The 128,279-nt window shown below is 41.5% G+C and overlaps 1 long non-coding RNA gene across 1 annotated transcript; it reads left to right on the top strand.

The window, feature by feature from the left end:
• The first annotated feature begins 31,782 nt into the window (after nt 1-31,782).
• Nucleotides 31,783-108,696, top strand: LOC135982038 (uncharacterized). The gene is made up of 3 exons (XR_010599237.1): nt 31,783-31,942; nt 37,654-37,707; nt 108,593-108,696. It is a non-coding gene; the product is annotated as an uncharacterized LOC135982038 (long non-coding RNA).
• Nucleotides 108,697-128,279: the final 19,583 nt, after the last annotated feature.

The following is a 128,279-nucleotide window of genomic DNA, read 5'->3' as shown; positions in this document are numbered from 1 at the left end:
CCTGTCCTTGTGCAAACGAACATAAACCATTGGGTATTCTTTGGATTTAAAGTCAGTGGATAATCCCTTGGTGCAGTTCTTATCACAAACATTCATGAACTGCTGTAAATGGCTGGGGGGTGGGGGAGAGATTTCATTTCCACACCATCAATGAAGTGGAAGTGCATGCTAACAGTAGGGGGCTGACACATCTTTCCTTCAGTTGTAATGGCACTAGCAAGAGCAAATCACCTGAAGATGATTGTCTCCATCTCTGAGTGTAGCTTGCAGAGCTGACTTTATTTTAACAAAGAGGTTTGCAGCTATTGGACTGTCAATTCATGAAATAAGAGGGATGTGCATGTGTAGAAGCAGTATTTTGATTTATAAAGCACTCATCCAATAATCAAGGTGCTGTAGAGTAAATTAAAGATATATATGATATAAAATCTTAGGAAAAAATCCAAATTATCATTAAACACAAACTGCTCATTCAGGATTTACCAAAGTCAGAATCACTCAAGGAAAGGGGATTCTTATGCATAGCTGAAGATATAGGATTTATTGATAAAAATTAATTTTAACTTTACAAGAACTGCTCCAATTCCTGGCATATTATTGGAACTTTATGGGCTCTTCAAAAGCAGCCTGTAAAGTCAAAGTTCCCCTGAGCTAATGGCTCATTGGGTTAATATGATTAAGGCATGTCAGTTTCATTGCTAATACACCTCTACCCCAATATAACGCTGTCCTCGGGAGCCAAACAATCTTACTGCGTTATAGGTGAAACCGCGTTATATCGAACCGCAGGAGTGCGCAGCCCCGCCCCCCCGGAGCACTGCTTTACCGCGTTATATCCGAATTCGTGTTATATCGGGTCGTGTTATATCGGCGTAGAGGTGTAGTACACAAGGGACCGATGTGGCCAGCATCACATGTGGCTGCCTTGGGCTCCCCTAACCCAATGGATCAGATACTCATTTTGCAGCAGAGAGAACTGGAGAGGGCCTTTCAGCATATAATTGAAGAAGACTTGAAAGCACAGCCTTCAGAAATATAGTTGAGCTCATTAACGACTCAGCCACCACACCTGGTTCTAGGGGGGAATGGTCAGACTCCTGGATTATCAATCCAGTGATGTGAGTTCAAATAGCCTCCAGAATGTTGCCAGTAATATTGCAAAGCCTAGGAGTGAAATCATGCCCCATTGAAGTTAATGGAGTCAAGATTTCATCGAATGGGTTTTTAATGCAGGGGACATGGGGAGGAGCAGGATTTCTGTGTTTTGAATTTCATTGCATATGTGGATCAGGTGGTTACAATTCCCTGAAATGTATTCATGTGTGAAATTGAGTTTTGCATGTAAAAATCATTGTTATGAAACATTGCAGGTACAGTTTTAGAGGCCACGTTGAAGCCTCTTTACAAACTGGGCTTTGTAGATGAATTCAATGCATATCTAATCTAAAATTTCTCACAACATACATTACAGTTCTCTTCTCTGCAGTGCACATTTTATTGGCTATGCTTGTATCAAATGGTTAGCATCAGTAGATTTTGTGGAGCACATGTAGAATACATATGGCAGTGTGAGTCAGGAAGGAGAATTTGGTCCATTAAGTGTGGGTAAGGCATATTTTTTAGACAATAAATCAAACAATATCTTAAAATGAAGGAAAATAATTGGCAGACTAAACATAATTTAATTGCCAATATTGCAAGAAGTTATAAATAGGGTAATATTTAGGGCCCTTTTCTCACTAGGCAAATTATATTCCGTGAAATTATTTTCTTCTATCACATCTTTCAGGAATAAAATTCCTAAGTAATGTAAAATTAAGTGCATCATCATAAATTCAGAGATTGTAGTACAAATGGAAGGTCTAATATAGGAAAGATGTGTAGAGAATGAGACTAGGAGGGATGTTTCTAGGTGAATGTTTGATTATTTGTGAGCTCAGAAAGGCTTCTTCACACCTGTAGTGAAAATAGTTTGGGTCTCAGTCTATCAAGGTACTTAAGCATATGCCTAATTCTAAGATCATGAGTAGTCCCTTTGATTCACTGATGTTACTTACATGCTTAAGTGCCTCACTGAATTGGTGCCTTAAATCTCATGAACCTGATATAGGAAATGTGAAAACCTTATGGGCAATCCTTACGCATGTTAGTATCCAGAGTCTACTGACAACCATGACCTATGGCTTCAATCTTGCAATGAGAGGAAGGATTCCAGTTGTTAGGATTCCTTGATCTGTTACAGACTTCCTGTATGACTTTTGACAAGTCACTCCGTATCTCAGTTTCTCCATCTGTATAGTGGGGACAATAGTACTTCCCTACTTCCCAAAGATGTGAGGATAAATGTGTTGGACAGTGAGTTGTTCAGATACTATGATAATGGGGGCTATATAAGTCCAGCGGAGGGCAACAAAAATGAGTCCAGCAGACGGCAACAAAAATGATTAGGGGGCTGGAGCACATGACTTATGAGCAGAAGCGGAGGGAACTGGGATTGTTTAGTCTGCAGAAGAGAAGAATGGAGGGGATTTGATAGCTGCTTTCAACTATCTTTGAAAGGGGGTTCCAAAGAGGATGGATCTAGACTGTCCTCAGTGGTAGCAGATGACAGAACAAGGAGTAATGGTCTCAAGTTGCAGTGGGGGAGGTTTAGGTTGTATATTAGGAAAAACCTTTTCACTAGGAGGGTGGTGAAGCACTGGAATGGGTTACCTAGGGAGGTGGTGGAATCTCCTTCCTTGGAGGTTTTTACGGTCAGCCTTGACAAAGCCCTGCCTGGCATGATTTAGTTGGGGATTGGTCCTACTTTGAGCAGAGGGTTGGACTAGATGACCTCCTGAGGTCCCTTCCAACCCTGATATTCTATGATTCTATGATAGCTCTGTGCAGGCAGCTATCCATGCACATATTAATTCTTTCGCTATATTTCATGCTGATTAGGCCTCAACTGGAGTATTGTGTCCAGTTCTAGGTGCAACATTTCAGGAAAGTTGTGGACAAATTGGAGAGAGTCCAAAGAAGAGCAACAAACATGATTTAATGTCTAGAAAACAGGACCTATGAAAGAAGAATGAAAAAAGTTGGGTTTGTTTAGTCTGGAGAAGAGAAGACTGAGAGGGGACATGATAACAGTTTTCAAGTACATAAAAGGTTGTTACAAAAAGGAGGGAGAAAAAATTGTTCTCCTTAACCTCTGAGGATAGAACAAGAAGCAATGGGCTGAAATTGCAGCAAGGGCAGTTTAGGTTGGCCTTTAGGAAAAACTTCCTGTCAGGGTGGTTAAGCACTGGAATAAATTGCCTAGGGAAGTTGTGGAATCTCCGTCATTGGAGATTTTAAGAGCAAGTTAGACAAACACCTGCCAGCGATGGTCTAGATAATACTTAGTCCTGCCATGAGCAGGGCCGGCGCAACCCATTAGGCGACCTAGGTGGTTGCCTAGGGTGCTACAATTTGGGGGGCGACGACCGCGGCAGTATTTCGGCAGCGGGACCTTCCACCGCCTCTGTGGGGGCAGCATTTTGGGGCGGGACCTTCCACTGCCTAGGGCGGCAGAAAAGCTGGCGGCGCTCCTGGCCATTAGTGCCATGAGATGACCTTTCAAGGTCTCTTCCAGTCCTATGATTCTATCTGTAGATCCATTCACTTCCGTGGGGCTGTGCTCAGATGAAGTATTCTCCCGGGATGGAACTTATAGCAATATAGTAAATCACTGTTTCCACCATGTTTACTCCTAAAAATATCCTTGATCCTTCGAGTTTTACTAGAAAAGGGCCATATTTATTTTTTGGACTAAATATGTATTCATCATAATTAGAAGTTTTAGGTCAACATTACATTGAAAGATCATTTTCATTATCCCAACCTCTCGTTTCACAACAAAGTGCAAAATAACAGAAAAACACTTTGTGACCATATGCCCATAATTTGGCCATGATGATCCATTTAATGATAATCTAATTTACATTGTCTAAAGGATGCATATGGCACCAATCATTTATAATGAGATTGATTTAATTAATATTAGATGAGCTTTTGTATATTTGAATTCAAATAAACAATGTTCTGTGTAAATTACCATCAAGATGATTGAGGTCAAAATAGAGCCCAATGGTTTCTGTGGCACAGGTAATGTTCCAGTATTATTAATCAAGAAGATGGTCTAGGGAATGTGAGTTCTTTCTCTCTGCTTTTCTGATAACTGATCTAGTAGCTGTTTAATGAAAGCTACAATATCACTGTAAACTGAGGAAACACCTCACATTCCATTGAAATGTTAAGTTCCTTTGTGACAGATGTGTCATGTTGCAAGGAAAAATAATACTTAGTCATTAATTTCCCCTCTAATTAAGCAAAAGGGGTGTAATATGTTCATTAAGAAGATGCCATGTGCAAAGGTGCTTGCCTCAATTGTGTTATGCTACTCCCAAGCACATGGTGAATTTCGTGAACCATATGGAATGATTTCAGGTTCACTGTTCAAAAACAAAGGGTTATGAAAGAGCACTAAATGGTACTTAAACCATGTATATGAATAATTAGGTAGAAATCAAATTAACTGGAGTGATTTGCCTGAAGGACTTAAGTACCCATTAGAAATATTGAAAACTTTTAAAATTATTTACTACTGAACATTATCTCCTACACTACAAATTCTTTAATACTTGGAAAAATACGCCTCTTGAATTTCTCTCTTTCCTCTTCTGATAAGTCTCTGGGTTTAGGAGCCAAATATTGGGCCCATTTAAGTCAAAATCCAGTAAGAAACTAGCTAAATGTTAAGATATCCTGCAAGGTAAATGTGAAATTGTTTTTAATCTGCTTCTGCAGCCAGCTACATAGAATCCTCCCTAAGAATGTTGGGAGCTCTTTATGTGGAATAACAGAATTAGTCCTCTAAAGTAGAATCTCTTGATCCAAAGATAGGCAGCTAGGAAAAGCCAGCTCTCAGATCAACTGTATTTTGTGGTTTCTTAATTTCTACTGAGGCACTCACACAGGACTTTCCCTTCTGATCTTTTCCCCACAGAGCAGGAACGGCTATGTGGACTTCTTGCAGGTGGGCCTGGACAATCTGCTGAATTTCTGCACTATGTCGCCCACTGAACCCCGAGGGTATCCTTTTCTATTTCTGAAGTTAGAGTCCAGCAACACATTCATTTTGAAGTGTTGTGTACTCCATGTCTGCAGCACCCTGGCATCCAATCAAAGATGAAGTCCTGAGCGTGGACACATCACGGACCCAACTGGGCTCAAAGTTCAACTTTTAAGGTAGGTAGATATTTCTAGGGCATTGTTGCAAGGAAAATAACTTCCTGGTGAGCAAGAGATACAAGAAACTGTTGGAAAACTAGGTATGAACCTTCCTTTGGCAAACACTCCAGCTCTACTTTGCTGGCAGAACCCTCTTTCATCCTTTTAAGAATCCTATTTAATTTAATTTTGGCCTTTGACTGGAGCTGGTAAAATTTTTCTGAATATTAATTTTTTTCAGTGAAAGCCAAAGACAAATCTTTGCAATATTTATTGTGAAAAACATTCCCATTTTTCAGTCTGCTCTACCATTGATGATATTATAAAAGAGACAGTTGGCTCCTCAATAGGATGCTACTGGTATTCTTGCTGCAGACAATCTGAATACTGCTAGAAACACATGGGTCATTTTCAGTTAATAAAAAGCCTCATCATAAAGAGGGAGGAGAGTGGTTTTGTCATTTTAAATTTTGATCAAATGCCTGATTCTATCTGACATTTTCCCCTTACTCCCTTGTTTTCAAAACATTTTAACCTATTGTATAAAAGAGAAAATTTTAACTGCACTACATTTACATACTGTGTGTGTGTGTATAAACTTATCCATGGTTCAATATTTGTACTTGCAATGAATTTGAGCAGCAATGTCAACTCTCTTTGGGCCTGACCCTGCACAATTAACTTTGCCTACTTGAGTAATTCCATTTCTCTGTGATATTTCATATGTGAAAGGGGGCTTAGCATATAAAGACATAGTGCATTTATCAACCGAAGAACTTCAGCTGGTGTCACGTGGTGCCATCTGTGACAGAATGTGCTGTGCCCTCAGGCTTCAGGGATGGTTGGCAGCATGGACAAGTTGGAAAGCCACTGGTGTCTCACGCTGAAGAAGAAAGGGTTAAAGAGATATGAGTCAGCTGAGGCTCATTAGCAACCTGGAAATCCAGCCTGAAGGAATTATAAGGGAAAGGAAGGTGGCTGGTTGGAGTGTATCAACATCCAAGCTGCTAACAGAGGGAAAGGAGCACTTTTATGAATTGTGTTCTTTTCAAGGATTGTTTGGTTTTTCCACCCCTTCTGGAGGAAAAAAAAAACCAATTTAACACCTATATTTTCTTGCCTTTTTGGATCAAGCAGGCTGATTTGAAGATTATATTTTGATTCTCTTCTGATTTTTATCTCACTTGTGAAGCAAGACAATCATGGTTCCTCTTGGCTTCCACTCAAAGGAAGAGATCCAGAGATTGTGTCTACTTTCCACTCCATGAATCTCTCATGGTTGAATTTAATCCCTTCTAAAGGGAAAGAAACCAGGAGCCATGGTTATGAAGAACTGTTGAAAATGTAGCTGTAGGTTTTTTCTAGAGGGAAGATGATGATTATGGAGGTTAGGCGGTGAAGTAATGTCTGGAGGAAAGGAGCATTTGGAAGACCAAGCAAGACTATTGTCTTAGTACAGGGCATGATACTGGAACTGAAAGGTTAGGGGCAGACTTTGCTTTTTTTGTCCAGTACTGAGGAATGGAATGTTTGTATTAGCAGCACAGAGTACCTGTATCCCCACTGCATTAACTCAAGCATCAGCAGCCCACAAGCCTCAACCCTGACAGACCAGGTAGCTCGAATTTAAAGCAGCACTTAACTTGAGCTAGAGATTTGTGTATGAACAGGAGTCTGGTTAGGCGCAGCACTTGAGTTATACCTCTACCTATCATGACAGTGAAGACCAGACCTTAATATAAAAGATGGCACCTGATATGGGGCTTGCCACATACCAGATGGTTAACTTTGATTAATGGTAACTGTGAAGTAAACTATGCAGATTCCCCCTACATGGTGATGCTCAATTAATCCATTTGAATTCTTAGTTTAGTAAGCACTTAAAATGAGAATAGCAATCTTGTTCTGCATTTTCTTTTCCCAAATAGGGGATGAAGGGTGAACAAATAAAACAGGGCTAGAGGAAGAGATTAAAGTGATTGATTCAGTAGCGTATCCCCAGTAATTCTCTGGAAAGGTCCAAACCATTTTGGTAGATAAAGCGGAAGTAACCTTTAGTGGCACAGGGTCTGGCTGTTCTCTGTGTGATATAATTTTCAGCTGCTGTTACTAGTATGTTAAGGTCCAAAATATGAGCTTCATTAAATCTGAATCACTGGACACATTCATTACAAATCATTACAAATTATCGATCTTGCTCATTTCTACAAATAGAAGAAACTGGAAAATATATATAATAATTTCACAAGCCCTGAAATCCAGAGAAATGTTTTCAATATATTGTAATTTAGTCATTCGAATCACAAAATGTTAAAATTTGAAAAACACAGCAGATTAAACACTTTTTAAACATAAATAGATTATTGTGAAATTCAAGGAGATGCAAATATACTGCCAAAGTGTTTTGCAAAGTATCATATAGCATTTTTTTAAGGAATAGAATTTAAAATATTGTAAATTTTTAATGAAGACATTAACCATGGTTAAAAACACAATAATTTTACATGCATTTTCAATATATTTACTAGAGTCCTTGATATTTTGTTCATCAAAATACTTTCACAATGAAAAATGGCTTTTGACAATGGCTTTTTGATAATCTTCATATAATTTTCCTTCTGGTCAAAATTTTCCAGTTTTTTTCACTCAAAACACAGAAACTGAAAAATGTTCAGCTTTGGACATATATATGTGACAAATTGATATTTTGGCAAACAAGGTTTTTAAAAAATCCTGACCAAATGTAACAGTCAATGCTACAATAGTGTGTCTGTGTGTACAAAATTTGTCAAACACCATTTTTAAAAAACTATAAAATCAAAACTATTTTGAAAATATTTTGGTTTTAAATTTCTCACAAAATTATTTGATATTTTTCTACCATCTATACCATTTAAAGTCCCTTGTTAGCGTCTCCCAATAACTCAGGGATCGGCAACTTTTGGCCCGTGGCCCGTCAGGTTTCTTTACCTATCGCATCTGCATGTTCAGCCAATCACGGCTCCCACTGGCCGCTGTTCGCCACTCCAGGCCAATGGGGGCAGTGGGAAGTGGCGGCCAACACATCCCTTGGCCCGCACCATTTCCCGCAGCTCCCATTGGCCTGGGATGGCGAACCGCGGCCAGTGGGAGCCGCGATCGGTCGAACCTGCGGACGCAGCAGGTAAACAAACCGGCCCGGACCACCAGGGGTTTTCCTTGAACAAGCGGCGGCCAGGCTTTGAGAAGCACTGATCTACAGTACTTATGTGCTATTGCTATCCTAAGACCAGATCTTGCGAACTGTGAATATTGACACAGAGGTCAAAAGGGACAATTCTGTAATCATCTAGCCTGACCTCCTGCATATTGCAGGCGACAGAACTTCACCCACTCCCGAAACTTCCCTCTAACCTCTGGCTGAGTTACTGAAGTCATCAAATCATGGTTTAAAGACTTCAATTTACAGAAAATTCACCATTTATGCTAGTTTAAACTTGCAGGTGACCTGTGCCCCATGCTACTGAGGAAGGCAAACCCCCCACCCAAGTTCCCCGCCTATCCGATTCTGGGGGAAGTTCCTTGCTGACCCCAAATATGGTGATCAGTTAGACCCTAAGCGGGTGGGCAAGACCCGCCAGACAGATACCTGGGAAAGAATTCTCTGTAGTAACTCAGAGGTCTTCCCATCTAGTGTCCCATCTCCAGCAGTTGGCAGTAGCCAATGGGCAGCTATGGCAGTAGCCAATGGGCCACATGCCATTGTAGGCAATCTCACCATACCATCTCCTCCATAAAGGTATCAAGGTCAGTCTTGAAGCCAGTAAGGATTTTTGCACCTACAGTTTCCCTTGGAAGGCTGTTCCAGAACTTCAGTCCTCTGATAGTTAGAAACCTTTGTCTAATGTCAAGCCTAAACTTGTTGATGGCCAGTTTACACATATTTGTTCTTATGTCCACATTGGCACTTAACTTAAATAACTCCTCTTCTTCCTTGGTATTTATCCCTGTGATGTATTTATAGAAAGCAATCATATCTTCCCCTCATCCTTCTTTTGGTTAGGCTAAATAAGCCAAGCTCTGAGTGTCCTCTCATAAGGTAGCTTTTCCATTCTTGAGCTCATTTTAGTAACCGCTCTCTGCACCAGTTTCAGATTGAATTCTTCTTTCTTAAACATTGGAGACCAGAATTGCACCGAGTATTCCAGATGAGGTCTCACCAGTGCCTTGTACAATTGTACTAACAGTCCGGGGCGGCTCTAGGCACCAGCAAAGCAAGCACGTGCTTGGGGCAGCCGATTTGCAGGGGCAGCGGGGATCCAGCGTGGGAGCTGAGAACCAACAGGGGGCCCTGGGAGCTGTAGTTCCTTGGTTAGCTCCCTGCCTATAGAGCCAGCCCTGGAGCAGGGAAAGAACTACATTTCCCAGCATTCCCTTGGCCACTACCAACAGGAAAGAGGGGAAGGGAGTGAGGTAGCTGAGACCTCATGCTGCAGCCTGCTGTGAATGGAGAGCTGCGCTGTGAGTAGGGATACCATATTTTAACATTCAAAAAATAGGACACTCCATGGGGAGGGAGGGTAGCCCCACCCTGCCCCCATCCACTCCCTCCGACTGCCCCTCACAGAAAACCCCAACCCATCCAACCCCTCCTGCTCCCTGTCCCCTGATCACCCCCTTCTGGGACCCCTGCCCCTAACTGCTCCCCAGGATCCCACCCCCTATCTAAGCTTCCCTTCTCCTTGTCCCCAACTGCCCCCTCCTGAGACCCCCTCCCAACTTCCCCCCAGGACCCCACCCCCTACCTGTCCCCTGAGAAACTCCTGGGACTCCCATGCCTATCCAACTGCTGCCTGTCCCCTGACTGCCCCCCCCAACCCCTGACCCATCTAACTCCCCCTTCTCCCTGCCCCTGACTGCCCCCCTGAACCTCCGCCCCATCCAACCCTCCTGCCCCCTTACCATGCCACTCAGACCAGCGTGTCTGGCTCCACGCAGCGCCAGACACACTGCTGCATACATGCTGCCGTGCTCCCCCGCAGAGCCACACCCTTCCCACCCCCCAGCACCTGCCTTCCAGATTTGAATTCAGGAGTGCTCAAGCTCAGTTTGGGCAGCTGTTACTTCATTTCTCCCAAATCAAATATACTGATCCACTGTAACTTGCTGTAGAAAAAGTAGGATAAAATTGAGCAAGAAATGCTTCCCAGTGGTTATTAGGACTGGAATTGCTATTTTCAACAGGCATTGCCTTTTTTGTTTGTTTGTTTGTTTGTTTGTTTGTTTGTTTAAAAGGAAGACCGTGATATTGCATTGGCAAATTCCCCATAGAAAGAAAGAGAGGAACAAAAGAATAATAAAGGCACCTCAACTTTTCTTCATTTATGTAGGACAGTCTTATAATATGCATCCAGATATCCTCCAGTCACACAAGCTGAAAATTGTTCCACTTTACTGCAGTTCTGCAACAATATGGGAACCAATCGTGTCTGTGTTCTGTGCACATCTAAAATTCCTGCTGAATGACCTGCCGTGGGAGTGAGTTACCAGTGACCCAGGGCTGCGGCGGAAGGAGGGTGCAGGTGGGGGGGAATGGGGGAGCCCAGAGCTGGGGCGGCAGGGGGTGTGGGTGTGGGGGAAGAGCCCAGGGCTGGGGCAACAGGGGGGTCCAGCGAAGAGCTCAGGGCTGGGACGGGGGGCAGCCAAATTTTTTTTTGCTTGGGGCGGCAAAAAACCTAGAGCCAGCCCTGCTAACAGTTCCCTATCTCTACTGGAAATACCTCGCCTTATGTATCCTAGGACTGCATTAGCCTTTTTCAAGGCTGCATCACATTGGCAGCTCATAGTCATCCCTGTGATCAATCAATATACCCACATCTTTCTCCTCCTCTGTCGCTTTCAACTCATACATCCCTAGCTTATAGCAAAAATTCTTGTTATTAGTTCCTAAGTGCATGACTTTGCACTATTATTAAATTCCATCCTATTTCGATTACTCCAGTTTTCAAGGTCGTGCAAAGTAATCTGCTGGGGGAGGGGGTTGTTAAGAGGCTGTCGTTATTTTGACATGCCAAGCCCATTAGTGCTCATGATCATGCTCAGCTTCTAAAGGTCCAGTACAGTGTCAGAGTGGATAGTGGCACACAGACCAGATTGGTGAGTTACAGGTGATGGTCCAAATGGATAAATTATTTGCAGAAAGGGTTGATTCAGGAGAGGGCACAAGCCTGTTGGCCTGACTTCAAGTAGGCTGCTAAATTAGGAGTACTACCAGCAAAAGGAAAACAGAAAGCCCCCATCTCACTTGCCTGGCTTGTCTGGAAACTGAGTTGGATATAGAGGCAGCTATTTCTACTCACTGCTAATAAACTGGCAGAGTTGTAGGCTAATAGGGATGGGGAATCCAAGTTTACTTTGCATGAACTACAAGCCTGGCCATCTTCAATTTCATACCCAGGGTGATATCCTTCGGATGAGTATTTTGCACTTGGCAATCAGCTGCCTCCTCAGTCGTGGCCAGATTCAGTCCTGGTCTGAACTTTAAACTTATACCAGCATAGCTAGTTTGGTTAGGGGTGTGGTTTTTTTGTTTTGTTTACTGACTTAGCTATGCCAGTATAAATCCGACTGAATACACAATTATACTGTCATAAAAGTGTTTTGCAGTCAGAGCTTGGAGAGGTGTAAACTATTCTGGCAGAAGCGCTTTTATGCCAGCATATGCTACGTCTACACTTGGAGGGTTTACTGGTATATTGGTATGGTTATGCCAGCAAAACTTGTCTAGTATAGACCAGGCCTCAACTTATTATTAAGGAAAATCAATAAATGGAGAATTTCAATGTTGGACAGTTCTTGAATTAGTTGTGTTTGAAGTCACTCAGAGTATGAGGTGGGTAGAACTTGAGATTGGGTGCTGGGTGTGAGTGAATGGCCCATTAGGGAACAGCTAGGCCTTTGGAACCTTGATTATTGATTAATTTAGTCTTAGTGCAAAGCAACTAGAACCATAAACAGGTGACTGTATGTTGGGGGGGTTGAGGAATTTATTTAACTCCAACAGAGGGCAGAGGTGAACCTTCTCAAAATCTGACCTATTTCAGAGCTCGATATTACAATTTGTGTTGTACACTATGGGTTAGCATCATATGCTATTTTGGTTCATTTATAGATAACAAATCCAGGATCCATTTTGGTCAATTTCACAGTCATGGGATTTCAAAAATCATAAATTTCATGATTTCAGGTATTTAAATCTGAAATTTCATGGTGTTGTAATTGTAGGGGTTCTAACCCAAAAAGGAGTTGGTGGGAGGGTCTCAAGGGTTATTGTGGGGAGGGGGTTGTGGTGCTGCTACCTTTACTTCTGCACTGCTTCTGATGACAGTGCTGCCTTCAGAGCTGGGCAGCTGGAGAGTGGCAGCTGCTGGCCGGGAGCCCAACTTTGTAGTCAGAGCCACAGCCAGCAGTAGCGCAGAAGTAAGGATGGCACAGTATGGTATTGCTACCCTTACTTCTGCACTGCTGCTGGCAGGGCGCTGCCTTTAGAGCTGGCTGCCCAGCGAACAGCAGCCACTCTCCGGCCACCCAGATCTGAAGGCAGTGAAGAAGTAAGGATGACAATACCATAATCCCCCTAAAATAACCTTGTGACACCCTTCCCCCCTGCATCTCCCATTTGGGTCAGGGGGGCGGGATAGCACAGTAGTTTGAGCATTGGCCTGCTAAACCTAGGGTTGTGAGTTCAATCCTTGAGGGGGCCACTTAGGGATCTGGGGCAAAAATCAGTACTTGGTCCTGCTAATGAAGGCAGGGGGCTGGACTCAATGACCTTTCAGGGTCCCTTCCAGTTCTAGGAGATAGGGTCAGGATTCCCAATTTGAGAAACACTGGGCTCCCCTGTGAAATATAGCATAGGGTAAAAGCACAATAAAGACCAGATTTCATGGTCCTTGACATGTTTTTATGGCTGTGAATTTGGTAGGGCCCTATTTATAGAACAGCACACCTTGCAGGAGGATACCAGGTTATCAGAATTCCAGGAGTATTGTTTAGGCTATTGGAGGGGTAATCTTAATCAGCGCTATTAAGGGGTGATCAAGGGAAGATCCAAATAGGACCTTGGAGTTTAGGGATCAGGAAATGTATTCTTTAATAGACCTGTTGCTTGGTTAAACCACATTCCTTGCAGTGCCAATGGGGTAATCTATACATGTATATCGTGTGTGTGTGTGTGTGTGTGTGTGTGTGCGCGCGCACATGTAAAATGGCAATATTCTTATTCTAAAAGTCTATGTTGTGGAAAATAACTATATATAAAATGTTCCGCTTTTTGCAATTTCAGTGAAACTAGGATCTTTCTCTGGGTGCAAGTATTTCTTTTTCACACAGCTCTAGTAGCTCTATTAACATGTGCTCAGCGTTATGCAAAAGTTTCAGAACCACAGCCATAGGCCTAATCTTACTCTCATTGAAATGATAAAACTCCAGTGGCAAAAGAATAAAATCCCACATTAGTGCTATTATTTAACCTTTGATAGATTACTATTCATTTGCATGGTGCATTAGAAAGGGAGGAAAGATATTAAGTGCATTGAGCAACACCACTTTATACCACCTGAAGGTTTGGCTCAGTCTTGTCCCATGGTACTACCAAATTTTCTCAGTGAAAACCGTATTAACATTTTCCAAAGACCAGATTCTGCTATCATCAGACTCAGTTGTACTTTACTAAATGAAATTAATCTATGTGTATAAAGTATTACTCAATTGAGAAAAGGTGGTAGAATTTGACCCTAAATGAATAAGAGATCTTTGAAGCAGCACCCCAATGGTCTAAACTTTCTTTCAGTTTGGAATAAGAGACTGAACCTCTTTTGTTATCTTTTGGTGTTTTTAGATCTGAGCTGAGTCCAGAACTGTCCAAAAATATACACATTGTCAATTGCTTCATTGAGATCAATACTGAAAACAAACAATGCCAGTCTCCTTCTCTTCAGATGATTAAGGCAATCTCATGTCACAGAAACTGAAGCCAAGCTGTTGTTGTTTAAAAAAAAAAAGTATGTCTAATGAAATAAAACTCAATCATTTTTGAATATTAAAGCACACACTGAGATGAAGTGCGGAGAAAGGAAAAAAAGTATACTCAAAGTAAACAGAAATGAGTATTGCGCAATTGGTTCCATGTCAAAACTTTTTGAAAAGAATACATTTTCTTCAGGAGAGAATTGTCCACTTAATATTTTAAAGACTCAGTACAGTGATGGGTCACTGCTTTTACCAGGCATTCTGCCAATTTTTTGATGCATGCATTCAGTCAGTCTTGCTAATCAACTCTTCAGCCCCCTCAGTGGTTCATCACTAACTTAGCCATCTGTTACTGCGGACTGAAAAATCCCAGAGTGGCTAATCTTCCACTCTAATCACTATTTAGAAAAAAAATGTTTTATTCCTAGCTCAATTTTAGCTGTATCTCAACCTTTGCCAGTGCTCTGTGGGCTTTGGACTGCATTCTGTTGTTTAAAAAAAAAAAAAAGTTAATCAAATCAGCACTGATTGAATATTACAAGACCTAATATTTTGACCTGCATAGTAAAGTCACAAGGTGTATAGTCCATGCTTTTTATTAGAGATGTTCTTTCCTCAGTAGTTGTATATGTACTGATTCCAGCAAACTCAGCATTCTGAAATTTTTTTTTCTGAAAAAAGAATAGCATCCATCTAAAACATTTATGAATAAATATAACTTATCAGAACTAATTATGCCTTCATTAGATTTGAATAATTTATGCAACACTTGCTTCTGCTGCTGCTTTTAAGAGAATTTTCCATGTTTGTAAAAGGTAATAGGGTGAGATTTGCAAAAAGGAGTTTTAAATGGAAGTTTGGTGCCTCATTCCCTTAGGCACTTTATTAAATCCCAGCCCAGATTTTTTTACTTGAAGACTAAAGTTGTTTATGCAGAGAAGAAATACAGGATGCCCAATGTCAAACAAGCTTCCCCATGCAACCGTATCTTGCAAACATGTCCTGGAGGAGCCTGATAGGATAATTCTGTCTCCAAGTCTGTTCAGTCCTGGCCTCTTTGGTGAGACTACAAATAAGGGTGCCAATTAGTGTCAGTTGTGATGAAGGTTTTATGTTGTAGTCAGCAGTCCAGGAGGAAATGGACTGAGATCATCAATTCAATTCATACAGTCTACAGAATAGCCATCAGACACATGTGGATAACTTTTGGTTACATAACTTATTACCAGCCTGGGATGAATTTCTGCTGGCAATTTAGAAGTGGAATGCTCAGAATACTGGGCCCCAGAGCCACAAAGGGACTTAGGCAATGCAATGCAATGCTGAGCTTTGCAATGCCTAACATTTAGGCACCTAGAAAATCATGGGAACAACAGTGGAATCCACAAAGCCTCAATTAGGCACCTAAGTTTCCTATCCAAGGAATAGACGACTGAGAATGTGATCCACAAAGCCAACACACTAGCTAGGGAGCCACCCAAGCTAGCCAATGGGAGATGCTGACCAGCAGGGTGTGTACTCCTCTCCCCTCCAAGCTGCAGGGAGGTGCCTATCTCAGCGTAGTGAAGGAAGACAGGAGTTCGGTCACATTCGGGACCTGATCTGGTAGGCATGCTCTAAGATGACCTAATTTCAAAAAACAGGCTGGTATTTAGGGCACTCTCCAGACAGATGGCAGATCCCTGTTCAGCTTGAACCAGAAATCTTCCCACATCCTGGGTAAATACCCTACCCACTAAGCTAAGGTTATAGTGGAGAGCCATGTTCTCCCCCCATCCCTCCACCCCCCCCACTCACTCACTCACTCTCTCTTTTATGTGAACTCACCTTAAGGGCAGAATCCACTAGGTAGCTCTGAGCATGCCCAGAAGATCACAGTTTAGGTGACCAGATGCCTATCTTTCCCAGTTTGTGAATCACTCTGGGGTTCAGGCAGGATACAGGTGCCTAGAGTAAGGCTACTGTGCACATGTCCAGTGGCAAAAACTTAGTTGTCTACAGAGTTAAAAGACAACTCTGGTTAGGCCTCAGCTGGAGTATTGTGTCCAGTTCTGGGCGCCGCATTTTAAAAGAGATGTGGAGAAATTGGAAAGGGTCCAAAGAAGAGCAACAAGAATGATTAAAGGTCTTGAGAACATGACCTATGAAGGAAGGCTGAAAGAACTGGGTTTGTTTAGTTTGGAGAAGAGAAGACTGAGAGGGGACATGATAGCAGTTTTCAGGTATCTAAAAGGGTGTCATAAGGAGGAGGGAGAGAACTTGTTCACCTTAGCTTCTAAGGATAGAACCAGAAACAATGGGTTTAAACTGCAGCAAGGGAGGTCTAGGTTGGACATTAGGAAAAAGTTCCTAACTGTCAGGGTGGTTAAACACTGGAACAAATTGCCTAGGGAGGTTGTGGAATCTCCGTCTCTGGAGATATTTAAGAGTAGGTTAGATAAATGTCTATCAGGGATGGTCTAGACAGTATTTGGTCCTGCCATGCGGGCAGGGGACTGGACTCGATGACCTCTCGAGGTCCCTTCCAGTCCTATAATCTATGAATCTATGAAACTAATCAGGAATTTTGTGGATTGCAGTGGCATCTAAAAATCGGACCTAGGTGCCTAAAAACCTAGGTATCCTACCTTAGTACTGCAAAAACAATGCTCCACACATTCATTCATGTTCTAAATAGCTGATTGGTTTGACCATGTTCATACCTCTTATTTATTAATTATGAAAATGTATTTCAAAATGTTTTTATTTCCATGATTTTCCGTTCTTCAGAAAAAAAACCTATTTTTCTTTGTCAACATCAGTAGTCCTGCATAAACAGGAGTAGTTGTTATTAATCATTTATTTCTTAATTATCTTGCTTGAAAAGTTTCAGTTGCTCAGTCAGGGGACAGAAACAATACCCACACAAGAACCTCTATGCCTTCACATGTTTGTGGGTTAGGGATGTGGTTTTGTGAGAACCACTACAAAAATGTTGATACCTGGAAACTTTGGAGGTAGATGCTGATAACGCAATTACTTTTTGCACTTAACTTACCGTGACAAGTATAGGCCTGATGGTGGGTCACACTTTATGCTCACATGTGGGGCATACGTTGGATGGAAAGTAATGCAAGGAGATGGGAAAAAGTTTCTTCAGAACCACTGCTCCCTCTCCAAAGCAAGTCAGTAGGTAGAAATGGGAAGGAGGTAGAGCCTAGGATCTAAACCCCAGGGCAAAGCAGCTGTAAGATATATGTTACTCCAGGTATAGAGCTAGTGCAGGGTATGTTCTAACCCATGTCACCCAGAGCAGCAAGAAATTGGGAGGCAGATTGTGACTCACTGAGTTGTCGCTGAGGTCGTCTAACAATGCACTCCCCCATACCCGGGGCTTGTGTTAAAGTCACAATTTAGCCCACAATTGTCAGAATAATTACTACATCAGTCCTATCATGGTAGAAGAACTTATGTATTTCTTAAGGTAATTGACTGGATGCTGAGTTACTGGGATTTCTGGTGCTAGTTAAATCCTACACTCTTCTACTTAAAAAACGTAGATGATGGGGGGGAAAGAAAGACAGACCTTAAATAAATTGATGTGTGCTGTCACTTGAGCCTACTAAAAGATTTGAGCACATTTAGCTAATGTCAGTTTTAGATGTGATCTTTCTGCTCAATGTACAGCACTGAAAAGTCCCCATAATGCTCTAACACTGAAAGGAGGACTTGTGATAAGGGAGATTTTCCTTTAATTATTTGCACTTATTATGAAATTATTCATGTATCTCTGTTAGAAAGCTCATTTAAATTAAGCCAGAAAGAGAAATGTCTAAAGATAACAGCAAGAATGCAGACCCGATATATCAGGGGTTGGCAATATTTGGCACGCGGCTCGCCAGGGTAAGCACCCTGGTGGGCCGGGCCAGTTTATTTACCTGCTGACGGAGCAGGTTCGGCCGATCGCAACCCCCACTGGCCGCGGTTCACCGTCCAGGGCCAACGAGGGTGGCGGGAAGCTGCGGCCAGCACATTCCTTGCCTGCACGGCTTCCCGCCGCCCCCATTGGCCCGGGATGGCGAACCGTGGCCAGTGGGGGGCTGCGATTGGCCGAACCTGCCACGTCAGGAGGTAAATAAACTGGCCCGGCCCGTCAGGGTGCTTATCCTGGTGAGCCGTGTGCCAAACGTTGCTCACCCCTGCAATATATAAACACTGTGAAAGCTGTGACTCCCACTATGTTGAAAATGAGTGTCATTGTTCTTCTTTAAGTTTCTAGAAACTGAAAAAAGTGAGATCAAGATGCATGTGCCCATACATTTTCATGGGATTATAGGAGCTGCGTATCAGATTCCCAGGAAGAATAGAACCCTTTGTCTTGTGAGGGGCTTGTGTTTAGAGTGACCAGATGTCCTAATTTTATAGGGACAGTTCCTATTTTTGGGTCTTTTTCTTATACAGGCTCCTATTACCCCCACCCCAGTCCCGATTTTTCACACTTGCTGTCTGGTCACCCTACTTGTGTTGCACATGCATCTCCAATTTTAATGTGCAAATCGGCTTAAATGGGTTAATATAAATAGTGTGAGTGAACTTCTGGACTAATTGAAATCAATGGTAAAACTCCCATTGGTTCCGATGAGGCAGAATTTTGACCTATTAATGAAGTTCTTGATCAAAACATTTTAGTTCATTGTGAAACAATTTTTATTTTGATTGTACTTTAATGGACATGGTTCACTAACAGAGAGCAATGTTAGTACAGTAATAGCATTATAGACAAGGTAAAGCAGTGAGCTTATCACTCGTTATTGTGTCTGCCACTTAACAGCACTGGGTGATCTCAGCCCCAGTTCTCAGAGTGAAAATGTTTCTCAACAAAAAGGAAAATTTTACCCCAAAAAATCAGTTTGGGGAGAAAGTTTTCAGGTTTTAGTTAGAACCAGCTGGAACATGGGGAGGAGGGATAGCTCAGTGGTTTGAGCATTGGCCTCCTAAACCCAGGGTTGTCAGTTCAATCCCTGACAGGGCCACTTAGCAATCTGGGGCAAAATCAGTACTTGGTCCTGCTAGTGAAGGCAGGGGGCTGGATTTGATGACTTTTCAGGGTCCCTTGCAGTTCTATGAGATAGGTATGTCTCCATATATAGATGAAATTTCCTCAAAATATTCATTTTCATCAATGCTACAATTTTTTGTGGAGATGTTTCATTGCCAATGTAGACATTTTTGAAAAAGGCTTTTTGGATCCATGTTTAGGGCTCAGAGACAGAGGCTCTCTTGCTACACACAGACTTGTAGACTTTAAACACCTCTTCCTGGAAGAAAAGAAAAAAAAACACCAAAAAATGTTTTTTTGCTCTTTCAATTAAAACTAGAGCTGGCTAAAGGTGGACAATTCCATTTTGTGCTAATTCCAATTTTGGCATCTTTCAAGGTTTCAGAATTCTGTATTCCCTATTTTACAGATGGGAAGACTAAGGCCTGGTCTACACTACACCTGCCAGTTGATCTAAGCTACTCAATTTGAGTTACATTTGTAGCATAACTCAATTTGGTGTAGCTTAGATATACTTACCGCGGGGTCCACACTATGCTATGTTGATGGGAGACTCTCTCCCACTGACATTGCTTCCGCCTCTCATTGAAGTGGAGTACAGAAATCGATGGGAGAGTTCTCTCCCATCGATTGAGTGTGTCGTCACTAAACCCACTAAATCAATGCCGCTGTATCGAATATAGCAATGCCAGTTTAGCTCCATAGTAAAGACAAGCCCTAAAATACAGAATGGTTAACTTGTCCAAGCCATAAAGCAAAGATATGTCAGGGAAGGGATTCAAACCCTTATCACCTGATTGCTAGCATTACAGATGTTTCTTCTACAAAGCATTAGAGTCAAGTGGGTGAATGCCTTGGTTCATCAGTGCTTGTATTCTACACATTATTTGGAGAAACCTTAAGTGTGCAATATTAAAGCCAAAGAATTAATTATGGGAAAACACTGGACAGAAAGGGAGGTACTTCAATAACTATTGAAGAAACATACTTTTAATTTAATTTTAATTTAAAATGGTAGCATATTTGATTTTTTTCTGGTTTATATAGTGTGCCTTCCAAAAAGCTTAAGTACAGGTAATGAAAGCACTTTATACAAAGTGAACCTAAGCTAACATAATGTCTTGTAAACCACTCCCCAACACCTAAAACCCTACCAATTCACCCCTACTGCTTCTTAAAAGCTCAGTAAATAGGCTCTACAGCGTGAACTGAAGGTCAACAAATTTGAGTTCTTTTAAGACTGAATTGCCTTTGTTGGCTTCCCACTGAGAAAAGCCTGCCAGTAGGCCAAACCTGCAAATCTGGGGCCTTTCAGATCAAATGCCTTACCTGATGCTGAATGCCATGGTATAGCACAAAACAAAAGGAAGCCTTTCAGACACACAGCACAAAAATGCAGCCTAATAACATTACCTTTACTAAAATGTAATATATAATATAACTACTTCTAAAAGCAAGTGTAGCAAAGAGATGATACGTGTGCCTTTGTGTGGTGAGAAAAATATTTTCTTCTATTGAAAATTTGTCTTGGTTTATGAGACTGGTGTAATACAAACTATTCACACAACATTATCACACAACTTTTAGCAGAAATTCTCCAGGATTTTATTAATTAAAAGTTCTTTATAATACAAGAATATTTCATTTGCAATTCTTCAAAATACTAAGATTCTTCAGGACACTTCTATAGGCAAACATCACATAAGCACTATTACCTTCAGATCTGGGATAGTGACAGAAGTCACAATCCTGCAAAGCATGATCACAAAATGGTTTCAATTAGGGCTGTCAAGTGATTAAAAAAATTAATTGTGATTAGTTGCATGACTAAAAATTAATCGTGATTAATCGCACTGTTAAACTATAATAGAAAACTATTTATTTAGATATTTTGGATCTTTTCTATGTTTTCAAATATATTTATTTCTATTATAACAGAATACAAAGTGAACAGTGCTCACTTTATATTTATTTTTGATTACAAATATTTGCACTATAAAAACCAAAAATTCTATTTTTCATTCACCTAATACAAGTACTGTAGTGCAATCTCTCTATCATGAAAGTTGAACTTGCAAATGTAGAATTACGTACATAAAAAACTGCATTCAAAAATAAAACAATGTAAAACTTTAGAGCCTACAAGTCCACTCAGTCCTATTTCTTGTTCTGCCAATCACTCAGACAAACAAATTTGTTTACATTTGCAGGAGATAGTGCTGCCCGTTTCTTCTTACAATGTCACCTGAAAGTGAGAACAGGCATTCACATAGCACTGTTGTAGCCAGCGTCATAAGATATTTACATGCCAGATGCGCTAAAGATTCATATGTCCCTTCATGTTTCAACCACCATTACAGAGGACATGCATCCATGCTGATAAGGGGTTCTGCTCGATAACAATCCAAAGCAGTGCGGTCTGACGCTTGTACATTTTCATCATCTGAGTCAGATGCCACCAGCAGAAGGTTGATTTTGTTTTTTTGGTGGGTCAGTTCTGTAGTTTCCGCATCAGAGGGTTGCTCTTTTAAGACTTCTGAAAGTTTCCCTCTCAGATTTTGGAAGGCACTTCAGATTCTTTAACCTCGGGTCGAGTGCTGTAGCTATCTTTAGAAATCTCACATTGGTACCTTCTTTGCGTTTTGTCAATTCTACAGCGAAAGTGTTCTTAAAATGAACATGTGCTGAGTCATCATCCGAAACTATTATAACATGAAATATATGGCAGAATGTGGGTAAAACAGGCCAGGAGACATACAATTCTCCTCCCAAGGACTTCGGTCAAAAATGTAATTGGTGCATTATTGTTTTTAATGAGCATCATCATCATGGAAGCATGTTCTCTGGAATGGTGGTCAAAGCATGAAGGGGCATACGAATGTGTAGCATATCTGGCACGTAAATACCTTGTAATGCCAACTACAAAAGTCCCATGCGAATGCCTGTTTCTCACTTTCTGATGACATTGTAAATAAGAAGTGGACAGCATTATCTCTCGTAAATATAAACAAACTGGTTTGTCTTAGCAATTAGCTGAATGAGAAGTAGGACTGAGTGGACTTGTAGGCTCTGACGTTTTGCATTGTTTTGTTTTTGAGTGCAGTTATACAACAACAAAAAATCTACATTTGTAAGTGTCACTTTCATGATAAAGAGATTGCATTACAGTACTTGTATGAGGTGAATTGAAAAATACTCTCTTTTGTTTATCATTTTACAGTGTAAATATTTGTAATCAAATATAATAATATAAAGCAATCAGTGTAAACTTTGTATTTGTGTTGTAATTGAAATAAATATATTTTAAAATGTAGAAAAAAAATCCAAAAATATTTGTTAAATAATAGAATACCAATTGAAATTTATTAATGTGATTAAAACTGCCATTAATCATTATTAATTTTTTGAGTTAATGTGCAAGTCAACTGCAATTAATCGACATCCCTAGTTCGAATGTTTCTTGGTATTGAAAACTGGTATGATCCCAGTGATGTCACTGTGATGGAGCTGAACAGAAATAATTGTTGTCCATAGGTATTGGGAGGGGTGGGGGAAATTTATCCAAAAAGGTTATTTGACTATCATTGTAATTTATCTGAAGAACTGAAAATTGTCAATCTCATAGCTTTAAGCGAAGCCTGAAGAATAACAGTAACTGTATTGAGCCTTAGATTCATTCTTGCTCGACTCCCACCATTGCATAATGATTTTTCATACATTATGCCATCTTAAAATGCAGCATTTAAACAGTTTTCAATAGCCTCATCATCTTTTCAATGTCTCTATTTGCATTGCGACCACTTTGCATCCATTTAATTTAAAATGTTTCTTACTGATGCATCCTCCCAACGTGAAAGCATTGGTAGATAATACATAGAGCTATTAGTATATCAGGGCTACTTATATAGAACTTCACATTTGTCACTTTAATTGTGCCAAAGTAGTCAATTTGTTTCTCTTTCTTAAAGGGTTTTTTCCTGCATAGCTAAAACATATTTTTTCCAAACCAAATGCAAGAATTCACTGGAAAACTCACTATAATCCTAAAACATTTTCTAGTGCAAAATTCTCACTCATAAATAGAGATTATTTTTTTTTCTTTTGGGCAAAGGCAGAAATCAACCTATACTTTGTGTGTCAGCATTTAAAGTTCTCTTGTTAACATGATAATTTAAAAGTAACTAAATATTGTAAAATAAATGAGAAACTACACAGCTTTGATAAATAATAATACATTCCATACAGATATGGTGAACTCATGATTGTTGAAGTCAGATTGATGGTCTGCCATTTAATCAAGGCCTTAGGAAGCAGAATAAAACCAAATTATTCTGCAGAGCTCTACAGTAAGGCCCTGATCCAGCAAACACACCTGCATGTGCTTAACTTTAAGGACATACACAGTTGCATAAGTGTTTGCAAGAAAAAAGACCTTTATACACCAAAGCTGCATAAAATTCTGCCGTAAACTGGGAAACTAATGTTAATTAGTTATAAAATAATTCTATAACCTTCAATTTTATTGAAACAATTACAAAAAGGCACCTACACATCAAAATTATAACTAATGGGTAGAGATGGTTGAAATTTTTTTGTCAAAGTGTTTTCAGTGAAAAATAGCTTTTCGAGTTTTGTTGTAATTTCTTCATTCATTTTGTCAAAATGAAACAAAACAAACATTTTGTGTTTTCATTCCAATTATAAGGATTTGGAGGATGGGGAGAAAGCTTTGTCTCCCTTTTTTTCCCCATTAGGAAAATAAGGTAAAGTCCATTGAACAAACATTTTTCATTTCAAATGGAATCAAAGTGATATTTTTCATTTTGATGAAAAATCAAATGTTTTCATATAATTTTTTGGGAGGAAAAGAGAAGGGTTTGTTTCATTCAAAAATTTTCCTGGAAATTGAAAAATGGTAAGCAATCAGCCCTATTAATGTGTATTATTCCCATTTAAGAGGTAAAATGCATGGAATTTTTTGATATTTCCATAGTGGGGAAAACTGTCCCATCCCCCATCCTTCACCTCCTCAACCAGCCCAAACACAACTTTTCTTCATAGCATTGGCTGTGACTTCAACCAAAGCTTTGCTTCACATGCTAACGTCTGGTTGAGACAACTGGAGCATACCTTGAAAAGTTCACAAGCTAGTGGGATGAGGAGAGTAGTGAATTCAAGTTTGCATCTACTAGCTTCTGAAATATTTTTCAGTCATGTAAAGTTGGAAATGTGTTCTAGACAGGGAAAAGCAGCTCCAGATGGGTTTAAAAGCTCTACCCGATGACTGCTTCCTCCTGCAAGTCTCCTCCTAGTCCCCCAAATATTGCTTCCCCTCTTGCTTTGCTAACTCTGTTCCCTCTTTTTCTCGCTCATCTTGTAGGGTACTAAGGAGTGTGGAAGCCCATGCATGGTCCTGTCATCTTGGCTCATATAATAAAGCACAATGTATGATGCCATCTCACTTCTGATTGAATATCCTGATGGGCTGGCGATGGTTATTGACACCAATGTTATCCTCCATGTGGAAGCATTTCTCTCTTGCTGTCTTTGATTCTATCTAATGTTAGAGGGCTTTCCCTTCACCCTCCCACTTCCCTGGTTCTTGTCATGCAGGCAGCAAGCGGCAAAAGACCAGAAGTCCAAAATGTAGACAATGCAATGTTTATTGCGGTTAGTTTCAAGAAAACATGTCCATAGCTCTACATGCCGGCAGAAGCTGTTTCCCAGTGTTCCATTCCCAGCTCTGACACCTCAGAGCATTTACCCCATATCCCCCTTCCCAGCTCTGACACCACAGAGCCTTGCCTATATCTCCATTCAACATTCTCATTTCCCATTCCCCCTATTCCCACCTCCTCCTTCTTAGCAGGCCCAAATATACCTGAAATACACGCCCACAGTCCCACCCCTTACAACTTAGCATCATGTTCCAGTTTGGGTTTGGGGTCTTCATCCCACCCCTTTTTACCCCATGGGAGGGGTAAGGAGTGAGGTTGTGCTCTGGTCAACATTTCTTTGGTCTTTTAGTGTTTTATACCTCCCCCCAAACCTCTTTGCCCCTCCCAACTGGTTGTTTGATTTTGCCTTGAGATAGGGGTTGAGGCAATCTTAAAGTGTGCTCTCCAGTAACACTCTAACAAATCCAGCTGACTAGGCAGAAGCAACATTACAGTGTCTTGTCCCTTGTTTACACATATTAGTATAAGAGTATCAAAAAGTCAAACCCAAAGTTCTATCCCAGACTAACAGACAGACTTGTATACCAGGGGTGAAAGTAGTCAGGACACTTACTGGTATGGGGGGACACTCCGGCCCCCAGAAGGGGAGGGACCTTGGGTGGAAGGGGTGGGGTTGGGGGGAGTCAGCATCCCCCAACCAGCCCTTCCAGGGCGCCTGGCCCACACCGCCCAGGGCTCCCGTGCTGATTTAAAGGGCCTAGGGCTCCAGACGCCGCTGCTGTGCTAGCGGAAGCAGCGTCCAGAGCCATGGGTCCTTTTAAATCGCCGGCCCCAGGACAACTGCTCCCTTTGCCCCCCGCCTCCCCCCTCACCCGTCGGTGGCTGCGGGGTGGGGGGGCAAAAAGGGCAGGGACATTAAAGCGCTGCAGGGTCCTTTGCCATGGCAGTGCTTTAATGTTCGGGGGGGGGGGGGTATGTTAAAACGCTACTGCGGCAAAGGACCGTCCTTAAAGCGCTGCAGCAGCAGTGCTTTAATGTGGGCTGGGTATGGGCCAGTGAGGGTTCTTACCGGCATGCTGTACTGGCCCATACCGGCTCACTTTCATCCCTGATATACACTAATATCTAGGTGAGTAGCAAAGGACCTGCAACCCTTTGTTCCCCTGGAAATAAGATTGCTACTGTGGACATTGATGAGGGAGAATACTTGAAAAGATTTTGCATTGTAAATTCAAAACAGGATACATATCATAATGGTGACATGACCTTCATACAATGCAAACATATCTTGGTTCATGGCCTACAAGTTTATTCTCCTTGTGGAGCAGCGGTTGTGTACATCATGCAGCTGGGAATAGATATAGAGGTTACAAGAAACAAAGCTCTAATTTACCCACTCAGTTACCATGATTGCTCACATAAATCAGCTGATGCTGTGTACAAATGGCCAGTTATGTATTTTCGTGAATATTTCTGCATACAAATTATCCATTTAGTTGTGCAATCATATGGAAATATAAATTAGGAATACAATTGCACATGCAAAATGGGCACATAATTTTATATAATTATTTTTTTAATAATCAAGACCCTAAAAGTCCAAATATCTGACATTAGTAGTTCCAGAGTTAGAATTCAGAGTATCCTCAAGGGAGCAATGCATTCATTTTCAACTACTTTGATGAACATCCTGTCTTCACCACCTTGAACTCCCATATTTTCCAAGGAGAGAGAGAATGAATTCTTCCATCAGTTATGCTGACTCTAGATGTGCTCCTAAAATGGTCTCCCGGTGGTGTAAAATTTTTAACATATAACAACAAACATGTTCTCAGTATAAATAGAGGACATCAGTGCATATCTGTCACCTTTTGTGAATGCTAAATATACTCCACACTCCCAAAATGCTAGACTGATCAGTTACCCCTCCCAAACAATATGTTGTCTTTCCTTGTTTAGGCCATTATTGAATTTTGTTTTAAAGAAATGAGGAAAGAGACAAATGACTTAGGTTAAACCCTCCCCCCCACACACACACTCCAGTTTCCATGGCAGCCAATCTAAACTAATAGAAGCCTACAGAACATCATGTTCAGGATACAGAACAGTAATATAAAAGGTTCAATTTGTAGTTCAAAATGAAAGGCAAATTGCAGTGTGTTAAGCTTAGTCTTACACGTTCTGGTTTAAAATGCAAAAGTTTAGGTTGAGAACTTTAATGTTTTATAGATTACACATGCAGAAATACATCCCATAGAGATGTCCTATACAATTGAATATAAAATGTTGATCTTTCTATAGAATTTTTAAACTTCCTTATAGTATTCGGAACAGAACATTATTCTGTATTAAATTAGTGACATTTGGAAATATTTTCTGTTCCCCTAGTGGTTTCATTGGTTACAATATGTAAGATTTTTCTTTAAGGATTTGCAAGGGAAAATTTGGATGATCTCTGGACACAGAGCACTCTGATGGTCTAATGAAAAGTTTTTTTTGTTTTGTTTTGTTTTTAATTAAAAATAAATCTTCATTTGAAACTGATATTTCTCATGTAAAAGGTATAGGGAAGGTTTCCCACACTTGTGAAGGACCTTCAAGTGGTATTATGGTACAGATCTGTAACTGGTTAAAGTCAAAAGAATTACCCTCATCTATGCCAGCTGAAGATCAGGCAGAACATGTAAGCTTTTGCTGAAAGTAAATTTAGATAAATGGAAGAGCCTTAAATGTCATTGGGATAATTTGGTACAGTTAAATCAAGGAGCCAATTCTTTCAGTAATGGAAGTAATAGAAGTTATTAGGATCAGAATGCAGGCATGATAAATAAAATAATCTATGAAATCAGTTGAAAAATATGCCCAAGTATTGACAGTATTATTACATTGTCTTACAAAGCCAATAAGGCCCAGATTTGCAAAGGGATTTAGGCACCACAATCCCAATTTTGGGCATCACAAATCCACAAAACCCCCCTCTCAGCTTCTGCCTTACTCTGTAGGAGCCTAGACTCACTTGTAACCTAAATGTCTGCTATAAAAATTCCCTAGGTACCTAAATTTCTGCCTCTGAGCATGCAAACTGCTGGCTCACTCTAGGTATCTGGACACCTAAGCCCCAGCATTATCCATGGGAACGTGGGGTGGAGGAGGGGAGGAGAATACCTGTTACCTGCAGTTCCCAATCCAGTAAGTGGCTCTGAGGACACCCATAGAATCAGGCTCCCTTCAGAATCCAGCTGGAAGAGGTGGAAATATTAGCTCCCTTGTAGCCATCAGTCTAGTGGTTAGAATACTCACCTGGGATATGAAGACCAAGCTTCAATTCTTTTCTCTGCCAGCTGGGGAGAAAGACATTGAACAGGGTCTCCCCCCTCTTATGTAGATGCCCTAAACTATGGGATGTTGCCTTCTTAATCTCTCCTGTTGAAGCTGTTTCATTTTGGATAATCAGTCATTGGAGCAAAGGACGTGACCCAGGCAGACATGCCAAACCTGTGGAAAAAACACAGAAATTGGGCTTGTTTTTGGCTTAATCGGCTTGTGAGTTTCTTGTTGGCTAGTTTTTGGCTTGTAGCTTGTTATTTCTTTTTTTTTTTTTGATTAGCCCCCAGCAAGCAGGGGCAAGGGGCAAGCAGGGGTGGTGGGGGAGAGAGTCAGGGGTTCACAGCACGCTCACCACAGTCCCAGTCTGCATGCTGGGGGGGGGATCTAGTCACATAGAGTGTTGGGGTTCTTAGGGACTGGCTTGTTTTGACCTTGTTTTGAAATTGGATTAGCTTGATTTTTGGCTTATTGTGAAAGTCAGGGCTTATTAACTGCGTGAAAGTTGGAAACTGTGGACCCTGGTCTCCCGCCTCCCAGGTGGGTGCCCTAACCAGTAGGCTATAGAATCAACCATTCTCTCTCTCTCTGTGCCTCTCCTAAATTCCTTCTCCTAACTCACCTCTTTATATAGTTTATAACTTCATTGGATATTTTATAATGTGGTACATTACATTGATTTTTCCAGGAGCTTTCTGAAGACTAGAATGAATTTACAAAGGGAAGATTTGAAGAGATTGGTACTGGTATAGCTTTGCTAATTAATAGCACACCATTGACTGGAACTAGTGCACTAGAGAGATTTATGGAAGCATGACACAGGCCATGGATCTGAAGTGACCAAAACACACATTACTAGTTAAGTAATAGCAATCAAGAAGTAGGACATTTTCTTGCAATTTATGACCTTCTAAAAGGAGTTAGCCTGATGTGCAGCCAAAGGCTATTAACCCCATTCGATCATTGATCCCCAGGAAATAGCCTGATCTGTGCTCCGATGGAAATGCACACATGTACTATGGTTGTTTCAGTGGTTATGTATAGAACATTTCTTAAGAATTAATGACAGAGAATATTAGCATGATTGTCTGACTCATCTTTTGACATTCCACTCCGTTTCACATGCTAAACAACGCAGTATAGCTAATCTGTAGTAGCAAACGTAATGGAGGAAGAGAAAGAAAGGAGATGATTCCTGTCCTTTAGTTAGGTCCATATTTGTTTGACTTGTTTTTCTGGGATATCTACCATGATTAAAGATAATGATTATCATTTTCAGCTAGGCAAGAAACACAAATCTGGGCTTTTCCTGTGACTTTCACACCTTAATAATTATACTGTTCCTAAGAAGTCTTCTACCCAAGTGACACTATTTTAGCCTTCATTAGTAAACACTTTTAATCCATCCTCCGTACAGGTAAAATCCTACACCAGATCTGTTTGCTTAGTTTAAACAGACTTTGATAACTCCCTTGAGGAAAAGAAGACCCCATCAGATGAAGTCTGCACATATCCTACACATCTATTATATTGTGCTAAGAGGCTCTCTAGCTAATGTACTTATAACCATCTACAGTAGTTAGTTCTTTTAATAAGTATTTATGGAGCTGTAGTACCAATCCTAGTTCTGACTGCTGATAGCTGCACAGTGGCTAAAATGTTTCATTTTTATTCACTAACTCAGAGGAGAATTTTTTTCTCACAATGAATCCATGCTTTGACAGGTCTTATTTTCCGGTACCAATTGCAAATCTAGTATTAAAAATAAACTACAGCATAACATATGCCCAACTAATTGGGCTGACAAATAAATAAATGAGTACAGCGGTGATGCAACTCTTTATATTATCCACAAATGAGAGCATGGAAATATGAGTGAAACTTGAAAGTATGCTTCATGTTTGCTTGCCATTGTTGTCTTGGGAAGCTACAAAGGAAATATTGGTATCCCCAGAGACAGTGGAACTAGGGGTGGGACTAGTGCCCTCTTAGTGGAATATTGGGGGTGGGATGGGTCAGATCGATGTTTCACATGCAGGGAAGGAGACTAATCTGGCACCCGGAGGAGGGCCACCATCTCACATGAGATAGGGTTGGCTGCTGGGGAGCAGGTAGGACCACCACAGGTCATAATAGAGACACCAGTTCCAGAAGAAGGATAGGAGCATGAGCACCAGCTGCCTGGAGGCAGCACTGAGCACAAGGTGTCCAGGAACTGCCATAGGAATGACCGTAGGAACTACCAGGACACCTCTTCCCAGCCAGGAGCTGGCTGGCCCATCCCCACAAGTCCCAGTAGCTCCCCTCACTCCCCCTCCCATTCAGAGGGAGGGTCCCTACCCCCTCAAGGTAACCCACTCAGGAAATCTTTATAATACACTAATACAGTGAACTTGGGAGGATATTTTTAAAGAAATGACATAAGAGGGATTAACGGGTCTAGAGAGTATGAGAAATGTAGAGGAAGTTTGTTTTTTTGTGACTAACTACATTCTGCTGCTCTAGGTAGGCTTCTGTGCCTATGAACAGCTCCATTAGTTTTAAGAGGGTTCTGCACCAGCATACGGGTCAGTGTACATGTAGAAGCATGCAGGACAGGACATATACAGGTACACAGTAAGCATGGACATAGATCAGCATCAAATGGAAGGTTATCTAAACCCATAATTATACCACTAATCAATGTTGCATAAACTTCCCATGCAACTCCACACACATTATTCTCAAATATCAATTATTCAATACAGATATTTTCTCCTCTGCAATCTATCATTTGATCAATTCATTAACTGATGGTATTTTAAAATAAATAGAGCCTTTTAGAAGAAAATATTTAGTAAAATCAAAATTAAACTAAAAATATCCACAGTAACCCATGAGAGAGAGATAAGGTTGCTATACTGTAGAGAGATAAGGTTGCTATACTGTAAAGAAATGTGAACTTTGTTCAGCATCTTATTTCTCCCCAGGTCCAAATGTGGGATTCAGAGTGTAACAAGGCCCAAAATGAGAGATACAAACAATTATTCATGCAGGACAATTAAAATGATAACCTCAATTTCATGGCTTTTTATTAAAATAATTTTCAACATGAAAAATAAGGGGACATAATATTTGTGTGGAAGGTACATAACCTTAGGTCAACAATGAGTAGCATTCTTCAAAATTAAGTTCAATTGGGTCTAAATTTTCAAATTTGCATGCCTTGAAGTTCAGTTCTTAACTCTATATTTTGAAACCCAATAAAAGTGGTCTGATTTTTCAGAGGTGTTAAGCACCCACACTACCCATTTTGCCTGATCACAGAGCGCTACACCTGTGACTTCCTGAAACTTGCCACAGTTGAGCTGGCTGCAGCCTAATAGCAACCAATTATTTGAAAGTTGATGAATTCAGGCTCATTCTTTTTTTTTTTTCTGGGTCAAACTCCAATAAATGAGCAGCTGTTGACACTTCCTTTTCAGGTAAGAATCTTTGTAGCAGTTTTTTCTTCCAGCTCTATTTTAGAAATAACTCCACTAATGAGGGAAGTCCTTAATAAGGGAAATAAAAAGAAAGTTTGTTTCCTCTCTGCTCTGGAGAAGACTTGAAAAGATAGCATTCATGTATACCCACATACCACAAGGAAAAGAAATTTCAGGTGAGGGAAGGAACCAAACAATAAGATCTTAGAGAGGAGAGGGAATGATGGTTGGTTTGTTTTTTTTCCCCTTTCTCCCACCTCTTTAAAGCAGCTCTGTTCTCAAGGACTCCTTAACACAAAACAAAAGGGTATGGGTAAGAAATCTTAATAGACATTAATAGACCCATCCTTCATGAATTTATCTAATACTTTTTTTGAAGCTAGTTATACTTTTGGACTTCACAACATGTCCCACCAACAAGTTAGACAGGTTACTGTGAAGAAGTCCTTCCTTATGTTTGTTTTAAACCTGCTGCCTATTAATTTCAAGAGTGAGCCCCCTGTATCTTGTGTTATGTGAAGGGGTAAATAACGCTTTCCTATTCACTTTGTCCACACCATTAATGACTCTATAGATTTCTATAATATCCACTCCCTTAGTCGTCTCTTTTCTAATCTCTTTATCCACTCTTTTTAATCTTTCCTTGTATGGAAGCTGTTCTATGCCTCTAATCATCTTTTAGCATAATGGTTTTCAACCTGGGAAGTTGTGACCACATCCCAGTTATGACCTCCCTCTTTCTTTTTTGTGTAGATGGAAAGATATCCTGAACTGTTTGTTTTGTTTTGTGTTTTGTTTTGGTAACATGGGGGTTGTAGTATGGAAAAGTTTGAGGACCACTGTGTCAACAAAGCATATGTTGTCTTGCTTTCATTTATTTAGGGAGGCAGTGTTGCCTAGCAAATAGTGCTGGATTGGGATTCAGGAGACATAGGCTCTCTTCCTGATTGTGCCACTGGCTTGCTTGGTGATCTTGGGGAAACCACCTTACCTCCCTCTTTCTCTGCCTCATCATTTCTAATATGGGGATAATGATAGTGATCTCCTTTGTTAAGCACTTTGATTCAGATCTTCAAAGGTATTTGGGCACCTAACTCCCTTTGATCTGAGCCTTTGAGATCTACTAATGAAAAAGGCTATGAAAGAGCCAGGTATTACTTATTATTTCCTGTTGGGAAATTAGAATCTTTTGCTATATTCCAAGCTTCCTACTCCCTCGTGACATCTGGTTAAAAAATCAGTGAATGCAATATCTAATTATAAAGAATACCTTACAATCAGGGGTTACATTCACATTGAATTCTCGTACAAAATAAAGAAGGGATGCTGAGGAGTGAAATTTTAGCTTTATTTAGGTCGAATCTTGCAAACACTTAAGCACATGCTTAACTTCACTCACTGTGAGTAGTCCCGTTAACATCAAAGGGCTACTCACAGTTTGTACTGTCTTTGCAGGATTGTGGCCTTCAAGAGCAAGATGTTTCTGCATATGTATGTGTTTTTATTCACCTCCAGATAGAATTGCATATTTCTCAAAATTCAAAATAAGCTGTTTGTACTGTATATTTATTTATGTATATAGTGTATTTCGTTTCTGTTGTCTGCACTTATTATGACCGAAGCAAGAGAAATAGCTCTCTGTTTCTTAAGGGTTCATCTGCTCATGCTCCTTATTCTTCACCTGAAATCATAATTCCCTGTTGTGGCCTGATTATCATTTCTATAGCAACCAATTGTGATATCAAAAATGGAGCATTTTGACGTCAAGTAAGGAATAAGCAGCAGGATGTGATTAATTCTTAAAGTGCATGGCTATCTGAAAATTGACTATAAAATGGTGGTGTGTTCAGTGGTTATTTTTCTCAATAATTTCCCAATCACAAGTAGTTTACAAATAGAGATGGCTTTTCTATCTGCCAGACCTGAAAACTCAGGCTGGGATCTGGAAGTTCAGCTGTCTTCTATCAGACTCGTGTATTACCAGTAATAAAGATTCTGCAGGTCAAGTATTGCCTTCAGATACAGTTCTGCAACTCTATTACTTTCAGTGGGGTTGCATAAGTGTAACTGAGAGCAAAACAGAGAAAATAATGGGATTGTAAAGTAGCTTTGCAATTGAGGATATGTCTACACTGCCTCCCCCTCCCCCCCCCCCCCCCCCCCAAAAAAAAAAACCTGCAGCCAGGTCGATTTGGCTACATAGCAAAAAATCTGAGGTAGAGAATGGGGCTTAGGCATATGTCCAAGTTCTGAGACCCACCCCCCTCGGATTTCAGAACCTGTGCTTCAGCCTGAGGCCAAATGTCTACACTTCCGTGGGTTTTTTTTTTTTTTTTAAGCCCTGGAGCGTGAGCCTGAAGCAGTTGACCTGTGCTCTGACACTCACTGCTGCAGGTCTTTTTTTTGCAGTGTAGCTGCAACTCTTAGTTATGCAATTGTACTGATGCTGTACAAGACACAAAAGTATCCAGTTCACTCTGTCAGAGCTGTATTTGTTCTACCTGACTGACATTCTTTTCGATTTATTACCCCTTATTTTTGACAGATATGAGTCTAACTAGACTCAGGCAACAGGCCTGAGTAAGAAGGTGCTATCTTTTACATAGCCTATTTTCAAAGTAAAACTGCATTTTAAAAACAAGCCACATTTGTGAGGTATGTTTAGTATTTTAAAAAGGAGCCTTTTTGCTCTTCTCTCTTTAATGTCTCTTCTTATTCAAGAATATTTTCAGGTAAATAATTCTCATTTGTCATCTCTGTTTTCTCTGTGCTGTAAGAATGTTTTGTATGGAGTAGGTGGAAGCTTATGTTCTTGTCTTATGAACCCGGATGCTACTCTGATCCCTTGGCACTGTACCATTCTGTGAAATGCACTGCAGTGTCTTTTTTTCACACATTTGATGTGTTTGCTTTTTAGCTAAACAATGTTATTTTTATGACTGGTGCAATTGCATAGCAGTAATCGTATGCTATTGACTTTATTTGGCTTGCCTGCAGCATCCACTGAATTTGTAAACATTTTTCTGATAATAAGGGAATGCTAAAAGTGCAAGGCAGGAGGATAGGATTAATCCCTGGTATGAATGGTGGACTATCCTGAGCAGCTACATAGAGGAGGGTATTGGCCTGGTTAGAGTCAGGCTTCAGAATCCAGTCTTCATACTTCATTCATGCCTGCAAGAAATCATGATTGTCAGGTTGGGGATTTTTGCCTCTGTTTTGCCAAAATTAAAAAAATGTAATAGATATGTGAGTTAGTCCTTGTTCTCTGATGGGATGTTTGAGTGGCTATGTAATTGTTTGTTTTATATTTAAATATATCAAAAATTAAGCCGATTCAAGGAGATTGATAAATTGGAGAGGGGTTAGAGATAAGCCATGAGAATGATTAAAACATGCCTTTTAGTGATAGACTTCAGGAGCTCAATGTATTCAGTTTAACAAAGAGAAGGTTAAGTGGTGACTTCATGAGTCAATAAGTACGTACATGGGGGGTACAACACTTTTTTGTGATGGGCTCTTCAGTTTAGCAGACAAAAAGTGAAGATAACTAACCATTGGATCAGCTTACCAAGGGTTGTGGGGGGTGGGTTTTTTTGTTTGTTTGTTCCCCCCCGCCCTTTTTCTAAAAGATATGCTCTAGTTCAGTCAGGAATGAATTAATGGAATTTCTTGTTTTATGCAGGACTACAGACTAGATAATCACAGCGGTCCCTTCTGGCCTTGAAATCTATGACTAGATAGTGTAGGATCCACTTTTTAAAATATTTTATAGTTCTGGACACAATTTTCTTAAATGTTCGTGTTCTAAATAATACATATACACATACACAATAATTTAAAGTAATATTTGCCACGAGAAAGGATGGTGTTGTGGTTAAGGCACTGAACTGGGACTTAGATCAGTGTTCAGTGTTTTTTCTGACACAAGCTACTTGTGTGAACATGGGCAAGTCATTTAACTTCTCAGTTCACCAGCTGTAAAATGGGGAAACTAAATATTATAGTTAAATTATATACTTTTTGTCTTCTATGTATTTCTTCAGTGCATAACACAATGAGGCCCCAGTTTTTGTTGAGACCTGTAGGTGCTACTTCAATACAAATAGTAAATAAGTGTGGTAAAATGATTTTTAATTTTTCTTTTGGTACTATACATACAATTCACCTAAACAACAGTGAGGTTTTAGCTTAAATCTAATAAAGCAAGGAAAGCTACAGTTAATAGCGTCTCAGTTTTCAGTAGTTTATATCATGCCTCTGGATGATAGGATAGATAAGCCACTCTTCTCAAACTCATGAATTAGGCATTTCCAAATACATAAATTTGTTTTTAATTTTCTTTGAAATGTGTGTTGCAAAAGATGGTAGTTGGAAAAAATTAATCTGTTTTCTAGTGATCTCAATGGCAGTATATGAGACAGTTCTCTGTACTTAACCTATAAATCATTGGCATCATATGATGGAATGTGATTCCTCTTACTGAGCTATTATGGTCTGTCTTGTCAGTGTGTCCTCCTGGAGACCCTTAATCCATGTATTACTGACACAATACCCTGTATCAGCTCTCTAATAGCCAGTTCTTTCTATAACGTCACTAATTTCTCATGGAGTCATAAATATATGCATCAGTGACATGACAGACTCTAATAGCGCCTTTCCAGCAATTAATTAGTCTATAGTCAAAACTAGAGAATTCTCATGCTACTAGCACTGCTAGAGGCATGTAAAGTTGTCCAGTGGCTTTGTTCTAGTACCCTAAAGGGCAAAAGATGCTTGGTTGTTTTTTTTTTTTTAACATGGTTAAATTTGTTATGACATTCTGTCTGAGTTTCAATATTGAACATTACAAGCACAAACGTGTTATTCCCTGAATAATTTGATCATGTGAATGTTAAAATAAAACTGTCCGAAACTGTGATGGGGATGGTCATGCCTAATAGTGGGAGCTGGTTGATTGGTTAATCTCCTTACAAAAAGGGGGTGCAGAGGAGAGGAAGAAAAGGTTGATTACAAAATTGCAGAATTGTTCAGATGATATAGTACCAGCATTGTGTGTGAAGGCTGATGCTCATATTGATTCGTGTATTAATTCATACAATTAGTTCAAATTTGGAGATATGTATTTGAATTGTAATAGTTATAACTATCAGTTCTACAAACAGAACACACTGTAAATGGTATATCTGCTTACTCACTTCAATATTCTTCTCTCCCTCCTTCCCAGATGCGCAGATATCCTTCAGCAACTGCATCCATGAAATGTTACTGAACAGTTCACTAGAGCTAGGCAAAATTTTTCAGACAAATAATGTATTCTCTTTATTAAAAAAAAAAAAAAAAAAAAGGCAGTATTGGACAACCCTAAAACTGCCTGCAAATTCAACATGAATGGCCTAATAGTTACACACTCAAAACATTTTTCAGGACTTAGATCCCATTCATAAACAGGTGGAGATGCTATGACCAGCCTCCTTTTAACTTTAGGCCCAGTGTTTAGGGTATTCACGTGGGAGATCCAGGTCCAATTCCTCCCCCCACACCTTCCCCCAGATATAGAGCAGGGATTTGAACTTGGGTCTCATGTGTTGTGAGCAGCCTTGCAACTGGGCTATGGGATAATATACAATGGGGCTCTCTCAGCCTCTGATGTTGAAGCTGTTCCAGGTTGTATAAATAATTAATAGGGCTGTCGCTTAATCGCAGTTAACTCAAGTGATTAACTAAAAAAAAATGAATCACGATTAATCACGGTTTTAATCACATTGTTAAACAATATAATACCAATTGAAAATGTAGAAAAACATCCAAAATATTTGTTGTATTGTATTTTATTATTGGTTAACAGTGCAATTAATCATGATTAATTTTTTTAATCACTTGACAGCCCGAATAATTAATCACTGGAACAGGGAGTCTAACTGGGGTCTCCACATCCAAGGTAAGTGCCTTAACTACCCTGCCATAGAGCCATTCTCACACTGTTGACTATTCATTGTCATTTGTAGTGGAAATTTGTAGTCTGTCATAATGACAATGAACAGTCATTGTGCCAGGGAAAAAGAGTGAGAGTGCTTAATTGATTGATAAATGCTCAGAAACCAGGAAGAGGCAGGTAAGAGTTGTTTATCTCCGTTCACTAGTTGGAGAAACTGGAAAAGAGGATGGGGGGTATATCTTACCGTCATGCACAGAGCTTGAGTAACTGGGCTGAAGGCACTGGAGATCCAATGGGACCTGGAAAGAAAAGAAACCTCTTGTACCTCAGGCCATAGATAAGCAGTACAGTTCTCTGGCTTCTACTGCAGCAATTGCTGTGGGTGTTGAACTTCCCCTCCCACTTTGCAGGGAAAAATGGCCAGTGGATCTGCATTGTCAAGGATCCATTAACTCTCCCCATGTTCCCTTCCAAGCTTGACCTCCTAGTCTGTGACTGTATTTAGAAACTCCCTCTGAGTTGGGTTCCACAGTATGTAGGTGGTGCATTCCACTTTCTTATGCTCCCAGGATCCTCTGTGCCTCAGCAGAACAATTGAATGATACTTTGGTTGTAATCAGGGCTCTGTGACCCTGGAGGACTGGGGTGGTAGTATTTGTACTCATGTGACTTGCTTAAGGCCCCATATTGGGTCAAGGCCAGGCTTGGGAAGTAGCTGGTGGTCATGGTACATGTAGGTACCAATGACATAGGGGAAGGATAGGAGAGAAGTACTGGAGGCCAAATTTAGGCTGCTAGGTAAGAGATTAAAGTATAGGATCTCCATGGTAGCATTCTCTGAGATGCTCAGTTCCACACGCAGGGCCAGTTAGACAGGCAGAACTGCAGGGTCTCAATGTGTGGATGAGACAATGGTGTAGGGAGGAGGGGTTTAGATTTATTAGGAACTGGGGAAACTTTTGGGAAAGGAGGAGCCTATACAGGAAGGATGGGCTCCACCTAAACCAAAATGGAACCGGAGTGCTGGTGCTTAAAATTAAAAATGTCATAAACAGTAGTTAAATTAATGGCTGGGGGAAAGCCGACAGGTATGGTTTGGACATCCCTTAGGGAATCTCCATTTATAAATCCTCCCCCATGTCCTAATAAGGAAGAGAGGATGGAAGATGATAAAATACAGGTAGGATCTGATGAGAAACAGTCAAAAGAGAAAAAGACCCATTCAATTACATCATGTAATGGCAGACAGCTAAAAAGTGACAAGTTTTTAAAGTGCTTATATACCAATTCTTGAAGTCTAAATAATAATATGGGTGAACTAGTGTCTCGTTTTAAATGAGGATATTGATATAATAGGCATCACAGAAACTTGGTGGAATGCAGATAATCAATGGGACACAGTAATACCAGGGTACAAAATACATTGGAAGGACAGAGCAGGTCATGCTGGTGAGGGAGTGCAGGGCCAGCTCCAGGCACCAGCTTCTCAAGCAGGTGCTTGGGGCGGCCGCTCCGGAGAGGGGCGGCAGGTCCAGGTATTCGGCGGCAATTCGGCAGACGGTCCCTCATTCCAACTGGGAGTGAAGGACCTCCTGCCAAATTGCCGCTGCAGATCGCGATCGCGGCTTTTTTTAGATCGCGATCCCGGCTTTTTTTTGTTTGTTTGTTTGTTTTGGCTGCTTGGGGTGGCCAAAACACTGGAGCCGACCCTGGAAGAACCTCCCGCCAAATTGCCGCCGCAGATCGCGATCGCGGCTTTTTGTTTTGTTTTATTTGTTTGTTTTGGCTGCTTGGGGCGGCCAAAACCCTGGAGCCGGCCCTGAGGGAGTGGCACTATATGTAAAAGAAAGCGTAGAATCAAATGAAGTAAAAATCATAAATGAACCAAATTGTACCATAGAATCTCTTCAGGATAGTAATTCCATGCTCGAATAACAAGAATATAGAAGTAGGGATATATTACTGACCGCCTGACCAGGATGGTAATAGTGACTGTGAAATGCTCAGTAAGATAAGAGAGGCTATTAAAATAAAAAAAAAATCAGTAATAATGGGAGATTTCAGCTATCCCCATACTGACTGGGTACATATCACCTCAAGAAGGGATGCAGGGATAAAGTTTCTTGGCAACTTAAATGACTGATTCTTGGAGCAGCTAGTCCTGGAACCCCCAAAAGAAGAGGCAATTCCTGATTGAATCCTAAGTGGAGCACAAGATCAGGTCCAAGAGTTGAATATAGCTGGACTGTTTGGTAATAGTGACCATAATATAATTAAAGTTAACATACCTGTGGTGAGGAAAACACCACAGTGACCCAACAGTGTAGCATTTAATTTCAGAAAGGGGAACTACACAAAAATGAGGTTAAACAGAAATTAAAAGGTACAGCACAAAAAGGAAAATCCCTCCAAGATGCATGGAAACTTTTTAAAGACACCATAATAGAGGCTCAAATTAAACGTATACCCAAATTAAAAAGCTTATAAGAGAACCAAAAAAATGCCACCATGGCTAAACAACAAAGTAAAAGAAGCAGTGAGAGGCAAGAAGGCATCCTTTAAAAAGTGGAAGTTAAATCCTAATGAGGAAAATAGAAAGGAGCATAAACTCTGTCAAATGAAGTGTAAAAATATAATTAGGGAGGCCAAAAAAGAATTTGAAGAACAGCTAGTCAAAGACTCAAATAGTAATGTATTAAAAAAAAAATCTATCAGAAGCAGGAAGCCTGCTAAACAACCAGTGGGACCACTGGGCAATCAAGATGCTAAAGGAGCACTCAAGGACGATGCAGAACACAGCACTCAAGAATGATAAGGACATGCCTAAATCTTCTGTTTTAGGCCATTCTAAGGTCTTGCCAAGTTGTGTCAGCCTAAATTGCTAATGACACATACAGCTATCATAGGGCTGGCTCTCTTTGACTTCAGTGGGAGCAGCTTCTGCATGACCCGGGATGGATTTGGCCTCATGGATGTTTATGCATCTCTATTACAAACCTTTTAAAAAATGTTGGTTTATTTATAATTATTAAAATTTTCTGAAGGGAAGTGCCTCTCAACCAATCTCTTACCTTTCTCATGGTCCTGCTGTGCCATAACTGCATAACATTTCCATAATGTCCTTCTCTAGGACAATGTCCCAAAGTAGCATTCCTCTGTCCTTTTAATATTTAGCTTTCAGCTCTTTCTAGATCTTTGGTAAACAAGGTAAAATAGGCCAGCTTTATCACCATCCTGAAAAGCTGCCTATTGCTACCACAGCAGGCTGTGACTTCTCACTGTAAGATTTTCATTGCAATGCAGGGCACTTCAGTGGCAAGGTAACAGACAGAAGCAGGAGGATGGCTAATTGAAAGACAAGGGGCAACATTTTGGAAAACATGGTTGCCTATAATTTGGCCTGATTTTCAAAAGTGATGAATCTTTAGACTTCAGTGAGAGATGCTGGATGCTCATGCGTTTGAAAATCAGTTCCCCTGTTTAAGGGCCTAAATGTGGATTTAGGAGGTTATCTTTAGGCTCTACTATTTGGGAAAGCAATCTAGATGGGAAGAAAGGAAATATATCTTGCAGAAGAAAATAATGTTTTGGGCTTGACAACATGGCTATGGGATAGAAAATATTAGAGAAATTGGCCACTGAAAACTTCTTTTATGAAGGGGATTGGTTGAGTGTACATGCAGAGCTGATGGGGAAAGTAACCTTAATTTAGATACTAAAGAAGGGGAAGGATAGAAAATTAATACAGGTTTGGATATAATTCAATTGTATACTTGTCTTAACCTTCAAATCTTTTAGACTTTACCAGTGACAAATAATTATCTGCTAATGAATGTGTGCAGTAATTATATCATCATCAATTGCTATGCAATTATGTAATGTCTTTGTTACAGGAGTATTTATCTTGCAAAATAGTAATCCCACATTTGTCTTGGCCTCACTTGAGGTATCTCTATCTAATATAATTTCAAAAAGTTATTTTTTTCATCAGTTTATCTAACGTATGAACTTGATAAATCAATCTGTTCAAGGTTTCTGACAATGTGTAGTGTGTGTGTGTGTATTATATATATATTACTGAAGTGGCATAATGTTCTGAAGGGTTCTCAGTTATTTTGATCACTCTGTAGGAAATTTTAAATCGTGTCTGAAATCCTTTCCTTTATCCTTACTGAGTATCTCTAAGGGGATAACTCATTGCTATAAAAAAAAATGATTGCATTCAGTGCTACACATTTCCTTAGCATAACATAACAGCAGAACTGGTAGCTTCACAGACAAACGATGTTGTTTGACTAATAGATAAAATAATTTAGGAACTGTATTTAAATTTGTTTTAATATTCGTTTACATTATTCATGGCCTCTTGAAAATGAGGTTCATCACCTATAAAGAAAAAATAGAAGTTTACCCATCTTCTATACATAGTATAATGTTAGTCAGGAAGCCTTGTCTGGATCCAAACTGGAGTGTCACCGCGCTTAGAAAATCAGTGGAATCCACCGATTCTGAGTTAAGTACCTAGGGTTACATGGGGAGACTGAGACAGAGGTGCTTGATGGTGAGTTCCACAACAGCCACATGCTAAAGAAGCAGCAAAGAGTCCTGTGGCACCTTATAGACTAACAGACGTATTGGAGCATGAGCTTTTGTGGGTGAATACCCACTTAGTCGGATGCATGCTAGAGAAGGAGCTGGCTAAGCTAGCAAATGGGACATACCAATGAGAAGCATGTGCCCTATGCCCACTTATGTCTTGAAGATAGGTGCATTAGTTGAATCTGCAGGGAGGTGATCTACAGCTGGAAACCCCTCTCTTGGTCTCTGGCACCTTAGGTGCCTAAACTGGTATTTGCAAGAACAAGTTTAAGCACCTGTTTAACTTCACACAAAACGGCTGGGTTGGGTGAGGTTTGGGACTGAATAGGGGACATTCTCATGTGGCTATCTCTCTTGTGTTGACCTCATGCCACTTGGTATTAAATATTCAAGTACTAATTGGGCCAGAGATAGAGTGACAATCACTCTATAGTCTAGTGGCTAGGTCACTCATCTGAGAGATGGAAGATTGAGGGTTCAGTCCTCCTGCTCCAATGACTTTAATTATTTATCCCAAGTCAGCTCTGTTCTTGGGGAACCAGGGCACTGTACCCAGCCTGTCTGACTCACGGAAGACCTCCCCCCAGCACCGGCCCAGCCTCTGCTTGAACCAAAATCAATCAGAAGAAAGACTTAAAAAAAGCAATGAAAAGGCAGTGGGAGACCCATCTAAACCCCTCGGACAAGGGTGACAGGATTAAGGAAACTTCCCTAGCCTCATTTGCATTGAAGATGGGACAGGGAGGCATCTCCATTAGCATACAGAATGGAGAACAGAGATTCCAAGGCAAGAACCGCACTGAACTCTGGGACCAGAAAAGCAGGGAAGCACTGCATGATGGGGATCTCTGCTCCAGATGTTAATGAGCCCATGCCTGCACACACCCAGCTCAGTAGTTAGCAGACCAATTCTAGTAATGAATCCTTTATTGGTATCCAAAATACTGAAGCTGCCTAATTGCATTGTGAGCTCCCTAGAAGGAACACCACCTATAGCCAGGAATGATCAGCTCCTATTGTCTAGCCTGAACAAAACAACCTTGGTATACTCCCTTGAGCCATCAGTTTACCTATAAACAAATCTAGTGTTCTCCCTTGAACCATTGTTCTTTCCCTACAAAAAACACTACCCATGCTGAAGTAAGGGTTCTGATGCCTGTATCCAACATCTGAGTCAGTTCCATGGGACTTCATCTTCTCCTGACTGATCATGCTGGGGGCTCTGCCTGTCTCCAGTACTCCGGACTCTCAGCTACCACCATCACCTGGAACCCCTGCTCCATTCAAGTTTCATGGAGTGGTAAGAACCCAGCGCGCGCACGCTCGCGCGCTCTCTCTCTCTCAGTATAACCTTCTGACATGTGTCCTTTTCCCTACTTGTTTTCTAAACCTGACTTTTATAATCAACTTTAAGTTAGATTTAATATTAAAACTGTTTTGTTTGTTTGGCTCCCCTTGTATGGTTACCACCTGGCAATAAATAACTTTCATGGTTAAGCTGGTTGCTTCTCTCTCTCTCTCTTCCCCTCTGCCCCCGTGGTGGGTTTTTTTTTTTTTTTTTTTTTTGTTGGCTTTCCCATTCCTCGTACTTAAGCTAAAGATCCCTGCAGCACCCAAAAATCCTGTGAGGTTTGCTCATCGACCCAGTCTGCTGAATCCAAGGGCCTATAAGGGTGAGAGCTTGGACATGCTGCTCGACCCAGCCTACTGAGTCCAGGGACATATAAGGGGTCAGCTTGGGAATGCTGATTAACCCGGTCCTCAGATGCACTCTGTTAATGTGTGTGTGTGTGTGTGTGTGTGTGTGTGTGTGTTCGTCTGATTCTGGGGCTGGAAGACTCCAGCCCTGGGGAACCTAGGTCCTGCAGGATAGCTCCATTGGGAGGGAACTTGCAGAAGGGAGAAGTAGAGCTCCGTATGAGAACACAAGTGACACAAGCAGTACATTGATAGAATTACGGAACCCCCACCACCACCTCCAGAAGAGTAACCCTAATAAATGAGCATGCCCCAGAGTAACAGGCAAATCTGGTAACACTGCTTCAATAGGATAGATTAAAAAGACCTCCCCACACTATCCCATGGTCTAGAGCAGTGTTTCCCAAACTCGGGACGCCGCTTGTATAGGGAAAGCCCCTGGCAGGCCGGGCCGATTTGTTTACCTGTCCTGTCCACAGGTTCAGCCAATTGCAGCTCCCACTGGGTGCGATTCACTGCTCCAGGCCAATGGGAGCTGCTGGAAGCGGCACAGGCCGAGGGACATACTGGCCGCTGCTTCCAGCAGCTCCCATTGGCCTGGAGCAGCGAACTGCAGCTACTGGGAGCCGTGATCGTCCGAACCTGTGGATGGGGCAGGTAAACAAACTGGCCCGCCCCACTAGGGGCTTTCCCTACACAAGCAGCATCCCAAGTTTGGGAAACAATGGTCTAGAGGCTAGAGCTCTCTCCTGAGAAGTGGGAGACCCCTTTCTCCCCGTCAGTAACAGAGAGAAATTTAACCCTAGTTTCCCACATCCCATGTTAGTACACTAACCCTGGGGATAAAGGTTCTAAGGTAGACTGGAGGTTGCTATTTTGTGTTGAGTTAGGTGTGCTTGGAACATGCCTACTGGGTCAGGCCCAGCAGAGGAGAACCTCACTTCTGTAGTTCATGGATGGCACTGGGGTGTAGGCATGAGATAGGTGTCTAGATGCCTAGAGTGAGGCAGCAGTGTGCATGCCCAAAGGCAGAAACTTGGGTATCTACAAAGATTTAGCTGCTGAGAGAGTTTAGGTCCTACAGGGTTGGGAGACAGCTGAGCAGCGGGGTTGTGGATCACAGTGGAGCCTAGAATTTGGGTTAAGCTATCTAAATCCCTTTGTGGAGCTAGGCCAAAATGCCCACACTGACCCTAAGAGTCCCTTGGTTCCCACTTGCAAAGGGTTCATAGGAATTCTTGTTACATGACTATCAGACCTGATATACTCACTACAACTAATCCATTGCTGTCTTAGCATTCGTCTATAAAGAATGTTGTGTAACGCACCAAATGAAAGCTTATATCATAATTAATAATTGAGTGGTGTACATATGGATAACAATTAAGAAGGTGTATATGTATATTTAAAATATGTTCAAACCATGAAACCAGGGGCAGGGGTGGTAAACTAGTTTGTCCCAGACAAAGGAATGTTGAGTGGCCTATCTGCCTGGATCTCGAATGTAAATGAAACAGGGTGAGCCAAAGTCAATGAGAATTTTATTTACATTTTGAGTCAATGGGAAAAGCAAATAAATACAGGAATGACAATATGGCAAATGCACCCTGAAGAACAGTCAACCAGAGGGAGAGAGGAAATTTGTCTTGGGCTACACTTCAAAAAATACTTTTCAAAGGTTTACTGGACAATAAAACAAGGAGGGGAGGGGAAGACATTTTTGGTATTCATCACTGAGGCTATGTCTACACTACAAATTACTTCAGTGTAACTTGAGCCAATCAAGGGTGTGAATAATCCACTCCTGAGCAACGTTAATTATACTGACCTAAGCAGTGGTCGTCTGGACAGCGCTGTGTCGGTGAGAGAACTTCTCTTGCTGACAGAGCTACTGCCTCTCGCAGAAGCAGGAGTTGTTAAGCTGATGGGAGAGCTCTTTCCCCATCAGTTTAGAGCGTATTCCACCAGAAGCACCACAGCGGTGCAACTGCGCTGCTATAACTATTGTAATGTAGACATAGCCTGAGGGAAGCAAAAGATCAGCAATCTTTGCATCCATGAAAGCTGGATCCTGACTTGGGTGGTGGGGAAGGGCTTGTGACACTGAAAGGAATTTTTAGGTGAGAAAACTTCCTTAGGAAAGGATTATAGCCTGTTAAGTTTTAGTTACTAGAAAGCATACTATACTTTTGTTTGTAATCATGTTCTCTTTCTATTATCTTTGCTTAAAAGAATAGAGATTTAACTGATATAAATACACTTATTCATGTTTTACTGTAAGTTCATGCCAGCACAGTGTATTGAAATGGGATGTACAGCCTCAGCTGAACCATGTAGCCTTATATTTTATTTAAAGTGAATGTAGGTAATTTTATTATTTTAAGTAATTGCATATTATACCACTGTGGGTCCAGCTCTGGTGGCTACAGTTTCAAGCTCCACATGAAAGTTATCTCTGTCCTTTGTCTCAGATCTAGAGTCTCTAGGAACACATGAAGACCAAGGATAGGAACACAGACATTAATAAAATTGATAAGGCAGACTAGACCTTATGAAAGTTTCTGATAAGGTTATGTAAAAAGCAACAGAGGGTCCTGTGGCACCTTGCATCTGAAGAAGTGAGGTTCTTACCCACGAAAGCTTATGCTCCCAATACTTCTGTTAGTCTCAAAGGTGCCACAGGACCCTCTGTTGCTTTTTACAGATTCAGACTAACACGGCTACCCCTCTGATACTTGATAAGGTTATGATTATCCAAGCATATGTAAATCCTAAAAATACCTATGCACAAATTATAGCTAAAGTCATACTCAAATCCTCCTAGATAGTCTTAGGGTCTGATGGGTTCCTCACAAATTGATCATCAATAGAATGATGGTTCCTGCTGGAGTTTTCCCAATGGTAATTCATTTTCCCAATCCAAGAATCACACCCTCTTTTTGAATGTGATTATAACTATACCTAATACCCTGCACACATGAGTGAAAGGGTCAACCTGCTTTTCCTTGTCCTATTGAATCCCCAAGAATATTGGGGTACTTTTTTCATGATTGCTTATAATTCCTTTTATTCTCATTACCGTTTACACCCATCGGGTACCCTGTGGTTTGGTCATGTTAGAAAAATGTGAATATTGGGTATCTTATAATCAAAAATTAATCTTGGCACATCTTTTCCCATAATCTTGTGTCATCAGGTTATTCTTTGGTTACTTACAAATGTCAAGTATTTCTTAAGACTAAGGCCTACTATGGCTAACCTAAAAGTCTTAGTCCTCAGCCTGTAGGTCATGCATTTCAACTCTACTTACTTAGATACCTGATACATATTTATCCCTTCTGATCATTCTTATACTGCCATAATCTACAACTTAAATCTGTTCAACATAGAATGATTATATGTGACATGACATGTTAATCATAACATCACCCAATAAATGAATGATTAAAATGAAGTAATTGTCTACAGCCAACAGGCTTGTGTGTAGACTGACTCTTTGGAGACAGTGGACTGGGAAATTTCTGTAATGGTCCAGTGTAAGGGTTGGAGACTGTAGGCTGACACTCTTCAAGGGAGTTTGGGAACTGGAGTGCACCAAGTGTTACATGCAAGGTGAAGTAAGGGCTGGCAGGGTCTGGAGGAGTTTATTGGGGTATCTAATAGACTGAAGTGTCAAGGAGTTGATGTGCAGTTTAGCAGCAGAAAACCTCTCTTGCTGAGGCAGAATAGTAACAAGGTGACTTACACTTTTGGATGCCTCTGAAGGGTCACAACATCATCCTTACATTAATGGCCTTAAGCAAAAGGGGGATAAGTATATAATCAAATTATGTGTAACTTGTGATAAACAGTGAGCTTTGTGATTCACAGACCCAGGGCCGGCACCAGCCTAGCAAGCAGGTGCTTGGGGCGGCCAATGGTGAGGGGCAGCACGTCCGAGTCTTCAGCAGCAATTCGGCGGCTGGTCCTTCGCTCCAAGATTGCCGCCGAAGACTGAAGCAGCGGCGGTAGAAGTGCTGCAGATCGCAATCGTGGCTTTTTTTTTCTTTCTTTTTTCTTTTTGCTGCTTGGGGCAGCAAAAACCCTGGAGCCGGCCTTGCACAGATCTCATCTGTTTTTCAGCATGCATTTGCCACGTCATTCCTGTATTTATTTGCTTTTCTCATCTGACTTGTTAATATCCAACAATGGTGCATAGCAGTTTGTTTATGTGGAGTGTAAACATCAACCAAGTATTTTATTTCTGGCACTATTTTCTTTCCCGTCTAGTAATTTTCAGCAATTGTAGGAAAGTAATTGGCTGTGGCTCTGATCCAACAAATTACTCTGTGGGGGTAAATCCATGTGGAGTCCTTTTGAAGTCAATGGGGCTTTACCTAAACACAGAGAACTATCCCTATGGAACAATTGGAAAGACTGAGACCTGAAAGAGCTATGGCTCTGTTTCAAAATTACATTGCCCCATTCTAAGACTAGTTTTCTTAGGATAGATACTCATAGTATCTACCACTCAATGTACATAGTACTTTGCAAACACAATAATTATGCAGTCTGAATTGCATGCCAGTGGTGAATCTGGAACTCCTACTCATAAGTATTAATATCTGTTTCATTGTGAAGTCCTGAATCCCAATGCAAAAGTAATTAACAGCATCAGCTGCTTTTGTAGTATAATGCTTTTCACACTTATTTCTTCACAAAAAGTCCTAGAGGTCCACAGACTTTCAGTAGTTTTTCTCTATTTTTTTTGTCTTTCACAATTCACAGCAAATGCATTTACTAATAGTGCATCTGATACAGAGCATTGATCTGCTTATAGTATTTTTATCTAATATTTGTTTACTGCAACATAGATGTGCATGGCACTTCAGCCCAGGGGTTTGAGCATTGGCCTGCTAAATCAAGGGTGTGAATTCAATCCTTGAGGGGGCCATTTGGGGATTTAGTTGGGGATTGGTCCTGCTTTGAGGAGGGGGTTGGACTAGAGCTCCTGAGGTCCCTTCCAACCCTGATATTCTATGACAAGGGTTGGCAATGTTCGGCTACCCTGGCGGGCCGGGCCAGTTTTATTTACCTGCTGATGTGGCAGGTTCGGCCAATCGCGGCCCCCACTGGCCGCAGTTCGCCGTCCCGGGCCAATGGGGGCGGCGGGAAGCAACGCGGGCGAGGGATGTGCTGGCCGCGGCTTCTTGCCGCCCCCATTGGCCTGGGACAGCGAACCGTGGCCAGTGGGGGTCGCAATTGGCCGAACCTGCCACGTCAGCAGGTAAATAAAACTGGCCCAGCCCACCAGGGTGCTTACCCTGGCGAGCCGCGTGCCAAACATTGCTGACCCCTGTTCTATGATTATACAGAAAGAAAATAAACATCCATTACCTTGAGGATATGGGGGGGAAATCACTGAATCTATATGAAAACTACAGGACATGCACTTCTGTACCCCCAATGACATGAGTTTAAGTGATTAAACACCTAATATTTCCTTAAATAGAACATTTACCAAATAAATAACTCAAAATCCATGTAGTTTCAAGAAATAATGAAGAACTATAACCGTTGTGTGTGTGTGTGTGTGTATATGTGTGTGTGTGTGTGTGTATATATATATATAATCAATAAAATAAAATCAGGTTATTAAATACAAAGCTTGTTCACTTTTTTATCAAAATTAATCAGATAGCACTCACAAAAGAAAAAATAACTGAGGAGTATTAATGAAAATAAATATTGATATGTTCTAGTATTTACTTGTGTCACATTCTGTCAGTGTATGACAGCTACAAATATAATTCCCGAAAATTTGCTGGTCTTCTGAATTAAAAATAAAATAAATAAAACTTTTTTTTTTTTTTAAATCAGTAAGTCTCAGAACTTCTTATGGTTTTACTTGACCAATGTAGTCATTTGCAAAAAAGACTAGTGGTACAAGATAAAACATTTAAGGATAATAATAGAAAGCATCTAGAAGAACTTTTAATACCTACCTATATTTAGTTATCATGGTTCATTATCATTCATTCACACTATATTTATCTGTATTTTCTATCTCTTTGCAAAAAGTAGGAAAGGACCCAACCTGAACTTTGAAATGGGATTCATATCTAAATCCAAATTTTCTCAAAGTTTTGTGCAGGGAGGCTAGATCCATTAGTTTGTTATGCGACACCAAGCATCCTATTCGTTACAATGGTAGCTTTATCTCAATAATGCACCGCAAACAGCAAATCAGTGAGACTCAGAGGGAACATATTGCACTTCCCTCATGTATAGATATGAATTCAGCATTTTATGCATTCCTGTTTTATTTTTAAGAGGCATTATATCAAATATCCTAGTTACATCATGGGAAATAGATGTGGTAATGTGTTGGACTGTTCCCTTTTTCAGCATATAGAGGCTGGAGGAGGAGCTTAAAAGGGGAGCAGAGCAGCTCATTTGTTGGCAGACCAGGGAAAGCAGCTGAGGAAAGGGGTGACTGAAGGTAGGAGCTTCCCAAACAACTGTGCTCAATGGTCCCTCTCTGGGAGAAAGGAGTGCCAGATTCTGACGCACTTTGAGAGGGTCATTCCCCTCTGAACTCAGTTTATTTTCATTAATTCCCCTTGCTTTTTATGCATGAAATACCCTGGAAGGGAAAAGACTTTAAAGTGACCTGGCTGGGGGGGGCAAGTCACAGGAAAAGGCAGGCCACCACAAAGGCAGAGTCATCATCAGCGGCAGGTACCTGATGGGAAGACAGCTACTATGACATGTCTGGCACCAAGGAGTTGCTAGCAGTGAGTCATCCTTTTCCTAAGTCTCCTTAATGGATTTCAAGGCCAAAAGAGACTGCTATCATTATTCAGTCTGTTCTTCAGTGTAACACAGGTCATAGATCTCACTCAAGTTATTCTTGCAGTTTTCATCCCCTAAGAATGAACTGGAGTGTTATGAAGTTAGGGGAGATTCAAAGGACAGAGAGAAACACTGACACAAGTTGCATATATCATGGGTATTGGCACTGGGACGAAACAAAGGCAGACAGTACTTGGTTGTCTCTAAAATAACCATATTTAGGGATTCTCAAACATTTTCATCATGTGGATGACATTTTAACAGTATTGTTTTGTGGGCTACTGCTATCCCATCCATTCTTTTGAGGACCTTCTCCTCTCTGACACATGATTATTTAACTTGCATTTCGTAGTTTTCATTTAAATGTAATTTCAGGAAAGAATTCTAGGATTTTTTCCCCCAGTCAATCTTTAATGAAACAGCAGCAACTAGAAATCAGGAGAGTCAACCAGCCAGCTCATCACAAACCACCAGCAAATCCTTGATGGACCATATGTTGTGTGTGCTCACTAGGGTTAGTCAAAAAAAATGAACACTTGAAAACTGATTTTCTTTCTTCTTTTTTTTTTTCCAGATGAAAACTAAAACTGTCACTTTGGAATGTTGACACTAGGGCTGTTAATTAATCACCATTAACACAAGTAATTTAACAAAAACCAAATTAATTAGAATAAAAAAGTCACACTTAATCACAGTTTTAATCACACTGTTAAGCAATAATAGAATAGCAATTTATATTTATTATAAATATTTTTGGATGTTTTCCTGCATTTTCAAATATATTGCTATCAATTACATCACAGAATACAAAGTGTACAGTGCTCACTTTATATTATATTTGATTATAAATATTTGCACTGTAAAAGAGATAATTAAAAGAAGTATCATTATTTAGTTCACCTCATACAAGTACTATAGTGCAATCTCTATCATAAAAGTGCAACTTAGAAATGTAGATTTTTTTTGTTTTGTTTACATAACTGCTTTAGTTTTGAGTCGAATATAAAATTCAGTCCTACTTCTTGTTCAGCCAATTGCTAACACAAACAAGTTTGTTTACATTTACGGGAGATAATGCTGCCCACTTCTTATTTACAGTGTCACTTGAAAGGGAGAACAGGTGTTCACATGGCACTGTTGTATTTATTTACCAGTTAAACTAAACATTTATATATCCCTTTATGCTTCTGACCCATAGTAGTTCCCACCATCATCTCACTAATGAAAGGGACAGTAAGCGTCTGAAAATATAGCCCAATACAGTTTTACAAAGTACAGTATATGTACCAAAAAATTATTTTCATACTAGTCCTGTGCTCAGTTTCATTAAAAAGTCTCTTTCTTCTCTTTCTCATAGATCATATATTATACAATAAGGATTCAATCTTGCCAGTGTGTGCCAGTCCAATAGCTATTTTTATCAGTGTGTCAATGTTTTTTGAGTATTGAAGAGTCTTTAATCTTCCATAGGGGGAAAATGAATAACTGAGAAGTTTCTGAGGTTGAAAATGACTAAGGATAAGAAAGTTGTAGTCCGGGAGTTCATTCTAAATTCACATCTCTTCTGCTCATGGGGGCAATTATTCAAAAAGCTTGGGGTATTTATTTACTCTGTTAGGACTGGGGTTTGGGATTCATCTCAAACAAAGGCCCTCTACAAAACACTAACATTCAGATTACAATAGAAATTTAAAGGAAAAATCTCACTTTAAGTATTGAAACTGCAAATTTATGGGAATCAGCCTAAATTCTTGGGCTTTTATTTTACTATTGCCCTATTCATTAATCAAAACTACATAACCCTAAATAATTTTCTACTTAAATATCTCATTCAGGTCCCAATTTAGGAAATCACTTACCATGCTAATGAAAATGTTTTCCTGAAAGGGGTCTGGCTGCAATTGTCTTATCTGAATGTTCAACATGACTATCATTCTAGAAGTTGAAAGCTGCATGTCCTTATGGTTAGACATCATAGGTGGGATTTTCAAAAAAGCATAGGTGTTGAAAATCAGTATTTTAGGCACATTAATTTCTTCCTTGCTTTTGAAAATCCCAACATACCCCTCTACCCCAATATAAAGCTGTCTGCGGGAGCCAAAAAATCTTACCACATTATATTGAACTTGCTTTGATCTGCTGGAGAGTGCAGCCCTGCTCCCAGAGCGCTGCTTTACTGTGTTATATCTGAATTTGTGTTATATCAGGGTAGAGGTGTATTTTAAAATATATATATAGAGAGAGATACCTATCTCATAGAACTGGAAGGGACCTTGAAAGCTCATTGAGTCCAGCCCCCTGCCTTCACTTACAGGACCAAGTACTGATTTTTGCCCTAATCCCTCAGTGGCCCCCTCAAGGATCTCAAACCACTGAGCTATCCCTCCTCCCCAATTTGTGTTTCAGAGATTATTCACCCAGTACAATTGGAGCAGAATGAAAATGTGTGGCCCCTAAATGCATACTTAATGCAATATGCTGAAGTTTCAAATTCCATGAGAATGGAAAACTCCATCTGGCCAGCAAGTTTTTAATAAAGCTCTCCCATGGTTCTCAGTCTAGGGAGCGCTTAATTAATGTCACTGGAGAAATCTCTACGAAAAAAATAAACACTTAAATGCTCAAATCTCTAGTGACGGCTCACTCTAGCTTCACATTAGAGATCCTTAATGAGTGTTAGTGAAGAATATTGGCCTGAGACCAGTTTGAATCTTAAACTCATTTGTTATTTCAACCTATAATTTCTCCTACTGATGTTACATTATAAATTAATGGTTTCCCCCCAACAAATTATCACAAAGGAAACAATGTGAGCCATCTTTCTGTGGTTTTGCTATTAAAATACTGTGCTTTTAAGACATAATAATTCATTGTGTTGACTAATATGACTTACAGGCATGTCAAATGTCTTGATACATAACCAGTTGTGTTATAATACTAAAAATAATATCTTTTGAGCAAGAGTCTGTCACCATTACTAATTTTTTAGTACAATCTTACTCTGAAAAACACTGTTGAAAGAAGTGTGAGATAATGGATGTGAATAAGGGTGGCAAAATCTGTCCCTTTAAAATGTATTAAATATCTATATATTTGTTAATATTTGAAAAAATTACCTGATTATTCTCTACACTAGAATTTACTAACATTGTCATAACCAGCATAACTACATTTTGGGGGGGAAATTTAGTATGTTTTATATTTAAATCTAGAGATGGATGCAAGCTGCACAATTGAGTTCCAGACCTGAATTTCAAACACCCCAAACCTCAGGATGTTTGAGGTATCGGATTGGGATTTAGATCCGTGTTCAGTTTCCATCTCTGCCACAGGTTTCTTGTGTGAATTTAGTTGAGTCACATAACTTTTTTATTCCTTGATTTACTAGCTGGAAAATGGAGACAATGATACTTCTGTACCTCATAGCTTATTGTAAAGATGAATGAATTAAGTGTAATCTCTCCAAGACAATTGCGTTTTACAGTACCTACCAAACTGAGGCCTCAATCCTGTTTCTGTGGCCATTCAGCATGAATATAATATGCATGAATAATAGTTTGCTGAGGTACTGCTCTGATGAGAGCCATAAAAGTAGATGGGAAGGTTTGAACCAATCACTTAATGTATTTTTTTAAATGTTTTTAAAAGAATTTTTTTAAAATTACATTCTTTTCAGGCTAAATTTTCAGCCTGATGCAACGGGGACATAACACAAATGATATCTATTCTCTGTAATAATTAGGAGAATTGTTTTTGTAGCTGCTCTCACTCTGAACTGAATATGGGTCCCCTTTTGTATTTCTAGAATGAAATGCTGATGAGATGAATTGTTAATGGTTATGTAGACCACAAAGAAAATATCTGTTCAATGAAAAATAAGCTTTTGAAAAATGAAACTCCTCAGAAATGCAGTGCATTGGAATGGGTGAAATTTAAGGGTGGTTTATATCCTAGTATTATAAGGGGAAAATATAAATCTTAAATAACATACTATGCGAGAAGTTGTTATTGTGAGATCTCTAAATTCACTTTGAGCAGTAACTACCTCTGTTTGTTCAAAGTCTAGTATTGTAGGCCCCCAGTCTGGCTGGAGCCCCTAAAGTCAACCATATTATAAATATATCTTTTTGACTAGCCAAAACTAAATAGTACTAGAAAGCACATTCAAGAGCTTTAACTTTTGATTTCCAGTTCTCATATGTTTCAAAACTACATTCTAACAGCCCATATGACCAGAATTTCCAGTAGCCTAAGGTTTCCTGTTATTTGCCTTTTACTAGATTTTGGACTGAAGCCATATTCGGTGAACAAAATACTGTACTCTGTCATTCATGGTGCATTTTTAATGTATTGTATTATAGATACCTTTTTCACTGGCAGAAATCCTAGAACTTTCTTTGCCTTCCTTCTCCATCTTCTTTCATTAATTCCAAAGGTTTTTCTTTTCATTCCTGGCTTATTCTCAGCTCCTCCCCTTTTTTTTCTTACTGTTTTTTTCTTCCCTTATTTGAAAACATTGTGCAAATAAAAATGTAATGATGTGTTTTTAAAAAACACACAAATTAAAAAGAAAAAAATAAGTATTTACAGAGTGGCCTTTACAGGATAAGCTTCGTAATAATTGTCTTCAGAAAAGAAAGATAGAAATAGGTCAATTGCATCAAGATATGGCTTTTGCCTATCTGACTTATATATCAAAAATGCTCAATATACAATTTTTTTTAAAAAGGTATTTTTATAATGTGCAGGGTGGCAAATTAAGGCCCTGATTCTGCCACATATTTCTGTTTAGTAATAAATAAGAATCAGCAATTATAACATAGTTAGCACTTAAGACTTCTGTTGATGATGTAGGAGATACAATAGCATCCCTCTCATGAACTCTTAGGTGTAATGGCTCTTCTGGGCTAATGGGAGTAAATTAAGAAATATAAATATATAAAGTAGATCTAACTTTGGAATCACATAAGTAGTAGAACTGTTAAGTAAAAATGATACAATTTTTACAGTCACTTTTCTGACTAAATATGCTAATTTCTTGGCTGACATGAAGGCAGTAGCAGATCTGATTTTTGCAATGTGAGGGCTTGGGAAAAGTATGCAAATCAGTAACATTTTTCAAAAGAGAGTTGGGCAAATTAAATGCATCTTTATGAAAGTGTAGATTGCATGATATCTAATGAATTACATAAACCATTTTGTGAGATCCTTGGTATTTTACAGAGGATACAGTTATATTCCTGTCTGTAGAGTATGTCCACACTGCAATTACGAGTGTGACTGCTGCAGCTCATGTAGATGTACTCAAGCTAAGTTTGATCTAACTAGCTGAAACAACAGTAGCAGTGAAGCCGTGTCAGCTTGGGCTGGCCACTTGAGTATAAACCCAACTCCCAGGCAAGCTGATGCAGCCTATGCTACTGTGGCTTCGTCTGACTTTTTTTTATTTTTGAAGGGGGGGTAACTAGTTTAATGCTCACTTGGGTATGTTTCACATGCTTAGGGTTACCATTCGTCCGGATTTACCCGGACATGTCCTCCTTTTCGTGCTAAAAATAGCGTCCGGGGGGAATTTGTAAAGTACTCACAATGTCCGGGATTTCCCCCTCCCCCAGCAGAGGAGAGCGAGCGGCTGGGAGGGCTGCAGGAAAGTCCCGGGCTGGACTCCGGAGCAGCTTCCTCCTCCCTGCATTCTGAGCAGGCTGGCAGCTCCTCCTCCTGCAGCCCGGTCCCGCAGCACTGTGCAGGGCCAGGGACCGGGTTTTGTTGTGCTGGGGAGCGCAGCCACGTGTCCGGCTCGGCTCGCACAGAGCCCAACACCCTGTTCTGAGCAGCAGGGTAAGGGGGCCAGGCTAGGTTCTGGAGGGGGCAGTCAAGAAACGGGGGGGGGGGGTTTGGGGGGGAGTGGAAAAAGTTTTGGGCAGTCAGGGTACAGGTAGGGGGTAGGGTCCTGGGGGGCAGTTGGGGGGGTCTTAGGAGGGGGCAGTTAGGGGACAAGGAACAGGGAGTCTTAGGTAGGGGGTGGGGTTCTGGAGGGCAGTTAGGAACAGGGGTCCCAGGAGGGGGCAGTCAGGGGACAAGGAGTGGGGGGGTGGGGGGCTGGGAGTTTTGGGGGGGAGCTGTCAGGGGGCAGGAGTGAGGAGAGGGATCGGAGCAGTCAGGGGACAGGGAGCAGAGGGGTTTAGATGGGTTGGGAGTTCTGGGGGGGGCTGTCAGGGGGTGGGGAGTGGTTGGATGGGGCGTGGGAGTCCCAGGGGTCTGTCTGGGGGTGGGGGTGTGGATAAGGGTTGGGGCAGTCAGGGGACAAGAAGCAAGGAGGCTTAGATAGGGAGTGGAGTCCTGGGGGGCAGTTAGGGGCAGGGGTCCCAGGAGGGGGCAGTCAGGGGACAAGGAACGGGGGGAGGGTTGGGGGTTCTGGGGGGGGCGGGAAGTGGGAGGGGCAGGGGCGGGGCTAGGGCGGGGCTCCTCCCGTCCTCTTTTTTGCTTGTTGAAATATGGTAACCCTACACATGCTGCCATCACATCTCCTAATTGTTGTGTGTATATATGCCCTTAGTGTCCTGGGTCACCCTCCATGAATAGACATCAAAGTTAGCGCAATAAGGCAATGGGACTAATCATGTCTGATTTGTTGTAAGTCAGAAAAGAGATTGGCTGGGGTAAGCACTAATTCCAGAGGTACTTAAATAAAGTCTTTCTAGAACTTTCCTGCCACTATAACTGCATCTACACTAGGGCTTTTTGCTGGCATAAAAACTGTTATTGTAAATAATTCTCCCCCTTCCCAGTGATTTTATTATACTGGCAAAGGTTTTTAGTGTAAACCTGGCCTGAATTTCTGAAATTTCCATGGGTTTCCCTTTCTCAGGTCACCTGGGATTTGAAGAAAGAGGCTCAAGTCCTTCCCCCAGCCTTCATCCCAATGCATCCTGCCTGTAAAATACATTTTAAAATGTTGAAGTTCAACTTCTCCTGCAAAAACAGTTTTCTGCGTTAATACCCTGTTGAGATGAATCAGGAGAGTTCACATGGCATCCTTTGCACTCAATTCATATTGAAAAGGTCTTTTCCATAATCATGTGTTAGATACTTTTTGTTCTAAATGAATAATATTTTTAAAAGCTTCGATTCTGCAGATGTTGCTGAACCTTATGAAAAAGGAACCACCCCAGATTTGCCACTTCAGGTACTGTTTATAAATGTAAATTATTGTTCAACAGTAAAACAATTTATCTCCTTTGTTCTCTCTTACAAATGTGGGGGTAAAGAGCTATGTTGGATCCCTCTATATTTAAGAATGTTGGTTTAGGCTCTTGCAGTCAATCTTTGTATTTAGGCTTTTGTCTGAGTATTGTGGTTCAGCTGGAATTGGGGAATTCTATGAGTAGACAAGGTGACTGTAGGTAGGGTTGCTTAATTTCTTTGCCCATTACCATGTATGTGCCTGCTTTGTTTATTGATGTGCATTGTGCTCAAATGTTACAACGATTACTGCCAAAATTAACTATTTATTTTTTTCATACATTTCTAATACCTACTGTAAGCGTTACCCAATGACTAAAATTTCCAAACTGTAAAAACTGAAATATGGGTATAGGGATAAAACTTGCAAGTGTCTCAGGAACTTAGGAGTCTGTCTCACTGAAAGTCAATGGGTTTTAGGAGCCTAAGTCACCGGACTATAAGGTGGATAGAAAGCTTGCTAGATCGTCAGGCTCAACGGGTAGTCATCAACGGCTCCATGTCTAGTTGGCAGCCAGTATCAAGCGGAGTGCCCCAAGAGTCGGTCCTGGGGCCGGTTTTGTTCAATATCTTCATTAATGATCTGGAGGATGGCATGGCACTCTCAGCAAGTTTGCAGATGACACTAAACTGGGAGGAGTGGTAGATACACTGGAGGGTAGGGATAGGATACAGAGGGACCTAGATAAATTAGAGGATTGGGCCCAAAGAAACCTGATGAGGTTCAACAAGGACAAGTGCAGAGTCCTGCACTTAGGACGGAAGAATCCCATTCACTGTTACAGACTAGGGACCGAGTGGCTAGGCAGCAGTTCTGCAGAAAAGGACCTAGGGGTTACAGTAGACGAGAAGCTGGATATGAGTCAACAGTGTGCTCTTGTTGCCAAGAAGGCTAACGGCATTTTGAGCTGTATAAGTAGGGGCATTGCCAGCAGATCGAGGGCTGTGATTATTCCCCTCTATTAGACATTGGTGAGGCCTCATCTGGAGTACTGTGTCCAGTTTTGGGCCCCACACTACAAGAAGGATGTGGAAAAATTGGAAAGAGTCCAGCGGAGGGCAACAAAAATGATTAGGGAGCTGGAGCACATGACTTATGAGGAGATGCTGAGGGAACTGGGATTGTTTAGTCTGCAGAAGGGAAGAATGAGCGATTTGATAGCTGCTTTCAACTACCTGAAAGGGGGGTTCCAAAGAGGATGGATCTAGACTATCCTCAGTGGTAGCAGATGACTGAACAAGGAGTAATGGTCTCAAGTTGCAGTGGGGGGGGGGGGTTAGATTGGATATTAGGAAAAACTTTTTCACTAGGAGGGTGGTGAAACACTGGAATGGGTTACTTAGGGAGGTGGTGGAATCTCCTTCCTTAGAGGTTTTTAAGGTCAGGCTTGACAAAGCCCTGTCTGGGATGATTTAGTTGGGAATTGGTGCTGCTTTGAGCAGGGGGTTGGACTAGATGACCTCCTGAGGTCCCTTCCAACCTGATATTCTATGATTCTAAAAGACCAGATCCAGTCAGACTGAGGTGTCTAAGTCCCAATTTTAGGCACAACTGCAATCCACAAACCCCAGGCTTGGCTGTCACCTAACCCTGTAAGCACTAACCTAATTGAGAGCTAAATTTTTGCTATCAAAGTTCCCTAGGTGCCTAAAGTTCTGCCTCTGGGCATGCACACTGCAGCCTCACTCTGTCTCTGAATGCCTGTCTCACGCCTAAGCCCCAGCAAAATCCGAAATCTGTGGAATGATAGGCAGAGAAATGCCTATCTTGGATGTAGGTGTGTTCAGAGCACACTTACCTCACACAATATCTGGAGGCTTGGTGAAGGGGAGGAGAAGGTGGTGGCCTCCCTTATCACTTTTAGCCCAGTGTTCAGGATAGATTTGATGTGTCAGACCCTGGTTCAATTTCCCCCTTGCCTGATGAGAAGAATTTTAAACAATGATTCCACACCTCTCTGAGGGCTCTAACCACGGGACTACAGAGTGATTCTTATTAATGCAACAGAGAAAGTATTTAATTATTCAATTATTTAATCAAAAGTGGAACAACTTAGAGATCAAGGGAGACCCACATCTATCCCATAGTCCAGTGGCTAGGGCATTCAACTCAGAGGTGTGGAACCCTATTCAAATCCCTTCTCCTCCTCAGGTAAATTAGGGAAGTGAATTGGGGTTTGTTACATCCCAAATGAATACCCAAACCACTGGGCTAAAGGTTATAAGGTTCCACCCTCTCCCCCAGCCTTTTTGGGTGGAGTTAGGTCACTGCTCCTGTTTCCAGCTGGATTGCAAACAGAGCTAGGCACCGAACTCTGTGAGAAGATTGTAGCTTAGGACATACCACTCTGGTAAGCAACCTCCATTGGCTGGTTTAGGTGGCTCCCCATGTAGCATGCTGGCTTGTATAGATTACAGTCTTAGGCATCTCTCTCTCCCCATTCATTGTACAGGGAACCTAGGTGTATAACTCAGGCTTTGTGGATCCCATTGTTGTTCCAGTGATTTTTCTAGCAACATAAAGGTTAGGCATTGCAATGCTTACGTTCTTTTGTTTATCTAGGGGTAAGGTGTGTTTAAAAATAGTATCCATATGATACTCCAATGAAAATCAAAATTGGATTTTGAAGGATATTTTTTTTAAATAGTTCCTGTTAGGTATATTACTGTGCATATCTAACAGAACTGGTTGATCAGAAAAATATTCTAATTAGTCAAATGTGACCTTGAGCTAAGCATAGAGATGTAGAATAGTCCATATCATGCAGTCCAGTGCCTTTTAGATTTAGTGCACAGTGAACTAATCCATCTGTTTGTAGATTTTTTTTTTTTTTGGTCCCAGGATAACACTTGGTTAAAAGACACACGGTTTGTCCTTCAAGATAAATTATCCTTTCACTTCTTAATGCTGTAAGTGATAAAAATTCAAGAGCAAATCAGTCCATGCATTAAAATGTAGGACCTCTGCTTTGGTTTTATTTAACAATTACATGGGTATCCAGAGGTTAAAAAATACAGAATAAAGGGCCTGACGTGGCAGTCCTTACACAGGCAAAATTCCCATTAACCTCAGTCATATTTCTTAGTATGCAAAGAGCATGCCGTCTGCGCCTTTTGGTGCATCTTCTGTAAACACATTTATGTAACAGATGGAATAGAATCAAATCCTGGGTCCAAACAGCTCTAGATTTTGATAGTCCTGTATCTTTCACTTGTATATACAATGACGTCCTTTGCAAGGAATTAATACTACTTTAGATTTCATTGTAATAAATAAATATGGGAATTGTGGACCTGATCCAAAGACCATTGTTATCGATGCCAAGACTCACATTTACTTCACTGGGCATTGGAACAGGCTAGGAGCAGTAACACTACCAAGTTTATTCATTCAGATTTATTTTTGTTTGTGCCTATCAGTTCTTGACACAGTACTACAGTTAAAATCATGACATTTACAAACGGTGACCACTGTAAGACTTCAGTTTGAATTAAATCAGGTCTCTAATGCCTCTACTAGCTCCCTTTTTACAAAATTCCAGACATTTTGCCCTGACTTTCAAGGCCATTCAGAGCTCTACTGCTCTCTTCTTATTCCCAACATTCTTCACTCTGCCAATGACAATAGACTTGTATATTTCTTTCACTGCCTGCTTTGTGCCTTTTCTACGCTGCCCCCTAAGTTTGGGCTGCCTTCACTAGAGTGATCTCTTCCTTCAAATCCATCCTCTAAACCATTTTTTCCCATTATGCCTAAAAGTAATTTAAAGCTATGTTTATGGCCAGAATTTATCTTCTGCAGAAAATGTTGACTTTTTTAATTGAAAACTGAAATAAGTGTGGAGGTTCGAATTTCCAGTTTTTCGGGGGGGGGGGGGGGAGGAATGAAAATTTTTCTAGGAAAGCAAACTTTCCACAAATGTTTTCATTTAGTTGAAAACCCAATTTTCCGTCAAAATAAGTTTAGATAGAAATTTTTCTACTGGGCCTAGCTGAGGCTCAGTTGGGCATAACAGTACTGAAGTAGTTTGTAGCCCTCTCCCCTATCCTTCTAGTATTAATTGCCTTCTTTAGCTGTTAGTTCATTGGACAAGGGACCATGTCTTATTTGTTTGCATGGGTCATAACAAAATGGAACTTCTGGGCCCTACATTAGAATAAATAATTTGTTGATAAAATCACCGACCAGAAATAAACCAGTAACACAGGTTGGTTTTCTAATTGTGAATATGATATGCTTGAGTGAATACTAGCAGCTGACACTTTGTATGCAATTCATAGGCAGAGATTTGTTTGCACAAAACCTAAAACAATTCTGAAAGTAAACAAACCTGTAATCTATTCAGACATTTTCTGAAAAGGGCTAATTTTAGCAAATAGATTGCTGATAGTTAACTGTTCACCCAGCTCTAATATAAACATTATGCAATAACTAATTGCTACACATATAAATATAAACCACAATCATGCAAGTGCTTACAGTGGAATGTTCAAAAACACTTAGCACTGGACTAATTGATCCCACTGATGTCAATGGGAACAGAATTAAGTCAACACAGTACTTTTGAATTTTCGCCCTTTCACCCCGCATAGTGTGTGTGTGTTTTTTTTTTTTTTCCAATGAGAATATTCCATTGTCTACTCTTGATAGTCAAGGCAATAATCTACCTAAGTGTGTACAATATTGACCCAGAAGTGGCTAATCATGCAATAATGGAAGATTTAATAAATTGCAGTTATTAAACGTATGTCAGTACTTTTGTCTGTAAGTTATCAATGAATTTTAATAAACATGAAAATGAAGTTGATCCAATTCAGACATGGTCTTTGATGATGTCTCTAAAAATGTTGTGTTCTGTGTTGTTTATTTATAGACCTCTATTTAAGGGAATAACTTGAGGCAAATGCACATTTGTTTGATAGTAATCAAATACCATCAGGTTATGACATCTTATTAACCTAGTAAAAGTTATTTTATCAGTCTAATTAATTAAACACATTTGCAAACAAAGCCTTCAGATTATCAACAATAGTTAATGGTTTGTAGCATTGTTAACACATTCACTATATAGCCACATAAATATTAATAAGTTAATAAACAGTTGTCACAAACATATTAATGAGCTGACTTCCTTGTGAATATTTCAGTACTAAAGAACCGAACATGCAGAATGTGATACCACCACCAATATACAGTAGTTTTTCCCTTACCCCCATTCATCTGTACTAACACTGTAGATTGCATCTCCTGCCCTCTCCACCCACATGAGAGATACCAGTGGAAGCAGCTGTCATCACACTCAAGTCTCAAAGCCAGGTCTGCAGGGTTCATGGCAGTGGCCAGGCCTGCTAGACTACTGAGAACTGCTTACCAAAGACCCATTAAGCCCCGCCCCATGGACGGCAGGTATAATAGGACAGGAGAGGATCTGCCTAGGGGCAGAGCCAGGGCTAGCCTCCCTAAAGGAGGCTCCCCAAAGCCTCCCCGGGTTCTGTATTGGAGGAGTCCCAGAGCAGCTGATTGGCCTGCTGGCCCTACTTAAGCCAGCAGCAGGAAAAAGGAAGCTGTCTGAACAATTGATCTACACCCTGCTCTTGACTGTGTGCCCCCCAACTTGATTTCCAGGCATCCTGCCCTGGCTTGACTACTGGCATCTGATATGTGGTTCCTGACCCCCAGTTGTTTCCTGCTTCTGACTCTTTGGTGTCCTGAGCCAGTTTGGTTGTGGTACCTGACTCATGGAACTAGAACTCATGGTTCTGATCTCAAATTTGTCTCCTGCTTCTGATCGCCTGACCCAATTGCTTCTTGACTTCGATTGTGTGACTGTGGATTCTAGCTCTGACCTCCAAGTCTGACTGTACACAACCCAGCCATGACCACTTGTTCAGACAGCTTCCTGTTTCTGCTGCTGGATTAAGGAGGGCCAGCAGGCCAATCAGCTGCTCTGTGACTCTGCCAATAGGGCCTCGAGTGGATCTTCAAACTGGGGCTGGACTTTATGGGTCCTTAGTAAGCAGTTGATAGTAGGCTTAGCAGGCAGAGGGTGGGAGTGTGGCCACTCCCATGAACCTTGTGGACCATGGGTTTGAGACAGCAGTTTTCCGGGTGGCTTATACATGGACTTTACCCCCCAACGCACCATACACACAGGTTGCAACAGAAGCTAGAACTGATGGTAGCCAAAATGAATATACAACCTGCCAGCCACTTCTCTACTCTTCACACCACATGAGACCACACCTGATTTGGGATACTTAGGATTTCCAAATCCTCCTTTTAATTCCCCAAACACAAATCCACCCCAGGAGAAACATTGGTCTAGATCAATATTTCAAGTATTTTAAGCTCTAAGACATGAAAAAAATCTCGTATTTGCTCTGCAAAGTGCCTAGTGTAGTGTGGGAATTCAATAATTGTTAAATAATCACCAGTGTGGCCCTGTAACATTTTCTGCTGCCTTGCTATTTATGAGTATAATTAATCCACTACAGGTGAGCTACACCTCACCTTTGACTGGATAGTTTTTCTTTTCATTTCTAGTTCACTGCCCTGGATCATAAATTCTCCAAACATATTGCTACTACATTTTCCTCCCTCTCTCTGCATCATGGACTGATTATGAAATGATACACTGCTTTCCTTGCATAATACGGCTCATTAATCTGATACATGGGTAGCAAGTCACAAGAGAGATTTTTAAAGTGTCATTGCTTTCAAAGGAGGGGCAGCTCCTTTGAAACAACAAAACAACAACAAAAACAGACTATTAAGTAAATACACTGATGTGGCAATGTAAATTTCCAAGGATGTTCCAGCAATGACAAATATTTATGGAGAAATATATACATAGGCTGACAAGGATTTCAAGCTAATGCAATTGGGAAGTTGGGACCTGATCCAAACTCTATTGAAGTCAATGGAAAGAGTCCCATTGACTTAAATGATCTTTGGATCAGGCACTGTCTCAGCCAACTTGTAAAGGAAATTTATTTTTGGAGAGACAAGGGAATTGAAATACCCATGCAATTGAATTGCTTCAAACAGCATGACAATACCAATTTCTCCCAGTAAACTCAACCCTTTAATTATTCTATCTGAAAACTGTCACATTTCCCTCGCTCCCTTCAGCTAGAAATTTGATTCACCCCGTGTGTGTGTGTGTGTGTGTGTGTGTAGATGTGTGAAAAGAAATGCCACAAATTTTCATACTGTGCCCAAACCTTCACAAGGTATACACTGACTAAGTCTTTTTGCTATTTCTCCTTGCTTCCATCTGTTAGGATAGTAGTGCATCACAGGCTGGTTGGATATCTGTGTTAGATGGTAGACTATGTGCAGCGAATGACTGGTAATCTTGTAAGACAGTGAGAGCACAATCTTTTGGGTGGGGAAATCTGAAAGAAGAGAATAAACTTTATCACACATGCTGAAAGATACAGTGTTGTTTGAGGAGAAACCCTTGAGCAGCAGAGGCAATGGAATACATGGGAGGTAACTTTTCAGAACCATATTCATTGGATTAGATGTTCATGGTTCATTCTATTAACATGAACTGTGTGCTGTGCATAATGCTTGCAGTTTACCTACTTGATTTTATAGTCAATTTTGAACTATTGGTAAGAATGTTGAATTGTAAAGGGAATCTGGGGAGCCTCATGAAAACTGTTCTGAGGTTGTAAAAATGCATTTAACAGGGAAATACTAGTCAAAATAAGTGCATATGAAGACAGTCCGATGGCTCTGTCAGTCACAGAGTCATAGGGAAGGATAGTTATAGATGATGTGGAGGAATTTGTTTGGAACCATGTCTGGGGTCTTCCCAATGGAGGGATGGGAACAATGAATTCGGAAGGGATCAGGAGGAGATGAGGGAGTCTGTCAGGAGAAGGAATGGCTAACATGATATCAGAGAGAGTGTATGTCTCTAGATAGAAGAATTTATTCTGCTGGGAGCAGCACATTATAGGATTCTAAGACACTTCCTTTGTACCTTTATCCTATTTTCTGCTGAACTTTCTAAGATAATCAACAAACAGAAGCAAATTTGTCTCCAGATTACACTGCTCTACAGCCAAAATGCTTCTGAAATAAATGTAGTCAAACTTTACTAATTCTGGGTCACTGAGAACGAAAATGATGCTTAAAATTGTTGATTGGCTCAAGTTTTCAAGATATGCTTTGGGTCAGTATATACAACACTTGACTTGGGAATGGCGGAGGATAAGTGAGTTATAAAGGGAAGGGATCTCAAGTTAAACCAGAAATGACTAAAATGCACCTTTGACTGGATCTATGAATAAATCTATGACTGGCTTTGGACAGTAGTTGCTTTTTAGGCAAAAGAATGAATGATGCAATCTGAAGCTGGTATTGTGTCATACATGATATGAATTGCATCATGTTATTCCTAGAAGTCATGGATGATGCAATCATAACGAAGCTTACATCACCCTGCTGAACAAATTGCCCTATATCAGCTCTAGAAATCATACAGTGTCGTGCTCTTATTTGTCAGTGTTTGATTTTGCAAAGGGACACATTTCTGTTTAGCCAAAGTGAGCAGAGATGCCTCGTACTTGTGTGAACAGTGCAGATAATTTCTGCTATGTTTGTGGTGAAGTGACTTTTGCATCACAAAAGCGCAGTATAACACTATGGTTAAGAAAGCCTATCACCTTTATTTTGGCTGCAAAATTGAAGATCAGGACAAGAGGTGGGCCCCACACATATGCTGCAACACTTGTGCAACAAATCTTCACCAGTGGTTGAACAGGAAAAGGAAATCTATGCCTTTTGTAGTGCTAATGATTTGGAGAGAGCCAACAGATCATACCAGCAATTGTTACTTCTGCATGGTGCCTCCAGTTGGGAAAGGTGTGTCAAAGAAGAAAAAGTGGACTGCGCATTATCCAAACATTCCATCAGCTATAGGCCCAATACCCCACGGAGAAGGACTGCCGGTTCCTCATGCACCAGAATCATTCTCACTTGAGTCAGACGAGGAAGAGGATGAAACTTCTGGTCCTGAACCATCAATGTCACAGGACCCACATTTTCTCCCATCCTCCTCCTCTGAACCACACCTCATAACACAATGTGAACTGAATGACCTTGTCAGGGATTTGGAACTACCCAAGAGTAAGGCAGAGCTGTTGGGCTCCAGACTACAGCAGGGGAATCTCCTGGCAGGTGATGTTAGGGTTTCCATGTTCCGTGACCGTCAAAAGGATCTTGACCCATTCTTCTTCATGGAAGGTGATCTTGTAGCCTGCCACAACATCGATGGTGTGATGGTAGCCCTCAACATTGTTCACGATCCAGATGAGTGGAGACTGTTCATTGATTCATCGAAGACGAGTCTTAAAGCTGTTTTACTGCATAATGGCAATGTTTTGCCATCAATTACAGTTGGTCATGCAGTCCATATGAAGGAAACCTATGACAACATGAAACAACTTTTGAGGTGCATAAACTATGACCAACATCAGTGGCAGCTTTGTGGCGATTTGAAGGTTGTTGCTCTCTTGCTTGGTCTGCAGACTGGATACACAAAGTACTGCTGTTTTCTCTGTGAATGGGATAGTCGTGCAAGAGATTCCCACTACATCAAGAAAGATTGGCCACTCCGACAGTCATTGGAGCTTGGGAGGAAAAGTGTTCAGCATCCACCACTTGTTGAATCAAGGAAGATTTTGTTACCACCGTTACACATCAAGCTGGGTCTCATGAAGAACTTTGTCAAGGCCATTGACAAAACACAAGCAGCTTTCAAGTACATCCGTGGAAAATTTCCAAGGTTAAGTGAAGCTAAGATAAAGGAAGGTGTCTTTGTTGGTCCTCAGATTCGTGAACTTCTTCAAGATGATGGATATGACCATGCACTGCGTGGCAAGGAAAAGACGGCATGGAAAGCCTTCCAGTTAGTGGCAATACATTTTCTCGGAAACAACAAGGCAGACAACTACAGGTTGTTGGTGGAAAACCTCCTCAAGGCATACAAAAGCCTTGGTTGCAACATGTCACTAAAGATACATTTTTTGCACTCTCATCTAGATTTTTTTTCCACCGAACTGCGGAGCAGTGAGCAATGAGCACGGCGAGCAATTTCACCAGGACATTGCAACAATGGAGAAATGCTATCAGGGCAAATGGAGTCCATCAATGCTTGCAGACTATTGCTGGACAGTGACAAGAGATGCTCCATTTAATGAATACAAGAGACAAGCCAAGAAGCGCTGAGTAGACATTGAATAGGACTAAACTATGTACATAATAGATTTTTTCCTTTTTTGTTTCATAATAAATTTTATTTATATAACCCTTTTGCTGATTTTTAAAGTGTTACATAAACAGGACAGGTGAAATATTCTCATGTAAAGCAACCATAAACACATAAAAAGACCTAGGTTTACAATTTATGATTAAAACTCTGCTATCTACACAATATACATAGACATAAAATGCAAAAACTTAAATATCTTAGAAACAGTAGCCAATCAGTTGTTTTAATTGTCATATTTGAATTCAGCACATCAAAATACATAATAAATAGCACATTTTATCTCTGAAGCAGACGACTTCTCAAAAATTGTAGATCAGTGTTATCTATCACTAATGTGGTTTCCCTCATTTAAAAAATGCCAAAAAGAGATATTTTTAAAGAAATTGAAACTTTTTCCAACAATTTTTCAAGACATACAATTTGTAGAAACAAGCCCTTTTCGGTGAAAAGCTTCATTTTTGACAAATCAGCATTTTGCTGAAGAAATCCCAACCAACTTCAGTGAGTACAAATAACCATGAAAATGTGTAGAATGATAGCAAGTAAAATCTTGGGTTGCTTCTACAAATGCTAGATTTTGCATGCACAAATGAGCATGCCTGCAATGGTAGCGGAGACACTTATTAGAGGTCCACCCAAAAACAGGTGCTGAAAATCCTTTAGTTTGTTCCCCAGGATTAATGGAAGGACATGAGACTCACTGTAATATGTATTTTTAGTTTTCTTCTTGAAACCAATGTTCTTATCTGAAATCTGTTTTAAAAATGAGAAAAATTGTACAGCCAATGGAAGAACTTTATAGCAAATCTAAAAAAATTTCTGGGAAAACATGGCAGTTATTCTCTTGGTTTTAGAGATGGAAAGTATTTTTTCTTGGCACCTTAAAAAAAAAAGTTTTCAATGTATTCCAAAAGAAAAACAAATGTGCATTAGAGAGGCAATCTAACAGGATAAACATAATTCACTCTATCCATTGGGCTTTTTTATACAGCAAGAATAACCTTTTGATTTTAATCCAAATGTAATGTGGAGAGTGTCTATGAGGTTGACTACATATATGTGAGACTATCCGAAATGCCATGATTTAATGTAACTTGAACTCCTGCAATGCATAAATCATGTCAGAGGTAGTACAACACTGCCATTTTTCCAAAGGTAAAAAGTCCTGGCTCTGGAATACACACCCTTCCAGAAGAGTATGAGATATTTTAGTCTCTGGTCTTATTCATTTTGATTTATAAATACTAAGCTTATTACTAATGTGATAACTTTTCATTAAAACTGAAACTGGCTCAAATTCAAGTACAGAAGCCAACAAAGTAACATGAATTACACTCTTCCAAGTCAAAGCCATTCATTATTTGCTTTAGAACAGAATAATTACTGGTAATATCAATTCATTTCAGGGTTATTTTTACTGCTGGCCATCAGCATAGTATCTGAATGGCTTCCATGTAAAATAGATAAGCAACAGTGAAGTCCCTAGTTGACTTCATGAGTCTTGTCCCTTTTCAAGTAATAAAGGGGTTGGGCATCTTCTGCTGGGAGGAAGGAGGCGGGGAGCTGATTTTGCAAATGTCATTCTGGTTAGCATGGCAAAGGCTTAGCAAATAAGGAAGGCTTTGGAGGATTTCCTAAAAGAGGTCAAACTTTACATTAATCTGATCTCTTCCAAAACATCCTTCCAGACATCATAGTCAAAACTTCTCAGCTGAGGCTGTGTGGTCCCTGGCTGTCACACACTTTGTAATGGCCTGGACACATTATGCAGAGCTGCAAATCCCCTTCGCAGAGGATTTAGTTATTTTGAAATTTTGAGTTTGTTCAGACTTTGAACAACTCCCCCTCCCAACATATCAAAATTCTCTGCAAATAAAAATGGAGCCCTAGCTCCAGATTAGTCTGCCTGGTAGGCTATCCCAGAGCTGGAAACCCTGGGATCCTGACTCTGGGATAGTCTGCCAACCTGTCTCCCCAAGAACTGCAGGCCTGGGAACCAGGGATGATGAGGACCCATAAGCCAAAGGGCTTCCAGTCTCTTGGCTCCCCATCAGCCCACCAGATGGACTGCTGAGGAGCTGGAAAACTATAAGCCCATGCTTCTGAAGATCCAAGCAGGCAGGCAAACTAGCAGGAACCAAGGCGGGTTTGGAGTTCCATAGAAACTTCACTAAAACCTAAGCATCTCCACAAAACATTGCTGATTTGTCAAAATCTAAAACTTTGAATGGGGTTGAGAGCTTTGTCAGAGTTTCTCTGTGCATCTAATATTATGAATGATATTCTAAATTGGATTCACAGTTATGTATGCTGAAGGTGTACTCTCAAGTAGACCTGGGTGGATGATTGAAATACAAAAGCAAGCCACCTGGAGCAGTTTCATTTCGGTCAAACCCAGGCATACATGCACCTATAGCAACCTGTGCTGTGATCTGATCATCAAAGAAGTGTATGACCGGGTGTGACACAGACATACCCCAGTAAGTTCATTATCCCTGTGTCCCACCATCTTCTCAATATCTCACCAAAGGTGGTCATGTGTGGTTTCTGTCAAAAGCTAAGTGCTAGCTGATTGTCACAGTTATTGTGAGATGTTTATACTGGAAATAGATTAAGAGATATGTAGAATATTAGGTTGCAATATTGTTGAAGTGAGACTGGTCACCCGAGGCAAAGTGGGGTCTCAGGGCTATCTCATTCAACATTGAGAACAATGGGCATCGGTGGAGACAGTCTGTTTTCTCTCTGGACCAGGTCCAGGCTTGAGGATTTACAAGAAAAGTCTCTGGGATAAGGGAAGCCTTGGGGTAAGAGATAATAGTCTGCAACTGTAAAAGAGAACAGGAAAGGCCACATGATTTTTATCTATTACAGAGGAGAAACTCTTTTGGTATGAAGTATCAGAGGGGTAGCCGTGTTAGTCTGAATCTGTAAAAAGCAATAGAGGGTCCTGTGGCACCTTTGAGACTAACAGAAGTACTGGGAGCATAAGCTTTCGTGGGTAAGAACCTCACTTCAGATGCAACCTCACTTCTTGCATCTGAAGAAGTGAGGTTCTTACCCACGAAAGCTTATGCTCCCAGTACTTCTGTTAGTCTCAAAGGTGCCACAGGACCCTCTGTTGCTCTTTTGGTATGGGTGGCTTACGGAGCCCAGAGTGAAGCACTTGTGTCGCCCACACACAGTAAGACAGTTTGGGTTAATTTTATGCAGGTGTGAAAAAAAGTGAGTTCCTTAGACTGGGCCTGTTCATATTCATAATGATGTGATAACTGTGGAGAGACATCACTTACAGTAGGAGATCGCGGCAAAATGTTAGTTTGCAGTTTTTTCCTAAAATACTAAGTATGGTTCTGCCATTCATGATAATCTTTGTCTATGAATCTGAGTCCTACATAATTTACAACACAACACCTGCAACATGGGCAGCACATAAAGCAATTCCTGAAGGTAAACATTGGACATGTACCCTGATCTCAGCAGATACCTCTACCTCACTATGAGGCAACGTCAAACTGTATAATTCCTCAATACTATGAAAAGCTTCTTTATAGCCAGCAGTGGCAACCATTGTTGTGGTATCCCTCTATTGAAGGATCAAAGAATTTTCTATTAAAATAGTTACCTTTGTAATCAGATACTGAGAAGTACTGTACAAACATCTTCAGCTCTTTGCAATTATATTTTTGTTTCTCCAACCTCTTCTCCAAATTCTTAAATTGTTTCTTTTGCCTTAGTTATGCATTAGTGGATACTAATGAAGGACATTCACTGAAACATCAACAATATATTTTTTCTTTAGAAATGCTTAGTATAATTGAGATTTTAAAGTAAAAGTTATCACTAAAATAAGATACTTTGGAACTGCTTGTTTCTTCCAGTTTAGGCCTTTGAAGCCCAATTCCTTTATGAGGCAACTTTGTGCACTCATCTTTATCAAATATCCTTAATACACTCACTTTAGTCATTTCAGCTGTGCTTTCTTGGGGTTAAAAAAAGAATGCATGTATAATACTTTATTGCTATATTGATCTGCCATGACTTCATTCAGCCATGGAAAAAGAGTAACATGGATCTGCTCTTACCTGTCTGCTGCCACAGGCAACATGCATAGGAAGTTGCTTCAGAGACAGTTTTGGTGATGTTCTTAAAGGTAGCAGAGGTAAAACTGAATTGGCCATGTCCTCACTGGTTCTCCACTTGTGAGGTACTCCCTTCTCTTCACGTGTCACTATATAATAACTGCATCTGTAATTTTCACTCCATGCATCTGAAGAAGTGAGCTCTTTTTACCCACGAAAGCTTATGCCCAAAATAATCTGTTAGTCTTTAAAGTGCGACTGGACTCCTTGTTGTTTTTGTGGATACAGATTAACACAGCTACCCCCGATACTTAATAGAATAGGAAAAGTTCATAAGGACTTTGTACTGATTTACTGTGGTCATTGTTTTTTCATGCTGAGGCATTGATATTAGAAACTGATCTTTTGGTTAAACAGTACCTTTTGTTCATAACTTTCAAATTTGTTAAATTTAATGTGGTTATCATGACATGTAGTTATTTCTAGTTACCTTGGGTGTTAGCCAGATGTTGCTTAATGCAACTGTTTTTAAAGAATAATTTGAGGTGTACATTTCTGGAATAGAGAAGCAATTATTTGGTTGATAGAGCACGTTAGTCTTCTCAATATTGAACGAGAGTCCTAGGCTTCGGTAAGCTTGTGCAAGAAAATCCAGTATGGGCTGAAGGTCATTCTCAGTGTGCATGAGGATGACACAGTCATCAGCATACTGAAGTTCAGTAATGGAGAAGTACTGTAAGTGTGGATGTGGAGCATATAAGTCCACACTTTTCTGTTATTAGTTAGTTAGGTTCTCTCACTGTTATTTTTATGGTACTCACTTTGAACAAATATTATTTTTGAATACCTTTTTGTCTTGATATTTTGTGCAAATGTACAGAAAAACACAATTTACTCTCCATGGGACTCTTACAATTCTTGAACATCTAACTGAATTCGTCTTAAGGAAACTGCCATGCCAGGGTTAAGTTGAGGGACCTAAAGGATCCCAGTGCACCTGTGGAAAATTTCCCTAGGATAAAGGCATTTATATACATGAGTGGCTGCGTGCATGCACACACACTCAGAGTGAGTTCTTATCTCTAGTGATTTCAGGATCCTGATAGGAATGGAGCTGAACAACTTTTGGGAATATTTCTGAATAAGTTTTCCTCTTAAACGTAAAATTTATTGAGAAAATAGCAGACAGCTCTGAACGGTTTTGCCAGATATTACTATTCTATTCTTGAGTTGCTTCTTATTGATTGTGTATTCTGGCTGCATATTTAGAGCTATATTTGACAGTGTTGGTAATGAAAGACCCCTTCTTAAAGATGCTGAGCATGTCACTTTCCTGAAAATTAATTTACAAAACTTCCTGAGATCTCCTTGTGCACCTTCCCCTCCTCCCCGAAGTTGAAGTAAAGGATGTAATACTAATGAGAAACTCAAATACCACTCTGACTTATAGATTAGCAATTGTCAGGAAGTTCAGATAATGGTATTGCTAATAACAGTGAAGTGCTCAGGACCGGATAAGAAAATTCTAGATTTGTGTTTCTCTGTGTGTGTCTCCCTTATGGACAGTTAATAATAAATACTTTATTCAAAACATATTTCCATTACTTTGTCTTTCTCTCCAACTTATTCCTGTGGCCCTGTCCTGGAAAACTGACAGATGGCAAGCCATCGAGGGATTTGCTAAGTCTCAAACCCCTTCATTTGCTGTTTTCTAGTTATATTATTGTCTCCCATCTGATTTTCAGTGGTTGTGCAGACCCATTAATTAGTAGTTAATAGCAAAATAATTTGACCATCCAATAACCGAACAACAATAGTTTTAAGTTATGAAGTGAGTTGGTTATCTGAAATAAATAGGTACTTTTTACTATCTGTAGAGAATTCATTCTGGCAGCTGTTATTAGCATAGCCTGACTTATCTAGTAGAGATGGGCAGAATCAATCAGACAATCACTTCACTTCATACAGCTCCCGTAATGCAATCACTCCAAAGCACTTCATAACAATAAAACTAAAACAGACATGAAATGAATAGCAGATGCCAGACATGGCTGGGTTTCTAAGGACAACCATAATCCCCAAATATTACTCAACACTCCAAATTGTCTGGGCTGTTATGTTAGCTCATCATCACTGTGCTGGGCAGTCAGCTCCATCTGATATGTTGGTACCATTCTTGGTAGTACATCACATACATTTAAACAAGTGAAATTACAGATTACAATTTACCTCCTCTGTCAATGATCTATTGTCTATGTCTCTAGGAGGAAGTGTAATTATTTGGAGGAGCCTTTTAAAGGTGTCTTGGTACATGATAGGGAAATATAATTTTAGGTGAAGTATGAATGTTGAAATGAGATTTTCTGTTATTGATCTCTTCATGCAAGTTAAATCCTGGCTATAATTTGTCATCTGGAAAGAAATAGTGTATGTGCAAGATTAGTCAGGCTTTGAAGTCTGTAGAGATTTCATAGTAGGGTATCTGTAAGCATAGAAAATTATGGGCAAATCCATGGCTTTATATAACCTTGTCCACAGTGGAGCCAGTATAGTTCCACTGAACAGAGGCAGGATGCCAGGAGCATGCATAGATCAGGGTCAGGGTTTGTTGAGGGTTGCTATGTTTTCCCTTAGTGCCCCCCTTGCTCTTTATGAAGGGGCCTCAGAAACCATGGAGACTACAGTAACCTCTGTATCATGGCCAGTGGAACTGGAGTCAAAGGACCCATGTCCCCTAAACAATAGTCCCTTCAGGGAACATCAATGGAATTGGGAGCAATGAAGCCACGTGGGCAGAGCATTCCACAGTGTTTTAATGAAGTTCCACTTGTTCAGCTGACCTGGCGGTCAGCCTCACTCTTTTGCATTGTAATGTAGTGGCAGTGTCTGAGCTATGAGTTCTCTGAAATGCAGCAGCTGGCAGCGTGAACCATGGAACTCAGTCTGAAGCTGCCACAGTCTGGATTTTGCAGATGCAAACTTAGCCCAGTGATGGCCCTGGTATAAACTGTACATAGACCTGGCTGTGCAAGAAGAGGACAACAGCAGGAAAGTAAAAAGGGGACCTCCCTTGTAACCTTTAGCCCAGCAGTTAATGTACTTGCCTGGGATATGGGAAACCACTGATTCAAATCCCCCCGCCAACTTATGAGAGCGAGGGATTTGAACTGGGATCTGCTACCTTTCCAATGCATGCTCTACCCATTGGGCTATGGAGGGGGAGTTCCCTCAGTCTCTCCTGTTGAAGTTGTTCCACTGTGGATAAACAAGGAATCATTGCACGCGCAAGAGAGTGTACATAAGTGACTTGTAGCCTGATGGATAGAGCATTCGTGGGGAGTCCCAGGATTCTGTCCCTCTGCTCTAATGATTTTTTTTAAGTTATTTATCCACAGTGGAACATCTTCAACAGGAGACACTGAGGAAGCTCCATATCAGAATATCCAATAGCCTGGTAATTCCTCCTCACAGATGGAAGAGGGACTTGAACCAGGAGTCTTTAGGGTTGCCAGCTTTCTAATTGCTGAAAAGTGAACATCCTTGCCCCGCCCCCTGCCCTGCCTCTTCCCCGAAGGCACTACCCCCTGCACACTCCTCCCCCCTCCCTCCATTGCTCGCTCTACACCCATGCCCATCCCCGCTCATTCCCCCCTCTTCCGGGACTCACCTGCTGCCTTCCAAGACAGGCTGCGAGGATCTGACGTGGAGCCTACCCGCCAGCCCAATTGGGGCACAGCAGGGCTGGGGAGGGGGGGAGGGGCACAGTTGGACATTGTGGGGTCGGTCCCTGGAGCAAGGGGGCAAGGAAGGGTTGGTTCCCTGTAGCGAGGCACCAGGGCAATTCGGGCACAAGGGGTGGGTGGACAGGATTCCTTCTCTCCCTCCCCCAGTGGTGGCACCTACCTCTTGAAACCCAATCCAGAAACTAGCCATTGCTCTCTGTCAGGCTTCAACAGCTGAGCGCAGAGCAGCTCCTCTATGTGGCTCCAGCCGCAGCTGCTGCTCTTCCCACTCCACAGTGGCAGAGGCCTGTTACTGTGGCCAGCCAGACTTTTAATGTCTGGTCAGCTGTGCTGACTGGACACTGACAGGTTCCCATTTTGACTGAATGTTCCGGTCAAAAACTGGACACCTGGCAACCCTAGGTTTTACACATCGTACGTGAGTACCACTGGGCTAAAAAAATATGAAGGATGGCCACCTTCCTTCCTAACTCCATTGTTTTGTACAAACTCACCTATTCGGACCTGTGACAGAGTGCTGAGAGTCAGTAGGTGACCAAACACTGTAATCACATAAGCATTAATTTGCCCCACCAGGAAACGCCAGATGGAAAAGGAGAGTACTTAATTCCTGAAGCAGAATCGGGGTTGATGAGCTAAGGAGCTAATTATCCCACTGGCTGGGGAGGAAGGAAGGGAGGAAAGACTAGCACAGCCTAGAGGAAGAAAGGTCTCAGCGTGGCAAGGGTTCTTCCTTGAGAAAGGGCTAAGGATTAGGAAAAGCTATAGTCTTGATGCAGGGGATTGTGATGGTAGTTTGGTGAAGATAAGAAATAAAACTCAGATGATAACCAATCAAAAAGCATCCAAGGCTGTTTGTGAGGTCTCTCAGAACAGGAGAGGGGCCTGCTCTGTTATAGGTGAGGTGTGCGCACACTTACCAGATCAGGCCCAAGAGGCAACTTAGGTGGATGAATGCCTATCTTTTTTCCAGTTTGTGCATCACAATGGGGCTTAGGTATCTGGATGCCTGGAGGAACTAATTATCCCACTGGCTGAGGAGTGGGTTGGGACTGCAATGCATGTGGTTAGAGGCAGAAATACAGGTGCCTAGGGAATCTGTACTGCAAAAATTTAGGCACCAAGCAAGTTTAGGTGCTTACTGGTTCAGCAGCAGTATGAGGCCTGATTCTAGGATTTAGGTGCCTAAAGTGACAATTAAGCACTGAAGTCTTTTGTGAATCTAGCCCCAAATGTTCACAGGGGCTGGGATTTACACACAAATGAACTGGTTGGTTCCACTCAGAGAATTCATATGGAACTGGGATTATACAGAACAAATGTAATGGAGTAATTTCACTTCATATAGTCACTGGCTTAATTAGCATAAATGTTGCTACTATTTTGATGTGGAATTGAGACAACAAAAAAAGTTGAAGGATATTTTTTATCACTTAGCTACAGGTTGGGCTAGAAAAAATACTCTCTGGTACAAAATAAGATGCAGTATTTGATCATATCCTATAAGCTTTTCCTGTTTTGCTACTGTGGAGCTTGTGCCCAGAAGGTGCTGAGCACCCGATACTTTCAGTAACTTCTGTAGGGAACTAGACTGCTCATCTTTTTACAGGATCAAACCCTTAAAATGTATTTCTGTTGTTTATATGCATATAATCTTTGATACACTCTAAACACAAATACCTTTAATGATTCACATACAAATTCTGTAGATTTTTGGAGGGTGTTGAATCAGCAATGTTTGTGTGAGCAGGTTGGGTTATATTCATGTGGTCATTTGAAGGCAATGAATACTGTTGTCATAGCGACTGGAGAACGTGGTCAGAACAACTAATGGCAAAGGGCCTTATACTTAGTTCAGAAAGTCTTCAGTGCTTTTCTGATTTCTTACACACAACTTGCATATTGTACCTTTTCAAAATTCAGCTCATTTGTCTGACAGACCTAGCCTAGTCTTCTGTTACTCAGCTAATTATAGGGATTGGTTTTGGAGTAGAGTATCGCTGCTAGCTAGAAGTAGCTGGCAGCTGTATACTTTCCAGAGCTATCCCAGAATGATTGTTATCAATCAGTAGAATAATGGATTGATAGAGCCAAATTCTCCTTTCAGTTACACCAGTGTAAATCTGAAGCTATTTCTGGCACAGATTCTGAAGAGCAGTTTAGCCACTCATGACAGGAGGTAGAAAGGTGGCTTTAAGTTATATTTGCATTTTCCTGAACTGGTGGTCAGCGAAAACTAGAGCTGAGTTCTATTTGATGCTGGTAACAGAGGCGCCATTCTGGCTGCCAAATATTGCAAGGGCATAGGGAAAATACTCATCATGTCCTTTTTGCCACTCCATATGCACCACAGGCCTGAGAAGGATGTTATGTAGGAGCTGGGACAGCATCCCTGTGATAACAGGTTAGTCCTCCACTAGCTGCTAAATGTCTTGGGAGTAGCATAATAGACAATAGGCTCTAGTCTTTGTATCTGCAGTTCCACTAATTCCTGACTAAGAGTCATGATAAAATCCTGAACTGAAGGGCAACCGCAATTAAATTTCTTTTGAAAAATGAAAAGAACTCCAAGATGGAACATTGACTACATATTGCAAATTTTAAGTGTTATTGACGTGTTCTCAACTTGAAAAGCCATTTTATTTTTTATCTTTTTTAAAAATGTCTCTGTTTTGGAGCTGTTTTTTTTCCAGTTGAAATAGTGTGGTGGGCCTGCACAGATGAAAAGTTTTCTAATGACTGAATTCCCTCCTGCTGTTTTCACAGAAAGCATGAAAAGAAGGGAAGTTTGAATCATATGAAAAGATATCTTATCTCCAGCACATCAGTCTTTGTGATGATCTAGTTTAACAGGCTATTAGTACATTAAGCTATGTAAATTTTGAAATATAACAATGTTCTGAAGCACAGCTAAAATGTTGTTTTCATTTTACCTATGCACATACACACTAATTTGTATTTTTTTTTTTTTGCAAAGAAAGTCAAGATAAGTTCAAGTTTTAAGTTTAAGCTCCAGCAATATTGAAAGGATAATCACTGAATTAATTAGCATCAACTTAAATCTTAAAGTAAAATAACAGCCTGCAGCTATTTATTATTTTTATATTTATTTCCACACATAATTATTTTTCTCTCTTTAAATATAACAAAATCAAAATTAGATCAAGACGTACCAAGAGCGTGGTGTTTTTTGTTTTGTTTTGTTTTTTGAACTTTCATATAACTAGGTTACAGCATCTTTTGCTATTGCATTTGAACAGTTGGAGACCTTTTTAAACTTTATCTATAACTCTAAAGCCCACTATAAATGGGACTGGATTGAAGCAAGAACCTGATTAGAGTCATTTTGTGATGGCATTAAGTGCAACACTGGTAGAACTTAGTGATGCAAGCACCGCATTATAGTCACTATAGAAGCAAGTGCTGATTTTTTTTTGTACTACATTCAGCATCTCAAATTGTTTTAATAAAATGTTTCCTGATTACTGAGAATGCAATAGCAATGAGGTACTGTCAATGCAACAAAACCACTATCTGAAATAATTATAGAAAACTACACCCAACAGAAAGCAAGACTCAACCTAATAACTAAATTTGAAGAAAATTGAGAAAGTCAGTGCTGTATTTGTGTTCATTTGCTTGTCCTAAAGATCACCGTTTTCACTCAAGTTTCCCACACTTAAATTAGTACAGTCTTCCCCAAGATATAGTGATCAACCAAAGTGTTTTAATTTCATTTGTCAATGATGCACAGATTAAAATTACCACGAAGAGTCCTTTTTGCTTCCCCTGATATGTCTGCTTGTCTGGGTAATTTCAAAGTCATGATGGATGTCTAAAAATTTCCTATATTATAATGTGATCCAGACATCACTCACCTCTTCTGCTAATCTTTTGGGGTCTCCTTGTGCAGTAGAACTGAGCAAATAATTATAAAATATACTTTATTCAACAACTTGAGCCTTTTGTTTTTTTCACTTGAAGAATTTTAGCAACCACTCAGTTATTACTGTGATGGATACTAATACAAGAACCCAGATAGGAGCTACAAGCAGCTCATGATTATCTCAAGTGTATTTGTTTGCAAATAGTAATCTCTTTGGCTTGCTATTGAGTACTGAATCCTTGAAATGTTAGCTGCACTGCTTAGCTGCAAGTAGCCACACAAGTCAGAAAGTACAGTTTTTTGGTCCTTGGATTGTGTAAGTGTAACACTTTTTTGCAATGAAGTTTGGGGTGTGAATGCTCATGAAAGGACAATTTTTAATTCACTTTCTCTGAGTATTTAAGTATAGAAGCTTAATATTAGTATTGTATGGCCAAAGCAAACCTGAATTTAAATTGGGATAAATATTCATAAACAGCTGTCTGCATGATTTGCTCAGCTGTTTTATGACCATTTCTCCCATGGTTAGGTGTTTGGGTGTTCAGATGCTGTTTCTATCATTTGAATCATTTGCCAGTGTAATCATAGAAGATTAGGGTTGGAAGAGACCTCAGAAGGACATCTAGTCCAACCCTCTTCTCAAAGCAGGACCAACCCCAACTAAATCATCCCAGCCAGGGTTATGTCAAGCCAGGCCTTAACCTCTAAGGATGGAGATTCCACCACCTCTCTAGGTAACCCATTTCAGTGCTTCACCACCCTCCTAGTGAAATAGTGTTTCCTAATATCCAACCTAGACCTCCCCCACTGCAACTTGAGACCATTGCTGTTCTGTCATCTGCCACCACTGAGAACAGCCGAGCTCCATCCTCTTTAGAACCCCCCTTCAGGTAGTTGAAGGCTGCTATCAAATCCCCCCCTCACTTTTATTTACTGCAGACTAAATAAGCCCAGTTCCCTCAGCCTCTCCTCGTAAGTCATGTGCCCAAAGTCATTTTTGTTGCCCTCTGTTGGACTTTCTCCATTTTGTCCACATCCCTTCTGTAGTGGGGGGCCCAAAACTGAAATGGACTATGCCTTCAAACTCTTCAAAAATGTTGCTAATGTAAGTCCCCACCTTTCTTTTAAAAGGTCTTTGTTCATGCTTTTTTTAAATCTCAGATAAACCATATTACAGTCATTACTGCTAAAATGTCAGTACTTGCCAACAGTCACCTCTCCACTTGTTAATATGTGAGATGGCACATCACTTTTCCTATACCTAAAATAGGAAATAATTGTAGGAATGGTGCAGAGTCTGTTGCAAGTGTTTGAATTGACAACATTAACTTTTAGCAGTGATCACTCTAGCTAATAATGCCATTCTGAGATGGTGTCTATGCATGCAAAGTTAATAGACTTTCTTTGGTACATAATGGTGTTGCTAGTTACTTGATGTGGAATCTGATGTTAGCAGGGGGATGCTGAGTCTAAGAGAAAAGACAGCTAAAATGGTGTGTGTGTGTATGTGTGTGTGTGTAAACATGTGTGCACAGGAGTAGAATAAATACAGGAAAAGTAAGCTTCTGACTCAACACACTACATACCAGTCAAAATCCAGTCTGGTAATAGGGCCCATTATGATTAAAGAAGTGTGCTATCTACGAAGTTCAGATCTAGATTTTAAACTTCCCCAAAGCTAAGTGCTGTTCAAGATCTAGAATCGTATTTTGATCCTGTTTCTAAGAAAGTGGATTTATGAGTGTTTAAACAATCATCTGCCTTTCATCCTTTTTGGCACTGAGGTATTTAGGGATACCCTCTTGTGAGACTATTTTTACTAGGATATTATAACAACCCATAATGAAGAAAATAAGTAAATTCTTCTAGAATTTGGGAATAATAGAAAATTCCACACCAACTAAACCATTTTCTCTGGGTGACTGTTACTTTATATAACAAACAATATCTGATAATATATTAAGTTTATCTATTAACATATATTATTGTGCTGATTTTCAAACTTGCTCTAGCCAAGTCTCCCCCATCCCAGCAGCAAACCCTGCCTGTGCCTCAGTTTACCTACTTGCATGTCAGCTGGCAGGGCACTCACTGGTCAGTACATCAGAGGAACTCCCAATAGTGTCACTATTTAATTTTATTTTCCCTGGGATTGACTAGTTGTTCAAACAGTTCACCATCAGTCAAAACAGGTAAGACAGGTCCTGCCGCCTGGCTCCTCTTAAGGCCTCTATCTCAGAGGGCGTCTGCTACTCCCTGGGCAGCAGGTATCCCCAGTCAGCTCTCATCTAGCTAGTTTGGTGGGTGTCCTTCCTGGTCCTTGCCCTGATCCAGAGTCTCCTACAAAAGCCTCCATACTTCTGCAGCTCCCACTGAATGGGGAGCTGGCTTTCATGAGGACCCGGTGATCTTTGAGGTAATGCCTGGTCAGCTGCCTCCCACCTAATTCTGTGAGGCCCTTGATTATTCACTGGTGGGGCTGGGCCCAGCTCCCCTTAAAAGGGCCAATCATCCTATGACACTTGCAATCTATTTGTGTAGATATAAATAAACCTATAGTTTTGCACTTGCAATTAATGATAGAACTTAAATATGTAACTATCCTAATTATGCTGGATACAATTAGGAGAAAAAAGTGCACCCACATATATGGAACCCAAGTGGATGGTCATTTATAAGAGTGTCTTTGTGTTTGTATTGTATGTACTGGAATATGTCATATTTGGGGGAAATGATTTTAAATACTCTTGAAACAAGTAACATAGTGTTGCTGATGTATATGGGTTTTGGAAATATATTCTATTTAAACAGCAGATTATTCTAAGGGTATTGTGTGTTGATGGTGATTTGTCATTTAACTTTTAAATATTTCATGAGATTTAAAACCAAAATCTTTTAGACATCTGGCTAAATCAAATGTCTGAAAGCATGTATGATGGACATGTAACTTGTTTATCTTATCAGAGCTAGTACAGCTCCTAAGTTTATAGCTTAGTTTTGACTAAGATAAACAGAAATAAAGAATACACTTTTCATATGGTAATAAAATTGGCGTGTGTAAATTTTCAGGATAATTATGCTATGTTTTAGGATTATATTGTTGGCAGAAAAGCCGTAAATCTAGAGCCAAAAGCTGTCAAGGTTTGTAATTGCTTCTCTATCATATAACTTGAGTTAATATTCAAAGTTATTGTTCCTGTCAGTGGTTTGAACCAAAGGCAGCAATGAATAGTATCAGTAGAAGGCCTTTGAAAATTGGCTAGGCATTCTCACGGTTCCTCATGGAACAAAGTTAAGACTAAAATCTGTCTGACTTTGAACTCTTCTAAATTAAAATTACAGCTACAACTGGCTCCTGTGAAAATAAGATGCAGAAAAGATTCAGATTTTGTGCTTTCATATTTCAATACTATTTAGAGGAAATAATGATCTAGTCCAATCCATCTTCAGATTGTGACCTAACTTAAGACTGGCATTAAACCTTTTCTTTTGTTGAATGTATTCTTCTGTTGCCAAACCCAGGTAAAAACGGGCAGCAAGATATTAGGTGTTATATTTTTTTTCATATCATAGTTTATGGTTGTTGCCAGCACCTTAGCATACAAGTATTGTAGAAAAATCATATGTATTCTCTTTTCTCTATTCCACAAGCCTGATAGTTCTCTCAAACTACACCCTACTTCTGAGCAAAATTTTAAACCCAAATATCTCACATGACTCAATCAGCATAATAACCGAGCACCACCCAAACATAGCCAATTTTTTTCCTTCCCTTTCCCTGTTCTTCGGAGAGTTCTCTGGATTAGTCCGTAGAATTATTGGTGTGTATGATTTTGTTTTTTGTGAATGTGTAGGGGGAAAAAATGAAGGGAAGTTGAACTGAATAAATTATTTTTGCATTTAGTTCTGGAAGTGGTGGTGATAGGAATGATCTTCTCTTGCTGGAGTGATTTTGATAATCTAGGTCCAAATCTGGTCTAGAGCTTGTTGTAATTCAGAATTTCCATCCCACAGGCAATTCTGATATTTCAATTTTGTTTTCATTTCAAATTGGGATAAAAAGTTTGTTCTGCAAAAAAGTTTTGAAATTAATTCTAAAAAAAATTAAATTTGGACATGTCAAAGTATTTTGTTTTGATATTTTCAATTTAAATGCATCTTTTTGGTTGGTTGGTTGGTTTATTGAACTGCATTTTTCTCTAGTGACAGAGTGCTTCATGGAAATTGTAGTTTCGATGCTTGATGTCTCTGTAGGCCAGCCTCCCTGGCTGGATTACATTTCCCATAATGCACCCAGAGTCATGTGACCCTTATTTTACACAACTGCCAGAGTAGACTTGGTCAGAGTTAAATCCTCATTGTATTATGGTAGATGTAATCCTCTAGAGAGCTTAGCCCATAGGAGAGAATAGGGATCTGAAGTATAACTTCCATTAGTCAGGGTTTATAAGGAAATGCAGTTTAATCTTTTGTTGAACTGAATCAAAATGTTTCATGGAGAGCTCTGTTCAGATGGAGAGCTCTGTTGTTCATGACTTGGTCCTTCAGGCAAGTGGCTTCTTTCTTAAATAATTAAAAAGTAAATAATCATTAAAAACAGAATAATAAAACACCTGGAAGATCATGATAGTATAGTCTAACCAGCATGATTTCTGCAAAGGGAAATAATATCTTGCTAATCTAGTGGAGTTCTGTGAACACATTAACAAACCCCGACAAGAACAAATGGACACTCAGTAAAAATGAGAGGTGGAAACTTCAAAACAGATAATGTTTTCATACAATGCACAATTAGACTGGGGAAGTTGTTAGGGCCAGACTCAGCAAAATTTTTAAAAGGAGTGGAAATTTATATATATATAAGAATATCCAAAGTTGTTATTGCTAACACATTTTTTGAAAGAGTTATTAAACCTCAAGTGTTTGGTTTAAATGGATCTCTAACTGTTGGAAATTAGGAGGACGACGTGTGTGTGTGTGTGTGTGTGTGTGTGTGTGTGTGGTGGGTGGATGAAGAGTGCAGACTAACACACTCCAGCTGCAGGATTCATACAACTTCCTTTGAAGCATCTGGTGCTGACCATTGTCAGAGACGCAATATTGGATTAGATGGACCTTGGGTTTGATCTAGTATGATGGTATTTCATGGTGTTGTAATTGTAGGAGTCCTGATCCAATAAGAAGTTGTGGGGGGATCGCAAAGTTATTGTGTGTGTGGTGGTGGAGGTTGCGGTACTGCTGCCCTTACTTCTGCACTGCTACTGGTGGGGTGCTGCCTTCAGAGCTGAACACCCAGTCAACAGCTGCTGCTCTCCAGCCACCAGCTCTGAAGACAGAGCAGAAGTAAGGGTGGCAATATTGCAACCCCCCTAAAATAATCTTGTGATCCCCTCCTGCAACTCCCTTTTGGGTCAGTACCCCCAATTTGAGAAACACTGATCTCGCCTGTGAAATCTGTATAGTATAGGGTAAAAGCACACAAAAGACCAGATTCCATGGTCTGTGATGTGCTTTTCATGGCTGTGAATTTTGTAGGGTCCTAATTATGAGGCTAAGTGCAAGCTAGTCTGGATTTTGAAACACTTGGCATTATGGAAAAGTTCTGTGGGATGTGAATTTGCTGCCTCAGTGGCGGAGGAACAATAGTTTTTTTTGCCTCCTTCATGAACAATATCTAGCACAATTGGGCCCTGGTTCTGGTTAAGTGAATTTCCTGAGGCCCACAAAACAAATAACAGTGAAAGGGGTAATTTTTTTTCAAGTAAATTGGGCTTTGTATTGGTCTTCTAGATGCTTCTCCTGGAGCTGATTTGGGTTGAAATGGAGGCTTGTGATTTTTCTTCCCCACCCCCAAGATCTTCAAATCACTAGACTCAGTGTCTCTGATATTTTTCTAATTTGTTTTATCCAGTAACCTTGAAATAGACTCATCAATAATACACCAGTCTGCTTTAAAGAATAACTTGTCAACACTGATATGACTACTTTCTTGGCCCAAAGTTCGTTTGTTTCAAGCCACAGACTCCTCAGTGATTAGGTTTTGATCCATGCACTCAGTCACATATGTTTGTTGCCTCATTTCATACTTGATGATTGTCTGGAAAGCTTTTGTTCTTAAGGGATCATTTATTAGTAGCATCTTTGATTTTATTTTTTATCTTGCTGACATTTGGTTGTCACTTGATGATACTTCTATGGGAAAGGCAATTAATCCTGTGGGTGACCTTATCTGTGTCTCGTATCTATTTAGGCAGCTCTAGAACAGCTGTCATCACAATGCACAGTGCAAAACTTTTTGAGTGGAATTCCATACTAACACGTTATTATATGTACTGTATATTGTATACTCAACAAGAACAACTAACATAGACTCATAGACTCATAGACTTTAAGGTCAGAAGGGACCATTATGATCATCTGGTCTGACCCCCTGCATGCTGCAGGCCATAAAACCGTCCCTACCCCTTCCCTGGACTCTGCTGTTGAAGTCCCCAATCCTGTTTTTAGTGACTGCAATCGGCAGAGACCCTCCTGCTAGAGATCCCTGCCCCATGCTGCGGAGGAAGGCGAAAAACCTCCAGAGGCTCAGCCAATCTGCCCTGGAGGAAAATTCCTTCCCGACCCCAAATGTGGCGATCAGTAAGACCCCGAGCATATAGGCAAGAGTCTCCAGCCCGACCCCGATAGCCATTATACTATTTACCCACCATTGCTTGGCTTTCCTTGACTACTATGTTTTACCATTAAACCATTCCCTCCATAAACTTATCTAATTTTATCTTAAAACCAGACAGGTCCGTCGCCCCCACCGTTTCCCTCGGTAGGCCGTTCCAATATTTCACATGAGCTTTAAGAAGTTGATACATCACCTCTCCTTCAACATAACTGTATCAATGTTTAACAAGCAGAAGCTAAGCATGCCTGGAATATTCCCTTTGAACCTATGAGCCATGAATCCTACTCTGTCAAATCCCTCCAAAAGGATCACTTGTTTTGCCTCTGTCTCCATTCCCAAATCTAACGCTAACCTTCATAATATGTGTGTATAATGCTAAACACTCTGTGACCCTCATTCTTCTATCTATCCTCTCTAGGCAGGGACCTGGCATTTATTTGACTGAGAGCTTATCTTCATGGTGCATTGTCCACACTAGAGGGGTGTAAATTCCAAGGTGCACTAGTGTTGCACACTAACTGGTCTGTAGTGAGCGCAGCAGGGCCCATAAATGTTCCTTAGTGCTCACTAATGTAGTCACAATTCAAACTGTACTACACTAACATGTACTAGGGAACTTTTAGTGAGTGCCCACAGGCCCATACACACCAGTAATTGTGCAACACACTAGTGTGCACTGGAATTTACACCCCTCTGCTGCAGACAAATGCACCATGTAGATAAGCCCTGATCCTCCATCTATGTCTGTGAAGTACTGTATTGGAAACATTATTTATAGTTTCTTATCATTAGTTTAACATACACTTATTATTTTTCTTAAATCTTTCAGATTTTTTTTTTTAATTTAGATTTTGGAATCTAGTCTCTTCTGTAGGTCCAGTACCATCAAGTACTACCTTTCCTCCCCATCCATTGAATTTTACCAATATTATACATTAGCTCATCTTTTAGATTAATCTTACCACATTGTAGCTGTCAATTTTATTTTATCCACATTCTCCATGGTTTCATTTTTTTTTATATATAGGAAAAATGTGAATGTGGTATTACAGAGGAAAGGAGGAATAGTCAAGGCTATAGATGAATCACCAAATGTTATGCAACCAATTATCTCACACACAAAAACTACGTAAATATGGGAATTTTATTCTTCACGTAATTGGTATTGAGAAATTAACTCAAACATAAAATACTTAAGTTTAGATTTCAAAAGCGATGCCAAATGAATCTGTTGATAGCTCTAGGAGACCAGCCAAAAAAGGCACAGTGGCTCACAGCCAAGAAAGCAAGAATAAAATAATTCCAATGAGTGAGAAAAGGGCATGGAAAGTCTTGTATATACAATCACCAGAATTTTAAAGTTGATGCTAGAACTCACTTAAAACCAATGGAGAAATTCAGCAATTGGATTGAAACGATTTATTATTTTGATTTGGCTTACATCAGAGAAAAAAAATCAGACTGTGTAAACTCTTTCCAGTCTTTAACTTAATTTCTCTAGAAGACCAACAAAAAGAATATTGTCAAATGATGCTAATGGTCACCAGACATAAATGTCTATATTCCGAAGTTTAACTGTGCTGCCGCAATGATGGAATGCATATTCAATAACACTGTGGGGCATACTGTAGAGTGTGTCCTTATATCTGATCATTAAAAGATGCATTGGGGTCAAAAAGGACCTTGAGTTTCTTGATAGATAGTGGATGCAATTTATTGGCATTCTAACTAGGAATGCTATATATATTTTTCTGTATGAAAATGATTTTTTTAAGTTATTGAAGACCGTCCTCCAAATAAAATAATGTAAAAATGAGTGATGGAAACATTTTAATAGATGAGCAGAGTTAAGGATTTATTGGCCCATTCCAGGATTTTCAGAATTAAGGTAGTGTTGTGGAGTGTAAGAACACACAGTATTAAGAATTTGGGAGAAACCACCATGGCATAGCTGGAGTCCAATTAACTGTGCTTATTAACTATGTACAAATATACAAGACCTAGCTACCTATGTATACTTCTTCTCTGGCAGGGTTCTAAATAGAGCTGATAGAGAAATTTTCAATGAAATATTTTGTCACTAGAAAATACTGATTTATAGAAACTTTTCACAGGAATGTACCGTTTCACCTAACATTCTTCAGGAAATTTTCTCAGGTCCAGCATGGAATTTCAGCTCAAAAGAAGAGGCATGCTCTAGAATAGTCAATAGCCTGATGATTAGGGGGACACATCTGGCTTGTGGGAGACCCAAGTGTTCCAAATCCTGGTCTGAAGCAGGCTGAACAAGGACTTGAAACTGGCTTTCCCACATTCCAGATGAGTACCCTAAACACCATACTAGTTGATAGTCTGGTTTGGGTCGCTTATTTTTTTATGAAAAAGTATGAATGGCCTTGGTTTCCTCCAGAAATGGAAAAATTCCTGAAATCTCAACAAATTTAATGGGATGGGAAAACTGTTTCCTCCCTGTTCTAATTTTGGATGGCTTCGAAGCTACTAGAGGGTTCTCAAACTAATTAAAGGGATGTTACCTATTTCCTGTACACTACAGGAAGCCTGAGACAAGAGATATTCTAGAGAGGAAGAAGCCATTGGAGAAACTATCTGAACAAATGAATCAAAAAGACTCATTAGGAAGACTGAGGTGGCCTTGTGTAAAAGAGACGTTAAAACCCAAGACTTGGGAATTTAGAGAGGCCTGTCTGGTGATGGGAAAATTTCAAAAAGCTTGGGGGGGAAAAAAAACTCATGAGGGGAGTGGAGAGATCTCTACACAATGGCAATTTACAGTTGTGGTTTATCCCTGGAATGCTGGTTAGTCTGAAATCATTAAGAACAGCAGACCCTGTGGTCAGCATCCTAGGGATGATGGGATCATGTTATTTGGCTCGGAAATAAACTAGGTAGAGGGGAGTGCCCCTAAAGCGTATGGATTGTTTGGAAAAAACCTTTAACACTGAAAATTCTTATCCAAATTGAATGAAATCTCTTAAGGCCTAATTCTTCCACCATTATTCATGTTGAGTAGTATCTTTGAAATCTTTACTTGAGACCCTAAAGGTCTTAGAGCCCTACTATGTCCAGAGGCACTGTACAAACTACTTTTGTCCTCCAGGATTTAGAACATGCTCAATAACTAACTGAACAGACAAATAAGGAGGAAGGGGCAGAAGGACATCATAACAATATAATTCACATTGGGCCTGATTGTATAGTAATGTACTATTCAGCATGAAAAGGGTCAAGAAAGCTAACCAATAACTATTTAAGATCTTCCCACTAGTGCTTATAGGGCTCTAACAGATAATTATATTCAATCAGCTGCAAAATGTGGTGGTTGGGTGTTTTTTGTGTGTGTGTGTATAAAAACGAATTTCTTTATTGCGTGTGAATTTTAATTAGAGTTGATAAATTGCATTTGTGTATGGAATTTTGGAGTCTTTTGTTTTCAGTTAATGCTTAATTTAAGCACATCAATAAAATGGAGACTCATGTTTAGGAATTTGCTCATTAATGCTTAAAGGAATAATATGTGATCAGCATATTTATACTATACAAGAGGATGCAAAATAATTTTTCATGTGCTCTAGCATTTGTCAGAAGAAAATTACTTTATCCTTTAATACTATATGCATTAGAGAATAGAATAGCTGACATGATAAATAGTACAGTATGCAAAGCTTTAGTGCATACGAGGAGCATATGTTGTAAATAGTCTATTCATCCTTTTTATTAAATGCAGGTGTCCCTGAAAACCAGAGTTGGTTCACCATAGATGTACCTGCCACATGGAGCTCTTGGCTATTTCTAAATGACAGCTGGGTATGTTAAACAGCTCCATCATTGTACATCACGGATGGAAAGTAGGAACATGTACTAACATGAGAACATGCAAATTACTACAGGGAAGCAGCTCTGTAGTCTATCTAGACTGGCAGAGAGCCTGTGCAACTTTCTAATGACCACCTCCAACTACTTCAGTCTTAGGGTCTCTACATCATGGCACAATCTTGTCATGCTTTGTGATGCGCAATTCTCCTTGTTCCTCTGCTACATCCCTGCCCTTTCCTTCAGCATCTCTTTTGGAAGGTCTTTCTTTTCTTCTCCCATTTTACACAGGCATATCACAGGGTTCTGTTCTTGGTTTCCTCCACTTCTTGTATACCCTTTCTTTGGGTGTTTTCATAAGTGTGAAATACTATCTCTGTGCTGCTGGCTTACAGATCTACTACCCCACTCCCAGGAGGTGAGCCTCTGGTGCATCATAAGAGATGTAGTCTGGCCAGGGAGCGTGGCACATAGAGGTGGATGGGAACATGAGGGACCTGAACTACACTCCCAGGATGCACCCCGGTAACACAGGAAGATATAGTTTAATGTGGAACTGACCCAAAAACTGAAATATTTTGTTTCTATTTGCTCAAAGGAAACTTTTGCTTTTGGACTGCAGGTATTCAGCTATTCAACTTGAAAAGTCAATGGCAGGGAGAAAAAAGACTCACTTTCCAACCAGCTCTACTACCAAGTTATCTGTCAGTTATCCACAGGACCACTTAGCTTCTACCTTTTATTCCTTCTTGTCACCCTGTCCACACTTCTTTAGCTGATATAAGGTACTTGGACTTTCAGAAAGCCTTTTACAAGGTCCCTCAGCAAAGGCTCTTAAGCAAAGTTAGCAGTCATGGGATAAGAAGAAAGGTCCTCTCATGAATCAGTAACTGATTCAAATATAGGAAACAAAGATTAAGTTTTCACAGTGGAGAAGGTTAAACAGCGGGATCCACCTAGGATCAGTAGTGGGACCAGTACTTTTCAACATATTCATAAATGATCTAGAAAAAGGAGAAAACAGTAAGGTGGCAAGTTTGACAACGATCTAAAATTACTTAAGACAGTTAAGACCAGAGCTGGCTGTGAAGAGTTACAAAGGGATCTCACAAAACTGTGTGACTGGGCAACACAATGGTAGATGAAATTATGTGTTGATAAATGAAAATTAATGCACATTGGAAAACATAATCCCAACTATACATAGAAAATCGTGGGGTCTAAATTAGCTGTTACCTCACAAGAAAGAGATTTTGGTGTCAGCATGGCTAGTTTTCTAAAAATATCTGCTCAATGTACTCCATCAGTAAAAGAAAGCTAACAGTGTTAGGTAGGGTGACCAGACGTCCCGATAAAATCGGGACCGTCCCGATATTTAGGTATGTGTCCCGCGTCCCGATTGATCTTCAGTCGGGACGCTGCACTCCGCTTTTTTTTTTGCTTTTTTTTTTTTTCTCTGTCGGCAGCACTCAGCTGTTCTCGGCTTTTTTTTTTTTTCTTCCCCTATGACTGCCGGCAGCACTCAGCTGTTCTCTGTTGGTTTTTTTCCCGCTCCTAAAAACCAGAGGCTGAAGGTATGCATACCTAAGGAAGGGTAAGCATAATCTCCACTGATTGCCTGCAGCCCTGGGCTGTTCTCAGCTCCCGCCCCCGACTGCCGGCAGCACTGGGTCACAGTAGGGAATTGGGAGAGGGAGCTGTTTGTGTCCTTACACCGGCAGCACTCGGTGTTTTGGTTTTTTTTGCTCCGCCAGTGACCCCCCCCGCCCCTTGTGTCCCGATATTTTCTTCCTGTCATCTGGTCACCCTAGTGTTAGGAGCCATTAGGAAAGGGACAGAAAATATTATTGCTGACCCCCTCAAAAAGGAGATATGTGGGGTTCCATGCGGAGCGGATAAAGTACACGACCAATGTGGTTGCAAGCTGAATCAAATCCTGTTTATTACAAGCTTTCTTTTATAGTTTTTTCTCAACATTACATAACACAATTAGGCTATAATAACACATCTACGGATTGGGCAGAGAAGGAGAATCATGTGTTTATCACATGTATAGCTCCACACCGATTGGTTCAACTGTTCCTTACATAAGGCCATGATCATCTTATATAATCCTAGACCACCAGGGGGCCTGACATAAGGCCATGATTTGTTTACCTGGCAAGTGTCCCATCGTGACCCTTACCTCCTCATGGAACTTTTCATTAGGTTGATGTATTGATGATACATCCCCACACCTCCCCCCTTTTTCTTAAATAAGGCCAATAAAAGGATCCAAGTAACATTAGGACAATTACTAGCCACCTGACTACTTTTTTTTGAACCTATAAAACTGACGACAGGTGACATTTAACAACTGGGAAATATATGGAGAACTATTAAAAAACATAACATTACATAAATACCCACGAAAACCATTGGGGTGTAAATAAGGATAGCCAATAAGACATGTTCTAAAGGGATCCGATGGGGTGGCCATGGACAAGCAAAAAGGGCTTCTTGGCCAATCTGGTTCGCCCAGGTGATACAAACATTTTGTCGTGGGTTAACAAAAGGTACAGAGTTTGGACATACAAAGACCCCTGCTCCTATAATAAGGAGTCCGAATAAATAGAAGCACAGCATTATCAGGTGTCTAGGTTGTAGCAAACAATAAGTGCAGGTCCGGTGCTGCGGGGTCGTCGTCCGGCTCCTGCGTGGCGGCGTCGGGGTCCTCAGCAATTCGTGTCTTGAGCCACGGCCGGACCCACTTCGCTGGAACCCACCGGGGACCCGCATTGGTGGAAACACATGCATATCCCCGTCCCCAGGTTAGTAAATCCACAGGGCCCTTCCATTTCTGCTGTGTATAATCAAACCATCTGACTGGGGGGCTTACCGCAGGTAACTGGTCGTGTTTCATAATGCCCGAGATGTGTCGGACAACTGGTGGAGTGTCGTGCGCCCCTACCTGTAACCAGTTGAGGACATAGAGCGCCTTAAAGAGACGGGCATGTGGTGTGCGCATGAGCGGGTCGAGGGCAGCTCCCCCTTTTTGTTTAAGCAAGAGCGTTTTCAGGGTAGCGTGAGAGCGCTCAACGATCGCCTGGCCGGTGGAGTTACCAGGGACGCCAGTGAGGTGGGAAATACCCCAGAGGGACAAAAACTGTGCCGTACGGCGAGAGACGTACCCAGCACCATTATCGGTTTTAATAGAGGCTGGGACGCCCATAACTGCAAAGCATGCCTGCCAATGCTTGACAACGTCCCGGGAGCCAGTACTGGGCAACGCTGTGGCCCATAAAAACCCAGAAAAGGTATCGACTGTAACATGGAGGTGTTTAAGGGAGCCAAATTCAGAAAAGAAGGTGATATCGGTTTGCCAAATTTGGAGGGAAGACAGACCGCGAGGGTTCACCCCTAACGAGAGGGATGGTGGGAGGACATGCCGTTGACAACTGGGGCAGGATGCCACAACAGCGCGGGTGGTGGCTAACGGGAGCCGGAATTGACGGGATAGGGTACGGGCAGATTGGTGGAAGAAGTCATGGGAGATACGAGCCTGGGCAAAAGAGTCGGGGACGTGGACCGAGCCAACCAACTGATCAACAAGCATATTACCTTCAGCAAGGCCGTCGGTGATACCGGAATGGCTACGGATATGCATTATAAAATAAGGACAGGAACGAGCATCGAGAAGATGCCAAAGCTGAAGGAGGGCTTGCCAAAGCTCAGGGTTAGACACATGTTTAAGAACTGACCGCTCCAGACGGCGAGTCACCCCTACCGCATAAAGGGAATCACTTATAATATTAAGAGGCACATTAGGCCATTTGACAAAGGCACGGATGATGGCACGAAATTCCAATACCTGGAGAGACCCGTTAGCCACAACCATCTCATGATGCCAGGTACCAGCATCGCGCCATAAAAGACCGGCACGAGCCGCTCTACCACTAGCATCAGTGAAGACAGTAAGGCCCTGAACCGGGGAGGAACGTTGCATGAGCACCTTCTCTAATGGGATTGTGACAGAGAGGAGACGATGAGAAGGGTAATGATGAGTGACTTGACCTGTATAACCAGATAATGCTGCAGCAAAAACAAAATCATTAGCAAGAACATGAGCATACAACGTAACATTAAACGGTATATAAAGAACATCAGGTTCTGAACCAGTGATAGCAATCACACGGGCGCGGGCTATGACAATGAGGGATGCGATGGCTTCTACACGAGTAGTAACGGTTTTGGTGGGTTGAGAGGACGGGAAGATCCATTCAAGCCCAATTAACGGATCTGGTAACTGAGGGATCCACTGAAACAGCAACGCCTCCAGAGACGCATCCCTTGAGAGAATTGCTAGTGAAATAGGAGAATTGGGATGAACACGACCAGAATACCGATGCGCGAGCTTATCCGCGATCACTTGCAGGGCGGCATGGTGTTCGGGTAGCAATACGCGGGGCTCATCCGGACTACGGCCACCTTTTAATAAACGCAGTAGCGGAGCGAGATCAGCATTAGAAATGCCGCAGAGGCCACGGACCCACTGCAGGTCACCGACAAGCCGCTGGATGTCATGTAAATTACGCACGGTAAGGTCAATAGTTAGTTTCTGTGGCCGTACAATAGAGTCAGTGATATGCATACCCAGATAAAAATATGGCACTTGCCGTTGTACTTTATCAGGGGTGATAACAAGACCAGCAGAGCACAAAGCGGTAGTGATCTCAAGGATAGCCGTATCACAATTGAGAGCGGCCCCGGCGAAAAGAAGGTCATCCATATAGTGATAGATTACCCATTGAGGATGTGCAACACGGAGTGGTTTGATCGCCCAGGCAACATATAGTTGACAGATGGTGGGTGAGTTTTTCATCCCTTGTGGTAACACAGTCCATTGATAGCGCTGAGTAGGCTCAGCTTTATTGATAGAAGGAACGGAGAAGGCAAACTTTTCCCTGTCTGCAACATGAAGCGGAATTGTAAAGAAGCAGTCTTTTAGATCTATGACAAGTAAGGGCCAGTTATGCGGGAGCATTGTAGGGGTAGGCAGTCCTGGTTGGAGAGCTCCCATGTCCTTCATAACGGCGTTCACCGCACGAAGATCATGGAGTAAGCGCCACTTCCCCGATTTTTTGGGAATAGTAAAGATGGGGGTATTCCAAGGGCTCACGGAGGGTTCAAGGTGGCCCTTGCTCAACTGTTCCTGGACCAATTCTCGTACATGGGCGAGCTTATGGGCTGGAAGCGGCCATTGAGCGACCCATACTGGAGTAGAGGTCAACCACTCCAGCTGCAGGATCGGCCGCCCCTCAATGGCCGCTAAGCAAAAGGAGAAGTCTGTAGTACAATCCCCCACTGGCTTAAACAATCACGTCCCAGCAGCCAGACAGGGGCAGGGAGAACATATGGTCGTACTCTTGCTTTTACCGCGGGCTCTCCCTCATCAAAGATAGTGATAAAGTATGTGCTGATACGGGTCAGTTGGGTACCTCCAATGCCGCGGACCGATGACGTGGCGGTTTGTAAGGGCCAAGACTCGGGCCAGTACTGAGCGGGCACGATGGTCACATCGGCCCCAGTATCTATAAGGGCTTCATGTTGGAGTTGGCGCCCGTCTGGACCGATGAAGCACACCTTCCGTAGTGGCTTTCGTTGCGTAACTGTCATGGCGAGGTTTATTTGCGGCGAGTCGGTGGATCCAAAACGACGGGGGCCGCGTTCTACCGCAGCGGTAGAGGGCACCGCACCCTGGAAAGGGATCAATTGTGCAATACGAGAACCCGCCACAATGTTAACCGGCGGGAAGAGGGCGCGGACCATGATTCCGATATTCCCGGTATAGTCGGCATCAATAAGGCCGGGTAGCACAAAAACACCTTGTTTGGATGTAGAGGACCGGCCGATTAAAAGAGCGCTAAGTCCATAGCCCAAGGGGCCAAACACAGTGGAGGAAATAACATGTACCTTGTCATCTTCCAGTGTTACATCTGCTGCAGTGGCCAGGTCCACTCCAGCACTTCCTCGGGTGGCTCCGGAGAGGTATTCCAAACAACCGGCCTGCCGTTGGGGAAGGTTTGTGTCGTCACGCCCCCCCGCCGGGCGCTCCGCGTCCCGTTTCCCGGTAACGGTGTACCATCCTTTTTGAAACGGGACCGGCATTCCGAAGCTCGATGGCCAAATTTACTACAGCGGTTACAAATGCCGGGAAAGGGGACATGCTTGTGTTCTTGCACAGAGTCCATCCCCTTCTTCTTGTCCCGCTTAGGGCAGTTACGTTTAAAGTGTCCCACCTGTCCGCAGGCGAAACAAGTTCCTGAGGGGCGCGGGCTGCCGCGTTGTTTGTTCGCCCCTATTAGTGGCTGGAGGGCGACCGCCAAGGCCGATGCCTGCACCTTGGCGTGGACCTCTGCCTTCTCAGACTCCTCATATACGGAGGCGCGGTTGCAGGCTTCAATCATCTCCATCAGGGATGCTGTTTTAGGCAACGTTGCCAAAATACGGCGACAGACAGGGTTCGCATTCTGTGTGGCGAGATCAAGCCCGACAGCCGCCTTTGCTTCTGCCGTTAAGTTGGGAGAGCGATCTATCGCCTCTCGTAGTCGATCCAGGAAGGTGGAATACGGTTCCGAAAGTGCTTGAGTGATCTTAGCATACGGCGGCGTGGGTCTACCCATCTGTGGGACCTCCTTGAACGCGGCTAAGGCCAGCTCCTGCGAGTGTTGCAAAATGCGGGGGTCGAGTCGCGCCTGCACTTGCGGGTCTGCGTAGAGCCCCCGCCCCATAAGCACATCCAGGCTGGCGAACTTAAGGGGATTGTCATCTGGTAGATCCAGGTTGCGGACAATGGCCATTTCCACTCATTTGGTCCAGTTATCTTTCCACAATAGGCGTTGTGTCGGCGTCAGGAGCATGTCCGCAAATTTAACAGAATCATAGGGACACATGGCCTGTCCCACAAAGATCTGCTCAATCAGGGATTGCACATAGGGATTGTGCAGGCCGTATGACATAATGGATTTCTGCGCCTCTCTAACAAGCTTCCAATCCAATGGAGCCCAGTGCCGTCGGTCCGGATGATGCGGGTCTGTCACGACCGGGAAGGCGCTGGGGAGGAACTGACCTTCTATGTGGGCTTCTTTAATTAAACCAAACCATCTACGTGCCGGATCCGGTGGGCCAGGTCCGCCGCCCGTACCCGGATCACTGTTTGGCACTATGGGCGAGGGGGCACCCGAGGAGTACGCAGGAGGGGCTATCGGGTTCATTGTAACAAAAGGATTTGAGGACGGGGCCACCAACGGACGGCCAGGTAGCGTGCGGCGAGGCGGCTTTGGCGGCGGCATGCCAGGGTGTAGCGGATGGCCTGCGCATCCTGTCAAGCAGTCCCACATGACGCAAGCACAAGCTTTAGCCTGGCCGGGGGAGGGCCCGGATACGTTCGTTCGATAGTCCAATGTAGGCGGGCCCCCTTTCAGGGCTCGGAGCAGGTGAGACTGCGGGGGTGCCTCTCCGGCAATGCGTGACACGCGACTCAAAAGTTCCTGTAGTGTAAGGCCTTGCTTGTACATTTCAGCTCTAAACTCCTGGTCCGAATTTAAAACCTCCATAGGAGATTCGGTGTCGGGGGGTAACGGAATATCACAAGGGTCAAGTTCCGGTGCCGGAGCCGACGGCGCGAGCGGAATAAAGGTGTTCTCACCTCCAAAAAATTCTCGCGCTCCTACGGGCAGGACAGTCGGCGGCTCCGTCGGTACAGGTGACTCAGGCTGAGAGGTCACCCTTTTTTGAAAAAGGTCATCTATCGCCGACTGCACCTCAGCTTCGGCTGTGAGGGTCTCAATCAGTTTTTTAGATTTCCACCAAACTTGGCTCAAAGAGACAGCCTCTTTGTTGCCGTGGGCAACCGATTCCCATAGATCAGAGCCGAGGTTTTCCCAGACTGCTTTATCAAAGACAGTATCAGGAGTAACAAAAAACCCGCGTCTCTCCGCCCATTCCAACAAACGGGACAACGCGTCAGAGGGAAGCTTCTCTCCCCGCTTTTCAGCGATGTGTAATAAAAAATCATGCACCGTCTCCTCCTCTGCAGACAAAGCAGAGCCCATTTTATTAAATGCAGCCGCTCACCTGTGAGCTCACGAACGTCTCTCTCGGACAACCAGGAGCCGGTATCCTCCGGTACCTCCTGCCGCGGCTGCCACCTCCGCCTTTTCTCACCGAACGCTTTAGTCGGCTGCCTCGATGTCCAAGCCGAATCACGTCGGGGTCACCATTTGTGGGGTTCCATGCGGAGCGGATAAAGCACACGACCAATGTGGTTGCAAGCTGAATCAAATCCTGTTTATTACAAGCTTTCTTTTATAGTTTTTTCTCAACATTACATAACACAATTAGGCTATAATAACACATCTACGGATTGGGCAGAGAAGGAGAATCATGTGTTTATCACATGTATAGCTCCACACCGATTGGTTCAACTGTTCCTTACATAAGGCCATGATCATCTTATATAATCCTAGACCACCAGGGGGCCTTACATAAGGCCATGATTTGTTTACCTGGCAAGTGTCCCATCGTGACCCTTACCTCCTCATGGAACTTTTCATTAGGTTGGTGTATTGATGATACATCCCCACAGAGATACACAAAAATTATTAGGGCTATGGAACAGCTTCCATCTGAGGAGAGATTCAAAAGACTTGGACTGTTCCCCTTAGAAAAGAAAGGGGGTTATGGGTCTATAAAATCTTGAATAGTGTGGAGAAAGTGAATAGGGAAGCGTTCTTTATCCCCTCACAGAACAAGAACCCGGGGTCACACAATAAATTAATAGACAGCAGGTTTAAAAGCAAAATATGGAAGGAATTATTCACATAACATGCAGTCAACCTGTGAAATTCATTGCCAGGGAATGATGTGAAGGCCAAAAGTACAACTGGTTTAAAAAAAGAATTAGATAAGTTCATAGAGGATAGCTCCATCAATGCTATTAGCCAAGGTGGTTAGGAATGGAACCCCATGCTTTGGATGCTCCTAAACCTCTGGCTGCCAGAAACCAGAAGTTGATGACCAGGCTGGATCACTCAAGAATTGCCCTGTTCATTCCCTCTAAGCATCTGGCATTGGCTGCTATTGGACAACAGTATTCTGGACTAGACAGACCATTGGTCTGACCCAGTATGGCCATTCATTAGAAATTATGTTCTTATCTAGTCACAAACATAGATCCTTATCCTTTGTGACTTGCAGATAGTAATTCTCCAACATCACCCGAGAACACATGTTATGTATAATATTAACATTTTTTTTTAATATGGGGGGTGGAATAGCTCAGTGGTTTGAGTATTGGCCTGCTAAACCCAGGATTGTGAGTTCAGCCCTTGAGGGGGCAGTTTAGGGATCTGGATACCAAACAAAACAAAACAACACTGTCAGGGACAGTACTTGGTCCTGCTAGTGAAGGCAGGGGACTGGACTCAACTCAATGACCTTTCAAGGTCCCTTCCAGTTCTATGAGATAGGTCGGTCTCTCTCTCGCTGTATATATAGAATCAGGAAAAGCAATTAACTGAATCCATAGCAAAGTCACTAACAAGAAACTATTTCTCTGGAGACATCATGTTTTTTTTCCTATTTCAAAATAGAATCCTATGAATCCATTTGAGTAAATGACTGCCATTAAGCAGTTGGGCTACCCTTCTGCCACAAGAAAAATACATATCATTCAAATAAATATGGTCTACCATATAATCATTTATATCCAGTTAACTATTAGAAAAATCAAGCAGGTTGTTTCTAATATTGGTCATAGTGTTCTTCAGAGACGTGGTAGGCTGCTGGATATGGTGGTTATTCAAAGCTATTCTTTGTCTTACCTCTGCAGTGTGACATACTGGATTTTTGACAGAGTAGACACAGAGGAGATATGTACATTGCCATGTTTTATTTCTGTCAGAAACCTATCGAAACAGCTCCAGCTGCCTGGTACTGTCAGCTACCCTGAAGTCTGCTGCCAGCTTACTGAAAAGTGACATGTAGAGATATTTTGTGTCCCCAGGTCACATTCTTATGCTGTCATTGGTGTGCCACGTATAAAGTTTGAGACATTTCTTACCAAAAAAAAAAAAAAAATCCATGGTGACTGGCTTCTCCATTTCAGGTATCACCATCTCAGATGCTATTATCATATTAGTTTTCATATTTTAACCCAAAAATGCAGCTGTTGCATCCTTGAAATTAAAACTTACTTTTGAATGAGTCACATCTCTGCATACAGGGGGTGTCCCACCTTTACAAATCTGTTACCTAGCATAACCCCTGGATAAGACAACACAGTTTGTCCCTGCTCTCCCGCTCCTTGGGTCTCCTAGAATCCTTGTATCAGGATCCTAAAACTATTTGTTAGAAAATAGGACTCAGAGGTAACATGAGGTAGGATTGTGGGGAAAATTACAATCTTAATATTGATAATATGCTGGCATTTATAGGTGAAGATTAAAAAATCAAAAGATGTTACTGGATTGCTCAATATATATTTTCCCCTCCACCACCTATGAGGTGATTTATACCAGTGGTAACTAAATATTTTCTGACTTAAAACCACAATTTTGTAGGAGACTGAGTACTACACTTGAATAATATGGTGCGGAGTGCAGCTGCTGCTGTTTTTCAAACCGCTAGATAAGGCCCACAAAGACTACAAAATCCAGCATAGAATATTCTATCTTGACCAGTCAGCCTTTCACGCAATTGGTTTTCCAGTTAGTTGGTCTTCTGAATTGCATATTAGAAAGCTGCCTATGTCTTGACTCTCTTTCTCCTACCCAACCCCACCCCAGTTAACGAGCTGTTCAGAGCCTTTGCTCATACCAAAGCCCTGGTGGGTTTTTCCAAACTAGGCCTTCCGCTGCCTACCTCCCCTGAGAGGCCCAACCTTGTTGGAGTTCTCAGATCACACTTACTGGCTCAGGCCTCATACAAAAGGCAGCTGGGGCAAGCATGTCTGGAAGCTTTTGGGCTTGGGGTGTGCATATCAAATAGCCCCGTCATTAGCCCTGCTTGGGATGTGGGAGAACCAGGTTCAAATCACCCCTCTGCCTGATTTGGGGTAGAGACTTGCACCCAGTGTCTAACCAGCCAGGTATTTTAGGGTGGGAGTGTCTCATTCTTTCTCTGAGCTTTGCCATTTTGTATAAATAATTAAATATTCATTATGCCAGAAAAAGAGAGAGAGAGAGTCCATTGCCCAGGGGCTAGGGAACTGATGGTGTTCAAGTCCTTATTCCAAATTTATGGATTTGAATCTGGGTCTCCCACATCCCACGTGAGTGCCCTAATCAATGGGCTATTGGCTATAATACAGGGAGGGGATCTCTACCTCTGGCTTACCTGGCTTAGGTACTGAACTCCAAGAGGGTTCATGGCTGAGAATGCCAAGAAGCCAGAGGAGCCCCTCTCCAGCCCGTCAGTCAACCTGCTAAGGTCCAAATCAACTGGAGCTAGGCACCTAAGTACCTTTATTTTGTATTATTTTCTGGCTAGCTTAGATGGCTCCCTGCTCAGCTTGCTGGCTTCTTAGAATCCCTTTTTAGGCACCTAGTTCTCCCCATATATTATATGGGGTACCTGGATGCCTAAATTGCGGCTGAGGATTCCACAAGGTGGCAGGGTGCCTACCAGTTAGGCATTGCAATGCCCTAGTCCCTTTGTGGAGCTAACCCAAAGACTCTTCTTAAAAGTGGAGTGCTGCTCTGAGTGGGGAGCGAGAAGCATTTGCAGGAGGATGAAGGCATGAGGGATTCTGCATAGGCTGAAACACTGCCAAACTCAAATATTCATGTAATGGGAAAACCGTATCCTGCCCAGCTCTACTCTCCAGTGCTTTAAGAGCAAAGTTTCTGTGGTTAAGAAATTCCTTAACTAAGCCCGTGTTCCTTGTTTGCCTGCCACATGTCCCAAAGGGACATTCAACTAGAAGGCCAGAATGCCCATAGATTAGGTAGAGCTCTTGGGGGACTCCGGAGGCCTCAGACTCTGATTTCCATGTTTAGGGCAACTGATTGCAGCACCTCACCACCCAAAGAAGGGGGTCAGACAGGAGATTTGAGCCTGGGATTATACCCTGTAATTCCAGAGCTGGAAACAGTGACTAGTCTTTCCCTAAACCAATTTCACTTGAAAGCTTCTGGGACACAACATGCGGGTCCACTTGCAACTGACTAATGACCAAACCGAATAGTACTTAGCCAGGCTGTAACACTAAGCATCTTTCAATTCCCTTTGACTTCAGTGGTAATTGTGGGTGCTCAGCACTTCTGAAAACTTGGCCCCAGGTTTCTCAGAATTGTAGTGCATTTTTTTTTAACCATTGCTACTGTCTTTACAGCAAACTAGACTGACAAGCCTATATTATCATTCACATTGATAAAACATGGCTCAGAAACTCATTTGTGGCTTACCTACCTGAGATTACCTGGCTCTTAAGCATATCATACACAAGGTTATGATGTTAGCTCACTTTTTAAGCTATAAAACAGGTTCATAAAGTTCAGTTTAAAAAAATGACAAGAAAATATTTTGAATGAGAGCCTGCAGTTTGTTATAGCTGCTAATAATTTGGCTATGTTGCCTGGGTCACGTTCTTATTTGACTTTGCACATTTTCATTTGAACACCAACTGTTACAAAGCGTATGGACTGCCATAGTAATCCCATATGCCAGATGATAGCTGGCAGTTATCTGTGCAGGATTCAGACAATGATGAGATTACAGAATGATTTGACTGTGAAGTACACATTTTTAAATTGTACATCTGGTTTAATGAGCATCTCAGATGCGGTTGCTTTCTTAATCTCCATTGCTTCCTTTCCTTCTTAGGTTTCTTAACTTTAGGGCTGAACACATACAAATTCCTGCCTCAAAAGAGCTCTCTGAATGATATGTGCAAATGCATCTCATCAAGTGTAAATTACTGCAATGTTCATCTGCGTTTTTCTGAATAAATACTAATGTCACTTTTTATTATAAATCTCACATTTTATATTGCAATCCAGATGTTTTAGGGCAGGCTACAAATTAACTTAAGCATCTTAACTCTTGCAAATTACAGGGCCTTGCAATAAATTAATGGAAAACTGTCCTATCTAACAAGTTTTATAAATGTACTGTGCACTCTGCACAAGGCTGTTTTCCATGCTTTGCCAAGGAAATGTGCTTGAAAGGAGCCTAATTAGTGATAGGAAACTGATGTAGAAAATTAACACCTGGCTCCTGCCTTCCAATGCTTTTCCAGTCCCTTGAAATGAATTAAAAAGAAATGTTCTTAAGTTTTGAGAGTGTTCAATAATTGATCCTCTAATCAAACTTTTCTCTAATTTTTGTTTTCTACATTTAGCATTGGTATGGGCAGTTAGTGCACTGTGGTATTGTGAATCCCAGAAAGTTTGAAAAACCTTCTTCCATTTTTCAAAAGGATCAGTGGGAATGAAGGAGATATCTCAAAATGGCAAGGCATGCTGGGATTTAAACCCAAAAGTATTTTTTTGCAATTTAGATAAAAATATCAGCAGAAAGCTACTGAAGGGGGACAGCACAGACGTCTCCTAAAACTCAGACAGGAATGAGATGCCAGAAGAGTGCTGATCCATGAAATTCCCTTGAAGAACAAATGTGAGGCATGTAAAATTATGATGGGAAACTGGTCAGCTTTTAGGCTAATCAGCACATATCCACCACGCCAAGCCTTCACAGGTTCTGGAAACTATGTTGCTGATCAAAAGAAACAGTCAATAGTTAAGTCAAAAAACAAAACAGCATTAAACTGTTAAAAAACAAACAGTGTTCCAGTTAAGGCACTAGTTATGGGTGGTTTCAGAGTAACAGCCGTGTTAGTCTGTATCCGCAAAAAGAAGAACAGGAGTACTTGTGGCACCTTAGAGACTAACAAATTTATTAGAGCATAAGCTTTCGTGGACTACAGCCCACTTCTTTGGATGCATATAGAATGGAACATATATTGAGGAGATATATATACACACATACAGAGAGCATAAACAGGTGGGAGTTGTCTTACCAACTCTGAGAGGCCAATTAATTAAGAGAAAACAAACTTTTGAAGTGATAATCAAGCTAGCCCAGTACAGACAGTTTGATAATAAGTGTGAGAGTACTTACAAGGGGAGATAGAGTCAATGTTTGTAATGGCTCAGCCATTCCCAGTCCTTATTCAAACCGGAGTTGATTGTGTCTAGTTTGCATATCAATTCTAGCTCAGCAGTCTCTCTTTGGAGTCTGTTTTTGAAGTTTTTCTGTTGTAATATAGCCACCCGCAGGTCTGTCACTGAATGACCAGACAGGTTAAAGTGTTCTCCCACTGGTTTTTGAGTATTTTGATTCCTGATGTCAGATTTGTGTCCATTAATTCTTTTGCGCTGTCTGGTCATTCAGTGACAGACCTGCAGGTGGCTATATTACAACAGAAAAACTTCAAAAAACAGACTCCAAAGAGAGACTGCTGAGCTAGAATTGATATGCAAACTAGACACAATCAACTCCGGTTTGAATAAGGACTGGGAATGGCTGAGCCATTACAAACATTGACTCTATCTCCCCTTGTAAGTACTCTCACACTTATTATCAAACTGTCTGTACTGGGCTAGCTTGATTATCACTTCAAACGTTTTTTTTTTTCCTCTTAATTAATTGGCCTCTCAGAGTTGGTAAGACAACTCCCACCTGTTTATGCTCTCTGTATGTGTGTATATATATCTCCTCAATATATGTTCCATTCTATATGCATCCGAAGAAGTGGGCTGTAGTCCACGAAAGCTTATGCTCTAATAAATTTGTTAGTCTCTAAGGTGCCACAAGTACTCCTGTTCTTCTAGTTATGGGTGGATTATAGGAGCAGTTCTATGGACCACCACTAGGTGGGTGTAGCTCTGTACCTCAAAGTAGCACCTGGAACTCCCATATTCACCACTGTCATATAATTATGATATGTTTTGTACTAGGTATGCCTTATGAGGTATTATTTTTAAAGTCTTGATCTGTTGAACATTAATATCCTATTGGATTGTATGTGCTATCATTATATGTGAAGTTATGAAGTATTGCTATATTTGTTATTGAAATATGCTATGGGGTTGGGAACACCCACAACCAGCCTTTCAGTTACAACAAAGGAGTAGCCATCAATAGCCAAATGGCATTAATGGCTCATGACACACAATCCACTATCCCAGAGATTTCTTAGAGAAGGCACATACAGAGTGGAGACTGCTTGACCGATGGGGACTGCCTGAGCCCCATGTCACAGCAAGGAGCTTTCTAGCAGCTAGAAGAAGGTATAAAAAGAGTGACATCATCACTTGGCCTCTCTCCCACCTCCCCCTAGCTCATCACCTGGAAGTATATAGGGAGGACAAAGACTTTGAACTAGGGAAGTTTTGTATTGAGGAACTGTAACCTGTTGTACCATCGATCAGGGTGAGAAAAGCTGTTTGATTCAACTCTTGCTTACACTAAATGTTTAGGATTTAGAATGAGTGTTTATTTTTTATTTTCTTAAGATAACTATCTCTGAACTTCATTCCTACCACTTATAATCATTTAAAAACAACTTTCTGTAGTTAATAACCTTATTTTAATGTGTTATACTTACCAGTGCTTGAGAAATCTGCTCAGGTTACAAAGGCAGGTGCATGTCCCCTTTCCTATGAAGAAAAGGCAAACTAGGTAATGTACTTACACTGGCCAGACTTCTGACCAGTGCAAGATAATACAGTGCTGAGGTGCAAGACCCGGGAGCTGGGGGCATTGGCTGGAGCCCCTGTATTGGTGGTTCATGAGTGACTGGGAGATCATTCATGTAACTCATTTGGGTGTGTCTCTACCTGTGGATGGCTGTGTCTGTGCAGTGCCTGTCAGAGGCTTGGAGCTTGACATCAGCATCACAGTGTGAGAAGCAGCCCAGGTTGGTGTGTTTGGAGGGCTCAGCAGTCCCACAGTCCAGGTTGCACCCCAGGGACCCTGTCACAGTGAGTCACAGGGTTACATTACCTCTTAATTACTCCAGGGATTCCTCAGCATCTGAGCCCTGATGTCCATAAAGGAAATGTCCACAAGCTTTCATTTTATGTTTTATTAACTAAACTAAATAACAAAGCATAAAATATATAAATAAATAATTGTAAAGTGGGTTATATCAAATTAATCTAATCCACCAGAAAATTAAAACATATGAACTAAACCAACAATTCCTTATAAACTCTAGGTAATAATCTGGTAAAGCACAGTCTTGTTAAACTATCAGTCCCCAAAATCATAGGGCATTATCAGTGTCAATGCCAATCAATACGTTTCAGACAAATAGCCGATGCAGGGAGGGTCAGATCACTCTGAGTTTGAAGCTAATGGTAAGACTACAGCTCTGATGCCAGTTAAGGCAGTTTGTCCAAATTACTGGTGATTAGGTAATGGCCATTTCTTCTCTCCCCATCCCCTAACATACTATTACAATGAAACCTAGAACTCAGGGTGACACAACTTGTCCTATTTTAATATTTACATGGCAATGTTAGATGAAAAATGACATGATTTCTCAGGATTAAACATACAATCCCAAAATACAAAGGAGGCATCAGAGCAATATCCTCCACTACTGCTCACACAATTATCTGTCTTAACCACCTACATGTAAAATTATAGTTATTGTTCTACATCTACAACAACCAGATGAAGAAGATTCCTATCCCATTAAATATATATATGTAAGATATTTTAGACAGCAAAGAAACCAAGTGCAAGAATGCTGATATATAGGCATACCTATACTAAAACAAAAGAAAACAAAAAAAACACCAACAAGATTGGTACTTATGCAGGATTTTTCTTTCAGCTGTTGAGGTTTCATTCAGCTGGTGTGATTGAAAAGATTAGGCAGTGGTCTTATTGGTGTCAATGTTTAACATCGATGGACTTGCTGGCTGGTGGAGGTTACTTGCTTATTAGATGTCTTAGGTGTTGTGTGTTGCTAGACACATAACTTTCAGTGGCCACTTGGGAGAATGGAGGAAGCATAGACCTCTTTGTCAGGCAGGCCACATTGCAAAGCCATAGGCCAGCAACCAAATGTCTACAGCAGCAGTCATGACAGGCAAAAACGTCAGAAACATGCAAGCCAGTCACGAGCCATAAAGCTTCTTCCTTTCATTCTGTTTTTGAAGATGGTGGCCTGACTAGTTCTTCTCCCTTGGAATTCTCAGGAGCTTCTTGGTGAATCAGTATTGGACACTCTTCTTCAGGCAAATTGGGTCTGATTAGGCCATCTTTATGCAAATATAGAACTTCTCGTATTGCATTAACGTGGACCCAGAAAGTGCATGTATCCAAAAAATCCGGTCAGTAAGCAGATCTATAGGTATTTGGAGACATTTTAAGTCATGGGTTATTCTACAAGCATTATCGCAGCCACTCTAAAAAGTCTTGACTCAAAAGATACTAGAAAAAAGATTGGAACTAAACTCATAGGAACACACTGATCATACATTCACTAAGCCATGCCCAGAGAGGGACAGTTTTGTTTTTCAGACAGATGCTTATTGCTTCCCCGTTATGTTTTGGTACTCAGCAGCCCAACTCTGAACAGGCTTTTTTAAACTCCCAAAATCTGGGTGAGAGGTTAGAGGTTTAACTCAGTTGGGATAAAAGTATTTTCTTCCTAAAAATAACTTAGGCCTGCATACAAACATTAAACCTGAACTTCACAAAGCAACTTACAGGTCAGTCATAGCAAGTCATCAGGCCTCTGTCAAAAAGTATAACATAAGTAAAATAGCCTCATGCTCTCTTCTAATCAGGAGGTTCCAGGACCCTGGTTTGAACTACAACATTCTAAATAATTTGAGCTGGATGCCTAAGTAAGATGAACCTATGAAATCTTTTAATTTCACGGATCACTGTTGTCTATATATAAGAAAAACCATGAAATGATGACCTTACTATTATTTCTTGTCTTCTTAAAGGGTAATCTCATCAGGACAAGGCCTGTGTAATATGTATGCACTGACCTCACACATTGGAACCTCAACCCTGAGTGAGAACTCTGACTCTGCAATGTAAATATTTGTGTCATATTTTTGACTGGTAAAACATGCTCCAAGCTGCTCTTTCTTTAGATACCACAGTGATAGGCAATTTAAAAATGCAATAAATACCTCCCTCTGAGTTTGATTTGTTTTCCGGTGAATATTTCCATGAGCTTTGAGTTCCTTGGTGCTCAGCACCTGTGATTCTGACCATTTTGATTGCTAAAACAAATGGTGTGACTTTGGTGCCATTACTGGCAAACATTATTGATGTGTCACTTTTTGGTAAAAGGATATTGGCAATTCATAATCAAGCAGAATCCTGCCCCCTCCTCAATAAATCTTTTCTTGGACACTGGAGTTCCTGCTAATTGCCACTCAGTCTCTAATTTCTGGTTTTTTTGGAGAAGGTAATTGAAAAGGTGGTGGCTACTTAGATCCAGGTTAATGTAGATACTAGCCACACCTTAGGTTGGTGCCAGTCTGTATTCCATATTTTAAGGATTATGAATGAGCTCTTGCTAGTTTAGGGTTAGATGGACATGACATATGCCTGCTGGATGTGTTAGCAGCTTTTAAGTTGCACCTTGAGTTATTGCTTTATAGATAATGGATAATGTTGTGTTTTCCAGAAATGTATCAAATCATTGAGGAGCCTGGGTGGGAGTTTCAGGGACTGATTATATGTTTTCAACTAAACTAAACTGAGTCTTCCCTGAAGAGTTGTTAGCCCTTGGAGTGTAAATTTCTCTCAATTTTGAACTAATCCTCCACACTTCTGTTCTGTTGGTATTGGGTAGCTTCTTGTGTATAACTCTAAAATCAGTCTTTGGGGGCCAAACTAGGAATTGTTTAAAAGTATAAATTAAATATATATTTTATCTTTTTTAAAAAAAATAGGGGATTTAAGATATAAGGACCAGACAGTCAGTATATCTGAGAATATTGAATAAGGCAGAGAAAATTTGAGTGGACTTTTAAAGGCATTTATGCATGCTCATCTAATTCAAGAGACATTCAGAAAGACTGGAAGGTGGCCAGCATAATACCATTATTTAAGAAAAAGCCTAAGGACAGGCTAAGAAATTATAGTCTGGTTAGTTAAACTTCAGTGACTGATGAAGTAATAGAAATTTCAAGACATCAAATGAGTGAACATTTAGAAAACCACATCTTGATAAAACACAGCTAACATGGTTTCAGAAATTAAAGGTCACATCTCACTAATCTGTTGGAATTACTTGAGGATACTACTGCCAACATGGAAAAAGGATATAACACACCTCATAAACTTGGATCCTAACAAAACATTTGGCAAAGTACTGCATCCAAAGCTTTAATCTCTAAGGTACACGATTCTTGATATACTTTAGGTGGGGAACATTTTATATTGCTTTGAAAATTGCTGATGTTGGAAACAATGGGTAACTAAAAGTAACTGTAAATGGAATTGCTCCAGGCTTGGAGGCACAAGTGTCATAGAATTTTATTGGTTTTCTTAAAGTAATTGCCATATTAAATATTAAAGTGGTAATAAGTTTCTAGAGATGCATCAGGTATCTATAACCAATCCCAGCTTTATTTGTATTTTTTGTAGTACAGTAGAACCTCAGAGTTACGAGCATGAGAGTTACGAACTGATCAGTCAACCACACACCTCATTTGGAATTGGAAACATTCACTGTAAACTTTTGAAAGAACAGCCATAACATTTTGTTCAGAGTTACAAACATTTCAGAGTTATGAACAACCTCCAGTCCCAAGGTGTTCATAACTCTGAGGTTATACTGTGGATTATGTTCTTGTGATCACGGTTTAGGTACAGACACAACTAATGATGATTTAAATACCCAGACTAAGTTATTTATCTAACAAACAGAAATTGTGATCCAGTATCTAGAAATAAATAGTTCCTTTGAGAGGAAATAATGAAATCAGGGTAACCTGCTGCAGCAGACTTAGTAGGTAGCCTGCATGGGAGCTATTTATAATTGACGGCTAGAAGGTTTCCAGTTTTATGAAGTAATACTGATATCCTGAACCAAATAAATGTTGAGGCCAAAGAGGTTTTTTTTAGCTATTACCATATTAAGAGGAAGGACCCTTAAGTTTTTTTTAAACCCATGGCTAAAAATTGCTGTTGCTATGATTACTTGAAGAAAAACTAGAAAGTTGAGTTGATTGTCATGCTGTCTGGTATGGAACACAGCTAAGAGAGCCAATCTCAGGTCAGACTGCCAGAATACAGGGCATACCCCAGACTGGTGGTATACTCTATCCAGAGGTGAACTAAGATTTATTGGGACCCTGGGCATAAAGAATATTGGGCGGGGCCACACACCCACCATGGGGCCAGGCCTGGCCAGAAGTCAGGCCTTGGTAAGAGCTGCACAGGGAGCCTGGGCTGCGGTGGGGAGGCCTGGACTCTCTACCAGCCCTTGATGGCATGCCCTGGAGGGCAGGGTCAAGGGCCAGGGGCTGCTCTCGGGTACCCTGGCTCCTGGCCCAGGACTAGTGGAGGATCCGGGGCTCCCCATATCTGCCTGGGTGGCATAGAAATAAATATGAATGAAAATAAATGATACAATGCACTAAAAATGTGGCTATTTTAAAGTTGTCATCTTGTCAATAAATTGTTTGGTTTTGAATTCATAACCTTGCTGATACACGAAAGCTTGTGCTCCAATACATCTGTTAGTCTATAAGGTGCCACAGGACTCTTTGTCGCTTTTTACAGATCCAGACTAGGGTTACCATATTTTGAGCCTCCTAAAGGAGGACACTCCACGGGCCCCCGGCCCCGCCCCCAGCCCCGCCCCAACTCCGCCCCTTCCCCAAAGTCCCCGCCCCAACTCTGCCCCCTCCCCTGCTTCCCGCGAATATTTGATTCGCAGGAAGCCTGAAGCAGGTAAGGGGGGGGGGGGGGAAGGAGGTGCGTCTCCAGCCTGGGTCGGCCCGCCCAGCACTGCCGGCCCCCGAGCCCCCGAGCCCCCGAGCCGCCGGCCCCCGACCCCCGGCCCCCGAGCCGCCGGCCCCCGAGCCGCCAAGCCGCCGGCCCCCAAGCCCCCGAGCCCCGAGCCGCCGGCCCCCGAGCCCCCGAGCCCCGAGCCGCCGGCCCCCAAGCCCCCGACCTCCGAGCCGCCGGCCCCCGAGCCCCCAAGCCCCCGGCCCGGCCGACCGCCGGCCCCCGAGTCCCCGAGCCCCCGGCCCGGCCGACCGCCGGCCCCCGAGCCCCCGAGCCAGCCGACCGCCGGCCCGCATGTCCCGATTTTCCCGGACATGTCCGGCTTTTGGGGATTTCCCCCCGGATGGGGATCTGGAGCCCAAAAAGCCGGACATGTCCGGGAAAATCCGGACGTATGGTAACCCTAATCCAGACTAACACGGCTACCCCGCTGATACTTGCTGATACTTGTGACCATAATTTTGGAGCCTGTAGTTTCAGGTGAGTGAGTGTGGGCAGCTGCAGCTGTCTGTACACATAATACAGCATTATGCCAGAGAACTCTGCCTAAGTGCCAAATACTGTAATAGCTGTGACATGAGCTTTTTTTATTAAAACAGTGTTGTTTATTGGTAAGCGTTGGAGACTGCGAGTTGGGACTTTTGAGTTCTCTAACTAGCAGTGATACTTTATTCATTTTGTGCTTGACTGTAGGCAATTCATTTAACCTCTGTGTGTTTCACTATACTATACCTGTGCGTAAAATGGGGGAAGGGCTCGGGGCAGCTCTGTGAGGGAGGCAAAGGGGGGCAGCTCTGCATGGGAGGGAGGGAGGCAAAGAGGGAGGAAGGAAGGAGAAAGGCTGAGGCAAAGGGGGGCAGCTCTGCATGGGAGGGAGGGAGGGGGAAAGGAAGGAGAAGGGCTGGGGAGGGCAGCTCTGCGCGGGAGGGAGGGAGGGGAAAAGGAAGGATTGGGGCTGGGAGCAGCTCCGCACAGGTGGGAGGGAGGATGGAAGGAGAGGGGCTGAGGGGCAGCTCTGTGCAGGAGAGAGGATGGAAGTAGAAGGGCTGGGGGGGGCCCAGTTCTGCCCGGGAGGGATGCGGGAAGGAGGGAGATTGGGGGGCAGCTCTGAGTGGGAGGGAGGAAGGAAAGGGAAGAAGGGGGGAGCCAGCTCTGTGCATAAGGGAGGGGGAGGGAAGGAGAGGGACTGGGAGGGGGCAGCTCTGCATGGGAAGGAGGGGGAAAGGAAGGAGAGGGGCTGGGGGAAGCTCTGTGTGGGAGGGAAGAAGGAAGGAGAGGGACTGGGGAAGGGGGGCAGCTCCACATGGGAGGGAGGGGGGAAGGAGAAGGACTTGGGGGGCAGCTCCACACAGGAGGAATATGTTTAGTGTTCACCCTACCACAGCTCCTGCGTCTGTCTGGCCTGGCCAGGAGATGGGGCCTCAAGGGAGAAGAGGAGGAACAAAGATGGGAAGGTTATTCAGTCCAGCAACAAACCCCCTCCACAGTGTTCTGCAGCATCCTGTGTGCTAGCCCAACAGGGATCCTCTTCTTTCTCCTCCTCGGCGGCAGCAGCAGTAGCTGGCTCCTACGCAGCAGGAGCAAGCAGCAGCCAGGCAGGCAGCTAGGAGAAACCCCCTGATGGTAGCAGCAGCAGAGGTTCTCACTTCCCTCTGGAGGGCAGGCCAGCAGGGCCCCCCACTCAGAAGCAGCAGCAGCCCAGGAGACCTCCAGCCAGCAGGACAGCCAGAGAGAACTGGTCAGCCGCTGTAGTGAGGCCAACGGGCCTCCCTCAGAATTGGAGTGTGAGGGACCACTACACAGCATCACAGTGATTACATTTCTGTGGGGATAGGTGTTATTACTTTTTATTATTTATACCATGCAAATCAGTCATAAACTCTGAAGATACTAGTAACTCAGAATTCCAAAACTTGTATGTGAACTGCTTTTGAAAAGTATTTAACATTTGTGATTAATTGTACATCCCTGTTCTTCAGCTATATAACAATTCCTAGCTCTTTTGAATAGATCTCAAGCACTTTACAAAGGAGGTAAACATTGATATCCCCATGTTACAGATGGGGAAACCGTGGCACAGGGCAGGTCAGTGACCCTGCATGCCAATCTAGGTCGCTATGCCATAGGCTATACTGCCTCCCTCCCTTAGTGATACTTGTGTTTCTTCAGGGAAGAAATCAAACTTTATGTTAGGATACAATTTTACAGGCTTATAAATATAATACGCAAAAATAACCAAATCGGCATAAAAAATACTGGCATTGTCACCTCTGACTCTGATATAATGTATATTACTAAATATTCTTGAAAGTAGAGTGTGAAATACACATTTTGAGATAATTCATTGGGAAAAAATATGGTATAAAAAGATGAAAAGACCAAACTGCACCCTCAAATGTATGTTTGTGACTTCCAATAAATACAATAACTGTAATTGTGTCTTCCATCTAAGGATCTCAAAGCACTTGATAAAATGAATTAATTGAGTCTGTTGCAGGATAGAATTGTGTGGGGGAATTAGAGTAGGGGTTTGGTGACCTGAGTGGCCTAATCTCCCACTTTGCCATAGAAGCCCTGGCTCCCAGGGCAGCACGGCGTAATGACCAGAGTCAAGGGAACTAGCCTTTGACGCGGTTCAGTGCAGCGTAGTGGCAAAAGTAAATATGGCTACCCTCCTATGTGGGGCTTAGTGGCCAGAGAAGAGTGGGATGCTACGCAGGGGTGGGTGGCAGCTGGGATAGGGGTACCCAGGTGCTCCATACTCCACCAGGCCCCAGCCCAGGGCCCTATCTGTGGCGGGTGTATCCACCACGGGGGGTTACTAGGGGTACTTGGATCAATGTCTAGTTTCCCTGGAATATTTCCTACCCTTCCGAGTCTGGTAGTCTCAAGGTTTCTGCTGTCTTTCCTCCGTCAGTGATGGTGGGTGGCTGGGAGTTGTTTGGCGTCTCAGCCTGGCTGGTTCATAAATTCTGGAATTAGGGTTGCTGGGAGTACTGCTGCATGCTGTAGCTTTAAGAGGTTTCCATAACACATTAGGTTTACATGGCTCTCAGCATCCCCACTATAAAATTATTCCAGCACCTCTGGGCTGGTTTCTGTGTCTTGAAGCTCCATCAGCCTTTTTGCAGGAGCCTGCAACATACATAGAATCATAGAAGATTAGGGTTGGAAGAGACCTCAAAGCAGGACCAACACCAACTAAATCATCCCAGCCAGAGTTTTCTCAAGCCAGGCCTTAAAAACCTCTAAGGAAGGAGATCCCACTACTTCCCTAGGTAACCTATTCCAGTGCTTCACTACCCTCCTAGTGGCCGATGAAGTGGGCATTCACCCACGAAAGCTTATGCTCCAATACATCTGTTAGTCTTAAAGGTGCCACAGGACTCTCTGTTGCTTTTTACAGATCCAGACTAACACGGCTACCCCTCTGATACTACCCTCCTAGTGAAATTGTTTTTCCTAATATCCAACCTAGACATCCCCCACTGCAACTTGAGACCATTGCTCCTTGTATTGTCATCTGCCACCACTGAGAACAGCCTAGCTCCATCCTCTTTGGAACCCCCCTTCAGGTATCAATTCTTCCCTCATTCTTCTCTTCTGCAGACTAAATAAGCCCAGTTCCCTCAGCCTCTCCTCATAAGTCATGTGCCCTAGTCCCTAATCATTTCTGTTGCCCTCCGCTGGACTCTCTCCAATTTGTCCACATCCTTTCTGTAGTGGGGGGCCCAAAACTGGATGCAATACTCCACATGTGGCCTCACCAGTGCCGAATAGAGGGGAATAATCACTTCCCTCGATCTGCTGGCAGTGCTCCTACTAATGCAGCCCAATATGTCATTAGCCTTCTTGGCAACAAGGTCACACTGTTGACTCATATCCAGCTTCTCATCCACTGTAATCCCCAGGTCCTTTTCTGCAGAACTGCTGCTTAGCCAGTTGGTCCCCAGCCTATAGCAGTGCATGGGATTCTTCCGTCCTAAGTGCAGGACTCTGCACTTGTCCTTGTTGAACCTCATCAGATTTCTTTTGGCCCAATCCTTCAATTTTTCTAGGTCACTCTGAACCCTATCCCTACCCTCCAGCATATCTACCTCTCCCCCAGCTTAGTGTCATCCGTGAACTTGCTGAGGGTGCAATCCGTCCCATCCATCCAGTTCATTAATGGAAATGTTGAACAAAACTGGCCCCAGGACAGGCCCCTGGGGCACTCCACTTGATACCACTGCCAACTAGACATTGAGCCATTGATCACTATCCATTGAGCCTGTCAGTCTGGCAAGCTTTTTATCCACCTTATAGTCCATTCATCCAATCCATTCTTTTTTAACTTGCTGGCAAGAATACTGTGGGAGACCATATCAAAAGCTTTACTAGAGTCAAGATATATTTCATCCACCACTTTCCCCATATCCACAGAGCCAGTTATCTCATCATAGAAGGCAATCAGGTTGGTCAGGCATAACTTGCCCTTGATGAATCCATGTTGACTGTTCCTGATCACCTTCCTCTCCTCCAAGTGCTTCAAAATTGATTCCTTGAGAACCTGCTCCATGATTTTTCCAGGGACTGAGGTGAGGTGGACCAATCTGTAGTTCCCCAGATTCTCCTTCTTCACTGTTTTAAAGATGGGCACTATATTTGCTTTTTTCCAATCGTCCAGGAACTCCCCCGATCACCATGAGTTTTCAAAGATAATGGTCAATGGCTCTGCAATCATATTAGCCAACTCCCTCACCCTGGGATGCATTAGATCTGGCCCCATGGACTTGTGCATGTAGAGCTTTTCTAAATAGTCCTTAATGTGTTCTTTCACCACTAGGTTGCTTCCCCCAAACAGTAAGGGTCCCACACTTTCCCTGACCTTCTTGTTGCTAACATATCCGTAGAAACCCTTCTTGTTACCCTTCATATCCCTTGCTAGCTGCAACTCCAATTGTGCTTTGGCCTTTTTGATTATGCACCTGCATGCTCTAGCAATATTTTTATACTCCTCCCTAGTCATCAGTCCAAGTTTTCACTTCTTGTAAGTGTTTAAGATCACTGAAGATTTCTCTGTTAAGCCAAGCTGGTCGCCTGCCATATTTGCTATTCTTTCTGCACATCAAGATAGTTTGTTCCTGCATCCTCAATAAGGCTTCTTTAAAATACAACTAGCTCTCTGGGACTCCTTTCCCCCTCATATTAGCGTCCCAGGGGATCCTGCCCATCAGTTCCCTGAGGGAGTCAGTCTGCTTTTCTGAAGTCCAAGGTCCGTATTCTGCTGCTCTCCTTTCTTCTTTTTGTCAGGATCCTGAACCCAACCATCTCATGGTCACTGCTGCCCAGGTTTGTCACTCACTTCTACTCCCTTTGGCAGCCAGTCCAGACTGATCTGAGCTACTCTCTTTTTATACCCTAGTTCCAGCTTGAACATGCCCTGCATGGGCGAGGGGGCATGACTTCCTGGGCCTACAGAGTGTGGTTAACCCCTGCTAAACCAGTACATGGTAGGTACATTCCATGACAGAGTCCTACAGTATCTTTGTGAAGTAGGTAAGTTATAAACTGTGGCACAAAGAGGATAATATGTGGGCAGGGGAATTGAGGAAATCTGTGGCATAGGTAGGAATGGAAATCAGATCTCCTGACTTAGAAAAATAAATTGGATTGGATTAGGAAATGAAAGAAAGTTCTGTAGGTATAACCTTACATTCAGAAGGGTAGTGTGTCTGAGATATATTGTATTCAGCGTTGTCATAGCTGTGTCAGTACCAAGATATTAGAGAGACATGGTGGTTGAGGTAATATCTTCTATTGGATCAATTTCATTTGGTGTGAGAGAGAAACTTTTGAGCTACACAGAGCTCTTCCTCAGGTCTGAGAGAGGTACTCAGAGTCTCATGGCTACATACAAGATCAAAAAAATAATTTAGCATAAGTAGTTAGCCCATGTTCCAAGGGACCATTCAAGGTGAAGAGGCCTGATAATACCCGTACAGTCATAGGCAGGGCCAGTGCAACCATTTAGGCGACCTAGGCGGTCGCCTAAGGTGCCAGGATTTGGGGGGTACCATTTTCTTTGGCAGCAACTGCGGCGGCCAGATCTTTGGCCGCCCAGGTCGCCGCTGGCATTTAGGTGGAGGGAGCTGGGGCAGTGGAGCACGGGGAGGGCTGCCTGCAGCGGGGGGGGAGGGGGGCGGGCAGCACGCAGGGGAACTCCCTGCCCCAGCTCACCCCTTCCCCGCTCCCTCCCCGAGCACCCCCCCCCACAGCAACTCCCCCCCTCCGCCCTGAGGCACCCCTCCCGCCCCAGCTCACCACTGCCCTGTCTCCTCCCCGAGCACGCCATCGCTGCTTCACTTCTCCCGCCTCCCAGGCTTGCGGCACCTAAGCTGATTGGCACCACAAGCCTGGGAGGCGGGAGAAGTGAAGAAGCCATGGCGTGCTCGGGGAGGAGGCGGGGCAGGGGTGAGCTGCTTCACTTCTCCTGCCTCCCAGGCTTGTGGTGCCAATCAGCTTAGGCACCGCAAGCCTGGGAGGCGGGAGAAGTGAAGAAGCCATGGCGTGCTCGGGGAGGAGGCGGGGCAGGGGTGAGCTGGGGCGGGAGGGGGGACCTCAGGGTGGGAGGTGGGGAGCTGCTGCAGGGGGGTGCCTCAGGGCAGAGTGGGGGAGCTGCCTTGGGGGGGGTGCCTCAGGATGGGGGTTCGGGGACGGGGGGGGCGCAAGGTGGAAGTTTCGCCTAGGGCGCGAAACATCCTTCCACTGGCCCTGGTCATAGGATAAAAAGGGAGGGATAGCGGGTTACAGATTGTTGCAATAAGCCATAAATCCAGTTTCTTTACTACGACCCTGAATTTTAGTGTCAAGAAAAGTTATGAATTTAAACTCCCAGGCTTGTCTCTTGAAAGTGTTTTGCAGGTTACCTTTGAGGATGAGGACAGATAGGTAACCAGGTAATAGAGTAATCACATTTTGAAAAGTGTTCACCCACAGGGTGTTTTTTTCTTTCATCATTTTCCTGTGTAAGTTCATTTGAGAGAGTAGGGATTTTCTGGTTTCACCCACATATTTTTTATTGGGGCACATAGTGCACTGGATGATGTGCACTACATGTTGTGATAGGCATGTGTAGGACCCCTGGATCTTGAAATGTGTGTTGTGGGGGGTGTTGATCATTGTAGCAGTGGAGATATGTTGGCAGATTTTGCATCTGTTGTTCTGGTAGGGTCTGGTGCTGCTTTGAGTTGGTGCGTCCTGGTCTGTGGGGAGCTTGTTTCTGATGATGAGCTTAGAGAGCTTGGAAGGTTGTTTGAAGGGCAGAAGAGGGGGGGTTCAGGAAAGATTTCTTTCAGAATGGAGTCCCCATTGAGTATGAATTGTATTTGTTTGATTATATCTCTCTAGGACCCTGCAAGGTGGGAGGATCCCAGAGCTCAGGCTGCAGACTGAGCCCAGATAACTACACTGCAATTAAACAACCCTTTTGTTGAGGTGATTTAGCCTGAGCCATGCAAGCCTGAGTCAGCTGGCAAAGGCTAGCCATGGGTATATAATTGGAGTGTAGACATACCCTCAGTTTCTGAAAAGTGTCCAAAATCCAACAAAATCTAAAAGGTATGGCAGTCCTTTTTGGTGACTCCTGCACTATCCTCTATTTCAGGGATGTGTGAGATGAGCCAGCCAGAGAGATTCCCACTGGTAGGAGCAGAAACAGCCAAAGCAGGGACCTTCAGATATCAGAGAACTTTCTACAGCCTGGACGTTCTCTGTCATGGGCTGATTGGCTGTTTGCTCCAACCCTTCTGCTGCCTCTTCACCTCATCTTCACTTCACACCTGACCCTCTTGCCATCTTCTCCCCTGCCCTGACCCCCTCAACCACTTCCCTTTCCTTTCCATTTATCTGATCCCCGCCTAAGTAAACCCACCCCAAAATAATATAATAATAATGTCACTAACAGCATTTGCCACCATCACATTATTCACTCTGCTTGTGCCTTATAGTCCTTTCTCCTCCCTGTGTCTTTCGAGTGTAAGCTCTTTGGGGTAGGGACCATCTTCTACTCTGTGTCTGTGCAGTGCTTAGCACAATGGAGTCCCATTCTTGGATGACCCTTAGGCACTACTATAATAAACATGAGTATAATAATATTAATAAAGTAATAAAGCTATTACTTCCATCCTGGGGGATTGGAGCTTTCACAATATCTCAGTACATATTGGCAGCTCCAACTGCTTCTAGACCTCCAGAGATATCTAGAACCTCAAGAAGAGGTTCTGATGATCCCCCACTTGCTCTGTTTCTTCCTTTCTCTGCTGTTTAACTCTGAGTTTCAGCTTCATGTAATTTGATGTCACTGGGTAACAGGTAAGATAGTAAAAGTCAATGGGGCTTAGGTTCCTAAGTGCCTAAATTACTTTTGAAATTGAGACTTAGGCACTTTTGAAAATGTTCCCCATAGGTAAAATGTGTGTGATGTGTATTTTGGGTTTTTGTTTGTTTGTTTGATAGAATACTGATTAATATATTCAAACCTAAAAGTTGAAGTTGAATTTGTAGAGTGGGAATACTTTTTAATCTGCATTTCACTCTATTTTTGGATTAAAGATTAAAAGCATTTGGCAGACAAAGAAAAATCTCTGAGTTGTCTGTTAGTCTTGAAGTACCCATCTCTCAGCAGAAACAACTACTAACAGACAGTAAGTGGAGTGGAAAATCAATCAATGAAACAAAGAATAATAACCATTTGAGCAGGAACAGTAAGTTCTAATGAAGCTCTTCTTTTCTATGAAACTCTGTAGGGGTTGATTTCAGGGAGGGGAACAGCAGGACTATAGGTACATAATATAAAATGCATTCTGAGCCATTATTCATGTGAATAGCATATACTGAGAAAATAAATATTGAAAGGAGTAAAAGCAAACATACTGGAAAGAATGCACAGCTTGTAGTCTGACTCCTGTTGCCTACTTGCATTGGTAATGGTTTCAAGGTCATACCCTAAACCTGCATGTGGAAGGGATATAGGAAAGTTTAAGTTTTTCTTTTCCCCAGTTCAAATATCAAGGGGATAATATGAAATCTAATGAGATAGTTGCAAAGTTGGGTTCAGGGAATGGGATTTCAAAAGCACAGGGCTGACTCTTTTTCTGTTGATGCTGATGGTAAAACTCCCAGAGCTGAGACCAGCAATGAGCACTTTACGATAAATCTAACCAGTATTGAAGGAAAGCAAGAAAGGGTTCCTACTGAAGAACAAAACAAACACTATCTCTACCAAATGCCAATGCCACTATTTAAAAGTTTTCTAAGATACTTGTAATTCCAGAGTTTTCCTTTTTTTATTATTTATATAAATAGTACAGGTATTATATTCCTGCATAGGATTTCTCTTGACTTAAAAAAATAAAATATTCTCACTGCTATTATCCCGTGAAGATTTACTCTGCTGTAGAAGGCACTTTGATATCTAAAGATGAAATGAGTATAAGAGGTATGAGCATATTGTGAAAACCAAATGTAAGTAGACCTTTTGTTTAAAAAAAACCAACCTTGTTTTTAAATGAGAAAGCTTTCCAGAATTATGACTTATGCAGAAGTTTAATGATAATCAAAGAAGAAATCTCCTAGACAAATGAGGAATAAGCTCTTATAGTCCATTTTATTTCTTAACTTAAAGAGATTATTTTCCCCTCTCCCCCAACTGGTCTTATACTTAGAGAAAAACACCCGATTCAAACAAAATATATTGGCAGCTTTTACGCCAGTTTTTATCCCAAGTCTCAGCAGTTAATAGTAATGAGTTTGTTACTTTTTTCCAAAGAGCCTGGAGGGCTCTGTAGCAGAATTCAACTCCCCTTTGAACAGCTTGTTGCAGCTCTAATGAGTATTTCTATGCTCGATGCTGTAATTACCTGATTTCCATGGTGAGGACTTTTTACGGATTGTAACTCTTCTGGCTGGAAAAAAAGAATCACAAAACTTTCCATTTTAATTTGATTTTTTAAGATACATTTATTGAATAAAATAAAATAAAATGATTGCATCACAGCTGACTGTGATAATACCTTCCATACAGGAGTCTGTGAATTAAATGTAAAGCCCAGGTGCTTTCCAAAGAATTGTCTGTTTGTGATTGTGCTGCTATTAAGTATGGACCGATTATTGTTCCATTGTCATAAATTTTTCAGACAGTGAAAGCTACAATGCAGTTTTCAAATAACTACACGTTTGTTCTGCCATATTTATTACATTTAACTGTATTTAAATACAAACATATGTATTGAGTATCTCTCTGAATTACAGTAGTGCCGGATAAGTATCAGGACCCCACTGGGCTGGGCTCTTCAGACTTTACAAACCCATAGTTAAAGTCCAAGCCCATAAGAACTCGCTGTCAAAGGCCTGGGGGTTGTAATGACATCTTCATGGATAGACTCTTGCTCCTGTACAGAGCCGTTTTGTCTTCAGGGGGTTGCGGCACAGACTTAGGTGGCACAAAGAGGCTGAGGCAGAGAGGAAGAATGAGGGTAATAGCCATAGGATTGTGTGGAGGGTAATAGCCATAGGATTGTGTGGCCACACATACTATCTCCTTGCCTATTTTTATATAGATGTAAATACACAAGATATATCAATCATACTGATAATCTTTACTATAACCTCATCTACCTAGCCCTCTGTAGCTATATAATATCCCCAACCTCTCCCCACCACACACACAGTCACAGAGTGAAATCCTGACCCCCTTGAAATCAATGGGAATTATTTTACCATTGATTGCAATGGAATCAGAATTTCACAGCCCTCACCCTCCACCTGCCTGACTGTTAATAACATTTTGGGTAAAGCCCAAGACTGTAAGGAAGGTGACTTGTGTTTTGCTCCTTGCTCTTCCACAGATTTCATGTGTAACCATTGACAAGTCACCTTAGTCTCATTAAAAAGAACAGGAGTACTTGTGGCACCTTAGAGACTAACAAATTTATTAGAGCATAAGCTTTCGTGGACTACAGCCCACTTCTTCGGATGCATATAGAGTGGAATAAATATTGAGGAGATATATATACACACACATACAGAGAGCATGAACAGGTGGGAGTTGTCTTACCAACTCTGAGAGGCCAATTAAGTAAGAGAAAAAAAACTTTTGAAGTGATAATCAAGCTAGCCCAGTACAGACAGTTTGATAAGAAGTGTGAGAATACTTACAAGGGGAGATAGATTCAATGTTTGTAATGGCTCAGCCATTCCCAGTCCTTATTCAATCCTGAGTTGATTGTGTCTAGTTTGCATATCAATTCCAGCTCAACAGTCTCTCGTTGGAGTCTGTTTTTGAAGTTTTTCTGTTGTAATATAGCCACCCGAGTCTCATTGTGCCTCAATTTCCTCATTTAAAAAAAATGGCATATCATTCCAGGGTGATGTGATACTAAACTTATATTTGTAAGTATACTGAGATCTGATTGGAAGCACTATTCTGTAGAGATGCAACATACTATTATGAATTGAGTATTGTGGTGTAACTTTCTTTTTGTCTTATTGGTTTGTACCTGAGCCCATCTCCATAGCATGTAAGAGTTTGTGATGTAGAAAAGTGAGTTTAAATGATGAAATGGAAAAGGAAGATATATACTATTATATTGTATGGGGATTAATCCTGCTAAATCATTTGTGTAGAGAACACTGACTGAATTCAATAGGAATCCTGTGTGTAGAATACAGGCTTAGAGTAGGAATATTGTCTTTTCTATTTCAGCAGCTCTCTCTCTGTATGTGTATCTGTTTCTATAATCTACATAGATGTTTGTTTATATATATATATATATATATATATATATATATATATATATATATATATATATATATATATCCTTTTCCTACCAAATTTCTGCTTAGTACATTGGTATCTAGATATCCTGAGCATGTGAAAAAGCAGCGTCTGAAGCTAGAGTGAAAATAATTCAAATGAATATAGCTTTTCAAAATTATTTACAGAAACATTCTAGTGAGAAATTATTTCATGTTCTTATTGATTCTCTCTGACTGTCACTGACACTAATGATGCCTGTTAGAAACTGAAAAAAAAACATGACTTGACTGTTGGCATGAGAGGAAATGAGTGGCAGAGGGCATAGACAGGGACACAATTTTGCTTCAACCTGAAAACTGAAACATTTCTGTGAGATAAGGATTTATATCTATTTAAAAAACAAAACAACAACCCACACTGTGGTTTTTATTCAGTTCTGACTGACATCAATGGTACTCCACTATCTTCAGTAGAGCTTACATTGGTGTAAGTTCAAAGAGAACCAGGTCTTTTTTTTTTTTATTTAAAGATTTGCATTTTTTGGCAACTTGCTTCCTCTATTTCCTGCCTCCACCCACTCTTCCTCTCAGTGTGTGTCTACATTGCAATGTAAGCCCAGGGTTAGTGGGATTCAAGTCAGCTGACCCAGGTTAGGGGACCTGGACTTCAACAGATACACTGTATTTTAACTCTACGTTAAGACTTTTCTAGCCTGTGTTCAAAGCTAAGTGTGACAGGGTGTGACTTACCACTGTGGTGCCCCCTGCTGGATGTCCCAGGGATCAGATCTGCTAGCCAATGTGCCCTCTTCTGGTGGTGTCTTACCACCATCATTTCCGGTTCAAGGACCCATCTCAGTCCCAGGACCGTGGCATCCTCTTCATGACACAGCCCTCCGCTGTGCCGCACTCTGTGCTCCCGCCTTCCAGGGGACCTGCAGTCCACTGTCCAGCCACTTCCTCAGTGGTGAATGGGGAAGGGGGGGACCAAGGCCCGCCCACTACTCCGGATCCCAGCCCAGGGATCCAGTAGATGGCCACTACTTGCAGCACCCCCTCGGACTCCTATAATAACACTGGTCTACAATTTTTGAGAAGTCGTCTGCTTCAGAGATAAAATGTGCTTAAAATATTATGTATTTTGATGTGCTGAATTCAAATATGACAATTAAAACAACTGATTGGCTACTGTTTCTAAGATATTTAAGTTTTTACATTTTATGTCTATGTATATTGTGTAGATAGTAGAGTTTTAATCATAAATTGTAAACCTAGGTCTTTTCATGTGTTTATGGTTGCTTTACATGATAATATTTCACCTGTCCTGTTTATGTAACACTTTAAAAATCTGCAAAAGGGTTATATAAATAAAATTTATTATGAAACAAAAAACTATTATGTACATAGTTTAGTCCTATTCAGTGTCTACTCGACGCTTCTTGGCTTGTCTCTTGTATTCATTAAATGGAGCATCTCTTGTCACTGTCCAGCAATAGTCTGCAAGCATTGATGGGCTCCATTTGCCCTGATAGCATTTCTCCATTGTTGCAATGTCCTGGTGAAATAAAGATACCCGAGTGATGAAGTCTGGAGTCAAACTGAGTTCTTGGGGAGCAGAGTGGAAAGAGGTCTCAGAAAGCATCCCGACATACTTTAGGTACCTTTTTTCAGTCAAATATCTTATTTCAGTAGAGACATCTCTTTCGCTGGAATATTCTAAAAAGTCAATGTTAACAAGTCTATTGATATGGAGAGAACCATCTTGGTTCTTATTCAGTAAATATAATGTGCCTGCTTACAGCAGTACCATTGACAGCAGAGTGACTGTGGTAAAGTGAGAAAAAGTATCATCAAATTGATGTATTCCATTATGTACCATAAATAATAATTGTTGCAGCAGAGTACAAAAAATGAAAGTTTCAATAATAGAGATAACATTATTTCATAAAACACAGGTATGATTTATTGTACAATGGATTTGCAGTGGGAAAGCTTATTCCATTTATTTTTAGCTGCAGCTATGTGAAGCAACTGCAACAAGAAAGAAACAATTATATTCTATTAACTGAAAGTTTCAATGTGAGAGAATAGAAACTAAGCAAAGTTTACTAACTTTAATTTTATTTCACGTTCAGCCTTATTAAGATGCAAAGTAACGGTCTATGATCATCTCAAAGAACTATTTGACAGCTGGTGGCCAGACATGAGAATGGACTTATTTAATTTGCAGTCTTCCCTGTCCAGTGACTATATTCACAGAGCAAGTATTGCTCTGTTTATAATCAAGCTAACTCTGTTGACTTAAAATACAGCAGTGGAGTTATTTTTTTAGTAGACTTAATGTGGATTTACAGTGGTATAACTGAGATCAGAATTTGCATTGCTTTCTGTGTGTATTCTTTTTATTGATTGAATAAAGACTCAAATCAGGACCGGCATACCTAGGGTGATCAGTTTTTCACATTTAACAACTGGGATACTCTTCCTGGTTGATGGATAAAGGAAGAAGGATGCTGGACAGGGTCAAGAATTAGTTTCAGCTGGCGAGAAATGTTAGAGACAACAAAAAGGGTGTGTTCAAATATGTCAGACAAAAAAGAAAGATCAAGGATAGTATGGGTCCACTGCTCAATGGGGAAGGTGACCTGGTAATGGGAGATGATAGGAAGGCACAGCTGCTCAATGCCTACTTTGTTTCAGTCTTCTCACAAAATATAACATGTGACCGAATGACTAGTGAAGTTACCATAGACAATAAAGGTGAAGGGATGCAGATTGGGATAGGTAAAGAATATGTCAGAGAACTTCTGTCCAATGTGAATGAATTCAAATCAGCGGGGCTGGATGCTATTCACCTAAGGGTACTGAAGGAATTAGCTGAAGAAATCTCAGAGCCACTGGCAATAATATTTACAAACTCATGGATGGCAGGAGAGGAAGAATGGAGAAGGGCTAACATAGTGCCCGTCTTTAAAAGGGGGGGAAGGAGGAGCCAGGGAACTATAGACAAGTCAGCCTGACTTTGATACTATTAGATCAATGTATAAAACATTCAATTTGTGAATAGTTGGGGGATGAAGGGGGAATCATTAGAGACAGCATAGATTTACCAAGAACAAATCCTGCCAAACCAGCTTGATTTCATTCTTTGACAGGGTAACTGATTTGCTGAATAGGGGGAATGCGATGGACAGAATATACATGGACTTCATCAAGGCTTTTTACACAATCCCTCATGACATTCTGATAAGTAAGATGGAGAAATGCAAACTTGACAGAACTACCATTAAATTGATACAGAATTGGTTAATCAACCACAAAGAATAACTGTTAATAGAATGATGTCAGATTGGAGAGAGGTCTCAAGTGGGGTTTCATTTCCAGGGGTCTGTTCTGGGTCCAGTGTTGTTTAACATTTTTATTAATGACCTAAATGTAGGTATAGAGCGCATACTGCTCAAGTTTGCAGATGACATAAAGATTGGGGGTGCTAATACTAGGGAGGATTGAGCTAAAATTCAGAGGGATCTTAATAAATTGGAGAACTGGGCTATAGACAACAAAATGAAATTCAACAAAGAGAAATGTAATATGCTACACTCAGGGAAGAAAAAACAAATGCCAAAATACAGAATGGGGAAAAACTGGCTTGGCAGGAGCATTGCTGAGAAGGATCTGGGGATTGTGGTGGATTACAGCCTCAACATCAGTCAGCAATGTGATGCCATTGCAAACAAAACAAATGCAATTTTAGGTGGCATTAACAGAGGCATAGCATGCAAGTCACTGGAGGTGATAGTACTGCTCTACTCAGTGCTGGTTAGGCCTCAGCTGGAGTACTGCGTCCAGTTTTGGTCACCAATGTATAGAAAGGATATAGAGACTCTTGAAAGAATCCAGACATGCACAACAAAGACGATCAAAGGGATGGAATGTAAGCCATTTGAGCAAAGACTGCAGGAACTGGTTATGTTAGTTTGCAAAAGAGGAGATTAAGGAGGATATGATAGCAGACTTCAGATATTTGAAAGGCTGCCACAAAAAAAAAGATGGAGACAAGTTGCTCTCTTTTGCCACAGAGGGCAGGACAAGAGGCAATGGGTTCAAACTACAGCAGAGCAGATTTAGGTTAAATTTCAGGAAAAACTTCCTAACTGTAAGAACAGTAGGACAATGGAACAGACTGCCTCAGGAGGTTGTAGAAGTTTCTTTACTGTAGGTTTTCAAAGAAGGCTGGATCGCCATCTGTCTTGGATGGTTTAAACAAACATATCCTGTATCTTGGCAGGGGGTGGACTAAATGAACCTTGCAGTCCCTTCGAAACCTATGATTCTGTGAGTCAAAGAAGGTATACACTGGGCTGTTTTACCACACTATTTCCCTCATCCTATCCTACTTTTTCCCTCTCTATTCTGTCCCCTATACTTCGGCTAATCCTCCTTTCCTACTCATCTTTAAGTGCATTCTTCTACATTTCTTTATTTTATCTCTCTATTGTATTCCTTCTCTCTCCTTTGTCTCCCCACTTACTCCCTTTTCCTCCTTGCCCACCACATGTCTTGTGAGAATCAGGTTTTTATTCTGATCCGGGATGGGAGCTGAAGCACAGGTTGCAGCCCAGTAATCTGTATAAGGTAGTGATGGGAACGAATTGCCTGCAAGCTCATCACCAATGGTACTAACCAGAGACTGACTGTACTTGTGTGTGAGAACTCACTTAAAGGCTGGTCTTCTGTGGATGCTTTATGAGGGATATGGTGACTAGTCCTTGAGTCTTATATATGCTCATCCAAACTGCAGTAAGTCTCATCAGCTGAGCTGGCTTCCAACAAGATGAAATTGTCCCAACACAATGGAGAAAT

This window comes from Chrysemys picta, chromosome 3 (assembly GCF_011386835.1).
Source record: "Chrysemys picta bellii isolate R12L10 chromosome 3, ASM1138683v2, whole genome shotgun sequence".
Classification (NCBI taxonomy): domain Eukaryota; kingdom Metazoa; phylum Chordata; order Testudines; family Emydidae; genus Chrysemys; species Chrysemys picta.
The sequence above is the reverse complement of the archived record's forward strand: the minus strand, read 5'-3'. Positions and strand labels throughout refer to the sequence as shown.